Source organism: Dipodomys merriami, unplaced genomic scaffold (assembly GCF_024711535.1).
Source record: "Dipodomys merriami isolate MVZ:Mamm:240054 unplaced genomic scaffold, mDipMer1.0.p SCAF_34, whole genome shotgun sequence".
NCBI lineage: Eukaryota > Metazoa > Chordata > Mammalia > Rodentia > Heteromyidae > Dipodomys > Dipodomys merriami.
The window spans coordinates 10,823,931-10,938,275 of record NW_027204937.1 but is presented as its reverse complement, the minus strand read 5'-3'; the positions used below and the strand labels follow the sequence as shown (position 1 = coordinate 10,938,275).

At 38.1% G+C, this 114,345-nt stretch overlaps 1 protein-coding gene, 1 long non-coding RNA gene and 1 pseudogene across 3 annotated transcripts; 2 read left to right on the top strand and 1 right to left on the bottom strand.

The window, feature by feature from the left end:
- Positions 1 to 18,770: 18,770 nt before the first annotated feature.
- On the bottom strand, positions 18,771 to 82,022 carry Spata6 (spermatogenesis associated 6). 2 transcript variants are annotated; one of them, XM_069987282.1, is made up of 13 exons: positions 81,792 to 82,022; positions 64,844 to 64,981; positions 63,085 to 63,133; positions 45,290 to 45,331; positions 44,116 to 44,240; positions 36,586 to 36,666; positions 31,227 to 31,520; positions 30,522 to 30,609; positions 29,248 to 29,288; positions 27,689 to 27,873; positions 24,948 to 25,044; positions 21,174 to 21,265; positions 18,771 to 19,019 (listed from the first exon to the last, which is right to left on the bottom strand). In XM_069987282.1, exons 1-13 carry the CDS (start codon positions 81,840 to 81,842, stop codon positions 18,839 to 18,841), a joined length of 1,464 nt encoding a protein of 487 aa, XP_069843383.1. In that variant the 5' UTR covers positions 81,843 to 82,022; the 3' UTR covers positions 18,771 to 18,838. The 2 variants fall into 2 exon arrangements, with proteins under 2 accessions (XP_069843383.1, XP_069843384.1); XM_069987283.1 differs by lacking the exons at positions 44,116 to 44,240; positions 45,290 to 45,331; positions 63,085 to 63,133; positions 64,844 to 64,981; positions 81,792 to 82,022 and adding an exon at positions 38,742 to 38,873.
- Positions 69,534 to 70,391, top strand: LOC138803495 (heterogeneous nuclear ribonucleoprotein A1-like; annotated as a pseudogene).
- On the top strand, positions 81,421 to 85,398 carry LOC138803362 (uncharacterized). The gene is made up of 3 exons (XR_011364938.1): positions 81,421 to 81,851; positions 83,861 to 84,021; positions 84,428 to 85,398. It is a non-coding gene; the product is annotated as an uncharacterized lncRNA (long non-coding RNA).
- The last annotated feature ends 28,947 nt before the right edge of the window (positions 85,399 to 114,345 follow it).

Sequence of the window (114,345 nt, the reverse complement as noted above, 5' to 3'; positions counted from 1 at the left end):
ATAATTTATAAATTAGACACCAAAGGACAAATATCGAATGTATATACTAATAGGAGGTATGTAGAATTGATACATTCAGAAAGAAAGTAAATTCAAACAGGAAGTATAAGTTTCCAGGGAGTAAGGAGAGTGGAAAGAGGGAGATACTGAGTGGGTAGAACCTGTAATAAGGATTATGAGTGGGTTTGGGTATAAAGCATAATTGTGGGTAGACCTGCAGCCAGGAGTAAAAATAGATGCAGTGATTTTTATCATAAGTTTTCCCACACCGTTAACAAAAGAATACATTAATTTGGTTTTTAAAAATTAGTGCAATTATTATGTGGGGACTCATTAATATATAACCTTCTGGTTTAAGGTCTCCATTAAAAATAAACTTAATAAAATGGAACATTAAAAGCATATCACAATTATAAAAGGATAACTTCCTTTGAACAAGAGCCTGAATTAGGACGTTAGGAAAGGAAGGGAGAGAACTAAATTTAAAAGGCCTGTATGAAATAACATCTGTAGATTAGTGAGTTCAGAGAGCTGAGGGATCAAGAACAGTCCCCAAGCTCCAGACCTTGGAGAGTAGACACTTTAATGCATTACAATGCAGAAAAATAGAGATAGTCTTAAGGAAAAAAAAGAAAATGCTGAGTTCTGATTTGAGAACATTGGTTTGGAGATACCTTTGGAATATCCTGGCTGTTGCTGCCACAAAGCTATTTGTGTCTGTGCATTTTTAGTATTGAACTATGGTGTTATGTTGCAAGTGGTTGAGGTTGCATTGCTCAGTGCTGTGGGTAATTTGGGAAATAGATACATGAAGGTTTATTTTATGGGGGTTGGGGCAGGGAAGTGAGAGAGGAAGAGCATGAAACTCCTATCTAGTTATGTTTCTGAGAATGGGTTTGGATCACATTATTATAACCACATTTGGTGGTAACACAGAGGTGATCAATAGAAAATGATGTGGCACCAGGTTCTTCTGGAAGTTATGTGGTGCCTGTAGCTGCTTGGCAGAATCCTGTGGGGAGGTGGCCTTTACCTGTCAGTTTCAACAGGGATGGCCTTGGCTTCACAGCCATTGCACTAGAGAGAAGGTGTTCAAAAACCCAATGACTAGCCTGACACTCGTGGTTCATGCCTGTAATCCTAGCTACTCAGGAGGCTAAGCTCTGAAGATTGTAGTTCAAAGCCAGCCTAGGTAGGAAAGCCCATGAGACTTTCATATCTTATTAAGCACGTGCGCACACGCACGCGCGCGCGCGCACACACACACACACACAGAGGAAGTGGAGCTGTGGCTCAAGTGGTAGAGCACTAGCCTTGAGCACAAGAGCCCTGAATTCAAGCCCAGAACCAGCTTTTAAAAAATCTAATGACTACAAGCCATTGACCATTTCAATCTCTCATGAGACAACTAATGGATGTATTTGTAATAGAGCTCCTGGAGATTCCCAAGCCACTATCAGGCCTACATTGCAACTGCTTTCTCAGCGCTGCCCTTCCTCCTTTACTCCCATCCCACTGGATGGATCCAAAGTAGCCTCTGATCAGCACCCTGCACTCCAGACTCCAGTCTTCATCTGTAATATCCCATTACAGTGAACCAAGCTTCTTCAAATTTGCCTGCTTGTAATACTTGCTAGAATCCCAAACTATGCTGACTAGATCTTTAAAGACAGACTAAACCACAAACTTCTCCATTTTTTCCACATATACTGGGGAGTAGCTAATGGCTATTTTTGGTTTTACAAGATAGAGTGGAAACAGATTTCAATTAATCCAGTTGGACAAGTAACAAAAAGACATTCATGTGTTCAGCAAATAACTCCATCCAACCTGCCCCAAAGACTCCCATAGCAGAAGCCATTAAGCCTTATGTGTTTTATTTTCTCTTTCCTGCAACCCTGAAGTGTTTGCTGACATTTGAAGTCTGGTAATAATCATTGTCCCCTAGCCATGTTTTTGAATCTTCAGCCAAATTCATGGCTGTCCCATTTTCTGGGTCAGATGTTCTAATCAACTAACCCTTTCTAAATTGCCTTGCTCCTGGATATAAAAGGGGAAGAAAAAAACAAATCTCTTCAAGCGTCAGGGTCACAAAACTGTTGGAAAATATTCCTGGTAGAAGACCTGGATGGTTACAGAAGAGAATATTTTAGAAAGAAAAAAATATGTATTTGTGGCTTTTCTGCAATAGTCTGAATCAAATGGACCAAGATTGGGGAAAATTGTTCATTCGAAATGCATTAAGAAACTCATTCTTTTGTTTTTCTTTGTTTTTTTTTTTTTTGTCTTTGTAGGCATCCTACACAAAATTTGGTGGTCAGTAATAAGCAAAGGATAGCTTTCCTTCTACTTAATCTCAGAAACACACATTGCTTCACAAAGACAGAGGTGCATTTTATAGATGGAATTTCAAGTGAATAATTGTTTATAGTTATGTATGATTGACAGTGGCTAATGTTCATTGAGCACCTACTACATCCCAGCCACTGTGCAAAACATTTCTATGTGTAAATAGATTTTAATCTCCCTAGTCGGTCTGAGGCTCAGTCTGAGTCATTCTTACTATTGCAGTACAGCCTGACAGCCCTGCGGTCATGTGTTATTTTCCTTTTCAGGTAAGATAAAGGAGGCACAATTCACAGTTGTTGTATAATGCTGACAAGACTCAAATCAGACTGACTTGACAAAGTCCAGGGCTTTTCTTACATGACACTGTTCCTTCTAATCTGCCATCAGATATAAGAATTAATTGAAGCAGGTTAGTTAATATCAACTTGGTAACCTGGCCCAAAGATTGCATTACAATAAAACAAAAAAAACTATAAATTAAAAAAACCATAAAACAAAACAGGCATATTAGCATGCAGGAGTCATTCTTAAGAGATGAGGCCTTCATTTGTACTGACTGATACAGTAACTGTTTATAATGTCAAGCCAAAGCCACCAACATACACCTGTATCAAAACATCACATTATAGTCCCTATGTATATACAATTTTCATTTTTCAATTATATTTCAAAACAGCTGAACAATAACATATATTCAGTATGTTTCAGAGAGTACGAAATATGTGCTAAGCAGGAGATATTCCAGTTAAATACAGCAACAAATGAATTCAGATATTCAGAATTCATCCATTTAGTTCACCTAGAGTAGGTTTTACTGTTATAGGATTTTATAATGTAGAGAAAGCAGCCTATTTTTACCAACAATTTTCTTTCTACTCAATTACACATTATTGCTCAACACCATTACTTTATAAAGTAGCCTGTCTTTCTTGGAAAAAATTATATTAAGTGAAGTAAGCCAGGCTCAAAGAAACATAGGTCCCATGGTTTCCCTTATTTGCAATAATGAGTAGATGTCTGGGTAAAGCAGAAAAGCTATGTACATATGACAAGATAAGATGATGTTAAGCAAAATGAACCCCAAGTGGTTTTTTCTTTCTTGCTATTGTTCCTAACGTATTTACAATGTACCATGTGATGTGTTCTGTTTCTTTGTATGTTCCTCCACCATGGTATAACCCCTATTTTCACTGTATTTGATGTGAGTGCCCTGCATCTTGTATATATACTTCTCTAGCTTGGGGAGGAGAAGGGAAAAAACAAAATGCTTAAATAAGGATACAGATTGACCCATTGTCACAATGAGATGTACAAGACACTATGTTGAAAAACGAACTTTACAATTTAGGTGGGGAGGGGGAGAGGGGGAAGGGAGGGAGTGTAGTTTTGGAGATGGGAGGGCAGGGAGGGTAGGGGAAAAACAAAGGAGGAGGTAACAATGCTTGATAGGAAATGTACTCATTATCTTAACTCATATAACTGTAACCCCTCTAACGTGAGAAATAATGCAACTTTTCTCAAAACCACTTTCATGGGGTAGACAGTCCTGGAAAAAGATTTTCAGAAGACAATGGGTTGTTGAAAATTAAGAGATGACCTGATTTTTGTGTTTCTTTCTCCCACTCATAGTCTTTTCAATTGGCTTAATAGTAAATAATTACAATTTCTGTAATGTGTATTGTTGCCAAGTATCAACAATAACATCTCCATCATAATTACATCTAGCAAATATCACTGGACACATTTTTCTTCATTTTAGAATTAAGAATTTAAGAAATTGTGATGTCCTTTATAATCATGTATAACCTAGCCAGCCAGAGTGCTAGCTAATGTATCCAGTTTGCAATTCTACCTTCTGACAAGTTTTATGAAAGAGAAGGGAATAAAACAAACTTGCATTGCATATGAGATGCTACTCCCTAAATGCCAGAAAAGGAAGCAAAATGAACAGCAGGGACATATGGCAGGAAGCTGACAGCAGAAAGAAACTTACTCTGCACGAACAACAAGGAACATCTTGAAACGCTCAAGACATATGTGTTTGAGGAAAAAGACTGGAGTGTTTCATAATAAAATCAGGACAAAGTGAACTGTGAGTGCTGAATAAAGTTTTAATTAAAAATGGGTTTTTAGTGTTCAATGTGAATATACAATATGTTTCACAGATGGAATTTATATTTAAGCTTTATCCAAACCAAAAAAAGAAAGCGAGGCAAAAAAATAAAAAAGCTTCTCAAAATGGCAATGAAGCTAAAAATGTATGTCAACAAATGTATGGTACAAACAAACAAGGAAGAACCATCCTTCCATCCACCATGTTCTTTGTGTCACCGCATGAGTAGATAGTGTGATCTACCTTTGGCGCAAACACACTACTCCCTGTTTAAACATGCACACATACCATGAGGAAATAATTTGAATGGCTAATTATCTTATGGTATATTGATGTGCAATTAAATATTAGCTACTCAGTAAGAAACATCTGCATATATTATTTTAGCAAATGGAAATATGTAGAAATGAATATGGACATCAAAATAGGGAGGTATACCATATAAAAAACAAACTTTGCAAGAATGTCTAGAATACTGCAGTAAAATATACAAATTATCCAGTAATATTTCAGCCTTTTTACTCTCACAGAACCCCTGTCTGAGTCTATCAATTTTTTAAATAAAATCATCAAATAATGTCCTTTGAAAGTTCAATTAAGGTTGAAATATGTACCTGGAAAAGCTGGTACAAAATAATGGTACTAAGTTTATAAAAAATACATATTGATTTTTGATGTCTAAGAAATGGTAGCCCTTGTCTGTGTAGCTTCTTTCTTAGTTCAAGGCAAGATGAAATTGTCTCTAAAGTTACTTGCTATATGCAAGCAGTGAATAACTTTTCTTCAATAAAAATCACAGGCATAGAGCAGATGACGTGACAGTAATGCTTTTTGTGAACACAGGCCAGTGGCTATATTTTCCCATTTTTCTCCTTTAAAAAAACCCCACACCATATAAACCAAACATAAAAAGCTATCTGAAGTCCTTTCCAATGCATTTAAACAGCATGGGTTTAAGCTAGAACAACTCTGGCAATGAGTTCAGTGTTTAAAAGTGTCTTGCTGCCAGAAAATAGTTTTATATTACCAAATATTTATGTTTTAGTGTTCAGCTGAGGTTTGAGTTTTCCTGTGAGTTCTTAAAGATGGATTAAAAGTCAATTCAGAAGCAGCATTTCTCGCAAGGTTTACTAAAGGTTCCATTTCATGTAGAAGTCATGTTTATTTGTTGTCAAAACCCTTTAATGTGTTCTCCTACATGAAAGTGAAGCCCCAGGCAAGAGATCAACTTGCTTTCCCAGGTGCATTTCATTGACCTTTGTTTGCATGCCATGCCACACTGTTCAATTATTCCATAAAAGTATTTTTCTTATTATCTACCTGTTCCAATCCACTCCATCCTTCAGGCTGTACATGGTCCCTATACTCTGTTCCTTTTCAGCTAAATGACTGTAGTTTTCCCACTCTTTGAGCTCAAACTACTCATTGAATCCTCAGCAAACTCCTTTGTGATCTCTTACTGTAGTTTCTGCAAGTGGTCATACCATCTGCTAAACTAGACATGAACAAGTCCTATAAGAACATTTAAGAGGTTGATGTTTTGTATGAAGCACAAATTCTCAGTAAATTCAGTGTGTTTTCAATAAACACACAAAGATGAAAAGTGGCTGGAAAAACAGACTACAGAATTCTTGCCATTACCCTTAATACAACCTTTGGTATATCAGGTACATCTGATTAATGACACTGAGAATGTGACATAAAAAAAGGACCTTGATAGCATTTAACACACATTTCAACCTCATTTGGAATCCAGTTTCACCATATGCCTTTATAGTGCTGCTACATTTCTTTTGTTTCCCAGAATGTATTTGTACACATCTGCTGCCTTACCTCTCCTCTTCTGATAAAACCATCCCTTAAGATGAAGGGCTGGTATTTTTTCTGGGATATATTTCTTCACTCATTAAAGAAGTTGTAGCTTCAGGCTGGGAAAGTGGCTCAGTGGTAGAGTGCTTGCCTTGCATACATGAGGCCCTGGGTTTGATTCCCCAGCACCACATAAGCAGAAAAAGCTGAAAGTGATGCTATGGCTCCAGTGGTAGAGCTCTAGCCTTGAGCTGAAGAGCTGAGGGACAGTGCCCAGGCTCAAAGTTCAGACCCACGACCAACCCAAAACAAAAACAAAAACAAAAACAAAACAGAACAAGAAATTGTAGCTTCATATTCACCCACCTATCTCCTTCATGTGTTTACTAATTTATATATAATATTCTAACTTCATAAAAAGTTGACTTTCCTTCTTTTTTATATTTGCCAAGTGCTAGTTATACTACTACTTCAAGAAGGCACTCAACATTGCTTAATGAATGCATAAGTAAATGAATGGCCTTGCTAACTGCTTAAAGGGAAAACTTAGGGTTTAAAGGATAGCAATTGAATTACCTGATAGGTAAACAGTTTTCATGGAAATCAAAGGCCAACCATTTCCCTCTTTAGGGTTGAAGGCATTTTGATATTTTTAATTTTCTTTCTGTGTGTGTGTGTGTGTGTGTGTGTGTGTGTGTGTGTGTGTGTGTGTGTGTGTGTGTGTGTGTGTGTGTGTGTGTGTGTGTGTGTGTGTGTGTGTGTGTGTGTGTGTGTGTGTGTGTGTGTGTGTGTGAATATTAGGGCTTAACCTGAGGGCCTACATGCTGTTCCTTAGCTGTCTTTGTTTTTTAATAAGTTTTTATTGTGAGAATACCGTACAGAGGAGTTAGTTACTGTACAAAGGGTACAGTTACATGAGCAAGGTAATGAGTACATTTTTTTTTTCAGATAAGGGGTAGGTTTATTCAGTAGACCTCCTGGGACCAGGCAAGGTTGGCACTCCATGTGGCTGGGAAAGAGAGAGAGAAAAGAGAGAGAAAAGAGCTAGAAAAGAGCAGAGAGAGCAGAGAGAGCAAGAAAAGAACAGAGGGAGAGCGAGAGAGAGAGGTACAGAGAGGGACATAGGTAGCAGAGAGAGCTAGAATAGAACAGAGAGATGAGTACATTTCTTATCAAGCATTATTGTCTCCTCCTTTGTTTTCCCCCTACCGTCCCTTCCCTCCCATCTCTACAATTCGCTTAGCTTTCTCACTGAAGTCTGGGGACTTTACCACTTGAGCCATAGCTTTACTCTGGCTTTTTGGTGATTAAGTGGAGATAAGATTCTCAGGACTCTTGCCTCTGTTAGCTTCAAACTGTGGTTGTCAGACTTCTGAATAGCTATGATTACAAGTGTGAGCCACCAGTACCTAGGGCCAATTTCTTTAATAAATGAATAATTTGAAAGAAGAATCCATTCAGATACTGATTTGGGTTAAGACATCTTAAAAGATGGAGGAATTAAAATGAAAAGTCCCACAAACTTCTTACTACGGGAAGAGGCCATAATAGGTATTAGGCTCATGGTTTTCAAACCTGGGCAAACATTACAATCATTTAGAGAGATTCTTAAGGTACAGATCTTAGATTTACTGTTTCCAGGTCTCCAGAGGTTCAGATTTTTCACACTTTCTGAATGATTCTGATCAGCTGTGATCTGAAACCACTGACTTTGAAGACAAATAGTGCACACCTTCCCGGCTTTAAACCCAGATGTTTATAGTCATTCACTATTCAGTACTGAGGTGAATATTAATTATGTCTGTTATTACAGCTCTGAATCACATCCTGAGGAAAAGTGATTTCCAAATCATAATTTCCTATTGGAAATTACAGCATGACGCTGTAAAGTCACATTTATTCTTCACGAGTAAAACTATCTAGGAGAAGTACTATGAGTTACAAAATTATTGGTTTACCACCTCTCTGTTCAACATAGTAGAGATGGATTTATAAGAAAGTGAATGGATCATCATGAACAGAAGGTGAGCAAATATTTGGAGCTACTCACAAGCATATAAAAATGTTCTGAATAATAGAAACAAGCCTTCTCATTAAAGAAATGGATAAATCATTAAGAGTCAAATGTCATCTCTTAAAATCCAGTATTAAATTCAATACCTAAGGAAAATTGAATAATAGTCAAAGGAAGGCCTATAGGGTATATGTGAGAAAAATAAGAACATTTGAACTTAACTCCTACTTCAGTCTCTGATACCCCTGCCATTGGACTTACAGGAGACACATAACCCAACCTTGAAATTTCTCATTTGTAGGAAACGTAAAATATAATATTTCCCCTACTTATTTCACAATGCAATGAAATATGTAAAACTGCCTGAAAACTGTTGACTATATAAACTCCATGCAATTATATAAAAGTTGAACACAAGTAGCCTCTCTAAGGCTTGAAGTCAAATAAAATGTTCCATTTCTTCCATGCCCCCAACATCCACACTTGAAAATACTTCCAAACTCTCTTCTTTCCTTTGGCAAAAAAAAAAAAAATTCCCTGTGAGTTTCCAATGGAACTGAACTGATTTTGACTACTTTTATTAAAGATTATCAACAATAAAAAACCTCTCCAGAAAGACTTGGAAAAAATTATATTAAGTGAAGTAAGCCAAGCCCAAAGAAACATAGGTCCCATGGTTTCCCTTATTTGCAATATCTAGTATATGTATGAGTCAAGCAGAAAAGGTCAGATAAGGTGATGTTAGGAAAATGAACACTAAGATATGTATTTTTTCATGCATTTGTTTCTAACGCATACGATTATTTCTTTGTTGCTTTGTATGTCTCTCCCCCACAGTATAACCCCTGCTTTCACTGTATTTGATGTAGGTATAATTTGTGGATGGGAAGGGGAAAAATAAGTCGTTTAAATAAGGAAACAGGTGGACCCGTTGCAACAATGAGAAGTACAAGCTGTCATGTGGAAAACAAACTTTACAACTTTGGCGCGGGGGCGGGGAGGATTGGGTGGGTGGGGGGCGGGGGGAGGCTGAGAAGGGATGGGAAGGGGAAACAAAGGAGGAGGCTACAATGCTTGATAAGAAATGTACTCATTATCTTGCCCATGTAATTGTAACCCCTCTGTACAGTATTTTCACAATAAAAATAAAAATTTTAAAAAAACCTCTCCAGATTATTCCACATCTATGCCAAATCACGTTCTCTATGTATCACAGTTGTAGGAATGTACCTCATGTGATTCAACGCAGGCCATAAAGAAGAACGCAAGAGCAAGATGAGGACTGTCCATTAGGGAAATGCTCATGTCGAGTAGAGTGGTAGGTTCCTCTTTAAGGTAACTTCCCATTTAATGGAAGAATGTATTAAAATAGAAAGAAGAAAGCCATAGTCAACCATTACTTCAAAACACTATTTTAGATGAGCTTAATAGCTATGTAGGAGCAACAAGGACCCCCCACTTCTCAGAGCTCTTTCCATGTGCTGAGCATTAAAAAAGAACAATTAGCCATCACTCATGAATCTTCAGAATAACCTCATGGTATTGATAATATATTCATTTTACAGATACGCAAATTGAGATTCAAAGAGTTATTCAGTCTATTTAAGTTCACATAACCAAGTGGTTCCATGAGGATTTGAATATAACAGTATGATTCCACAAGCTATGTGTATTACCAATAGGCTGCTTCTCTGGGCAGTGGTAATTCATATGTAGTAAGATATAATAGCTCAAATATAATGCTTATAGGTATGTACACACACACTCAGACACACCACTTCACTTCCTCTGAGTTGTGGAAACATTCATCTAGAGATGATCTTGGATCACTTCAGCTTAACCAGGGTAATTAAGTCTAACTTCTTTCTCCAACACTTTCCAAATGAGGGATATCATTAATTTTATAAAATGTAATTGTGCTAAACAAAAGACAAAATGAACTTCTTAGAGTTCAAACTGGTCTTAACAGAACATACCTTCAAATTTAGTTTAGCTTCAATTATAAAAATCTACATAGAACCAATCTTTCTACTAAAATACAGTATATACAAGGTACACAAAATTAACGGAATGCTTATCAACAGAAATAATGGTGAGGTAGCTGTTAATGTCTGTGTAAATTTGGCATACAACAGTGAAAATTATTAACGGGAAAATAAGAACTTAATTTTATAAGCATCTACTTTTTCTCAGGTACAATACCAATCACTTTGCATCTTTTACCACAAATACTTTTTTTTTTTTTTTTTTTGTCGGTCGTGGGGCCTGAATTCTGGGCCTGGACACTGACCCTCAGCTCTTCAGCTCAAGGCTAGCACTCTACCACTTGAGAGTCAGCTCCACTTCCGGCTTTTTCTGCATATGTGGTGCTGAGGAATTGAACCCAGGGCCTCATGCATGCAAGGCAAGCGCTCTACCACTGAGCCATCTTCCCAGCCCCACCACAAATACTCTTTACAGCAACTATCCTAGGCAGATATTATTCCATTTTATAGATAATGGAATGGAGTTTCAAGATCTCCAGGTATCATCATAGTACAGATTCAAGCCCCACTACATACTGCTCCATTGTATTATACAATCTACATAAATTAACAAGTAAATTTAAATGATCATACCAAAAAAACTGAAAAATTTTGGCTCACCTCTTAAAGATTTTTCTACATTTATTTACATAGCTCATCATATCCATCTTCTCAAACTAAGCTCTTTCAAAGTATTAGCTCTACTAAAGAAATCCTCAACCTCTCTAGCTATAAAATAAATGCAAATCATTTTGCATTGAGATTCCACCTTACCCAGAAGGGAACACTACTGCATTGTTGGTGGGAGTGTAAACTTGTTCAGCCACTTTGGAAAGCAGTATGGAAGTTCCTCAAAAGACTCCACATAGAGCTCCACTATGACCCAGCAATCCCACTTTTGGGCATTCACCCAAATGATCACAAACAAGACCACACTAACGCTACCAGCACAATGATGTTTATTACAGTATTATTTACCATAGCTAAGATATGGAACCAACCCAGACAACTCTCAGTAGATGAATGGGTCAAGAAAATGTGATATATTCTTTCTGCCTCTATCAGAAAGAATGACAGCCTCATTTGTTAGGAACTGAGAAGATTTGGAAAAACAATTATATTAAGTGAAATAAGCCAGGCCCAAAGAAATATAGGTCCCATGGTTTCCCTTATTTGCAATAATGAGTTTATGTCTGGGACAAGCAGAAAAGGCCAAAAGCTATGTACATATGACCAGATAAGATGATGTTAAGTGAAATGAACCCCAAGATAGGGACACAAGTGGTTTTTTTCTTTCTTGTTATTGTTCCTAACGTATTTATAATGTACCATGTGATTTTTTTTTGTTTCTTTGTTCCTCCCCCACAATATAACCTGTTTTCACTGTATTTGATGTTGGTGCCCTGCATCTTGTATATACACTTCTCTAATTTGGGGAGGGGAAAGGAAAAAACAAATGCTTAAATAGGGACACAGGTTGACCCATTGTAACAGTGAGATGCACAATGCTGAAAAACAAACTTTACAATTGGGCGGGGGTGGGGGGAATGTAGTTGTGGAGGTGGGAGGGAAGGGATGGAAGGGGAAAACCAAAGGAGGAGATAACAATGCTTGATAGGAAATGTACTCATTACCTTGCTCATGTAACTGTAACCCCTCTGTACAGTATTTTTTACAATAAAAAAGTATAAAAATAACTTGGAATTTTAATCATAACTAAACTCTATTGAGAATCAAACCTTATACTAGGGGCTGCATGTATACTGACTCATTACTTACAACCCTGTGAAAATACCTTCTCCTTTCCAGGTCAGAAGACATGTTCATGAAGGCTAACACACACACAGAAGTGATGAATTTAGACCAGGAAATGCAGGTCTATTCAAAGCTAGAAGCAACAATATTACTATAAGGCCAGATGGAACACTTTTTAGACTACAGTTTCCATATCCCAAATCATCTATGAAGGCAGGTTTTAAGTGTAATTGTGCCTAATATATGTTAGAGACCATCCACATATATTTTTCATTTTATCCTAAAACTTTTCTATAAAATGAGGGGAAATGATATATATGAAAGTCATCTACAAATACAGCAAAATTCACTTGTCTTTTTAAAAACAACTTTACTGAGATATAATTGAAATATATAATTGCATATATTTGACTCACAACTTGATGTTCTTTTATATAGGCACACACTGTACAAAATGATCCTGTCAATCAAGCTAACAATCGTCAATTGGAGTTAACATTTGGGTGTGTTGAGAAGATTTAAGATTTACCCTCTCAGCAAATATAAAGTACAATATAGTTCATTAATGATCAATATTTGATTTCTAGGTATTTTTCATTACATAGGTAAAAGGGCACTATTTGACCAATCTGAGCTCATTTCCTTCTCCCTCTATTCCCTGGCAACCACCACCCTACTCTCTTCTGTGAATCTGACCACTATGGATTCTCATGTGAGATCATAAAGCATTTTTCTAAGTCTTGCTGTTTTTAACATAATGTCCTCCAGCTCCATTGATGTGATCACAAATGTGATCACAAATACTGAGTAGTATGTTATTGTACAGATATACCACATTTCCCTTATCCCAGCAGTCAGTTTTATCTTTAGTACTGTGAATATTGCTACAATGAACCCAGGAGTGTAGGTATCTTTTTGTGATCCTGATTTCAAATTCTTTGGATATATATCCCAAGGTAGGAACATGAGAACAGATGGTAATTCTATTTTTAATTTTTTTTAGAAACTTTCAAACTGATTCATTTCCCTTATCCTGGCTGTCAGTTTATCTTTAATACTGTGAATTTTGCTACAATGAACCTAGGAGTGCAGGTATTTTTTTGGTCGTTCATGGGGCTTGAACTCTGGGCCTGGGCACTGTCCCTCAGCTCTTCAGCTCAAGGCTAGCACTCTACCACTTGAGCCACAGTACCACTTCCAGCTTTTTCTGCTTATGTGGTGCTGAGGAATTGAACCCAGGACCTCATGCATGTGAGGCACCACTGAGCCCCTTCCCAGACCCTGCAGGTTATCTTTTTGCAATCCTAATTTCAAATTCTTTGGATATATATCCCAAGGTAAGAGCACGAGAACACGCGGTAATTCTATTTTTTTTTTTTTAGAAACTTTTAAACTGATTTACGTAGTATATAAAGGCTACTTTTTCTCATGCTGTTTCCTCAGGGGTTTTGGTGGTGGTTGTTATTCTAGTACTGGGCATTGTTCCTGAGTGTTCCAATTAGAAATAAGTGTCTCACAAACTCTTCTGCAATGGGCTGGCTTTGAACACTGATCCTGAGATCTCAGGCTCCTGAATAACCTGGTTCATTATTTTTGATATTAGCCATGCTAAAATGTGTGAAGTGATATTTTTAGTTTGCATTAAAAATGCAAAAGATGTTGAGCATCTTTTCATATCTTTACTGGTTACTTGATTTCTTTTGAGGAGTGTATATTCCATGTTCTTTGCCAGAGTTCCTTTTATATTGAGGGTACTAACCATTATGGAAATAGTTGGCAAATATTTTCTTCTCAATATGATTCCCAGTGGAGGAAGTGGGCCTCTTGCCTTGTTTTACATCTTAGAGGAAATGTTTTCCATATTTTCCCATTGATGATGCAATAGTTTGTGTCTTGTTTCCCCACAAAATCTGTATACATATAGTTCAAGGATTCTCAGATCTATTGAAAAGAGGTGGGCCTAGCAGGAGATTTGGTGTCCTTTTAGGGGTGTGCCTTTGAATTGCATTGTTTTTACATATCATACTCATGAGCTAGACAGTTTTTCTCTACCACCACAAAAAAATAAAAAATAAAAACGAGCCAATCAATCATGCTTGTAGAGTCCAAATATTTTGAGAGAGTAACGTAAGCAGTCAGCACAGATGTTTGCTGTGAGGCTTTCAGGCTTGACCTTCGCTGTGTTGAATAGCTTCTGTATATACTTTATATATATATTTTATCATGAAAGGTTAATATTGACAAATGAGTTTTTTACATCTATTGAGATCCTATGGTTTTGTATTTCGTTTTGTATTTCATCCTTTAACTATGGTATCACATTGATTTTTGTATATTAAACTATCACAGACTGAATCCCAGGGATAAATATTACTTGGCTGTGGTGTATAATCCTTTAAAGTGCTGTTGAAGTCACTCGATAACATATTGTCCCAAGAATTTCTGTATTTTTCCTCATTAGAAATTTGAATAAAATTTTCATGTACTCTTTGAATGTGGAATCAGGATGATGCTAGTTTTATAAAATGATTTTGAGAGTCTTCCTTTTCTAAGTTTGAGAAGAGTTGGTATTATTTATTCTTTGGCTATTTGGTATCGTTTACCCATGAAGCCATCAGACCACACCTTTATTTCCTTATGTACGGATCCAGTTCTGATTCAGTGACTATATATTTGTGCATGGTGTACATAGCCATGAGAGTTGGTCACAGGCATACAAACTGCATAAAACTAGGACAAGTGATGGGGTCAGGGCAACCAGTTGCAGGCATCCATGTAGAGACTACACTGAAAACCAGTATCAGGGTGTTCACAATGGAACTAGAAGGAAGCAGGAAGCCTAGACGGGGGTCCATGAAGGTGTTAACACAGTCCCATGGGGAGTCATAACAGCCAGGGTGGTGACTTTGAGGCTCTGTTCATCAACTAAATGGATAAACAGTAAGTGGTACAGTTGTACAACAGATTATTATTAAAAAGTAATAAATTATTGAACCATAGAAGATGGACCTTGAAAACATTATGCTAAATAAAATAGGTCACATAGTGAGTAATTTCAATTATTTGGAATTCCAGAATAGGCAGAGACTAAGTTGATAAGTGCTTTCCAGAAACACTCATTTGTGGGGTCCATGATATGTTTTGATGTGATGGATATACTAAAAGAATTAACTCTATACTTTTAAGGGGTCTCAATAATGAGATATAATGAGAACTATTTGTTCCTGATTTTTTTCATTGAGTTTAATGTTTGAAGTCAGATTAATGACTTCCTGATCATCTACTCTAATCAACTATTATAAAAATACTGGAATGTAAAAAAAAGATCATTTATATGTGAGAAAACCAAGTTCCAAGAAAAATCAATGATAAGGTTATGTAAACAGACACAAATAAGACCTTCAGTATAACGGCATATATTTATTGCTTTGTTGAATTTAACAGTATTTTGCCTAAATTTTATGATTTTAGAAAAGAAAATACATGAAAAGCCTACCCAATTTTCATATTTAGTCCAATACTATTACCAGATTGATAGGGAATGCAGCATAAGGATGAGGAGATAAACATCTTTTCCCTTCTGTTTCCATCTTAAATTTTTACTTTTTTCAAGACAATACAAGCATAACTACTCACAGCAATGGCAAAACCTGACCTTCCCCTGTGGAATGAAAAATAATCAGACATTTATCCAAGATGCTACATGTCTGTGAATTTTTGCCCTTCTGCACAGAGATGCTAACGGATCTTCAGGATATACGTTCCTCAAGTTTTGAGTGCTACCTTTTGAGCTCTTGCCATAGCTCATGGAGACATAGGAGCAATGGAGAGTTTCTGTGGTAGGACATATTATTTGTTCTTTGCACCTAACAGCAAATTCTAAATGCAAAAAACTTTTTAACCACAGCAAAACATACTGATGTCCCTTAATGTGTCTACTCAATGTTGACCTTCAAAAGCTTATGGTACAAAACATTAGCACATACCTACATCAGAGGTTAACTCAGTACTCATGGGGTATTGCTTTTGTCAGTCAGTGTTTTGGGGGGAACTAGAGCAACCAGGAGTGGAGGCTACAATTACAAATACTGTTACATGGTCTATGTAGGTTAGAAAATTCTGGGTTATTGCAATAAATATTTAAGATTAGTGCCAGACTACTAAATAGTAGCAAATGTTTATACCATGATTTATTTTTCCCTTTTTCTTCATTGTTGTTTAGGTGGGGCTAGGGTCTACACGTTGGGGTCTTAATGCTTGCCAGGTAGATGCTCTTAATGCTGAGCCATACATGCAGCCCTGGGTTTTGTAGTTTTTTTTGGCTATTTTTGGGATGACATTTTGCTTCTTGCAAAGGTTTATGGTTAGGCTTCCTAGCTCACTTTCAGAAGGGATGTTTCTTGACCTTTTGGCCTGGGCTGGCCTGGCAGAAATCTCAAGACTCACAAGTAGCTACTAAGTGAATCACCAGTCACTACAGTACTGTGATTTCCTACAGCTTCTTGCATAAGCTAGTCCGATGACTATGGGGACCCTATGTCCTAATTTGCTGGACAATGCTAGCTTATAAGCATTGCTCCAACATTAATAGTATACCTCCTTTCCTTACTTATATGACCAATAAAAAATAATTACATCTAGTTGAGCACCAGTGGGCTCATGCTTATAATCCTAGCCACTAAAGGAGGCTGAGATCCAGAAGAACTCAGTTTTAAGTCAGTCTGGTAGAAAAGTCTAAGACTCCATCTCCAAAGTAGCCAGTAAAAAATATGGCTGGAGGCATGGCTTAAGTGGTAGATCAACAGCTGAATGGCAAGCTAACTGAACATAAGGCCCTGAGTTCAAACTCTGGTATCATCAAATAAAAGTGACATTTATATTCCTACAACAATCATATCACTGTGGTTCTGGTTCATAGAACTCAATTTGTTTTACTTCATTTTCTTCATTTGATATCTGGGAAAAGTAAAGACCATGAAGTTCAAGAGACTAATCATGAATTTCAAGAGACTAAATTAAAAGTAAAGCCTATGACTCCTAGAGCTTCTATCTCTGATATCATTTTTTGATCTAACAATATATATGCATATATTTTCTTCTCAATTTTTTTCTCAACATAAAAGCCAACTAGTGTCACATTCCAATTTCATTGCAATAAAGTGTAAGTAATGCTCTTTTGTTTTTTGAAATCATAACTGTGGAATAATGGAGTCAATGAGAAAACATTTTAAAGAGAACTCTAAGCTTGAGATTCCCTTTTCATAAATTCATTAGAGTTTCTGATACTTTCCATGTGTCTCTTGCTTAAAAGGTGTTTGTTGGGGTCAAGGATGAGTACCTAATTTTTTAACCAGCCAAAAGATTTTTGAGTGCCTCTTAAAAAGCACCTTGCTATGTTATTTTATTCTTTGTGGTTCCAAAGGTCCTCTTTAAAAAATGTTGTTGGGTTTTGATTATTATTCTTTAGGGGCTAGTATTGGTATTTGAACTTGGGTCAAGGTATTTTCAGGCTAGGTATAGTCCACTTGAGATAAATTTCCAGTAGTTTTTGCTCTCTCTCTCTCTCTCTTCTGTGTGTGTGTGTGTGTGTGTGTGTGTGTGTGTGTGTGTGTGTGTGTGTGTGTGTGTGTGTGTGTGTGTGTGTGTGTGTGTGTGTGTGTGTGTGTGTGTGTGTGTGTTCCACTTGAGATAAATTTCCAGTAGTTTTTGCTGTGTGTATGTGTGTGTGTATGTGTGTGTGTGTGTGTGTGTGTGTGTGTGTGTGTGTGTGTGTGTTTGGAAGGTAAGTCTTGGACTACATTTTCCCTGGCTGGCCTCAAACTGTGCTTCTTCCATCTCTACCTCCTGAACAGGTAGAATTATGGTCAAGTTCCATCATGCTCTACTTTGTTTTTGAGACTGTCTTTCATTAGCTTTGCCTGGGTGACCTCAAACAATGATCCTACAGGTAAGCAAGCACCAGCAAATCCTTCCAAGTGTCCTTTAAAGTGAGAGTGCTATTGGCTTGGGGCATAACTATGAAAATGCCAATGAGGGAAAATTTCAATAAAATTCTTCATTCTTTTTGAGTTTCTGCTCACTTACTAGCAAGGATTAGTTTCCAATTTTGTTTGCATGAAAATCTATGAAGAAGAATTATTTATTCATATTTTGGATCATATATGGCCATTGCTTTTCATAGCTAATGGTTAGATATTTAGAATAACTTAGCCGTCCTTCCAGAGAAGGAGGAGTGAGTGATTAGATGACCTTGAAAAAGAAAGCTATTTTTATGGGCTAACAATATAAAAATTGCTTTTCTGAGAAAGAAAAGTGAATAGTATTAAACAGGGTTTCAACTTGTGAGATTCATTTCTATAGAGTATGTCCTTTTGCATATTATCTAGAAAGGTGAGTTCATATTAATTCTTTCCCATACAAGATAATCAGCCCAGCAGATGAAAGGAAAATTACAAGGTGATAAAGGCAGAACATTTCTGGAGAGGATTTGTCTCTTATCAGTAGCTGGTGGTGTCAGATGCAGGCTGTGGAGAATCCTTGCCAAAGACTGCAAAGCTGGGATGTGCTGCCGAGGTGTGACATCTAGACACAGCACAATCTTCTGTCATAACAAGGCTTGCCTAAGCTAATTTACTACCGAAAGTATGTACTTGATTCAAGTCTAACTACTCAGTGAACCACCTGTTTTTAAAGAAAGGAGTACAGATTTTGATCACATGAAATTTTTCATTAAGAGGCTAACATGGACACTCATACAGTTTATGGTGGGCGGTCTCAGAAGCTTTCTTGTGTATGAGAAACGGAGCTACAGGCCTTTTTGTATAAGTTCCTGTACATCTTGTCCATGCTGTTCTCAAACATGGGTCGGTGGGATTTTCCCTTGTAAGAAGCTGCCCTGTTGGACCAGTACTCGCTGTCATCTAAATGGAGATTGCCACGTGGCCGCTGAAACGAGCTATGGAAAAGGGCAAGAAATGATTAGCACACTTACAAAGGGAGAGAGATTATTATTTAGCAGCATATGGTGAGATGGAAACTAAATGGTCTTTCAATATGACTGTCTACTAGTAAAATTTTTGTGCTATGGAGCTGTTGGACTAAGGGATGGAAGCAGCAGGTTGCCATAGACTCCCATTGTTCTGGGTGTTTCTAGCCGAATGCTTCTCAATTTGTTATAGGTCTTTTGTCAAAACCCACATTTCTAATGGGGCACTAATGGCTCACACCTGTAATCTTAGCTACTCAGGAGACTGAGATTTGAGGATCAAATTTCAAAGCCAGCCCAGTCAAGAAGTCCATGAGACTTTCCAATTAACCACCTAAATCTCCAATTAAGTACCCCCAAAAAGGCAGAAGTGGGGCTGTGGCTCAAGTGGTAGAATGCTAGCCTTGATCAAAATAGCTCAGGACAGACAAACCCACAATTCTGAAATTGATAATGTCCAGTTTTCCTGCTTGGACTTCCACTGATGGGAACCTCAAGGCTCTCAAAGGGGTAATTTCTTTGAGTTCTCTCAGCTTTGAAAAAACATGAAAGTGACATCTTTGCCTGTATATCATAGGAATTAAGGATAAAACTAAAATAATGTACTGATTTTAGCAGCTTTTGCAGCTAATGTATTAAAAAGAACTTTTAGAAAGAGGTTTTCTGAAGGACTGACAAACCATCCTATTCATCCAAGTATGCACACAAGAAAAAGCAAGGGTAGCCGGGCGCTGGTGGCTCACGCCTGTAATCCTAGCTACTCAGGAGGCTGAGATCTGAGGATCGCGGTTCAAAGCCAGCCCGGGCAGGAGAAACCGTGAGACTCCTATCTCCAATAAAACCACCAGAAAACCGGAAGTGGCGCTGTAGCTCAAGTGGTAGAGCGCTCGCCTTGAGCTGAAGAGCTGAGGGACAGCGCCCAAGCCCAGAGTTCAAGCCCCACGACCGACAAAAAAAAAAAAAAAAAAAGAAAAAGCAAGGGTTATAATTACTAAAAAGTGCAAACAGAACTTTTCTGGTACTCTGCTTTACTCTTATTATAGAGACCTAAGGGATCCAAAGGCTCAGTCATTAACATTGCTTGGTGAACTGGAAAAAGAATCAATGTTGTAGTTTATAGCAAACTTTAACTAAGGAGCAGTGCTTTTCAAAATGTGGTCCTCATACTACCTGTATTATAATCATCCATGGCAATTCTTCAATGAAGACTTTTAGCTCTCAGAATACATGGGGACAGGAGTAGAATGCAGAATGTAACTCAGGTAATGAGGTAGTCAAAAATTTGAAAATCAGAGCCTTTCCAGTATAAACCCTATTTCTACTCCTCACTTCCCAGTCAGAATTAACTATATAGGTTAAGTACTTAAAAGCAGGATGATAAATAAAGCTTTGAGAAAGAACAATAAAAATTAAAAACAATCTCCTGTAAGATGTGTGCTTTCTGAACTTTCCTCTTTCTCTTTGGATTTTCTCCTTCAAATCCATCTGCAATGCCTACAACTTTGGTTTTTGTTTGTTTATCTGTTGTTTGTAGTGATTGGGACCATCCCAGGACTTCACACATGCTAAGCAAGTGCTCTACCAACTGAGCAGGTAGAACAACTTTTGAAAAGGACATCACACTCACATTTATGCTCTTGGGCATGTAGTAAAGGAAGATGCCCCTACATAATCATAGGTGAGACTCATTTTCAAGTACCCAGTAAGAAACTGGAACTGGAGGTGTGAGTCAAGAGGCAGAGTGCCAGTGCCCCGTGCTAGTGTTGAAACGTTGGGAGAATATAATGCATTCTATGTTTCATTATTTGGAATTCTTGTATCTGTTCCTCAGGAATCTCAGGAAGGTAATAATAATCAGTGGTATAGCAGCAAGGATTCAGGGAAGCTTTGACTCATGATTTGTTGTTTTAAGTCTGAACTTTATGGCTAGTGACAGTTTTCAAAATGGAATTTGCTAGTATAATCATGCAAAAATATTACACTAACATCCTGAAATTTGAGCTAGAAAAGAATTTTCTTACATATTGACAAATAATATTGACAAACTTGTCAGTAAAAACGTCTCGCTAGTGATTTTTGTGTCGGTGGTGGGGAAGGTCATTACACAGTTACCCAAACACATACCTATACTCAGGGTCACTGTCGTAGGCAGAGTCTCTGTATAAAAGACCTCTTTTCAGTTCCAGTTCTTCATCTTTCTCTGGGTCTCGCTCATCCTGAAAAATTTAAAAGACATAGGCCATTCATTTTCTCATTGCTTTTGACATGATGCTTCTGCTTCTTTGGGAAATATTCTTCATTTTAGGAAATTGTGTTAAATACTTAGGAAATTTCTTAGGAAGTAAAAAGATTGAGAATTATCCCTTTGAATAAAACTATAATTTCATTATATACACTTCTTCATCAACACATGAATGAAAATCATACCATGTCAAGATGTGTTAAATTATGTGGATTCAAACATGTACTTATAACTACAAAGGCAATAACTTAGGTTTGTTCATCACAAGGTAACATGCAATAAGGCAAGTCAGTTGACATGAAGACACATTGCATTCCTTCCTTGGTGGGCAACATGTTTAAACTTCTACTAGACATATACAAGGTTGTAAGAAACAGGATTCCTGTTAGTAAAAGCATCAGAAGTCTGCTTAGACAATATTAGTGGTGTTGACATTCCTAAGAGGAGATAACCTCAAGAGGAGAGCTAATGGTCTATAGCTGGCTTTTTCCTTGTAGATGCTGAGAGCACAGAACAAATGTCAAGAATATCAGTGCTTTGTTCAACCACAGGTCCAAAGCAGCAAGGTTCTGGCAGTCTCATGATACTAGGCAGAAAAATTAAAGATCTAAGAGGTCAGACTCCAGTGGTACATGATGGGTGCAAATTGAGCTAGCTTCCATCAAGATTGGGGGTGAGAGAGTGGGAGAGGCAAGGGAGGAGGTGTGGAGGTGGGGAGGAAAGAGATGGTAGGGAAACTATAAAGGAGGATGTAACAATGCTCGAGAGGAAATGGACTCTATCTTCTCATGCAACTGTAACCCCTCTGTACAGTACAGTATCTTTACAGTAGACTATATATATATTAACATTAAAAAACTAAGATTCACATAGAATGTCTGCAACTGCAGAGAGCCAACAATGGCTAAGTTGAAAGCCTCTGTAAGACAGGAGAATGCTTTATGTATTCTTGCCTGAGATGGTAAGTAATGTATACCATGCCAGCAAGGACCTGGAATCACAGTAAAACTAGGTTAAACACATGATGAGCTAAAACAAAGAACTCAATAGTGTTCTGAAGGTTTCACTTTGGAATACATATTTAAATATGGGATATGGAGAGCGCTCCTGTGCAGATCTTTTCTTAATGTTACATCTTATAGATGATACATTAACATGGGTAACTAACATTATGTTAGTTCACAATTTTATTTTCTACTCTTTCCAAAAATTTACTTTTCAGAACATGTTGTATTTAGTCTACATTTCTCCTAATCTCCTCTTATCTGTGACAAATTCCTCAGTCCATGTTACTTATACTCTTGAGAACTTTTTAATTGAATAATTTTTATTAATGTATCTTAATTGTATAAAGGGATTTCACTGCATATAATCTACTTTGATCAAATCCACTCTTTGATCAAATCCATTCCCTCTGCCCCGCATGTTGCCTTCCTTTTTAGTTGGTCTCACTCTATTTTCATACACACATACAAAGTACTTTGATTATAGCCACCCGTCTCCTCTCCATTTTTAAATGGTTAAATTTTAGAGCTTCTTATACATTCTGGATATTAATCCTTTCCCTGCTGAATTTCTGGCAAATATTTTCAATCATTTTATAGATTACGTTTTACTTTTTTTAATTGTGAAAATACAGATGGGCTATAAGTATATGGGCAAGATAATGAGTACATTTCTTATCAAGCATTGTTGCCTCCTCCTTTGTTTCTCCTTCCTATCTTTTGATGTGCAAATGTTTCTTTGAGTATTTTGAGGTTACATATGAATTTTGGGATTTTATTTATGTAAAGATGACAGATTTTATGAAGATTTCTTTGAATCTGTAGATTATTTTAGATATAAATAGTTTCAAAATATTAATTCTGTGACTTGACAAGACTTAACAGCTTTCAATACTCTTTCCTTTTTCTTTATACCTAATCTTTTAACATGCCTTTCAAGTTATTTTCTGGTCTTGCCTTTTTGGAATCCTAAATGACCTTCTATATCTAAATGACCATCTCTTTCCCAAGATTTAGGAAGTTTTCTGCTGTTACTTGAACATATTTTCTATGCTTTTGGTTTATACATCTCTTCTCCATCTTCTACATCCATGATTTGTATGTTTTGTCTTTTAATAATGTTCATGTTTTAATAATGTTCATGTTCAGATTATCTCTATTTTCATCTAAATGTCCTAATACATCCTGTCATAAAACTTAATGTTTTAAATTTGATACAATCCACTGGAGAGACTTTCAGCCATATAAATATAATATATATAATATAATATATAATAATATTATAAACACACACAGGTGGTACTAAAGATTTGAAGTCAGGGCCTTGCACTTGCTATGTTAAGACTGAGCCACACCACCAGCCTTGTTTTTCTCAGTTCAAGGAATGGCCTGTACAATGGATCTGTCACTTTGGGGTGGGGGAGATTAGGATCACAGGTTTATGCTACTTTGTGACCTTCTCATGTAGTTTAAGATGTGATAGGTGTGTACTGCTCTGCTCAGCTATGGATTGAGATCAATTTTTCTGTTCAGGCAGACTTTGAACCAAGTTTCTCTTTTTCTCAACTCAGTTTTTTCATCTGTTTTTGAACTTTTCATTTCCAGAACTTCATTTGTTTACAGAATTTCTATATTTTCATTTTATACAGTATCTTAATTTCATTTAGCTCTTTCCATTCTTGTAGAGTTAATTCAGATACCTATTTTTATTAATCATCTTTATATAATTTTTTTACTTTAAGATTTCATCTACGTCACTATCCTTAGTGTTTTGCATTTCTTGAGTTTGGGTAGAATAATGTTGCTTTGTTTTTTCAGCTTTTTTTTGTTTCTGCATTGTACAACAGAGACCAAGTTCTTGGAAATTTTAATCGGTCTTTCAGTTAAAACATTCTCAGTGTTCTAGCAGTATAGTGTTATAGCAGGGGTTGGAGGTACTGGACTAAGGGTCACTCATGTTTAGGACACTTTGGCTTGAATTCCAGCAGTAATCAGAATGAGGAAAATTACCTGGAGTTTCGTACAGCTGGAGGAGGCTACAGAGTGCTTAGACCCTGCCTAGCACTTCATGTCTCCATGGGGTTAGGAAGCTATGGAGATCATATAATTCAGAGTCTGAAGTCAGGTATTTCAGATTAACCTGAAGCCAACATGTGTGGCCAGAATGCAGGATCTAGAGGCTGAATTATGCCAGCCACCTGTTCAGCACTGTTTCTCCTGAAACCCTCAGACATTTAGCTTCACTATTCATCATGGAGGGCAGACCTCTGACCACTGCACTCATGCTCCTCAACACTTGAAGCTCTCTGCAGGTTTCTTGTCAGACTTTCTCCCTCTCCATAAACTCCAACTCAGAGACTATAACAGGAGACTTTCTGAGCCATAACTGACTATTCCTTGTTTTCAAGCCCCAAGAGTAAGGCCTTTATACAAGGAAAAGAAAAGAATCTTTCTTGACCAAAGACAGCCTTCCACACCAGCCCAATCACTAGCTCACTTTCACTAGGTATAAGGATTTTGAGAATTGTAGTCTTATCCTAAAGTTAGAATTCTCAGTCTGTCACCAGGGATCTCTGGCTTATGATTTGATCTTCAGGTAATTTTCTTATCCTAATTATAGAAAGCTTTCAAAAGAAAAGTTTAGAAACTAACATATAAATGCCTTTGATGAGCTTGATGTGATTTCAAGACATCTTTTACCCGGTCGTGGATCTCATCACAGTTTGGTGAACACCAATCAGAATGGAATCTGTAGGCATTAAAAACAAGAAATTTATATTAGAGGGAAACATATTATTCCCAAATTTCAGAGACATGTGATTTTTTTTTCTTACCCTTGTGTGATTTTTGTCTTACCCTTGTGTGATTTAATGATTAGTTCTTTATAATAAATTTAAAGATAGAAGCATAGAAGCATTCACTTTAGAATAGTCTCCTGCATATGTGAAAGGAAGTTCAACTGCATCTATGCAAATACAATGGGAGACTGTTGTTTATAATCTCTGTAAACAAATCTTGGAAATTGGTGGGGGGGGCAGGAGGATTGAGTGGGGGGGTGGGGGGAGGATGGGAAGGGATGGGAAGGGGAAACAAAGGAGGCTACGATGCTTGATAAGAAATGCAATGCCCATGTAATTGTAACCCCTCTGTACAGTATTTTTACAATAAAAAAATTAAAATTAAAAAATAAATAATTTAAAAAACAACAAAAAAAAAACAAATCTTGGAAATAAGGGATCTACCTATGCAGCTCCAAGTGGAACTCTTCAATATTATTATAGAATCCACTAGTCTGTGCTGTGGTATAAGGAATGTTTATCACTCATTAAATTGATTTATAAAGATAAAAACTAAGCATGATGCAAAAAAGTATATGAGCTAATTAGGTGTGCCAATGTTTCTTAAGAGTTGTGAAGTCTGATATATTTCAATTCATAAAATATTAATATTTATTCTTCAAAGAAATAGAATTCTGAAACAAAACTAAAGTAATTTTGTGGTATGCTAACTGTATTTTTAAAAGGCTCAAGAAAGCACCTTCACTATAATATTCAATTGCTTATGTCTATTGATAAATGTTTCTTAAAATTTTGTTTATTAATAGACATGATTAAGGAGTTATCATTTTACTACTAAAAGAGTTTATCTGCATAAATATTCATTGAAATTAAGTAAATTACTTCTAATTTAGATAAACTCTTATGGTTATGTTTGCCATATTGCTTCTAGGCAAAAGTTACAATTTTGCCTGGTATATAAAATATATATTTGTGTCAGTTTAAATTGTTTATTGATTCCAGAGGTTATATATAAACACCCTGCAAATATACTACCAATTACCTTGGGAAAAAAATTAGAGAATGTTTTGTATTTAAAGATGAGGTACTAAGGATTGAAAAACAAAATGTTTGTTGTATTTAAGTAATGTATTAAAGATATATTTTATAATACACCAAATCTAGATCATTTTATGAAGATGCACACAGATGTTTTACTGTAGTGAAAATAAAAAAATGTGTGTGCCTGAGAATATATCAATAGAATTTTAGATATATTTAAATGAGTTCCAAACTATATTGCCATTATATTCTTTTATTTTAAAAACAACGACGTTGTTTTTCTGTTTATCATTAAAAGCACCCATTTTATTCTAGTAAAAAAAAGTGTGCATAAAAATATGGTATAAATGTGATATTGTGAGTTATCCCCAGCATTGAAATATAAAGAGATTGGCTGATTTTAGCTAGATCATAACTTCAACAAAGCTTTCTCAAACTGAAAAAGGCAGAAGCCAAACATGGAATGAAATTGTGAACATGTAGCGAGACTAAAATTGAGGATAAAGAATAAAATTGAGGCTACCACTGTAGTATTGTGATGGTTTTATAATTGGAAAGGACCTGATCAACAAAAGCCATTCCCTGATTCAAAATCAGGGAATACCAGACTTCAGCAAGAAAGCTCTCATTTTTTTTTTTTATGGCAGTGGAGAGAGGGGTGGGAAAACAGGAGAAAGGGGAGTTGTGGGAGGAAAGGGAAAAGGTACCAATCCTGGGACTCGAACACAGGGCCTAGGAACTGTCCCTCAAGGTCAGCACTTACCACTTGAACCATAGCTCCACTTCCACAGTTTTTGGTAGTTTTAGTAGAGATAATAGTCTCACAAATTTTCCTGTCTGGATTGGCTTCAAACTTGGATCCTCAGATCTCAGCCTTCTGAGTAATTAGGATTACGTGCATGAGCTACCAGCACTCAACCAGTTTCTTTTGAACTTTGGATGGCTAATATGTCTCATATATGTTGAAGGTAAATAGATGAAATCATCTGTTTGTAAAAGGGTGCCTTCAATATAGCAGCCAAACATACTCTTGTTCAAGTTACCAGTTTTGAGCTGTACTTTTCATATATTCATTATTAATTATGTCCAATGACCTTAATATACTATAGGATTTAATGGCTAACTCTAGATTTTGTACACCATGCAAATATGCTAAATTTTCAGCTTGTAAAAAGTGGGGAAAAAATGAAAATTTCAGTTCTTCAATTCCTATGTACAATTTAAAATAACCTTTTCTATGTTACTGTGATGAGGCAAGGAATTTCCTACTTTGCTTTTGAAAAACTTATATGAAGAGAGATTATTTCATTTATATCCAAATTTTCCAAGTGTCTGGCTTGGATTAACAAAACACCAGAAAACTGGAAGTAGCTCAAGTGGCAAAGTGTTCACCTTGAGTTAAAGAGCTCAGGGACAGTGCCTATGCCCAGAGTTCAAGCCCCATATCCTCCAAAAAAAAAGAAATAGAAAAAGAAATAACTGTTGAACAGGCAGATGTTTTCTGTTTCTATTAGACTATTCAAAGGATTAGTGTCAAAACAGACTACCCATTACCTTTCCCTGAGAGAAGCTCGATTTAACATGGGGCTTGGGCAATGCTTTGGCACTGATGAGGGCGCTGAGTGGACTAGTAAGGTCCTCGTTGAATGCTGGGGCTTCATACATGGCCTGGAGCCCAAATAGTCTTCACACCTTTCTAAAGAGTCATCGAAGTCTCTTCCATGGGGTGTCCTGATAACCTGTTTAAAAATATGTATATATGTTTCTATATCTAGATCTATTTACATAGATGTGTATCTACATATCTCCTATGTATGCAAAAGGTTTTTGAATAGGGTTGGCATAAAGGTGGGTATATATAAAAAAAGAACACATATTCATAAAGTAAATGATAGCCTACTTAAGCTTCATTTCATTTGTTCTGGGAATGGACAAATACAGAAAGATAGAAGAATTACTTTCTCAGGCAAGGAGAGACAGACTTAAAGCATATACCTATCATGGTCAAGCACAATGAAAGTACTGCTTTGCCAGCTATTCATTTGATGGTGGACTAATCAAGAATAAGTAAGGGTATCAAAGAAGTTATGGACAAACCAATAAGCACTCCAGTTAAATTGACAAATGACCTGGAGACGCTTCTGAAAAGAAGTACAAATGGACAATACATGGAAAAATGTTCATTATCTTTAGCTACTAAGGAAATGCAAAGTAAAATATATTGAGTTTCTTCCTCACCATCAAGACTCTCAATAGAAGATGTGGAAGTAAAGGAATCCTTACACACTGTTGTTGGGACTGTAAAGCCACCGTGGAAAACAGTATGGGGTTCTTCTAAACACTAAAAATACAGCTACCCTACAATCCAGCTATACCCTTTCTGGAGATAAGTTTGAAAGATACTGAGAGTTATAACATATATATTCTATATAACCTTTATTGCAGCACCTTCCACAAAACAGCAAGCTATGAAATCAGCTTTGGCATACATCAATATATGAATGTACACAGAAAATGTAGTGTGTGTATGTATAATACATGTATGGATGTATTAAAACACACTATATAACATTGAATCAGGAAAATTACCTGAGCTTTTCAAGTTTTTAATCAGAAATCCTCAGTCAGTGTGGTATTTCTATCATTGCTTATAAAGAAGAGAGCATACCTCAAACAAAGTCTGGGCAAATACCAATATCTAGGTAGGATTTAGTAGCATTGTTATATCTTTTTCAAGGCTAGAACCCATTGAAATATGACACTGCTCTTTAATTTATAATACTGAGATAAAAAGTAAATAAAAAACAAAACAATACTGTGAGTTAAAATTAACCTCTCTTCTTTCTCTTATACGAACACAAACACTGAATAATTAATTCAAATGAATAATCAAATCCACAAAAGACTTGTTCGAAGACATTTTGTTAAAGGACTGACTATTTTGATCCACTTGACATAACAGCCAAAATAATGACATTCCATGATGTGACAATTATTTTTGTATTTTTTACTAAATAAATATGATAATCCTCGTGTAGTTGTATATGAGAAATCTATTTATGCTATTGTCTAAAATCTAGGACAATTATGTTTCTGTCATTCATTTGACAAACCTTATAATCCTTGGCACGACAACAGCCAACATGGGAATGGTCTGAAAAAGAAATAAAATATAAATATAACATAAAGGAGAGTATTTGTTTTTACCTTTGATGTTACTATCACTGGTGAAATTGCTATTCCTGGCTTATAGAGAGCTGCCTTCTAGCTAATTCCTCATGTATCATGGAGAGATAGCAACACACATACAAGAAAACACAGTGGGAAAGTGGGAGAAAGCGGCAGGAAGAGAGGGTGAAGGAAGGGAGAAAGGGAGTGGGGGGGAGGGAGGAATAGAGAATAGGAGTTCTCTAGTCTTTTCTTACAAGGGCATTTAAGCCCACCACAGTGCATATAAATCTAATCACTAAAGGCCCCATTTTCAACATATCAGTTTGGGGTTAAGGTTTCAACATATATTTATATGATACAATTCAGTCTATAGTAATGTCTTTCAAGTGTGAAAAGCATATAAGAATTATTTGTACTATTACTACTTATGTTAAAAGTTAAAGATAAAAATACATTCATAGAGGTTAAACCCTTGCAACATGTCTTTTTTTGAAATATAAGCATTTTATAATTATATGGAAAGTTTATGTTTACTGATTATGTGCAAAGGTATTTTATATGGTAATATTTCCATTATTCATTAATTAATAAACTAATTATCACAGTAGTCAAAATGGCTTTTTCAAGGATGCCAAGTTTATAAATAAGTGGTAAAGACAGGATTCAAGTATATGTCTAAATATATGTCCCAAACCCTAACCCAAAGCTCTTCTCACTAGTGTTTCCCTAATGTGGTAAAGTGAGAAAGATGTTCCTTAGGCAAGTTTAGAAGATGTCTAGAAACAAAATCAAGTTTTTTGAATAGAAGGTATTATGTTAAAATTTACTATGAATCTCAAAGAACAGTATGGTTTGTAGCAGGAATCTTTTTTCTTAGCTGGTCCTGGGCTTGAACTCAGGGCCTGGATGCTGCCCCCGAGATTCCTTTGCTGAAGCCTAACACCCTTATCACTTCAGCTGCAGTGCACTTCCAGCTTTTTCTTAGAGATAAGATTCTCACAGGCTGGCTTTGGACCATGATCCTCAGATGTTAGCCTCCTGAGAAGCTAGGGGGAATTAAGAAAGCACCTATGTGGGTATCCTAAATAAGCTGTAAAAAGCTACACTTCACACCATGTTGTTAATAATGCAGCAAAGATTGTTTTCATTTGATCAGTGCCATGTTGAGGCCCTGGCTGCAGTTGAGACAAAATAATGAAGATAACTTCTAGTTTACCATTGTGCATTCTGGCCCATCCATCTCTTTCACAGTCTCTGCCAGAAGATCCAAACACAGCATCAGCCCTGGGACTTGGAGGATCAACCTAAGGGAAACAGAATTTTGGAAGCAAAAAGAGTTTAACTGTTCGCAGTCCCAATATCCTAGTTCCGGGAAAACTACTAAGGTATATATACTAGTTACTAAACAAAGTAAATCAAAACCACAATTAGATACCATTCTATATCCACTGAATGAAACAGGACTGGTTTAGAGCTCAGAATTAGAACACTTGCCCAGAATGAACGATACCTTGGGTTCAACTCTACTGCCACCAGGGGAAAAAAAACATTTTTAAATTTTAAAAACTCCCTAAAGAGTTGGAATGGTGTGGGACTCCCTTTTCATCAAGAAAACTTGGCTGTTTATAAAATCCTACTTTGACATTTTAATATTAATGTCCATTAAAACCTAGATCAACTTTTAGAATTTTGTTTTATGTCCATTGTATAAGAAAGGAAATGGGTTCTTAAGAGGATTCATAATGGAGCTTGATCTCTTCCATATTTTTTAAACTTTCAAGTTAATTTTCTATTTTTGATTGCTGGTTAACAATTCAAGAAAGAAAACTATATAAACTAAAAGTTGAAAGTCACTTTGGAAAAAATTTAATGGCAGAAAAGACAATCCATTTGAAATGGAAATGTTTAAGTGAGCACCTACATGTCTAATCACAAATGGAGGCTTATCTGTTTCTTTTTTGAATTCATATGGTCCCAGATTTAAATGGGCCAGGCGCCGCCTGGTGTCTTCAGATAGCTCACACATGCGTCTTTTTGTGTAGGGAGATGGAGAGTGAGATTTTGAAGAAATTGTAGGCTGTTCGTAGCTTTTTGCATTTATGCAATACTTATTTCTATCAGGTGACTTGGATTTTTTCTTTTGTGATCTTGATGTTCTGCTTTGCAGTCTGCCATGTGATTTTTCAACTGGAGTTGAATGGTAAACAAATTTATCCTAAACATAAAAAATAAAAATTAACTTAGGTAGAAAGCATTTTCAAGGCATCCTACAGGTAGAGAAAAATACAAAGCTATCAAAAGCCAACTATGCCAGTCCCTCCTGTCTGCTGATTCTTGGGGGAGGTCAAATTTGTGTGCTCCTAGACAACTCCTTGTATAGTAAGTGGTAGTGAATACAGTTTATAGTAGCAAACTTCCTTCTTAAGTCTTAAAGGGCTTAATAAAAATAGAAGTCCAATAAACTTAATTATATGGAAAAATTAATGTAAACTTTGGTGATACACATTTTAATTAAATTAATTACATAGTAAGTTATATGAGTAGAATTATAAGGTTCTCTACATGCTATAAATTTTCAACTAAATGACAACCATTTTATATCTGAACCCATGAACCCACAGGGTTTTTGGGTGGGTTTTTTTTTTTTTTTTTTTTTTGCCAGTTCTTGGGGCTTGAACTCAGAGACTGGGCGTGTCCCCGAGTCCCTTTGTGATGAAGGCGAGGGCTCCACCTCTTGAGCCACAGCATCACTTCCAGCTTTTGTTGAGTAGTTTATTGGAGATAAGAGGCTCAGACTTTTCTGTCCCTGCTGGCTTTGAACCATGATCCTCAGACCTCAGCCTCCTGAGTAGCTAGGATTACAGGTGTGAGCCATTGGTGCCTGGCTTGGACCAATGTTTTATTTTATTTTTTAATTTAACTTTATTGTTAAGAGGGGTTACAGTTACATAATACATAAGGCAGTGAGTACATTTATTGTCGAACATTGTTACCCCCCCTCCCTCATTTCTCTCCCACTTTTCCTCCCCCCCAAGCCCCCCACAAGTTGTACAGTTCATGAAGATGAATAAAAGTCATGTCTCTCAGGGCTGGGAAGTTGGCTCGGTGGTAGAGTGCTTGCCTTGCATGCATGAGGCCCTGGCTTCGATTCCTCAGCACCACATAAGCAGACAAAAAAATCTGGAAGTGGTGCTATGGCTCAATTGGTATAGCGCTAGCCTAGAGCTGAAGAGCTGAGGGACAGCACCCAGGCCCAGAATTCAGGCCCCACAACCGACAAAAAAAAAAAAAAAAGTCATGTCTCTCAAGGCTTTTCTGCGGCTGGCTGGCTTGGAACTGTGATCCTCAGATTTCAGCCTCCTGAGTAGCTAGGATTACAGGTGTGAGCTACTGATACCCAGCTTGGACCCATATTTTTATAAAAAACAAAAATGGGTAAAAGTCATGTTATAAACTTTAACAACTATCTGGTTACCAGTCTAAAGATTTTAAGATGAAAAAACAAATTTGAGCTGAGTGTGATAGGGAACATGCCTGTAGTCCCACCCAGTTGGGAGCCTAAAGTTGAAGAGTAGCCTGAACAACTTAGTATCTTATCTTAGGCAAAATGAGAAGGAAAATCAATTTAAGAGCTCTGATTTTTGTATTAATAGTTCCCCCCTCCAAATATACTCTTTCCTATAAATGCCTTATGAGTTGGATTATATGTAAATAATTTAAGATTTCTTCATGTATTGGAATTATAAGAAGCTTTTCAATTAGGAAAAACGGACAGTTGAAAATGTCGTTCAAAAACTTTAAATGTCTTTCTAACTTTTAATCCTTTTAAAAATTATCAATCCTACTTCCTTTGCTAGATTCGCAATTCACCCCCCTCTAAAAAAAAAAAAAATCGAAACAAAAACCAAACATGAATTGAAGGGAGAAGATTCAACATACAGGAATGAAGGCAGGTCTAGTGGCTCCCTGCAGCCCCGGTGGGAACCAAACTGTTTCATCCATCTTTCTTTCTTTCTTCTGCCATCTTTGATGTGATCCTTCCTGGGCCTTGTCCGAATGTCCAATAGCCTCAGGACCTACGGACCTTCCTCTATAGCTTCACCCACCTCTGTGACATCACTTGGGGGTGTCACAGAAGGCAGTGACTCACAGAAGGAGGAAATTCTAGCACTAGGAAGGATCTTTGAGGCTGCCAAAATACTCAAGCAATGAATCTTTCCAAGACCCTTAGCTGGAATTCTTGATTTCTACTGTATTTTAGAATTCATCACTATCAGACCCATAGTCTCCTTCACTGGGAGGAAAATCTCTTCCTCATCAAAACTTCAAATTCTTTGCCTACTTTTATTTTCATGGAATTTATTACTTTTGCTACCACCTTAGTCCTTATGTTTCTTTCCCCTCGTCCTTCATAGGCTTTTAGTGTCCAGGCTGAAATAATCATTTCAGCAATGTTTAAAGTTCCTTCTTACACACCTATCTCTGACTAAACCGTAAGCAACCAATTCTATCTTCTTTATTAAGGGTTTTTACTGTTCTATACTACTACAGGAAGTTATAAACTGCGTATTATCTGCTACAAATGGCAAGCTAATGAAACATAAAATAGCCGCCTTTACACTGGTCACAAAATGACTTCCTCTAGCCACATCTAGGATAGTTTCTCTTAGGAAGCCCCAGATGAAATAAAGATAATCAGAAACCATAGGTCTTGTTCTAATAAAAATGTCTGCCAAATGCCAGGCATGAAGTCACCCTAAAGCACTCAGCTTTAACCCCCAATCCAGACCAAAAAACCATCCCCAGTAGATCCAGTGTTACTGTCTTAAGCCACTAAATCAGTGAGGATTATAACAAACTAAAGTCAAGAGTGAGCATATTAAGATGGCATCAATCTTTTAATTTTAATAATTTCACTTTTCAGCAGGTAACTAAATAAGAAAAAGTACTTTTCCCCCAAATTATGCTTGTCAGTCCATTAAATGGGTCATGAAACATTCTGAAACTAAAGTACAAGAGAATAAGGATTTTATAATTTTATGAAATATACTTTACTCCTCTAAATCAAAAGCTGTATTGTTTGAAAATGCTGCTTTACATCTATGAAATTTTAATTGTGACTAATATAAACTTGAAAAAATGGGTTTTCACATTCTTAATGAAATAAATGACTATTAACATTCAGAATTTTAGTGTAAAAGTGAAATACTCTGTTGTTTCTACTAGGCAGTATTTTTTTTAGCATATATATATATTTATTTATATTTTTTGATGCTGGGCTTGGATTCAGGGACTGGGCACTGTCCTTGAACTTTTGTGCTCAAGTCTAGCACGCTACCAGTTGAGACAGATCCACTTCTGACTTTTTGGTAGTTAATTGGAGTTGAGTCTCATGGACTTTCTGCCTGATCTGGCTGTGAACCATAATCCTCAGATCTCAGACTCCTAGCAGCTAGTATTACAGGCATATGTGACCAGCACCCACCCACTCTTACCTTTTATTTTAATTGTTATATTTTATATCTCCAAGTATTATGATTTTTTAAAATAGCCTTAGTTTTAAAAATAGGCTCAAAATTTTAAGCTGTAAATCCATGAATTCTGTGTTATACATGGGTACATCACATATATTCTCTAATTTTCACAACTTATAAGTTTCAGGTCTCTCTGTTTATAATACATATTTTCTACATTTTTTTCTTTTGTTTTGTGGTGTGTTGGTTATTGAACCCCAAGCCTCATGCAGGCTAGACAAATGCTCTACCACTAAGCTGCATCCCCAGCTATAAAGCATATTTTCTTAAGTATTGTTTGATAGCAAAACTGTTCCCTCACATCCATATTCAGTAAGGATCAAATGACACATAGGGAAACTTCTAGTCAGAAAGAAAGCAATAGTCTGGCTAAAAGTTTCACTGGAGGGCTGGGAAGGTAGCTCAGTGGTAATGCGCATGCCTTGCATGCATGAGGCCCTGGGCTCGATTCCTCAGTACCACATAAGCAGAAAAAGCTGGAAGTGGCACTGTGGCTCAAGTGGTAGAGCACTAGCCTTGAGCTGAAGAGCTGAAGGACGATGCCGAGGCCCAGAGTTCAGGCCCCACGACTGACAAAAAAAAAATTTTTTTTCAGTGGAAACTGTTTTATTAAATGACAACTCTGTACAATGACTTACAAATAATGAAGAAAAGTCAGAATCTAAGCCCAAGTTGTGTTTTTAAAGAGGGAGAGGGTAACAAGTTCAACAAGAAATGTACTCACTACCTTACTGTAACCTCTCTGTACATCACTTTGACAACAAAATTAAATTTTTTTTTAAAAAGCAAGTTGTAAATGGTCTCTGGATTTGGGAAGCATCTTGTCAGATTTCTTACAGCTATTTTTAAAAGATAAATAACTAGATTCTGGCTTTGAAACACTAGGTATCTTTCTAAACAAAATGAGAATGTTCCTTCAGTAATTCTATAATGACATTTTACCTTTCTTAGTTTGTCTCAATAACATCCTCAGTAAAATTACTTGAAAAACTAATAACATAGTAAGTTAAGTTATTGCTTACAGGATGGGTATGGGCTGTATAGATCACTGGCTCTTCATCACAGACAGGTCATTGTTACCTGGTCTTGATGTACCTGCTTGTAAATGATGCCAGGCCATTATTAAATTACCTATAGATAAGGTAATGTGTCTATCACAAGACCACCTTGGAAATTAGCAAGAAATTAGAAAAGAACAGTAGATCCAGATAGCTTATTAAAGGTAATTTTCAGAAACACAGAAGGTATTTAGGCTGAATGTCCAAACTTCCTTTGATTGTATAGGACCAATATGGTGACCAAACTAAGCAACAGTCTCTTAAGAAATCATATACACACAAGAAAACATTTATAACTAGCCTCTCAGACTGGGAACTTGTGTCACAGCTGCTAAAAGGCATCCTTTGAAACTTTCTGTGGTAACCTGTAACTTCCATAAGAGGTACAGAAGCCTTAAATCATTTTCAATGAAACTACTTGATCACATCTTTCTGGAAGCCTGGTTCCTTTGTATAAAAAAGTAAATTCATATAAACAAACATGACAAAAAAAACATCATGGCATCCTCTATCATTTCATCTCACATTTATTTAGGTATAACCAAACGTAAATATTTTGGTTAGTGGTGTTACCTGAAGACTGAACAAAAAAGTAAAAAGAACTGCAGCCAGCACAAAAGAATAAAGCCTGCCAAACAGCCACAGATATGAACAAGTAAAATTATTAAATATTTTAAATAATTTTAACCTGAGTGCGGCACTTCCTTGAACTTATCAGACATTCAGTAATAACTGAAGTTGTAGAAAATTCCAGCTTTGGAGCAATTCCCTGGAATTTAAAAAGACAGGATTAGACATTTCAATTTTAAAAGAGGCAATTACTGCCTAAGGTAATCATCTCTTAGCTTGAACTTTTTATTAGAGATAAAGTCAAAATAGTAAAGCTAAATCTTAGCAGGAAATAGTTTCATTGTTGATTACATTCAAACAAACTGAAGACTGTTAATCTACAGTACAATCCTCAACTTTTTTAACTGTTAGAACTATTTAACTATTTGACCAAAAAAAATAAAGTGTGTGTGTATGTATGTGTGTGTGTGTGTGTGTGTGTGTGTGTGAGAGAGAGAGAGAGAGAGAGAGAGAGAGAGAGAGAGAGAGAGAGAAAGAGAGAGAGAGAGAGAGAGAGAGGGAAAGAGAGAGAGAGAGAGAGAAAGAGAGAGGGTGGGTTGTGGCTCAAGTGGTAACTCCTGCCTATTAAGTATAATTTCCTGAGTTTAAAACTTATTTTTTTCAAAAGAAAGGAATATGTTAATTAGCTTCATAAAGACATTTCACTAGATAGATGATAGATACATACATACATAGACACATTGACCATACTGCATTACTATAAACATGAAATATGTATAGTCTCACAAACATAACTCCTCAGGCCTCCTGTGTATGCAGTTTTTAAATAGTACACCCTGTAGTATAATTCACATTTTCACATTCAAATCTATTAATGCCAACCAATACTCCCTGCCCATAGCTTCTGTTCTACCACAGCAGAAGTCAGACATGACTAACAACCCAACCCTACAAATCTAGCCTGTGAGTAAGTTTAACGTTTAAGATGTTTTATCCATTATAGGATTTGCATAAGGGCTGAAATAGTTTTCTGCAAACATATGTTTTATTAATATTTACTATGCCTGATTGTTAGACATCTATTACTACAACTAACATATTACTCCATATCTAGCAGTTTAAAATATCAGTTAAAAGAATGGGCATGGTGGTTTATGCTTGTAATTCCAGCTTCTTGGAAGGTGGAGGCAGAAAGACTGTCTATCAAAGCTAACTCAGGTGAAAAAGAGAAAGATCATATATCAGAAAAGAAGCCAGGTCTAGTGGTTCATGTTTGTAATTTCAGCTACACGGGAGATACAGGGAGGAGGACTGCTGTCAGAGGCTGCCTGTGGACAAAAAGTGCAATACCCTGTCTGAAAAATAAAGTCTAAAGGCTGAGATGTGGCTCAAATGGTAAAGTGCTTGCTTACTAAGTGTAAAGCTCTGAGTTCAAAATCCCAGTACAAGGAAATAAAGAAAAAAATAAAACACTAGCAAACATTTATTATCCCAGAGAGTTTCTATGGTCCAGCAATCTAACAGAGGTTGAGCTATGGATTTCTAGCTTAGAATTTTTCACAAGATTTTAGTCGAGGCATAATTTGGTCAACTGAAGGCGTGACTGGGGCTTGACATCCTCCTTCTCAAGAAGGTTCATCCCCACTGCAGCTGGCCAGAGACCTCAAGTCCCTTCTTACTTTTTCCAAAAAGACTTACCTACTCATCATAAATGCCTCTCCATAGGACTTTCGAGTGTCTTCATGACATGGTGACAAGTTTCCCAATGTGAGCCTCAAGGCAAAACATGAAAGAAGCTACAGTGATAAAGTCTCAGGAGTCCTGTACTGTTAAATCTATGACATTCTGTCCTGTGGCAGGTAAGCACAGATCACACTCCAGGACACTGGAGCTGGGCTGCCTTTCTAAAGGAGCATTTCCAAAGTATTCATGTATAAGGTTAACGTTTAAAGTCTGCCCTCTGGCAACAATTTACTCAAATTCCTCTTCCATGCAAAACATACTTGCCCTCAGCCATCAAATAAAAGGAATTGTGAAGAAAGAAAGAAAAAAAATATTGGCAGATTGAATTCCACAATGTCTACATGTAAACCAAGTCGTAGCATAGATTGGCTTCCCTCACTCATCCAACAAAAGGAATTGTGAAGAAAGAAAGAAAGAAAACATTGGCAGATTGAATTCTACAATGTTTACATGTAAACCAAATCCTAACATAGATAGGCTTTTGGGGTATGTGGGCCAGTACAGCTTCTATTTATATCAAAGAAAAGTTACCTTTGCGGCAAGCAAAGAACAATCACAACAGGCATTCCTGTTTACCAGGGAGGAATGGAAATAACCGGGAATCACTTGGTCTATAAAAATTCTGAAATCCAGAGAAATGTTGGACATTCCTTAACTAGAGCTTGGTCCTATTATTCTCAGAACTATCCATGGTTTTTGGCTTGATGGTGTGGAGTCTTCTTCCATCCTCTAATCATAATTCTTTTGAATTGTGATTATAGATCAACAGGAGCTGTCCAGGGTTCTGAGCTTGGTTCCTGTCAATAGAATATCGGGATTCAAAGGTCTTTTTATTTTGTGATGCCTCTCTTCATTTCAGAAAAAACTATCTCTAAAACATTTTTGGAGGCATGGTGAGCTTTGTTGGGTTCCCTCCATTAAAGCAAAGCCACAATCTAATCTATACTGGGGCACACCTTTCTCGGTAGGATTCTTCTGAGAGTCCTGAGAGATAATGCCCAGTAGCAAACCCACATTTTCCAAGCAATATGAAGTTTTAATGAAGAATTTTACAGTTGCAGCTTCAGCTTCATCAGACCAAAGTTTTCTGCAAGTGGACTAGAATGTGATTTTCTCAGCAGTTATTTCTTAATTTCAGCAATGTCTGCCAGCAAGAAAAACTAGGAATCATGTGAAATACTAAGATCCTTTACCTCTTTCTGTTCTATAAGCAGCACAAGGTTACAGACAACTTCTTTAGCACTGTTTGAAAGCCTCTATTTACTGCTTCCACATTCTTGCAGGTGACTGTGATGTTATACTTGCTGCCATTACACAGCAAAGATTCCCTTTCTGGCTAGCTTCCAATAACCTCCACCTCACTTTTCCACAAATGGATATCTGACAGTTTCTTCAAGGATTTTCAAGGTTTAACAAACATCCTAACAAAGTCCTTCCAGCTTCTGCCCTCTCCAGAGAGTTCTTCAGTGTCCTCACACAGAAAGCTGGTTTCTGCTGAAAAAAGGGATGTAAGAGACACTAAGAAAGGGAGGTGCCAATATTTTCAACAACCTGGTTTCAAAAGTCCACTACTATTGATCTATTATGTTACATTTATCTGCCATGACTAACAGGAATGAAACTAGTTTTGTTCTTGGAAGAGATAGATATCAAAGAATTTCTGGACATGTAGGCATATGTCTTTTAATGATGGAAACAAATGATATGTCTCAAGAAATGAGCCATTATGTGATTCCATTATAGTGTAAATGTGTGTGTGTGTGTGTGTGTGTGTGTGTGTGTGTGTGTGTGTGTTTACAAACCTGGACTGTATGGCCTTTTTACACTTATATATGGCCTCGCCACCAGTGTGTATGCAGTCCATCACCTACCAAAATGCCATGATTAAGTACATAGCTACATTGAATATGATTTCTATCAAACTATGGTATCATCTTAACCTTCCCCATACATTGCTGGTCACATATAAGTACTCAATATGCTAGCATTATTTTTACTAACCTTTCAGAAACTAGTTACATCTCCAAAGAAATACAACTAATAGGACTATATGCATACATGCATCAATTTTTGTTTTAATTAATTACTTCACACAGTTGTGGGAGATGGCAAATCTGAAATTCATAAGGGAAGGATAGAAAGGCAGAAACTGTGAAAAAGTTGATAGCAATATTGAGTGTGAAATGTGTAGGGCAGGTTGGCAAATCAGAAACAGGATTTCTGTTATCCTCCTGGAGTATAATCCCTCCTTATTCACAGAAGCATTGTTTTTGCTCTTCAGGTCATCTGATAAGAAGCCCATTCACATTGCCACAAATAATGCTGTATTTAAAGCCAACTGATTATAAATCTTAATCAAATCTACCAAAGAGCTTTATAGTAACATTTAGACTAATATTTAGTCAAACAATTGTGCCCATGTTCTAGCCAAATTGATACATAAACGAATTATCACCTTAAATGTCAGTTCCTCTATGAATTCTACAGTAAGATGCATATCATTCATTCAGTTTAACTAGGAGGTATTTATTAAGTACTGCTCCTTGCTAAGTATTATGCTAAGGATTAAGATCCAAAAGTGAGAAGGCAACAAATTCTGCTTTTATGGACTTTTCAGTGTAGGGAGACCTATCATTATTATTCCCACCATCCCATCACCACTACCACCATGACATCCACAGGTTTATGATCTTCTTTATGAGTCAGGTACTGCTATAACTACATACAAGGTAACATTAATTACCCAAGAATCCTGTGATAATCGACAGTTACCATGCCTTGCCCAATATTACTCAGTAAATTCATGATAGTGCCAGGAATTGATCCCTGATATACTCTGAACCCCTGACACAGAGGTGGGCTCAGTACAGCCTAGGACTCACAGCTGATAACTCAGAATCACAAAAATTCTGAAGACTGCATTTTTGTCTGCTGGACCACAGACTAGTTACTAGAATATTTCCCACTTATATGCAAATGTAAGTATTGATATGGCTGAATTTAATCTGCCATTTTTCTATTCAGTTTACAAATGTTCCACATCTTTATTATTCTTTGATTCTTTCTAGGGGTACATGTGTATATGCATAGCTAAGAAGTGATCTAATGGACTGTTAAGAGTTCCACATATTCTGTGTGTGGGGTAGGGATTACATTCAAAGCTACAGTCAGTTTCCCTGGGATTTCATTTATTTGCTGGGATCTGACTGTCTCCCCTGAGCATGGAGTTTCCTGGGCAGCCAGAAAGGGGTGGAGAGCTTATCTAAATCCTTACTGCGTCCTGCCTCCAGGATCTCCCATCAACTTCCTGGCAGGTGTGCTGTTCACCCCAATTAGTACTGAAAGTGACCTAGCAAAGCTGTGGGGTTTCTTCATCTGCTTCCAGCTGAATATGCCAGGTTTACCTGCCAAACCATACAATATACCCCATTGCCTAAAAGTGAGAGTCTAACCCCTCTGGAAGTAAAGCTGCTGGGTTTGTGCCCAGCCACAGGCAGATGAAGCTATACTCGTCACTGAGCAAATAGGGTACAGGTTGCTTGCCTGAGCAAGCACCTCAGGCAAGAAAGCCACAAATTCCTGCCAAGTTTACCTTGCACTTTAGCAATTTTTCAAGCATGAAAACTCCATTTGTCTTGTCCTACTTGATGGTCAATATTTAGTGCCCTTAAATTGTTTTTAACAATTTTATCCAGTTGTATACTTGTTGAATGTGCAGGAAATCTTCATAGTACCATTATTACAAGTCAAAATTTTTTCATATAAGTTTGGCCTTAATAATCCAATATCTTCCAAATATATACAAAAGTCCATGCTTGAGTTTACATTGCATCTCAGTATAATATAGCATTTTAAGTGATCATACATTTAAAATTTGATTCATTTTTCATTCTGGGTTACCATATGGACCTCGAAATAATCTTTGAAGAAATTTATAGTACCAAAGCTGGCTAATGTATGCCAAAAATATTCCAAAGGAGAAAACATTTCAGAGAATTACTAATTAGTCAACTTTTTTATGCTTTTGATGAGGTGAAGTTGCTATTTCTTTGAGCAGATACTATCATAAATCTAGACCTATAGGTGAAATTCTTTCATCTACTACATTGGTTCTTGCTCCTTATTCACATTATTCTAAGATTTATATAGTTAGTTTAAAAAAATGTTTGTCCAAATAAGTTCAAGCTAGTCAACATTTACTTTTCCTTCTCTGAAATAGCATGGGCTTCTCTCAGCTTTCCTCAGTGAAGATTAACTTTCAGGGATGATGAGTTTTGTTTAAAAAAATGGGCACACAGAAGTTGAAAGAAGAGGTAGGAAAAGGTAGGAGAATGAACTGTCCCTTAACACAGCTCTTAATTTAGGTATATGAAAGTGTGTGTGTGTGTGTGTGTGTGTGTGTGTGTGTGTGTGTGTGTGTGTGTGTGTGTGTGTGTGTGTGTGTGTGTGTGTGTGTGTGTGTGTGTGTGTGTGTGTGTGTGTGTGTGTGTGTGTGTGTGTGTGTGTGTGTGTGTGTGTGTGTGTGTGTGTGTGTGTGTGTTATATGTTGGGTTTTTGGGGTTTTTTTGACAGTACAGGGGACTTACCTAAGAGCCTCTCACTTGCTAGTTAGGCACTCTATCACTTGAGCAACACTTCCAGTCTTGTTTGTAACTGGTTATATTTCAAGGTAGGTCTCACTTTATGCCCAACTTTATGCCCAAGCAGGCCTGGGCTAAGATTCTACTATATGTGCTTCCCAGTATGGCTGGGGATGACAGGTAAGGGTACCCAGCCATTGTGCTTCCCCTGTGCCTTTGAGTAAGATGGAGTCTCATGTATTTTTATGACTAGGCTGGCCTTGAACCTCAGCTTTCCCAATCTCCACCTCCCAAGTGGCTTGAGCCACTGTACCTTGCTATATATGTCTGTTCTATAAATATTTTCCAATTTATCTATCCTATTTCGTATTAACTGGCACTCCAAACATTTTCATGTTTCATTATTATTAACAATACTATCAGACGTGCACCAATGACTCACTCCTGTAATCTTCAGGAGGCTTGGATTACAGTTTGAAGCCAATCTAGGCAGGAAAGTCCATGAGATTCTCACCTCCAATTAACTATCAAAAATCTAGAAGTAGAGCTGTGGTCCAAAGGGTAGACTGATAGCCTTGAGCAAAACAAAAACCCCTCAGAAATAGCACCCAGGTCCTAGGTTCAAGCCTAGCACAAAGCAAAAAGCAAAGCAACAACCAAAAGACAATACTATTTTTAAAAACATAAAAACTTCTAGTATACCAAAGAGAATATCTAGACCATCTGCTATAAAACTGTTAACAAAAAATCTGAATTTTGATTCTTATAATTTGCATAGCATACCAATACAACAAAATTTCCTTTATTTTATACTTCTAATATCAAGTTTATTTAATTTTGTTGATCAATCTTAGGGATATAAAATAAAATCTGATGTCTGCTCTAAGTTGGATTTTCTAAACCTATTGAGACTATCATTCAAATGTTTGGTGGTCAATTCTTATATACATAGAGAAAAGAAAAGTAGTTGGGATAGAGATGGAGAGGAGAAAAGAGACAACAAGTATGAGACAATGCAACTATAAAAATGGAATAAGTATTGGAGTGTAGTAGAGTGCAAACATGTGTGATGTAAAAATGAAATCCCACCTCACTGTATAACTGATATTAACCAAGAGAAAAGACCAAAGTCAATGTAATACTTGTTAGTTTTGGACACAATCCATGAAAATTGTTAAGTATTTTTCATTACATTTCATTACATTTAAGTTTTAAACAAGTTAAACTTGTACTGAGTTTGTCAAATTGATGATGTTGAAGGCTATATCTGGTTGTTATGACAGTGACTCTGTACCTAATGCTGAATGAAGACAGTTAATACTTACTCTTAGGCCAGAAATCCTCCTCATGGTCACCTGGCGATTTGAATCATGGTGTCCAGATATTTGGTTTGGACCCGGGAACATAAAATCTCGCGTATTTTCATCATAGGTAGACAGTGTTTCACCCACTATAAGAAAGATATCCTATGATTCAAATTATAACAAAATGTTCTATTTAGAAACAAAATCACCAAGTATAATGTATATATATTGCCTGATGCCTTATTTGAAAACCTGCTTCAGGAGCATGTTTATCTTCTATGAAAGGAAAATTAAAATATGTATATATTTAATATGATAACACATTTTCATTTTCACATGTATGCTACATATTAGTCACTCTACCTGTCCCCTGCATTTAGAGAATGAGGATACTCATGGAAACTTAGTAAATACTATGAGTTCCAAGGGAAAAAATAACTTTTTAAAAAATAAAGACATTTGTAAAGATATAAACATTTACATATCTAAATTCCCATCTAATTCCCATCCTTATGCTTTTTCTATCTCTCATTTTTCCTGTCACTAATAAAATAAATGTAAAATCATGTGTTAAAAATAGAGATATTTTCAAATAAAAAAAGTTATTTTCTAAAATATGTGGCTAACTGAATTATAAAGACACATAATATTCACATGGTCCAGTTGTTAGCATTTAGTAAATAATAAGTTTCCAACTGTCACATAAAATAAGGATTTGATTAGGGCAAATTTTTTTCTATAATCACAAAAATGAGTGGAAATAAAGCCACCCACTATATTTTAATGACCTAACTCCCTCCTACCGAAATCTGAGGTGTTTACCACATAAGTAAGAAGTTCTGTTGTCTCCACTCCCACTCCACTCAAAAATAGGTCATTACCTGCTTTATCAATAAAAATATATCGTTTAAGAAAAATTTCAAAAACTGAAAACCATTTTATGGCTGTCACAAATATCTGAAAATGGTAACAGGTTATTTTCCACTTTCAACTACTACTATTAATTCAATGTGTTCAAGAAAGATATGTTCAAATGTCATTTATGTCAATCATTTAGTATATATTATTTTGGTCTACTGCCATTTGATTGATGATGAAGAACATTTTTCTAATTCATGCTTAAAAATGGTCTAAACTTGCTCCCTCTTAAAGTGATATCCCAGGTCTGTTACTTTATCAACATGTAATACAGTACCTGGTGGAACTAGCTGTATCAACTCAAATACTGCTGTGTCATCTGAAAAGTGAAAGAAAAATTAATGACAAATAACAATGTTACTTTAAAAGTCAAATCACTGTGTATTATCTATGTGCATGGCTGTACCTTAGCAATTACATATTTCTATAAATATATATTATGCCTATTTCCTAATCAAAGTGGTAAGTACTGCTGGGTATAATACAAATGTTTCATAAAACATAATATATCATACATTACTAATACATATATTATCATGTATAATATATTAATATATCATGTCATCATATATTATGTTATTAATGTCACATTATTAGTAATACATTTTAATTTATATTTTATAATATATAAATATTTTAAAATAACAATTTGAAATATTTTGTAATAAAGGTATAAAAATAAACATAAATTATGCCCTCTCTATTTTCTAAAACCCATGTAAAAACTGAGGTTTTCTGGCCTTGGGAAGATAAGGAAGGGATATCTGGATATAAATGTCAATAGACTAATGAACTGACTAGGTTATAGTTTTGGTTCACTGATAATAAATCCTAAGAATAAAGGGTAAAATAAAACAATAGATAACCATTTGTAAATTAAGCCCCAAATTTAGATATCTCAAATTCTGTTTGAATTTAGGTAATTCAAAATTCCCAATGTCCCCTAGCAACCTGCTAAAACAATGACAAACCCATCTGAAGGAAAACATGACTTCACACATACGACTTCGATCTACTCTGAATTTGTCTTTCAATCAAAACCAACTGAGTATACAGGGAAATTGATAATTAGGAATAAAAAACCCTGAAAAATAACAGGAAATAGAAGCAGCAACAGAAGAAAATTTTAATATTAAAATCTGATTAAGGACTTTACAGGAAAGGAAAATGACCATCTATTTAGTAAACATAAATTCCTAAACTAAATATTTTCAAATCACATCCATCAATATAGAAATACTACTTAATATTTAAAAAAAACCAAGCTGCATGCTGGGTACAAGTGTCTCCTGCCTTTAATCCTAATACTCAGGAGACTGAGATAGACATGAAGATTGTGGTTCAAAGCCTGGGAAGGAAAGTCCATGAAACTCCCATCTTCAATTAACTGCCAAAAGGCTGGAAGCAGAGCTGTGGCTCAAGTGGTAGAACACTAGCCTTAACAAGTAGAAAAGGTCAAAAGCTATGTACATATGACCAGATAAGATGATGTTAAGTGAAATGAACCCCAATATAGGGACACAAATGGTTTTGTCTTTCTTGCTATTGTTTTTAATGTATTAATAATGTACTATGTGATATTTTTTTTGTTTCTTTGGTATGTTCCTGCCCCACAGTATAACCCCTGTTTTCACTGTATTTGATTCCGGTGCCCTGCATCTTGTATATACATTTTTCTATATTGAGGAGGGGAAGGGAAAAAACAAAATGCTTTAATGGGATAAAGGTGGACCCATTGTAACAATGAGATGTACAAGTAGCTGGGGAGGTGGGGAAGGAAGGGATGGTAGGGAAAAAACAAAGGAGGAGGCAACAATACTTGATAGGAAATGTACTCATTACCTTACTCATGTAACTGTAACCCCTCTGTACGGTATTTTCACAATAAAAACTTATTTAAAAAAAAAGAAAATACCTGAGCTTCCATTAAATCAAATTAAGTATAAGCAGCTAAGACAGCTCAGTTGTATGACTGAAGAAATTAAGTGAATTAAACATAATCTTAGGATAAGCTCAATGTCTTAAGTTTTCCATACATATTACACTGTATTTTCTTGGTGCTTATTTTGCAACCTTGGTTAGTGGAAAACCATGACTAAAAGGAGAAAGTGTTTTTTTTAAAGGATATGCATTACTTACTACCATTTAACTGTATCATCTGCAGTTGGGATTGAGCTTCTATGAGCTTCACACAAATCCTCAAAACATTCCTAGCCTTTACTTTACAGATAAGAAACGTAGTCTAAAGGGTAATGTTACCCAAAAATGATAACTTGGTGAAATAAGGTATAACTGCGTCCAAATCCTAAGCTATTTTCACTAACAACTCTATTGGAACTAGAAAGCAGTGATTTATAAAATAAAGGGAAGATGTGGAAGCTTCCCTTTACAATAGTGGTAGGGGCAGTGATGAAAACAGTATTTCTACAATAGAACATCGAACATCTGGCATGCTATAAACAAGTAGCAATAAGGGACACTAAAGAATCTGTGGTACATCATGGGCATAGTTCTGAGGTGCATAAAGAGCACAAGTAGGCAGAATATGGACACCCCATCCTCTAAGACATAGAAGAAAGATAAAGATGGACAACTACTTGGTGACTTTTAAAATAAAGTGAAGTAATGCTCACCACTAAGCCTTCAGTGAATCAGTGAGGCAAAGTGTCCCTTCATTTCAGGAATGCAGTAGTTTAATTTAAACAAGGGGACATCTGCTATAAAAAAATGAATGATGTGTTCAGAATACCAATTTTAGAAATTAGACAGAAAGTGCTCAAAGATATAAAAAGACCAAAAAAGCAATTGTGATGACACCAATTTCCAGGTCACAAGAGTCTGGCAGTAACTAAAAATCAGCTAGTAAAAAGCAAGGAAGCAAGTTGTAGTTCTGACTGAGGAATAGGCACTTATTAAAAATCTCTATATGTGCCGGCGCAGGTGGCTCATGCCTGTAATCTTAGCTACTCAGGAGGTTGAGATCTGAAGCTCACAGTTCAAAGCCAGCCCAGGCAGGAAAGTCCATGAGACTCTTATCTCCAATAAACCACTCAGAAAAACCGAAGTGGCACAGTGGTTCAAGTGGTAGAGCGCTAGCCTTGAGCTGAAGAGCTGAGGGACAGCATTCAGGCCCAGTGTTCAAGCCCCATAACTGACAAAAAAATAAAGTCTCTTATATGTCAGCTCTCATGTAATATCTGATGTACAGTAAAAATAAGATTTGTAAAGAAAGTCACAAGGGTCAGAACCAACACAGAGAATGCACCTTTTTTAAACAACCATATCAGTTTTTCTTTTTCTTTTTTTGTCAGTTGTGGTGCTTGAACTCTGGGCCTGGGTGCTGTCCCTAAGCTCTTCAGCTCAAGGCTAGCATTGTACCACTTGGGCCACAGTGCCACTTCCAGTTTTCTGGTGGTTTATTGGAGATAGGTATCTTACCGACTTTCCTGTTTGGGATGGCTTTGAACTATGATCCTAAGATCTCAGACTCCTGAGTAGCTAGCCACTGGCACCCAGCCCTATTTCAGTTTTATATGTGACTCCTAACCTCCATGATCAGGAAATAAACCATTAAATTTCAAGAATCAGAAGTGTTACAAGCTAATCTTATGATCAAAATGAAAAGAAAAATTTCAACATATCTAAATCACATGAAAAATATGTAATGTTCAAAATAAAGGTTCAGTAAAATGACTGGATAGGAAATCAGTAGGTTCAGTAAAATGACTGGATAGGAAATCAGTACTTTTGGTCATGGTCCCATACATCAATCACAAAAATGAAAAGAGAAAACAAATCATGTGAGGATCTTATTCCCCACAACAACAAGAAACATAGTAGTTAGAAATAAACATAGTTTAAATAGTATGAAAAATATAAACACACACACCCCAGAATTTTATGAGATTGAAAGAATGTAAGTTTAAATAAATCAATATAGATTCCATGTCTGAATAGGAAGAATAAAGTAAAAATGGCAATTATCCTCCTTAAATATAATCAAAATTTCATCTCAAAGATACATCCTTGGTCTTGAAAAACAATTCAAAGCTTACACATAAAAAGAAACATACACATAAAAAATTCAAGTTTACACATAAAAAGAAACATGGCTCATGTCTGTAACCCTAGCTAGTATGGAGGCAGTGATCAAGAAGATAGCGGTTTAAGGGGAAACTGGGCAAAAATTAGTGAAACCTCATCCTAAAAAACAAGCTACTTGTTGTAGTTCTTATTTGTAATGTTAGGTAGGAAACATAGGTAGGAAGAATGAGTTCTGGGGCAGGCCTTGGACAAAAAGTACAAAACCCTTCTTTAAAGAAAAAGAGAGCTGAAAACCTGACTCAAGTGGTAGAGTTTCTGCCTATAAGGTCGTGTGTACTGAAAAAAAAGTAATGTGAATGATAAAAACTGCCCAATAAGAGAAAATTAGAATAATTAAACAGACATAATGGTGGAGGAAGGGGAACAAAGGTACAAAGAAAGGATCAGGGCAGAAGAATTAATAATAGAGAAAACATTTATGTTTCTATATTGACAATTACACATTCTAATGAGAAATCCAAGCAAATCTGGAGAAACTTTTTAATTACTTGTACAGAGAGAATGAAGAATTATGGAATTAAGATCCAGGAAAAAACTAGGGATAGTTGAGGCAGATGCTGGAGTTCATGTTCCTTAAGAACATCTACTAATTCTAGAAAAAGCATCTGAAAGACTCAAAAATCTTACCCAATGTACAATGTCTCACAGACCTAGAAGCAAACTGTGGATGTGGGGTCTACTACAATGGAGAGGCCTGCATATAGCATCCTCATTGTGAACCGAGTCTGTCTAAAGGTATGAACCAAACAATAAAAAACTGAGTTTCAAGTCAGCTCAGGTCTAACATTGGATGGACACAATGGAAGCTGTTGCACTGCTGGAAGCTAAAAAAGGGAAATAAATTGGCAAGCATAGAGCCTATCTGGAAAAAGAACAAGCTGTTATGCGTCCAATTACAGTCATCCTTTAGAATCCCTGGAGGCCTGGTTCCATAAATCCCTATGATACCATATCCACACTCAAGTTCCTTATGTAAAATTGCAGTTTTTACAGATATCCCACATACATCCACATATAAACTTCATCTCTAGAGTACTCTCAATACCAATACAAGGTAAATACCATGTAAATAGTTGTTCTTTAGGGAATAACAGCATGAAAAAGAATCTATGCCTGTTTCAAATATAAGTAATTAATTCTAAAATGCAATTTTGATCTGAAGTTGGTTGAAACTGTAGATCTGGAACTTCTGATATAACTTCCATCCAATATATAATGTTCAACTTTTTCATCCAACGCATAATCCTCAGGTATAACTATAAAGGACAGAGTTATTTAGGGGAAACTGCAGAACAGCATCAACTGAAACTAAGTACTGTATTCACCTACCCTTTGATCCAGGAATTCTCCTAAGAGTATGTGAGGGGAACAGGGAACATAAGTCTATCAATAGACATTGGTAAGACTATTCACTGTAGTTTTAGTCATTAACAATACAAAAAAATCACCAATAGGAAGATGACTGCATTGTTGTTTGTCCATACAATAAAAGAGCAATAAAAAGAATGGACTCCTGAGAAACAGCAGCATGGACAGGTCACAGACACAGATTTCATTTTTCAAAAGGAAGGCACATGAGTGAAAAGAAATCCCTACCAGCACCAGTGACTCACTCTTAGCTAATCAGGGAGCTGAGATACAAAGATTGTGGTTGGAAGACAACTTGCAGAAAAGACTATGAGACTTTTACCTTCAATTAGCCACCAAGAACTGGAAGTGGAGTTGTGGCTCAAGTGGTAGAAAAATAGTTTTGAGGGGAAAAAAAAGCTAAGGGACAAGGTCCAGGCCCTGAGTTCAAGGTCAGATGTAAGGCATGGCTCAGTGGTATAGCACTTGCCTAGTAAATGTGAGGCCCTGTGTTTTCAAACCCCAGCGCTATAAGAAGAAAGAAAATGGGCATAAGACTGTCAACTAAAGAGAAAAAAGTCTAGAAAGCATGTTCAACATATAAAGAGGTATATATCTCATTTGTCTTTAAGAAAATGTCAGAAAAAACAACTATTTACCCATCATAATGACTAAAATTTTAACTTCTGGCTGTGCCAGGTGTAGGTTATGGAAAACAGAACTTCCACATAATAAAAATACATATTCTTGGGGTAATGTTGGAAAACATCCTGACATTATCTACTCATGTTATTTCTATTAAGATACAGAATCCTACAAGCTCATCCTAAATGTGCCAAATATAATTCAAAATAGCAAAAGGTCAAAATCTCTAAACCATCATTGACCTGCCGAAAATAATAGAATAACTAAATTTAAATAATCTCCAAAATACAATACCACAAAGCAAAAACATGAAAAAATTACAATTCCAACATGAATTAATTTCTCAAAAAGCTGAGCAAACAATCAGAACAAAAAGAATGCACACATAGCCGGGCGCTGGTGGCTCATGCCTGTAATCCTAGCTACTCAGGAGGCTGAGATCTGAGGATCTCGGTTCAAAGCCAGCCCGGGAAAGAAAGTCTCTAGGACTCTTATCTCCAATAAACCACCAGAAAACTGGAAGTGATATTGTGACTCAAATGGTAGAGCACTCTCCTTGAGCTGAAGAGCTGAGAGACAGTGCCCAAGCCCAGAGTTCAAGCCCCATGACTGACCAAAAAAAAAAAAAAGAATGCACACAGATGATTCCAGTTATTTAGTATTCAAAAAGAGGCAAAGTAAACTACAAAACTAGTTGTTTGGGTAAAAACTATTTTGCAAAGCAGGGAGGAAGTAGATTGCAAGATAGACTAAGGGAGGCTTTGTGGCTATAGCAGTGTTCTGTTTCTTGACGTAGAGTGTAGTTATGCAGATCACCCAGTGACAGTTCATGGAGCTAAATACAGACTCAGGATTTGAGCAGGGCTCTAAATGTAAGCAGTATATATTTCTTTTCTTTTTCTTTCTTTTTTTTTTTTTTGGGTCCGGTCGTGGGGCCTGAACTCTAGGCCTGGGCGCTGTCCCTCAGCTCTTCAGCTCAAGGCTAGCGCTCTACCACTTGAGCCACAGCGCCACTTTCGGCTTTTTTCTTTTTGCTTATGTGGTGCTGAGGAATTGAACCCAGGGCCTCAGGCATGCAAGGCAAGCACTCTACCACTGAGCCACCTTCCCAGCCCCGTAAGCAGTATATTTCTAAATGTAAGACCAAAAAGTACAAAATCTTAGAAGAAAACATAGGACAAGTTTGATATGACTTTGAATTTAACAATGGTTTCTTGGATAAGATATCAGAGGTAGAGGTAACAAAGGAATATCTAGAAAAATTGGACTGCATAAAGCTTAAAAAATTACACCAAAAGGTATTACCAACAGAGTAAAAAGTACACAAAGGATAAAGTGAAGTATTTGCAAAACATGTATCTGAAGAGATTAATATTCAGAATGTATAGAAAACTAACATAAGAAAAAACAAAGAGTCCAATTTTAAAATGGACTTGATAGACATTTCTGAAAAGAAGACACTCAAATCTCTGATAAACACATAAAAAATATTCTCATCATGAACCAGGATATGAAAAAGACACTTGTCCACCAATGTTCCTTGCCACTCAATTCACAGTGCCAAGATATGGATACAGCCCAGATGCACCACAATAATTGAATGGATAGAGAAAAATATACTATCTATGTACAATGAAAATTTACATAGCCATTAGAAAGGGTAAAATAATGTCATTCACAGGGAAATGGATGGATCAAATCATGTCAGGTAAGTTAAGCCAAGATCAAAGAGACAAATGGCACATGTTCTCCCCAATATGTGGAAGTTAGATATAAAACACAATGGGATTATTCAGAATTCTAGATATCACATACAGTATGAACAAAAGAGGACAGTCTTAAGAGAAAATCATCAAGTTGTAATACCCAAACACCTCTTCATATGTATATAAAACAATGTATATATAAAATTGAACTCCAAGGATAAGGAAACAAAGGAGCTTTTCTTAATTTCTCTTTTCATTTTCTGATGAATCTGTATTCTTTACCCAATGCACAGTGTATATGTGTGCATATCTGGGGAAGATGGGGGAAGGGAACAGAAACTGTGGAAAGCAGTTGAAAAACCGCAGCAGCAGAGCCCACTGACTACACTGGACATTGAGAATGACCATATAGCAAGAGGGTCGAGATGGGAGGGAGGGAATGGAAGAGAATGGGGGAACAGGAAGGAAATGTACTAATTACTTGACATACATAAAGGTAACCCTCCTGTATATCACCTCTAAAACAACAATAAAGTAGTAAAAAAGAAAAAAAAACATTCCCAACTGCATTAAGGATTAGGGGAATGAATGAAGAGTCAAACAAAAATAAGATAACCCCTCATATCCATTAGGATATTTACTAATGAAATTTTAAAACCAAAAACAGCAAAGGCTGGTGACCAGATAGTCACGTGTGCAGTTGACGGTAATGTAAAATGGCAAGCTGCAATGGAAAACAGTATGGCAATTTCTAAGAAAAAGGGGGAAAAAATTGTGATAGTACTAGGATTTGAACTAAGGATGCCTCAGGACCATGATCCTACCTCTGCTTCCTATATAGCTGAAACTAGAGAAATGCATTACAACATAGCCTTGAAAAATGAAAAACAGAATTTCTATATGATCTGGCAATACCGCTTCTGGGAACATACATAAAGGAGCCAAAAGGAGGCACTCAGATGTTTGCACACCATATTCACAGCAATTTATCTGTAATAGGTAAAAGGTAGAAGCAACCTTATTAACACTGACAAATAGATAGGCAAAAACTGCTATAAATACACTAAGGAATATAATTCATTCTTTAAAAAGAAGAAAAGTCTGACATATGTTACAAATGAATCTTCAGAATGTCCTTCACATTCTGCTCTGTAAAATAAACCAGTCAAAAAAGGTCAAATACCATATGATTCTACCAATATGAGACACGATGTCAGAATCATAGAGATAGAAAGCAGAATTGTGGTTGCCAGGGGTATAAGGAAGGGAGAAATAAGGTTATTATTTAAGGGGTGTAGAGTTACAGTTCTACCAGATGAAAAGTTATAAAGTTATAAAGTTATGGTGTCAATTGTTGCACAGTATTAAATACCACTGTATTAAATACTAGTGAAGTGTATACTTAAAATGATTTAAGATGGCGAATGTTATGCTACCTATATTTTACCACAATAAAAAAAAACGTCAGAGAGAAAGCCTTCAATTATTAAGGGAAAAGCTTTATTGAGAACAAGTGCTGCTGGAAACTGAAGATTAAGTTGATACAAATTTCACCTTACTGGATTGTACAATGCAATTAATCTCATCTTAACAAAGCTGCCCTTTATAACTAGGGACAATTATCTTCCTTCCTATATAAAAACTCTCATTTACATGGATAATTTTTAGTGTAAATTACAAACTAGAGACAGACTACAACACTCCAGAAATACTAGTATACAGTATACCAAATCAAAAACCTTCAGGAAATACCTTAAAAGAAAGGGCCAGAATGTTGGGTATTTTTTGGTGGTGGTGATGGTGGTGGTGGTAGTGGTTATGGGGCTTGAACTCTGGGCCTGAGCACTTTCCCTGAACTCTTTTTGTTCAAGACTAGTGCTCTACCACTTTAAGTCACAGCTCTACTTCTGGCTTTTTTGGTGGTTAACTGGACAAACTAATAGGCTTTCCAAGTCAGCCTGGCTTCAAGGCATGATCCTCAGATTTCAGTCTTCTGAGTAGCTAGGATTACAAATGTGAGCCACCAGTGCCCAGGCTCAAGCTATTGCTAACCCTTTGTACCAGCAGGAAAAATTGCTATAATAATTTCCTCTAAATGTCTATTTACATGCTTATAAAATAACTTGGTGTGGGGCTGGGAAGGTGGCTCAGTGGTAGAGTGCTTGCCTTGCATGCATGAGGCCCTGGGTTCGATTCCTCAGTACCACATAAGCAGAAAAAGCCAGAAGTGGTGCTGTGTCTCAAGAAGAGCTAAGGGGCAGTGCCCAGACCCAGAGTTCAGGCCCCACGACTGGCAAAAAAAAAGCAAAAACAAAAACAAAAAACTTGATGTATAAAATGCTATAGCAATGTAGGAGAACCTACTAAAATTTAAAATGTATATGTCTTTGATAATGTTAAAGAATATATTCAAAGTACAAAGTATTACATAAAAATTTCTAGTTATTTGAAGGAATGTATGAGGTATTTCTGGTTGAACAATATATATTTTCAATTTTTTAAGTTCACTAACATAATTAAAAATAAATTGCTTGTATCATAAATTTTAAAAAATAACTTGGTTAGAATGTATTTGTAGATTTAAAATATGAATCCTGAATCCTATAAGTTCTTGTGAAGATTGAGTCAGAGATACTCACATTCATTGACTTTGAAGGACTTATTCTCACCTTCAAATCCACACCTAAAAGTACTTTAAATATCCCAAACACCAGGTAAGCATTAATTCATAAAAACTAAAAATCAGTGGCTCTAATGAAACTGCCACTTTTCCCTATAGGCAAGGAGCCTATTGGGCTACCTACTAATCTACTGCTACATAAATAATGATTGTGTCTCCTCTTTATCTAAATGTTAAAGGAATGGGTTCGGAATACCTATCTATTTTAAAGTCTCAAACACAAAGTATGTTCCTAATCAAAGTCTTATAACACTACAAACAGGTTCCTCTCAACAGGATAGCTCCAAGAGTCATGAAAATAGTAATGAAAGGCAGTTATATGATACATTTATATTTTATTTAACTCTTTAGATATCAAAGGCCTATTATGTGCCAAGTGCAGTTACATGCTCTAGAGATACAGCTGTGAACAAAATAGGAAAAGTATTTTTAACAGGACAAAATAAAAAATAAATAACACCATGAGGGATAAAAAGAAAATCAGGAACACCCTTCACCTCTTTCTGCCCTGCATATTATCCTTTTTATATCTTTTGTTTTGGCAGAACAATTAGCAACTTGTTAGCTTAAACTTCTAAAGACATAAAGGGAAAAGACGCATAGTTCTGAGGTTCTACTCAAGATGGCAGCCACAGCTCTTTGGGCCTCTTGTGAAGACAGCACGTATGGCATAAGCTTGTAGCATGTAACAGTGGTGATCTCATGAGCCAGAAAGTGGATGAGAAGTCCCACAATCCCTTTCAAGGCCACACAGCCTAGTGACCTAAGGATTGAAAAGGTTCCACCTCCTTCTAATAGTGTCACAATGGGGACCAAACCCCCAGCACATGACATTCAACAGGCAAACTATAGCAATAACTTTTAGCTATCAAAATATCCATATATATAGAGAGAGAAGATATGAGACACTAAAGTAATGAGACACTGAAGTACTGGCAAATAGAGAAGCTAGTTTACACATTACATGTGTTAGTAAGAAATGGGCTTTCTGAATATGATGATAAATTTGTGCAGTGACTAGAAATAGTGGAAAACCCAAGACACATGTTTATCTAGATGAACAGGGAGTAAACTTGTGGTAGTTTGTGTAATATGTGTATATGTGTATGTATGTACATGTGGAAAAAGTCTGTAAATGTTCAGTAAGAAAAGCTGAAGAGAAAAAGGTTATGAATAGGCTAATAGAAAAGTTTATGAAGTAGAAAACTTTCATTGCCTTCCTTGTCCAAAAACGGTGCTCAGGGTATAGTCTACGCATGTCTAATTTTATCTTGATAAATTAAGTATTAAAACATCTTTTCAAGAGAATGCCTTCTATATAAATTGCCCTACTATAGCTTTAAATATAATTGACAATATATTTCATACATATTAACATGTATTTCCCTGAAGCTCCTAAGTGAACTACCTGCAAGCAAATCCTTCCCCCTGCAATATTTATTCTGAGCCTTCTAGTGGCCAAGGCTATATTTAAAGGCCAAATGAAGTTTTACAGAATAATCAAGATTAAATTCAATAATGACTTAGCGATACAAATTGCTACCCAGAATGTAATATGATACAAAACTTGACGTATATAAAAGGAGAAGGAAAAGAATAATCATTGTTATAAGTGTAGATAACCATTTCCTAGTGATTGATAAAATAAACCTCACTCAAAAATAAAGTCAGACTAGAAAAGACTTGAATATTATCAGCTTCCCTGATATAAATGATACATATAGATGCCATATAATAATATTTTAACTAAAAACAAACTGGTTATATTAGATTATAATTAAGATGAAAGATTCCAATCCCCTAGTACGTGTGTGTGTGGGGGGGGGGGGGGGGTGGGTGTACGTCCCAGTCCTTGGGTACAGTTCCTGAGCTGCTTTTGCTCAAGACTAGAGCTCTACCACTTAAACCACAACCCTACTTTTGGGTTTTTTTGAGAACTTTATTGGAAATGAGTCTCACAGAGTTTCTGGCCTGAGTTGGCTTTGAACTGCACTCCTCAGATCTCAGCCTCTTGAGTAGCTAGGGTTATAGGCATGAGCCAACAGTGCTTGGCGCAATCCCCTACTATTTTTACTGTGAGTTTTCTATGTTAAGGTACTTAACATTGTGTCACAGTTGCCTACAGTATTCAGAGCAATAATGTGTAGCCTGGAAGGCTATAAGCCTAGGCTATCTTATAGCCTAGGTGTATGGTAGGCTATACCATACAGGGTTGTGTAAGCATGCTTTATGATGTTCATATAATGTGAAAACATTTATCTTGTGTTCTTCAGGATGTATCCCTGTCATTAAGAGATAAATGACTATAAACTGACAAGAAATAACTCACTAATGTTACAAAAGTACATTTTGTGTCATATATTCTTAGACAATTTGCAAACACAGACTTTAATGTAGAATATAAATAATTATCAATAAATCTAAAAGAACTGAAATTCTATAAATTATGTTCTGATGTCACAACAGTATTGAAACAGAATTGGCATTAGAAAGAAATCTAGGAAGCCCCCAAATGTGTGGAAATAAAATACATATTTTGTAATCCAAAGGTCAAAGAAATAACATTAAAAAAAGAAAAAAATGCCATCTTGAAATTAATGACAACAAACCAGGTGCCTGTGACTCAAGTCTGTAATCCTTACTGCTCAGGAGGCTGAGATGTGAAAAAGTGAAAGGCTGAGGTTCTAGTCCAGCACAGGCAGAAACTACCCATCAAAAAAAAAAAAAAAAAAAAAAAAAAAGCTGAGCTGAATGTGTGGCTTAAGTGGTAGAAAGCTATCGAGTGAGCAAAGCTAACCCTGAGTTCAAACTCTGATACTGACAAACAAGGAAGGCAGGCAGGCAGACAGGTGGGAGGGAGGGAGGAAGAGAGGGAAGGAGAAAGGGAAGGAAGAAGGAAGGAAGGAAATAGAAGGACACAGGAAGAAAGAAAGAAAAAAAGGGGAAAGAAAAAAAGAAATTAATGGAAACAAGACTCAATATTTATGAAATACAGCATAATCAGTGAAAAGAGAAACTTACAGCTTTAAAAATTCATTTTTAAACGGAATCACTAACTACAAGCACTCATCTAGGCTTCTGTGTCAAGATGCTAGAAAAGACTAAATTATATGTCAAGTAAGTAGAAGGAAGAATAAAGATCAAATTAAACATCAGGGAAATACAAATAAAATAACAGAAAAATCAAAACAAACACTTGGTTCTTAAAAATTATTAACAAATTTGATAAAACTTTAGACTAAACCATTCACAAGAAAACTACAAATTACCAAAATCTGGAAAGAAAGAACATCATTACTAACCCTGACAAAATTAAAAGAAACATAAGATAAAATGAACAACTTCAAGTAAACTTCTTAGAGGAATTGAACAAATTCATATAAATATATAAATATCTAAGCTAACTTCAGAAGAGAAAGACATAAAAAAATTAGATAGTAATTTAAAATCTTCTCACTGAGAAAAGCCCAGGCCCAGATCACTTCACAAGGGAATTCTAGTAGATGTTTAAAAGTAATATAAATTCTATACAATTTCTTCTTAGAGGCCAATAATGCCTACATAACAAAACAATAAAAATCAAATTACAAAACTATAGACCATAAAATCGTTAGCAAAATTTATCAAACAAACCAGGAAAATATAAGAAGAATTATATAGCATTACCCAGGAGTTAAAGATTAATATTGGAATATATATCAGTATGCTAAGCCATATTAGTAAAATAAAGGAGTACATGATCATTTTGACAAACCAAAATCTGGCAGAAAATATTTATAAAACATATTCTTCATATAGGACTTAGATGACAAAGAAAAACCTTTAAAACCTATTATGAACACAAATAACCCAATTCAAGAATGTGCAAAAGATGTGAATAAACATTTACAAGATCAGATATATGAATGACTTAGCAAGCACTGTTAAAAAGAGAATGACATTATCAAGTTCTGGGACTGATGGAGAAAAGCACTGTTGGTTTGAATGTAAAATGCTATTAATAACTTTAAAAAACATTTTGGCAGCTTCTTAAAATTTTAAATATATATTCAGCATACAACCTAGCACAAACATCCACACATTTATATCAACATTGTTTACAAAAACCAAATAATCCAAACAGCCACTGAATAGTCAATGAAAGAAAAATGTTCTACAAAATAGTTCTATTTGGTGATTAACAAAAGAATGAATTGTTAACATATAGAATAATATGAAGGATCCTCAGATACATTACTTTAGATGATAGAAGTCAGAGAGAAAATACTGTATATAATATGCAGCCTTTATATGAATTTTCTAGGAAATACAAGTCTATAGAAATTTACAAAAATCAGTGGAGATAAGGACTAACTGCAGATAGGTATAAAGGGAATTTTTGGGATAACAGAAATATTGTGACCTGGATAGTTACAATGGCTCAATACTGGGTATGTTTTCTAAAAGTCATTTATCTATAGTTACAATGGGTAAATGTTATGATATGTAGATCATACCTTACTAAAGCTATGAAATAAAGGAAGGGCCAAAGGGAGTGACATACTTATGCTGCCTTTTCTATAGGTAACAGATTTCAGGAGAACCAAAATATAGATAATAAAATTTTCCTTTATAAAATTCCAGCTACTAAATTTTAAAATGACAATATTATAAAAACAATCATTTTGTGATGGCCCTAATGAAAAGATGGCTCTCAGGGGTTGCTAAAGCTATTAGGAAAAAGGTTTATTGGAAATTTATAATGCAGGAACGAGGCTTATGCCTGAAACTAAATCATCAATCTTAGCAATGCTAAAGATAAGCACACATTTTATACCACTTGACAAGACACATTATGCACAGGGCACCAACTGTCAAGGATGATTTACAAACAACAAAATAAAATAATATTGAACCTAAGCAAACTTAAAAGCCTAATTAGCATCTTCTAATTAGCATCTGGTGCCCCATGCCTGTAATTCTAGCTACTCAGGAGGCTGAGATCTGAGGACAGCATCTTGGGCAGGAAAGTCTAGGAGACTCTTATCTCCAATTAACCAGCAAAAAGCTAGAAGTAGAGTTGTGGCGCAAGTGTAGAGTGCTATCCTGAGCAAAGTATAATTGACTTTGTGAAGAGTGTAAATAGTATAATTCTTTTTTTTTTTTTTTTTTTTTGGTCGTGGGGCTGGAACTCTGTGCCTGAGCACTGTCCCTCAGCTCTTCAGCTCAAGGCAAACGTTCTACCACTTGAACTACAGCCCCACTTCTGGTTTTTCTGGTGGTTTATTGGAGATAAGAGTTTCACGGAGTTTCCTGCCTGGGCTGGCTTTGAACTGTGATCCTCAGATCTCAGTTTCCTGAGTAGCTAGGATTATAGGCATGAGCCACCAGCGCCTGGCTCAAATAGTATAATTCTTTAGAAAGACTAAGTTAAAACCCAACAAAATAAGTACCAAGAAATAGGTACTTGCAAGGAGTTGGTGTGGGGTATGGAGAGAAGGGTGGAAAAATGAATGGAAGAAGGGAGTAGAATGCATTCAACAATGTGTTATATATACTACAGAATCGAGAAAAATAAGGAAAGGGTAGTGAAGATGTTGAAGGGTTGGCACAGATCAAGATATATTGTATACACAAACTGCTTTGTTAAATGACAAAAGAAATTCAATAGATAACCTCAAAATTAAGAAAAGTGAGGGAAGGGGCATGTGAGAATGTTGAGAGAGTGACATTGATCAAGAGGCATTGTGTTCATGAACTGTTCAATGCCAACTGCTTTGTAAAACTACTTAAATAAAAAAATATTTTAAAAAAGAGTGTAGGGACAGCACTTAAGCCTTTAGTTCAAAGCACAAGGACTGGCACCAAAAAAATAAAATCAAACAAAAAAGTAGGAGACATTATTACAGAAAGGCAACTAAAGAGATAAATAGTCATACATAATACTTGTTTCAAATCTTGCCTGGGTTGTGATTTTAAGAAACTATCTTTAAAAAGGCATTTGGGGAACAACTGAGGTAATCTGAATAATGACTATTTGATTTTATTAAGGAATTTTTAATTTTGTGATACTAAAGTGATTGCTTAATATTTTATGAAGCCTTTACCTGTTAAAGGTATTTGCAATAGAATGACAAAGTTTGCTTTAAAATAACCCAATAACTTTTTCAAAATAGGGTCTCACTATGTAGCATAGGCTATCCTTGGCTTCATGATCTGCCTGACTCAGCCTTCCTTGTGTGCCAGGATTTTAGGTGTCTACCCCCACACCTAACTTTCCAGAACCTGTTTTATGTGAGCCAGGGTGAACATGATGTGAGACTACCACTCTACTTTTAGTGCTCTTTTAGTATTAGAAAAAGTTACTAGACAAAGATGGAAAGATAGGGGAAGTGAAGTAAATGAAGAGAGACCTCCAAATTCATGACAAAGGTTTGAAATAAAAACTGATGTGAAAATCATGAGTAATCACCTATCATGTGTAATATATAAAGTCAAGTCTTTGTAGAGTGTCATATAAAGACAGAACAGAAATGAATGAAAAACGCCAGAGAGAGTAAAACGATAGAGTATCATCATTTAAAGATATGGCAGAGAAAGTAGACTATCACTTGTTTCATAGAGACCCAAGAGAAAAACTGAATCAGGGAAATGAAGAAACAAACACTAACCACTAAGCATTCTGCTTGTAATTCTAAAATTTCAAATTAAATAGGAAACAACACATTTTGTTTCTTTTTACAGAAAAATTTCAAAAGAAAATAAATTACTGTCTTTTCTCTGAGATACCTGGTTTCTCACATAATGAATAACATACTCAGAGCATATTAAAATTCATATATTCCTTAACATCTGCGCATGGTAACCTACCTAGTGTGCTACCATGAAAGTGCTTTATCAGGTGCCGGAACAGCTTTAACTAATTAGATGTGGCATTTGCCTCAAAATATTCTCTGGAGACATCCATCACTAACTTGAAAGCCCCATGGGCCTGTTTCCTCCCTACATGATTCGATTCTAGTATAGCACATGGTTCCATGCTTCCACTTTGCTAGAGTTTCAACAGAGCAGGAAGGAGAGTACACTTCACCACTGCTGATACAAGTAGTTGTATCATTTGTATCTGATTCCTAGTACTTTGAAGACATTACTGTTATCCAAAGCCTTGAAAATTTATCTCCCTAAAGTAATTTATAAATAATGAAAGTAATACAAAAATGAAAAAAACATAGGTACTGTAAATTAGTATTACTTTGATCTTCTATTTTTCACCTACTTGACTTAAAGACCTAGTTTTATTTTCAGGGCAAAGTCCTGTCTACCATGAATTTTTATCCTTAGAACATTTCTACAGTATATTTCCTAATAAAATTTGAAATAAGTCTTATTTTCCATAGACCACAACAGAAAGATAAATACTTTTCAGTAATTTTTTAAAAAAATTCTTTCCAGGTATATTTTGAAATTCAAGAAGTATAAAAAAATTTAGCTCAAGAGTTCTGAAGTTCTAGTATATCCTTTTGAACTTTTATTCAACCAAGTATTAAATAATGTAGAGTTGATAAATTCTAAGATCTTTTAAAATAAAGAATTAAAAAGCTAAAAACTTACACTCAAGCTGTGCAACCACATCTCCAGGGTCTACTGCTTCAGGAAACACCTGATGTGGGAGCAGAAGGAAGGGGTATAAGTGAAGAAGGAAGGAAAGGAAGATGTAATGACTTTTCTTCTGAAATCTCACATTCCCTGAATATCGTTCCTTTCCCAACCAAACTTACGGTGTTAGCAAGAACTGTCCATTCCTCTCTGCATGCCATGATGCCATGATCACTATTTTTTAAATTTTATTGTAAAGATGATATAAATCAGGTAATGAGTATATTTTCTTTTTGAACAGTGCAACCCTCTCCCTCATTCTCTCCCAGTTTTTCCCCATTTCGACTTCCCTCTCCCCCAAGTTGTATAGTTCATTTCCAACATAGTGTCTAGTGAGTATCACTGCTGAATTGGTTCACTCTTTGTCCCACTATTTCTGTGCTTCCTCTTTTCTTCCCCAAATCAGATAAACTTACATATAAGACAAAGGATACAGAAATAAAAAAGTGACAAATGAAAATAAACAAAAGAAAAAGAACTTCAAATAGTACAATAAAAAAAACCCTCGTTTCCATTTCTTGGAGTTCATTTCAATAAGCATCTTTTTATATGATCATACGCTCACAGTTGAGCATTTGTGATCCTCTCCTAAGAATATCCTCCTTTGTTCTCACTGTATGAGTGCTTCCTCAAAGAAACAACAACCCAATTAATAAGTGTGCTAAAGACTTAAAGAGAGACTTCTCAGAAGACAACATAAGAATAGTCAATAGATACATAGATATTCTACATCTCTGGCCATAAAAAAATGCAAATTGAAACAACATTGAGATTTTACCTCCCCTAGTTAGAATGGCCATTATCAAGAAAACTAACAATAACAGATGCTGGTGGGGATGTGGCCAAAAAGGAATGCTACTATAAATTTTATAGCTGGTTCTGCCTCCTCTCCAACCCCGTCTGTTAGAACTCTTTTCTTTATTAGTTACCATGATCATATTGGCCTTCTTGGTGTTCTCTTAATTCAGCAAGATTATTCCTAACAAATATAAAGGCTTTTATATTTGCTATCCCTCTACGTTCAATGCCTTCCTCTTAGACTCTTCACATAATTGATAGCCTCACTCAGGCTCTGTTTAAATGTTACTGTTTTCTCTGACCATTCTTCAAAATCTCTCTAACCTCCTTGATCTTTAATTCTCTTTATTCACCTATCAAGCTCTAAATGGAGAACATTTTTCCTTGTTTAGCATAGGTCTTCAGCTGTAAATAGTGCTCTGTCCTATGGTATAGAGAAGGTACTGGGTAATTATGAGTAGGAAATAGGTAGGAAAGATGAAAGTGAATTAATAACTCCCAAAGCAACAATTTGGGTAGAAAACAAAGGAAAAAGTATGACAGAAACAAGAACTACAAGGTAGTCATAAACAAGATGTGACATACTCTTACTTCTTAATGTCTTCTTTTCTTGTGTGAAAATTGTAATTCAGAATTCAAGGTAAATTGCTTTACATAAAGCCCACTAAGACAATGATAGAAACAAGCTTATTTACCAAGAAAAAGGCAACTGATTCAATGCATAATATAATGCATATTTATTCTGAAACTTCTCTATTTACAATTTTGGATTAATCCAAAGCATGGAGCCAGCAAATTTCTAATAATTTGTTTACATAAAAATTTGTCCAATGATAAGTTTGGCTTTTACTAAAAAACTGGAGTCACTTGGCTTTTGTGTTTGTTTGCTAATACTTGGTCCAATATTTGAACTTACCTTTTCAAACACCATTCTGGCATTGAAGACCAGTGGAAAAGTGGCTGGGACACATTGTGTCTTTTTATACTGGCCAAACACACAGATGCTAAGGTAGATGTCCTCCTTGTCTTTCAGCACCACTCCTGGACAAGTTACCTGAAATAAATCAAGTGGATATTACTGCTTTATAAAAATTCTGTGAACTTTCCTACCAAAATAACTTGCCAAATATTACATAAGAAGAGCAGTCTGGCACTCAAATGGAAATACAAAGAGCGAGAGAAAGAGAGAATTCTACTATTCATAGAATTTACTTTAAATGCCTTGATAATTTCCATTCCTTTGAGAAAGCTACACTTTTCCATTGGGTTATTTGTTCCACATTTGAAACACTATGTACTTGTTCTTCGGACAGACATTAATCATTTTAAGCAGTCTTAGGCTCCAATTTTGCTGAATTGCTGATATAAAGTTATTCAGCATCATTTAATCATAAAGGATTAACTAACACTCAGCAGAAATACAACATCATATTAGAGAACAAAAAATTGCAGATGAAAAGGACAAATCTGATCTTCATCACCCTAAATAGAAATTCATAGGTAATATATTCAAACACAACATGACAAAAATTCAAACCTGGTGAATTGAAAGTGTCTTGCTTAATATAGTACTTTTAAATATTAAATAGTACTTAACTGCCTTATTATGATTTGACAGAAAGCATAGGCAGAAAATCTGCACTTTCTATGTAATCCATAGCCCTTTCTTCAATCCCTGCCATATTCTACTGTCAATGGTCAATACCCTAATGGGATATTAAATGGTTCCCAAAATTTGAGTCCAACATAGTAACATTAAAATATGTCTTGGAATGGGAAACACTGTTCAAAAAGAAATGTACTCACTACCTGACTTCTGTAACTGTAACCCATTTGTACATTACCTTTACACTAATAATAAAAATAAATAAAATATGTCTGATCCCCTAACAACATATTGAAGTATATATGGAAGCTGGGCATAATGAAAAGTGCCTATAATTCCAGCACTCAGAAGGCTGAAGCAGGAGGATTAAAAAGTCCAACACCAGCTTGTACTACACATCAAGTTTGAGGCTACTCAGGTCAATATTTTACAACTCTTTTAAGATGAGATTATTATCCAGATTCATTTCAATGAAATAAATATACCTCACTTTCTGTTTGATTATAAAGTCCCTGAAAAAAGAAATTCTATTTTCTTTATCATTTATATCCAAAGATATGGGTTTTCATGATTAAGAAGGGTAGAGATTGTCTAGTACATCTCCAGATATTTTATAGAGAGAAACAATAAATACTCCCAAGGAAGTTTAGGTGATCTACTAACTTAAGATCACAAAGTGAATGAACCATAATATTAAGGAAGATATCTGAAGTGCTTAGAGCATTGCCTGACTCATCAATAGTACTCAATACCATTATTGCTAGAATAAATTATCTGCCATCTTATCTGACTATTGCATTCAACAAGTGACTAAGACTTTCTGCCCCTTGTACATAGCAGTTAAGATATTGTTGACTATTTACATTTTACCATATTTTCTACCCTTCCCCCATTATGTTCACAACTGATCACAAACATCGAGGTTCTCAGCAAATCCTAGTGCATCAGGTCCAGTTCTTACTACTAACCATTAAGAACAAAACTATCAGAGTCCCTCTAAATCTACCATTCCATACAGTAGCTGCTATCCACTGAGACCAACAGCTATGGTTAGTCCAAATTCAGGTGGGCTACAAATGTAAAATACATATTGAGTTTTGAAGATGTGGTATAAAATGCAGGTAAAATATCTCAAAAAATTTGTATTATTTATTAAATTACAGTATTTTTAATATATTGATTTCAGTAAAAGGTATCATTTAAAATTAATTTCTTCTACTTCTTTTAACTTTTTATGTAAGCCTAGAAAATTTCAAATTGTATCTTTGGTTCAAATTTGAGACTCTGAGCATACATCTATTGGACAAAGCTAATCTATTTGTGATCACTGAGTACTGGGTCCTTTTCCAATCTCTAACACAGGCTAGAAACAAGATGTTTTTCTCATCTACACTGCTAAAAATTCTTCCATTATTAAAAAAGAAAACCTCAGCAGCTTTACAGAAAGCAAGAAAGAATTTAAAATCGGAGAGGAAAAGTAGAAAATAATAAGCAAGGTGGTTAACTGAAGTCCTATTCTCAGTAATTTAAAAGGCTATAAACATGTTCAGAGTTGTTCTTACAGCCAGAAATGAGCTAGAAAGCTGTGTGCTCCCACTGTTAGCTGATATTAAAGCTCTGGGTAAGTTGGAAGTAGAGACTAGTTTGGCAACTGCCTACAGGGGCACAAAAAGCATGCCCCCAAATGTACACAGAGATCTTTAGCAAAAGCTATAGTTCAGGGCATTTATTTTATTTTATGTATCTATTTGTGCCAATCTGGGGCCTGAACTTAGGGTCTGGGGCCTGCCTCTGAGCTTTTATGCTCAAAGCTAGTGCTCTACCACTTGAGCCACAGCAACACTACTGGGTCTTTGGTGGTTACTTCCTGCCTGGTTTGGCTTCAAACCACAATCCTCAAATCTCAGCCTCCAAGGCCTGAGCTGGAGCTAGCAGCTCCTCCGAGCTTTGTCGGTATCCAAGATGGAGATCACCGGTGCTGGGGGGGAGGGGTGGCCTTCCCTCTAGGTCCCATGGTTTCCCTTATTTGCAATATCTAGTATAGGTATGAGTCAAGCAGAAAAGGTCAGATAATGTGATGTTAGGAAAATGAACCCTTAAATATTTATTTTAATGTTTTCGTTTCTTTAATGCATGTGTTTCTAACGCATTTATAAGATTATTTCTTTGTTGCTTTGTATGTCCCTCCCCCACAGTGTAACCCCCGCTTTCACTATATTTGATGTCAGTATAACATGTGGAGGAGATGGGGACAAACAAGTCGTTTAAGGATTCGGGTGGACCTGTTGCAACAATGAGAAGTACAAAATGTCATGTCAAAACCAACTTTACAATGTCGGTGTGTGGGGGGGAGGGGGGTATAATTGGGTGGGAGGAGGGGGAAGGCTGGGAAGGGAGGTGAAGGGTAAACAAAGGAGGAGGCTGCAATGCTTGGTAAGAAATGTATGCATTATCCTGCCCATGTAATTGTAGCCCCTCTGTACAGTATGTTCTCAAATAAAATAAAATAAAATTTAAAAAAAAAATCTCAACCTCTAGAGGAGCTAGGATTAGGGCACGAGGCACTGGCATTCAACTTGGGTTGTGTCCTTTAAGGAAATGTTAAGCCCAACTGAAAGAAAGTCATGTTCAGTGCAGACAATCTTGCCACAATCCTTTTTTTTGGTTACATAATCAGGCTGTTCGGTTCACTTTCTGAACAGCCAGAAGATATTATCTGTGTTGCAACAGTGTCAATAAAGGCTTCTCTAAACTATTCTTCCTTGCCTACTTCTGACTGTCATGGATAGTGAGGAGGCTAAGCTGGTAATATCAACAACAGAAAGAGAAAAACCTGTAGCTTGCACATGTGAGGGTGTTGGCAAGGCAGCTGCCTCCCTCCTTACAAAACAGGAAGTGACAAGCAGCTCTCACAACAGTGGAGACTGTCATGAGGAGTGAAGGCCAATAAGCCACAGTCAAGAATCCATGGCAAGCCAGGAGCCAGTGGCTCACACCTGTAATTCTAGCTACTCAGGAGGCTGAGACATGAGGATCCTGGTTCAAAGCCAGCCCAGGCAAGAAAGCCCATGAGACTCTTATCTCCAACAAGCCACTGAAAACCAGAAGTGACACTGTGCCTCAAGTGATAGAGCACTGGCCTTGAGCTGAAGAGCGCAGAGACAGAGCCCAGGCCCAGAGTTTAAGCCCCACCACCGGCCAAAAAAAAAAAAATCCATGGCAGCAGAGATGGCAGCAAAAGAAGCTAAAGTAAAACTGGTATCAGCTGATCAGGGTGAGCCATGTAAGGCACTTTCTTCTGTGAGACCTTGCCAGAGACATGAAAGAGCTGACACACTTCCTGCTTCAGGTCCTGAGGCTGAGGCACAAGAGAGCTGTCAATTTCAGATGCCACAACTGGGGAGGCCCAAGAACTGCGACGCTGAGGAGCACCTCACAGTAGGCACCACTGCCTCTTGTCATCCACTGCCATGGCTTACCAAAAAAACACCCCATCAAGTGCCCTGAATCACGAGCAAAGCTTTTTCTTGCTTACCCACAATTTCTATCAGGGCACAGCAGTATTCCAGTATTCCAGTCAACTGGTTTGTGACAAATATGACTTGAAGACAATAAAGTTAACTGAGCAAAGACTGGTAGCCAGACATGGCGAAGAATATATTTGTACAACTAGTTCAAAAATGACTATACAGAAAAGAAATACCACTACCAATAACAGACAATGATACACATGGGATATGGGGGACGTCTGATTTTCAGAGTTCTTTACTGTATTATTTTAAATGCCGAGTTTCCACCGAAAGATACAAGAAGAAATAAGAAGCATGGCCAGTGCACAGGAATCCAGAAGTTGAGTTTAATGATAAAGACTTAAAATCTATTATAACTATGTATAAATGAATAAAGGAACTCTTGCCAAAGACGTAAAGAACCTTTCTCTTCGTGGATGCGACCAAGGAAGCATGGCTCAAGGGACTCTTCCCACCCCTTTTTTGCAGTCATGTCTCCTAAGGAGCCTGAACAGCTGTGGAAGCTCTTCATCAGAGGGTCAATGAAAGTCTGAGGAGCCATTTTGAGCGATGGAGAATCCTCTTGAACTGTGTGGTAATGAGAGATCCCAACACCAAGCGCTCCAGGGGCTTTGGGTTTGTAACTTGTGCCACTGTGGAGGAAGTAGATGCAACTATGAATGCAAGACCACACAAAGTGGATGGAAGAGTCGTGGAACCAAAAAGAGCTGTCTCAAGAGAAGATTCTCAGAGACCAGGTGCCCACTTAACTGTGAAGAAGATTTTTGTTGGTGGCATTAAAAAGGCACAGAAGAACACCACTTACGAGATTACTTTGAACATGACTCTGTGGACAAGATTGTCATTCAGAAATACCATACTGTGAGTGGCCACAACTATGAAGTAAGGAAAGCCCTATCAAAGCAAGAGATGACTAGTGCTTCTTCCAGCCAAAGAGGTCTAAGTGGTTCTGGAAACTTTGGTGGCAGTCGTGGAGGTGATTTTGATGGCAATGACAATTTTGGTCGTGGAGGAAACTTAAGTGGTCGAGATGGCTTTGGTGGCAGCTGTGGTGGTGGTGGATATGGCAGTAGTGGGGATGGCTACAATGGATTTTGTAATGACGGTAGCAATTTTGGAGGTGGTAGAAGCTACAACGATTTTGGCAACGACAACAGTCTTCAAATTTTGGACCCATGAAGGGAGGAAACTGGGGGCAGAAGCTCTCACCCCTATGGTGGTAGAGGCCAATACTTTGCCAAACCCCAGATGGCTATGGCAGTCCCAGCAGCACCAGTAGCTATGGCAGTGGAAGGAGGTTTAAATTACTGCTAGGAAACAAAGCTTAGCAGGAGAGGAGAGCCAGAGAAGTGACAGGGAAGCTACAGGTTACAACAGATTTGTGAACTCAGCCAAGCACAGTGGTGGCAGGGCCTAGCTGCTACAAAGAAGGCATGTTTTAGACAATACTCATGTGTATGAGCAAAAAGAACTCAAGGACTGTATTTGTGACTAATTGTATAACAGGTTATTTTAGTTTCTGTTCTGTGGAAAGTGTAAAGAATTCCAACAAAAGGGTTTTAATGTAGACTTTTTTCTTTTTTTTTTTTTTGCACCCATGCTGTTGATTGCTAAACATAATAGTCTGATCATGACCCTGAATAAATGTGTCTTAAAAAAAAGACCTAAAGAAAATTAATTCATCATTGTCTTGTCAAGGAGATAACATCAATAAAGTATATAAATCATACTTCAAGAAAAGAACAAAACAAATTCTAGAGTTGAATTCTAGAGCCCAGTGCCAAACTAAAATTAAAAATTCACTAGAAACACTCAAGAACAGATATGCTCTATCAAAGAATTACCCATTCTGAGGGGCAGGGAAGGAATGAAACCAAAATGAAGGTGTACAAGACATCAAGTAGAGAAAAGTAAATATAATGGTAATCCCATATATAGAGAAGAAATAGCCCAGAAAGAATTTCAGAAAATAATGGGGGAGTTTGATTGGGATACATTGTACACATGTGTAGAAATGTCACAATAAACCCCTTTGGTAAAACTAATGTATGGTAATAAATAGTGTTCATTATTATTATTATTAATATTAATATTAATAGATGAGTTGTATGAGGTGGCTCACACCTGCAATCTTGATTTTATGGACAGCTATAGATGAAAGTATCATAGATTCAGGCCAGCCCCAGACACAAACATGGGAATCTACCTAAAAAATAACAGGATGAAAGGGGGTGGGAATAGTTTTAAAACTGTTTTAAAAAGAAGTAATATCTATTAAAAACAAAAGAAATAAGTCCATTTGAGATGTATAAGATTTTAAAACTCCTAATTATGCTCAATATAAACATCCAATAATACAAAATATAAAACTATAAAAAAAGTCTTGAAACACAAAGAACAGATATTCATCAACTAGAAGGAATCCTTAATAAAAATAATCACAAAAGCAGAAGCAAAGATTTTGTGTGTTACCAAACATAAGTTGGTATTAATCAAACATTTTTATAAATTAAGATGCAAACTGCAAATCAGCTACTTTTATAAAAAACAAAAAAATAGAAAAAGAAATAAGAAGTAGAACAATATAAACTAGGTAACACCAAAGAAGAAATGGAAGAAGAAATGCAAAATGACAGAGATAAATCTCCTTGTGGTTACGTATTACAGCTAAATTGATTAAACCATCTAATCAAAGGTAGAGATAGTAAGAATGGACTAAAAGCTACTATCCAAGTTGGGTGCAAGTGGCTCATGCCTGTAATCCTTGCTACTTAGGATGCTGAGATCTGAGAACTGTGGTTCAAAGCCAGTCAAGACAGGAAAGTCAGTGAGACTCATCTCCAATTAAGCCCCAAAAAGCCAGAAGTGAAGCTGTGGCCCAAGTGGTAAAGTGCTAGCCTTGAACAAAATTCAAGCTAAGGTGCAGCTTCCAGGCCCTAAGTTCAAGTCCTTGAACCCACAGAAAACAACAAAACAGAACATGGTACAGCTTCTTATTGCTTACATTGAACATAGGAACATAACTGGATTAGATGATGTCAGGTGCCAAAAGCACCCTAAGGCAATAAACTGTACTGAGAAACTGTACTGATGAACATCTTGCTCAATAAGAGCCCACAGCCAAAACTTGGACTTAAGAAGGGGCTGGGAAGGTGGCTCAGTGGTAGAGTGCTTGCCTTGCATGCATGAAGGCCCTGGGTTCAATTCCTCAGCGCTATATAAGCACAAAAAGCCAAAAGTGACACTGTGGCTCAAGTGGTAGAACTCTAACTTTGAGCTGAAGAGCTGAGGGACAGCAGCCAGGCCCAGAGTTCAGGCCCCATGACAGACCAAAACAAAAGGAAGGGAAACAGGCTCAAAAATGAACATGGTTCCAATAATAGGACAGATTTAGTTCATAACATAAAAAAAAACTAAAGGAAGCGAACTGAAATCATAGGCAATAAAAACAAGAAGCTCAACATCAGAATAACCTAGGAATAAAGTCATGACCAGTTCTTTTCAGAGAAATGTGGACACACCATCCAGAATCTACTGAAATATCTATTCTGTAACCATAATTTATACACATCATGTGACATCTTCATTCCAACTCTTAGTTTTCCTTTTGTCTGAAGACACCAAAGACTACTGTGAGAGTTAGGAAATAATTCTTTTTGTCTGCTACAAGCACTGAATCATATACTGCCTCTACTGATTTTGGAATCTCAACTTCTCCAAACTTCATTTCTATTTCCTTTTATTCTTTATCTGTATAAAGGAAAGAGAAGGTAGACACAAAAGGTCATACTTACTGATTTTCACTCACAGAGATGCTTTCTAGCAACAAGGATCAAGCAATAGGTAAACACTAAATAAAGTAGGGCTTTTTCTTTTGGCACACTGAGCAATGATTTAAAGTAAATTAAAAGGCCTTAGACCGTACCTTGGATTCAAGACCCAGTGAACTTCCCTTGTTTCTGACCCTTGTAGGGCAGGAAGATGTTTTCTGCAAATTTTCCTTATTTGCTCAAATCCACCAAAGAAGTAAAAATTACCTTTAGTCCATTCTCTTTCTTCCCAAATTGTAAATTCACATCACAGGAAGAAAGACTTGAGTCTGTCAACACCTAGACAGACTTTGTCATATACTAGCCTCCATTCTAGTCCCAAAGAGAATCATTTGCAAAATGATCTCTTTTTATAGGACAGAAAAATACTTTTTCCAAGCCATTGTATGTTCTCTAATTCCACAGAGTTTCCTCCAAAATCATCATCTGCGGCTCTAATAGGTAACTACACTCTGTCATTTTCCCAATTTGTAAATTAATATATTTGCATGCCTTTAAAAAACAAACAAAAATATTTTCAACAATATGCTGTCTGCAAGAGACACTCTTCAGATTCCAAGACACAAATCAGTTGACAGTAAAAAAACAAAAATGGGAAAATGTATAGTATGTAAGCTATAAGCCAAACAGAGCTCAGGTGACTATATTAATATCAAAACAGGTATTAAAACAAAGATTACTAATGACAAAGAAAAGCTATAATTATGTAACAATTAGAAACATATGTAAGACAGCAATTAAAAACATGTATAAACAGAGTCTAAAATACATAAAGAAAAAACAGACAAGAATATTTCCAGAAAATGGTCAACAAGTACATGGAAGCATTGTCAACATCATTTGTTAGGAATACTTGTATAAAAACCACAAATGAAATACTTCTTTCCATTCATTAGGATGATTAATCAAAAAGGTAAGCATAAATAAGAAGCTGGAACTCTTACTTTACTGACAGAAATATACAATGAAATATAAAATGATACAACCACATAGAAAAGGCTTAACAATTCCTCCAAAAATGTTATAAAATCCAACAATGTATATGTCTATGCCCTAGATTATTAAAAGCATATATCACTGAGTGCTAGTGACTCATTCTCATACTTCTAGCTACTTGGGAGGCTGAGATCTGAATATTACGGTTCAAAGTCTGCAAGATTCTATCTAATTAGCCAGGAAAACCCAGACTGGAGGTGTGCTGGAAACAGTAAAATGCCAGCTCAGCAAGCTAGGAGCTCTGAGTTCAAGCCTCATAACAAAAATCAAAACAAAAAACAAAAGCACATTTCTTCACAAAAATGTATACACAGATATAGCAGTATTATTTATAATATCCAAAAGGTGGATAAAACCAAATATTCATCAACTAGTGAATGAATAAAAATTCCCCTACAAAATGAGTAAAGCACTGATAACATGCCACAACATAAATAATAAAACCTTACACCCACTGTGCTAAGAGAAGTGAGAAATTATTCCATTTGTAGAAATATACAGAAGAGCCAGGCGCTGGTGGCTCACGCCTGTAATCCTAGCTACTCAGGAGGCTGAGATCTGAGGATCTCAGTTCAAAGCCAGCCCGGGCAGGAGAGACCGTGAGACTCCTATCTCCAATAAACCACCAGAAAACCGGAAGTGGCGCTGTAGCTCAAGTGGTAGAGCGCTCGCCTTGAGCTGAAGAGCTGAGGGACAGCGCCCAGGCCCAGAGTTCAAGCCCCACGACCGACAAAAAAAAAAAAAAAAAAAAGAAATATACAGAAGAGTCAAAACTCCTAAGATATAATTATGACATTATGTAATAGGCAGGAAGAATGTGACAAAGACCTGAGGAAAGTCAGAACCAGAAAACTACAAAAGGTATCTATTCTGGCCCAAGCCATAAACAAATGGGACAATTACCCATTCCCTGAGAGTGAAGAATAAGGGGGAGAAGGGCAAGTCTCACTTCAGCTAATCAGAACTTTCCAGAAGTTAAGAGTATCTGTGCAAGAACGTCCCACCGAAAAATAACTTTTGCTTCATTATCACAATAGGATGTATGTCATTGGATAGGGATTTAAGATGTTCATGAGATAGGTAATGTAGGAGGAAATGAGCTTTTGTACATATCTGGCCCTCACCCCACTTCTACATGGGACCACCAGACAGGCGGATATGAAGGGTTATAAACCTAGACCACCCAACCCCAGGGCTACTCTGCTTTGGGAGGTAGCCTGCTGCTGTTTTCTTCTTAGTTACAACCTAGACTTACTCTCCCTATGGAGTAGTCTATTGTACTTTTTGTCTGCAGTAAACTTTGCCTGCTTTTGCTTCAGAATTAGTCTGTGTGTGATTTCTATCTTACATGAGATGACCCAATGGGCTATTATCTTAGTGATCCCTAGGAGCTTGAAGGAGGAGGGCTAAGTAATGACTGTCAATGGGTATAGGTTTTCTTCACAAGGTGATGAAAATGTTGAAGAATTAGATACGCTATTGTACCACAACTTTGAGATTACTAAATTTACACTTTACTAAATTTACCACTTTAAAGTGGTAGATTTTATACCATGTGAATTCCATCTCAATGTAAAAAGTAGATGAAAGATAAAATGATTTAAAGTATACACTGTACAATCATTAATCATAGGAAAGCTGGAGTGACTATCTTAATTTGATCTAATGTATATTTCAGAAAAAAATTACCAAGGATGGAGTGCCACATTTCTGATTGATTAAAAATTATTGATAAGATGTAACAAAATTAAATGCAATCACATCTAATTATACAGTGTCAAAAAATGAAGCAAAAACTATATAATTGAATTTAAATACTCAGTAATTGATAAAAACAAGCAATCAAATAATCGTGAAAGACATAGATGATGTAAACAACACTTAGTAATTTGACCTAATTGACATTTACAATACAGCAACAGAGTACACTTATTTTCCCCCCAAGGCATATAAAAATGCACTTTACCTATAATCACAACTGAAAAAAATAAGCCAATGTACTAACTAAAAGAAAGAGAAACTAATTTATAATGATATATATATATATATATATATATATATATATATATATATATATACATGTAAATTCTGGAGTAGGACTAATCAGAGATGTATTTGTACCTAGGCACAGCATCAATGTGCTTTCAAAATCTCAGAATGTCAAATGTGGGATGAAGGTGTCACATATAAGCAACTCAAACAACACAAGCAGTGCTGGCACTAGTACCATGATTTTCAAGAAAAAAAAAGAAACTTTTAAGAGAGTTCTAAGTAAAACAAAGTATATTTTTCCTTAAGTTTAATGGTAATTCCTGAAATATTCACTGTCTTAAAAAGTCTTTCAAAAACAAAATAATTATCAGTTATTATTCTCTAATAAACATGTTTTTCACCTCTATACGTAGCCCCCATCTGTAGTTTTACTTTCTGTGGTTTCTATTATCCATTGTTAACTACTGTTCAAAAATATTAAATGGAAAAATTTCATAAATAAACAACTCAAACTTTGTATTACATGCCCTTCTAAGCAACATAATGAAATATCACCATGTTTCCCATCCATTGCATGATGTGACTGACCCCTGTGTCTAGAGTATCTATGCTGTATGCACTACCCACACATTAATCACTTAGCAGACTTCTTGGTTATCAGATTAGCTGTCAAGGCATAGTGGTACCTGTTTCAAGAAATTATTTTTTAAATTAATTTTTACTCCAAAGTTCAAAAGTACTGATGTTAGCAAGAAAAATACACAGAGAAGCCATAAACATGCTTCCTTTAAATGAAGTGTTAAAGTTCTTGAGTTAATAAGGAAAGGAAAAAATAAAGTATGATCAGGTTGCTAAGCTCTCTGGTAAGAATGAACTTTCTACCTGTGAAATTGTGAAGGAAAAGAAATCTGTAAGAAATGTTGTACTCATGCTCCAGACTACAAAAGTTCTAGCTACAGTACATGACAAATGTTTAGTTAATACGAAAAAATTATTAATTTATATAGCATGTGTCACCATCTTCAGTTTAAGGCATCCACTGGGGGGCAGGGTGGGTGTCTTAGAAGATTTACTCCACTGATAAGGACAGGGCTACTATACTCAATGAGAAATCAAGTACATTACTGAACATTACCAATTGGACCCCCAAAACACCATCAGAAACCAAGGTCACCCAAAGAATTTCCAGTGTTCCCTACAGCACAGTGTCCAGGCTTAACAGTAACTGAAACATAGTAAAATTAACAAGTGGAAATAACTGGTATTTAAAAGTCCATTAAGAGGGAAACAAATTTAAATCACTATTATAAAAACAGCATAGAACAATTTAAGAAATGAATTACAATTTCCAATAATCAAAACTGACAGCATATATACAACATGATACCATTTGTGTAACATTTAAGTGAACACACTGGCATACACAACACACACACACACACACACACACACACACACACACACACACACACACATTGTACAAAACCTGAATGAAGAAAGGCATTACAATTTTAGGATACTGGTTATATAAACTCAAGGGAGTAAAAGAGGAAGGAAAATGGGGCAGAAAAAGGTACAAAGAAGGCATTTACATGTGCAATATTTTATTTTTAAAATGCAAGTCTGAAGTACTTTATAATCAAGTTTTTAAAGTATAGACTTCAGGTAAATTTACAAAGACCATAACATATAAGGATCTTGCAGATAAATAAGTGTTCAGATGAGTAGTGACGAAAGAATATTCCAATGCTATAATTATTTGAATTATGTTAGGTAAAGGGAATATAGAGAAGAAACACTGGGAATTCTACATTAACCTGACAGTGGCAGTATTATAGTATGGAAAATTGGGCAGTTGCATTGCCTAGGCATTTGGCTTAACTCTAGTTTCTTGTATTAGTAGTGATCTTTGTGCAATATGGTAATACCATCATGTTATGAAGGTGAAAACATAGCAAGCATGAAAGCTTTGGGCATACCATACATTTGGTGTTGGCCAACAGTCATAGTATATGAAAGAAAACATACTGCTGGGAGGAAATTATTTTCCCTAGTAGTCTTGTGAAAATTAAAATAATAATAAAAAGGTCAAAAATGAAGCAGTCAACATGCCTTCTATAAAAGATACGTATTAAACATTACATGTGTAAGTATTGTGAAATATAATCCTGTAGATGCTCTTTAAAAGCAAGTTATTAGGCATATCATATCATTCCAGAAAAAGTACAATTTCTTATGAATATATATATATATATATACTTTTGTAGATTTTAGAAAGACAGAGATAGAATGAGTAAACAAACATGTAAATAAACTACTCCAAAGTTTAAAGAAACAAACCACTGATAAATAAATATTTTATATATATATATATATATCCATATATATATATATATATGGATACTGAGCTTAGCTATCTGTTCTTCTTGGTGGATGAAGGTGAAGTCTTACTCCTAGGTGATGGGGGTGATGGTGGTGCCTAAGTTCCTAGAGGCAAGGGCAGGAACTTGGACAATATGTTACTGGACCTGCCCATTCTGTGCCATAAACTGGAAAGACTCTCAAGCTCCCTGTGACTCTGCCCCCTGTGACCATGACCCTATGTAGGCCTCAACCAACTCAGCCACCATTGCACACCATGCCTCATGTCTCCTGACTCTCCTCAGGTCACCAAGGCATCCCTCTTTGGCTCTCCATTGGAGTTGATCTGGTTTATTGGTATTGTTTTTCTGCTTTGTCTTTGCTTTACTACTCTTATGGCTCAGTTTTCTTACAGTGTTAGTGTATTCAAGGCTGCAAGTTTTCTGGGGCCATGTGTCCGCTGCAGTCACTGCCTGTCTAATAAAGACTCCCAATTTGACTTCTTAAAATGTGGCTTCTTTGTACCTCGAAATTGAATTCCCATATAACAGAATCTCAAAAACAAGATGAGCCAACCAAAGTATATTATATCCCTCCAATATACTAGAATGGTACTTCCTTTTACATAGGATTTGTAAGGGAACACAAGGGAAATTTGTAGAGCAGAAACATTCTAAGTCTTGACTTTGGTAATGGTGACATGAACATATGAATTTTTCAAAATACATAAGAAGGGAAAAAAGGAACGATATTGAAATGAAAAAAGTTGGTGTCTATTAAAATGGACTAAAAAGAGCTAACAATTTCAGTATGGAAACCTTGATTGGATCTTGATTTGATGAATTATAAAAATCATTTACATGACAACTTGAAAAATCCAAGTATGGACTTTATAATAAGAAATTATCACTAATAGCCAGGAGTGATAGTGAGTTCCTATAATCCCAGCTACTTGAAAATCAGGGGCATCCCAATGAAGAATTCCAAGTCACAAAGTCAAAGACAAAGTCCTAATACACTAACTAAAAATAAACCACAAACAAAAGAGCTAGGGATGGGGGTGTGGTTTAAGTATCAGGGTTGCCTAAAATGCCTGAGGGCCTATGTTCAATATCTAGCACAAAAAGGAAGGAAAAAGGAAAGTATATTTTATGTTATCTTATGCACAATAATATTCTTAACATTAATGATGTCTTGAAAAAAGCTGAACCCTGTGATGTTAACAATTTACTTTCAATTTTTCATCAAAAATATTTATTTGTACATAAACACTCATATAGACAAATATAAATATCTGTACATATTCATGTATATATGAATGTGTGTAAAGATAAGCCAACTTCATGTATGTACATCATATGAGTTATTCACAAAATTATTCTCCCAACTACTTGCATGTCTGAAAATGTTGATTTATTTTTTTAATTTGAAAAGTCAAGGAGAAAAGATGCTAATTTCCAATGACAATATCTCCAGGACGTATTAAATGAAGAGAAGAAAGCCAAGTGCACAATGGTTTGTATATATGTGAAGTTGAAAGACGTTTTAAAAAATGTGCATATCTATCTATCTGTCTGTCTATCTATGCACAGATAGAAAGACAGATAAATAGATATCTCCCTGGCCATAAATCTCCCCTATTCAATCAGAGTCAAATTAATCAGGCTTCTTTAACTTGTAAGACGAGTAATGATCTTTTGTTCCTCCTATCAGAGCCATTAAGAAGGCCTTTGACAGTTAGAAAACTTAGCATCTGTTACAGATTTGCTCCAAAACACTTATGTAACCCTTGACAAATAGTCATGGCACAGCTCTACTGTGTCACTTGTAGAAGGGATGAAACGTGGTGACTTCTAAGATTTTTCAGAACACTAAAACTCTGCAACTCAAGTGTTTATTAAAGGAAAAAAAAGAAAAGGAGTATTTCCTTCTGCATAGTTTTCTTTAACTCTGATGAATAACAAAGCTCCAGTATGCAATTATTCACTTTCTGTGTGCAACATAACGAAATAAAATGCGTGTCTCTGGCTCCTTAGGCGACAATCAATTATAACAGAATACTTCCTTTTAGCAAGTTACAGTTCTGGCCAGGGAAGGGGAGTGGTGCTCAGCAGAATAAGCCAAGCCCCACTGGCTAACAGGGGAGGAAGAAGCAGCCAATAACAGTCTAGGAAAGCGGATCTGGGGAACTGTTTCCCCAAGTCCTGGGAGTAGAGGTTTAGGAAGTTGTGTGTATTCTTTTAACAGACTAATCCTACTTTACAAAACGTTATCAAAGCCAGCTTGTGATACAAACACTTCAAGCCAAGACTACAGTGTCTCCAATTAAAATCGCTGCAGGATTGCCCAGAAACCAAGAGTTCCTAGAAACTATTCACCCTTTGTCCCATACTCTGCTCCACCCAAGGTTCTGCTCCTTAAAGCCCTAAACCAGTTTTGTGATCTCCAAGGTGGTTTGCTTAGCTAGTAAGGAGTACCACCCAGGAAGTGAGGGATGATGAAAACCAGGGTTAAATGGACACAAAAGCCTGGCCTGCATGGCAGCCGGAAGGAAATGCTGAGGGCTCCTGGGGGAGGTCCAGGACTGACCAGTGAGAATGGGCCTGTAAGCATCCTCTGGGAGATCCAGAAGGGGGCTGGGGAGAGAGGGCTTCCAGAGGGGGATTTGGGAGAGGGGATTTCCTCCATTGTGGAACTTTCGTCCAAAGAGGAAAATAAAGAGGGGAAGGAGTTCAATACTCCTTGGAAGTGCTTTGATTATCCAGGATGATGGAGTTCTCACAGCAATGCACAGCCTCAGCTGGATTTCCACCAAGAGGCTGGGAAAGGATTCTCTTAAACCAGTCTGGAGAGAATGGTTGGCATTACAAGTTTGGAGAATGAGAACATTTCCTCTAAAAGCTGAGCGGAATTTCTGTGCACTGATTGGAAGGATGTGGAGGAATCCCAATCCCCCTCTTAAAAGTCAGAGGGGTGGGGGGCTGGGGAGGCACGGGGTGGTGGGGAGGGGGGAGGGGTAGTGAAATGGTTTCTAAGGAACGCGGTTTCTCCTGGAAGGGGATTGCAAAGTACTGCTGGGGTGATGCCACATTTCCGTTGTTGTGGGTGGGGACTGTATGCTAAGGAAAAAGGGCCTCACCCCCTCCCTGGAGGCTGGGAGGCTCGGTCCCAACTGGCTTGCACTTTGTGACTTGGACGGAAATGCCACCAGGCCTCACACCCGGGCCAGGGGAGCTCGAAAATCACAGCGGAGGAGTTTAAGGAGAACCCCGCCGCCCCCCACCCTCCAGAAGGGCAGCTCTGGAGAGATCAGTGAACAGCAACCACACTGGAGTCTGGGGGGAGGCCGGGGCCCGGCGCGGAGGGGTGCGCGACGTGGCGGGGAGCAGGCCCCGACGTGACGACGGGCGCCATGGCTCCTCGGAAGCCACTGGTTCCGACGGTGACGGACACCTGCGGGTGAGGGACCCCGAGTTTTCAGGTACCCCCTGGAGAAGAGACGGTCCCAGAGGAAGCTGTTCCGGGGCGGGAGGCCCGACCGGTACTCACAGAGCGGATCTCCAGCGCCAGGGCGCATTGCAACGCCTTCACCTTCGGCATCTGCGCGGGGTGAGGTGGCGGGGAGGGACCCCGGCCACGGGCCCGAGTGAGGCGGGGAGACTCGGGGAGGGGCGGGGATGGGGAAGACACAAGGTGGCGGCGCCGGTGGCAGCTGTGGCCCCCAGGCCGGGGCCCGCGGTCCAGCCTGGGTCCCGCCCGAGTAGCAGCTGAGCGCGGGGCCCGGACTCGTTGTCATAGCAGCCAGGAGGGGAGGGGCCGGAAGCACGCGGGGGCGAGAGGCCGGGGCGGGGCTCGGCGGAAGCTGGGCGGGGCTTGAGGGCCAGAGGGGGCGTGGTTCCACCGTGGCGGGATGGGGGCGGGGTGGTTCTTCTGTGACATCAAACTAAGCCTCGAAGTCCTGTGGAAGAGAGAATAGCTTGGACGGCCTGGGAATCAGGACGCGGGGCTGAGGAACAAAGCCGCTCTGAGTTCCAAAGCGGTGACGGTGGTCGAGTCACTACGACCTCAGTTTCCCCAACTGTAAAACAATTACTATTATTTCCTGTGACTCCTCCTCTTTGAATTTCACAGTGCACTTTACAGAACCCTCACGAAGACACTGAGGATTAGAGATTTGTCCATGACAGAGGCAGAACGGGACTCAGCCCAGAGTCTCTGGAAAACAGTTGTTGCCTTCTGAGAAGGGGACCTTGAACCGTCCCCATGAGCCTCTTTCTAGTCTCCTACTCTGGGGTTCTTAGTGTTTCTTTTCCCTTCGAAATGGCCTGTCTCATTTGTGTGTGTGAATCTCAATGCAGATTGCTTACACTGAACTCTAAATGAGTGGCCTGGCTGTAGAGATGGTGAAAATCATTTTATTATGAAACATGCTACGTATACTGAAGTGTATGAAACATGTCCATCTTTAGTAATGATATGAACAAGAAGAACATATAGAATAATAACCTGGGCAATTAGCACCTTGTTAAGAAACAGAACAATCTCAGCACCTTAAAAATGTCCTAACCATTGTCTTCTCTTTCTTGCTCTATAAGTAATCACCACCAGAAATCCCCCACCCCTCCTTTTTTACAAGATTTCCTTTGCTTTCATGTCCAAATTTCCAAAGTGGTGCAATGCTATTTAAGTGGAATTAATACTGTATTTTTCCATTGACTGGCTTCTCTCAACATAATATGGATTCATCAAATGTTGATGCAGTGTAGTTCAAGTGTGTTCTATTTTCTAACCCTATTGTAAAAAAAAAAAAAAGACGTGCTGACTTATTTAACCTTTCTACTCTTGATATTCATCTGTACTGTTTCCACTTTTAGGTCTTCTCAACAAATAGTTATAAACATTCTAGGACATATCTGCCTGTTAGTTGCACATGTGCTAGAGGAGGAAAGGACTGACCCAGAGTCAGGTTTTGTTGTGAGACTTTAACAGGCAATGTTTACCATACCATTTTCCAGAGTTGTACAGATTTATGTGACTGTTCACTTTTCTTCATCCTTTCTAACATTGACATTACTTGGACTTTTTATTTTTATATGTTTGTCATTTGCTATGTCTAGTCTAAATTTCTAATTGTGTTTTTTTTTATTTTACATCTCTGATTATGATTGCTTGGTTTCATTTACCTTCCTATTTTTTGCAATGAATTGCAAAGCATACGATTTTTCTATTGCATTCTATTGCATTCTCTCATCTCAGATAATATAGTTCTTTGCCTGTTCTGCAGGTTGCAAACATTTTTTCTTTTTACACTTGATCTTTTACATTTTTCATAGTGAGTCTTGGGAGATACATTGTTAATTCATATAATATGAGTATTTCAAATTTTATATCAAGGAGCTGTCCAGTCTATATTCCTACCACCCATGTTTGAGGGTTTCTCTATGACCCCCCCAGTTCCCTCAATATTAGCATTATTAAACTTTCCCCCAACATGCAAAATATTATCTATCGATTTTCTCAGATTACTGATGATTCTGAGCACATATTTTTTATGTTTATCATTTCTACTATATTATAAATTGTCAGCTCATGTGTTTGACCATTTTTCTACTTTCCAGTTTGAGAAATTCTAGATTTGAAGAAAAGGTGACACGTTAGAAAACAATCATTAAGAAGTCTCCTCTCCACTGAAGCGCGGGTTGAAAGACTTAATCATCTTTTATTTATGGGGGAAAATTGAACATTTTAATTCTTTCTACAGATGAAGGGGAAAATGGAGGTAATTTGGTCTACATCTTTTCTCGATTGTAAACTCATACTGTGGAGTAACCACTTCTTAATTTTCTTTAGACTGAACACAGAGTTTAGCATGTAAATGATGCTTAGTTTCCAACGTATTGAGTTGAGTGGACATTGCCCTTCCCAGGGTACTTTGTACCTAAAGGCCTTCCTCTGGCAAAAATGTTCAATGGAGAAAGTCCAGCCTTTGAAATCTGACTCATCTGAGTCCAGTGCTATCGTCACCATTGTCCTGAAGCACATTGCTTTAATTCTTCAAACCTTACTTTCCCTGTATCTATGTGGTCCACTTCACATGTTTTCAGGGAGGAAAAAACAAAGTTCTAAGCCCATGTATAACAAGCTCCATGGTAACAGGATCATGTTCTTTTCATTTATATTCTCAGATAAACACTGCCCACGTTGGAAGTCTTTTGAAATCCCATCTGAATTGGATTGCTTGGATCCCAACTATTCTTCAGACTTTTTGAGTTGTTCTAAAACAATATATTATGGACAAAAACATGCACAGTTCAGCCTGGGTCCTGGTTACATAACATACTTATTTTATGTTGTGGCTGGTTTCAAAGTCCTTCTTCTATAAGCGTAAAAATTTCACCTCATAGAAAAATTCAACTACCATTTTCTAAGCCCCAGGCACAGAATTTGCCTGGCTAGCAGCATGGTGAATGGTACCACTATAGTTAATGATACCAACAAGGATTTAGTGCAAGTAGTAGGTAAGACAGAAACAGCACTGACTGCTCAGTAATCCCCTCCTTTTATCCTGTATGAAATTTTATAGGAAGTAAGTCAAATGAAAAATGTAATCTCTTAATCTTTCCAAGAAATCCTATCAAGTATGGAAGCATACTTTGAGGGAATAAATTAGAGCATTTTTTTCTTTTATACAGTTTACTTTGTATTTGTAAAGTACGAATGGTAATTCAGACTGGCCTGATGATTAGACAGAAGATTTTATCTTAAAAAAAAATCCACTATTGATGTTCAGCTATGTTCAGTCTCCATAAAGAAATTGATTTCCAACAGTCAGTAAGCAGTAAGACTATTAATAACAAGATTGTAATATCCATAGCAACTATTTAGTGATATTATATATCAGGTACTGTACCAGACACTTGCTGAACATAATTGTATATTATGCACAGTTCTACAAGATAAGTATTTCTATCCTCACAAGGTTGGAGTAAACTGAGGCCATAGATAGTATGTGGCAAAGCAGGAATTTGAAATTAAAACTATCCTTCTTCAAAGAAAACACTGTTTTGCTCTAAAATAATAACTAATGTGTTATGTATTAGCTTAGTGTTGTCAATGACATAACATCAATTAGTTGAGGATAAAATTTCAACAAATTGTGATGACAGTAGTAATTATATTATAATAGAATTGAATATATAATAAAATGTTATGTCATCTTGCATTTGAATAAAAGTCTGTGCTTCTGAAGGCTTATTCCTGTCATTCAAGTTGATGATTCCATGTATTTTGAAGTTGAATATTTCTAAACCTCTGAATACTAGACTTATCACTAACAATAATATGGAAGGTTTAAGAGAAAATAAAAATGATTTAACATTTCTGCCATAATTTGGATTAAAAGATAAACAGAAATCACTTGATAGATTTACCTTCTGCAGAATTCACCCTATAAGAATTATATAAAACAATGTGAATTTTACCCCTTCGGAAAAATGTGTTTTGGCTTAAAATGTATTACATAACTATATGTCATAACACACATCCAGAAATGGCCATTGCAATTCTACAATTGTAGAATTGTGTACATTGTGCAATTATGTTGTTAAAAATGTAGTAAAACATTAGTTATCTCCCTAAGTAAGACATGGTCACTCAGCCACTGGGCACCAGTGGCTCATGCCTGTAATCCTAACTACTCGGAGGCTGAGATCTGAAGATCGCAGTTCAAAGCCAGCCCAGGCAGGATAGTCTGTGAGACTCTTATCTCCAATTAACCAACAAAAAATGGAAGTGGTGCTATGGCTCAAGTGGTAGAGCACTTGCATTGAGCTGAAAAGCTGAGGGACAGTGCCCAGGCCCAGAGTTTAAGCCTCACACACGGACCAAAAAAAAAAAAAAGATTGCCATTCCTCTGACTGAATTTTAGAAAGTAATAAACCTAGCTGGGTTCTGGTGGCTCACATCTGTAATCCTTGCTACTCAGGAGGCTGATCATGGTTCAAAGCCAGCCTGGACAAGAAAGTCCATGAGACTTTTATCTCCAATAAACCACTAGAAAACCGGAAATGGTGCTATGGCTCAAGTGGTAGGGTGCTCGCCTTGAGATGAAAGGCGTAGGGACAGCGCCCAAGCCCAGAGTTCCAGCCCCACGACCTACAAAAAAAAAAAGAAAGAAAGTAACAAGCCAATGAAGAACCACTTCCAACTTCTCATATGCCAGTCTTAGGGAAAACGGACATATAAGAGGCCAGATTGCTTTTTGGAAAATAAATGATGAGAGTAGAACACACTATGAGATTCTGAACCCTAGATAAAAACTGCCTGCAGGGGGCTGGGAATGTGGCCTAGGTGGCTTAGATATGCATGCCTAACATGCATAAAGCCCTGAGTTCCATTCCTCAGGACCACATAAACAGAAAAAGCCGGAAGTGGTGCTGTGGCTCAAGTGGTAAAGTGCTAGCCTTTAGCAAAAGAAGCTCAGAGACAGTGCCCAGCCCCTGAGTTGAGGGCCAAGGACTGGAGGGGGGGAAAATGGCAGGAATTGGGCATTATTTCCATCCTGGTGTAAGGCCTCCTGAGATTCAACCTTACTTTCTCCATTACAGGAAAGATAAGAATTCAGGGAACTACACAGAAGTTCCCAAAGGGCTATTAACATTTCTTTGACTCTCACACTCATCTATACTGGGGCAACATTTCTAGATGAGAAAGGGTATGCATCTTGTTTTGGATCTAGGTAATTATTGGGAAGAAGAGGGTTCTGATGTAGATACCATTGTTTTGTTTTGTTTTTAACCTACAGAGTTTACAGTATCTGGGACACTGAATATTTGTGGTAAACAGAATAAAGATCTCCTAAGCATCCTAATCCCTGAAAGCAATCAATATTAACTTCTATGCATTCTTTAAGGAGTTTAGGATATAGACACACACAGAGTTACAACCACATGATGGTATCAGAAGACAGCCATCTACAAAGTGTAAGGCCTCAGGAAATAGCAAACTTCTAGTCTCCAGGCCTTTGAGGAAACAAATTTCTGTTGTCTAAGCCACCTAGTCTTTTGCACATTGGTATAGCAGTCCTAGCAACCTAGTACAAATATTTAAGTAAGAATAAGCCAGGCAAGAAAGAAAAAACCACTTGTGTTCCTATCTTGGGGTTAATTTTGTTTAACATTATCGTATCTGATCATATGCACATAGCTTTTGACCTTTTCTGCTTATCCCAGACATATATTAGTTATTGCAAATAAGGGAAATCATAGGACCTCTGTTTCTTTGGACTTGGCCTACTTCATTTAAGATAATTTTTTCCAAGTCTTTCCATTTCCAAACAAATTGGGCAATGTCATTCTTTCTGATGGAGGCATAGAATTCCATTTTGTGTATCTATATTTAGATATTGATATATCTCTATATCTCTATCTAGATATAGATGTACACATTTTCATGATCCATCATCTTGTATATATACTTTTCTAATTTGGTGAGGGGAAGGGAAAAAACAAAATGCTTAAATAGGGATACAGGTTGACCCATTGTAACAATGAGATATACAAGACACTGTGTTGAAAAACAAACTTTGCAATTTAGGTGGAGGGAGGGGGAAGTCTACTTGTGGAGGTGAGAGGGAAGGGATGGTGGGGGAAAAACAAAGGAGGAGGTAACAATGCTTGATAAGAAATGTACTCATTACCTTGCTCATGTAACTGTAACCCCCCTGAACAGTATTTTTACAATAAAAAACATAAAAGTGAAAAAAAAAGAATAAGCCAGGCATCAGTGACTCATGTCTGTTACCCTTGCTATTCAAGAGGCTGAGATCTGAGAATCGAGGTTCCAAGCCAGCTCAGGCAGGAAAGTCTGTGAGACTCTTATCTCCAATTAACTACTCAAACAAACAACAACAACAACAACAACAACACACACACACACACACACACACACACACACACACAAAACACCTGGAAGTGGTGTTGAGGCTCTAGTGGTAGAGTCTCTAGCCTCTAGCAAAAAAGCTCAGTGACAGCATCCAGGCCTTGAGACCAGTCCCAGGGCTGGCGTGCATGTGCACGTGCACACACACACACACACACACACACACACAATAATAATAGCAATTTTTTTTAAAAAAAAACAAGTTTATCTCAAATCCACTGCACATTTTTAGCCTGAACTATTAGGCTATACTTCTTTTGTTTCCAAGGAGATTTTAAAAAGTCATAATAGCATTATGCATAAAAAGATCAAATACTCAAATGAATTGCTTTTAGTTGAGGATAGAAAATTCAATTCGCATTGGCTTAAAAAAAAAAAAAAGATTGTTTCCTCATGGAAACAAGCCTGAAAGTGTCAGGAGGCCAATGCTGTAGACGCTCCTCTGGTTTGAAAGTTCAAGCCCTTTCCATCTTTCCATTTACAGTCTTTGCTGTTATTTTGAGGCTCATTTTTTAGAACTCGTCTGTTTTCAGCTTTTGGTGTGAGGTTTGCTGGTGATTAGGCTTAGACCAATTGCATTCAGACTGCTTGTCCACACTCATACCAGGTTAAAAAAAAAAAAAAAGGCAGTCTCACGACCAGAAAGACAAATCTGCTACTTTTTTTTTTTTTTTTGTCCGTCATGGGGCTTGAACTCTGGGCCTGGGCACTGTCCCTGAGCTCTTCAGCTCAAGGCAAGCACTCTACCACTTGAGCTACAGTGCTACCTCTGGTTTCCTAGTGTTTTATTGGAGATAGGAAGCTCATGGTCTTTCCTGCCAGGGCTGGCTTTGAACTGCGATCCTCAGATCTCAGCCTCCTGAGTAGCTAGGATTACAGGCGTGAGCCACAGGCACCCGGCCTGCTACTTTTTAAATAAAAGAAATTATATATAATATATATGTGTGTGTGTATATATATATATATATATATATATATATATATATGTATGTATGTATATATTTCCAGAAACCTCCCAGCAGTTCTCCATTTGCTAGTTTATACAGCTTCTTTCAGGTATAGAGAAATGAAGTGAAATGGAAGTGAAATGGAAAGAGTACTCATGGCTGGCTTAAACCAATGACTCTTGAAACTGATAATAAATACCCAGGAAGTAATTAAAGTTTTAATGACTAGGAAGTTTAAAAAAATGTAGATGTCAGGGCTGGGAAGGTGGCTCAGTGGTAGAGCGCTTGCCTTGCATGCCTGAGGCCCTGGGTTCAATTCCTCAGCACCACATAAGCAAAAAGAAAAAAGCTGGAAGTGGTGCTGTGGCTCAAGTGGTAGAGTGCTAGCCTTGAGCTGAAGAGCTGAGGGACAGTGCCCAGGCCCAGAGTTCAGGCCTCACGACTGGACCACCACCCCCTCCAAAAAAAATGTAGATGTCTGGGTTTCACATCAAAAGGTTTCAATTGGGCTGGGAAGGTGGCTCAGTGGTAGAGTGCTTGCCTTGCATGCATGAGGCCCTGGGTTCGAATCCTCAGCACCACATAAGCAAAAAAGAAAAAAGCCAGAAGTGGCGCTGTGGCTCAAGTGGTAGAGTGCTAGCCTTGTGCTGAAGAGCTGAGGGACAGCGCCCAGATCCAGAGTTCAGGCCCCACGACTGGACCTTAAACAAAAAGGTTTCAACCTTAGGTATATATTTTTGCTTTTGAGAACTCTTCAGTTGATTTCACTGTGTAACCAGGTTGAAAATCACTGGCCTAGGCCGGGTTTTGGCCACCTTGAACATGATTGGGACTCAAATACTCAAGTAGCAAGCAAGACAGGAAAAGCAAGTCCAGGGATTAAGATTCTGTGGCAGACACTGCTAGAAATGACTTGCTCACAAAGCAGTGACCATCTATGTGATTTGAGTAAAAGATTAATCTCTCTCTATCTCTCTCTCCCCACTCATCTTCCTCTCCTTTCTGTTCCCACAATTCCATTTTCCTCCCTTTATCTTATCTTCCCTCTGTCTCTAACACATATTCATAATAAGGATAAGAACATTATAAGCAGGAATACAAGAGACATTCTCTATAAAACTAAACCAGATTACCACTTAGTCTCTAGCTGAATGCTTTCAGGGACAGAAAGTTGAGTGCCTTCTACAAGAGACAGTGCAGGCTTTGCTGTGCATAGGGCACCTACCTACCCACAGCAGCCAATGGATAAAGCTTGGGTGCCATTGTGTCAGTACATTTTTGTAATTCACATAAGAATGTTATATAGGCTATTGGGATTCTGGCCTTATGTGGCTCCCTTTCCAAATGTTCTATGGCTTCTAGGTGTTAGAAGTTCTCTTCTACAATGAGACCAAACTTTCCTTGGCACTGGTTCTGTTCAGTGGTTCACTTGCTGGTTTGGAGCTGCTGGAACCCAAAGGTTCCTTTCTCTCTAGTCCCTCATGACACCTCTTTTTCCTCCAGGTTTCAGAGCCCTGGTTCCTTCAGACACAGATTCCCCATGGTTAGATCTCACCACCATTCTTTATTGGATATGACATTGGGTGGTCAGTAATCTTCTTTGAATAAAGCAACATAGCTCAGATATCAAAATAGGGAGATCCTGCCCAGAGATAGGGCAGTATTAATTCCCTTTAAAATGTAGTGGGGAGAGGGGAGTCTCTGCTCACAAAAATCACTTTGCTACATTGCCATGTATTGGCAGAAATAGGCACAAAAGAAACAGCAGAGATCAGTTTCATAGTTGACAGCTGAGGAAAGTTCCAGAAATGGGGTGATGTCCATCAGTGCCCCATGCTATTGTGAATTTTGTAAGATCAAATACTAAAAGTGCCTAATAGATTTGGAAATTGGTCACTGGTGACCTTCAGCAGATGAATTTTCAGTTAATGGATGAATATGAGTGAATACCAAACAAGGCAGTAAAGACAACAAATGGCAGCAAAAGCAAGCAGGTAAATGGCTATTATAAAAATCTGAAGGTGTTGGTCTAGGAGTGTGTGTGTGTGTGTGTGTGTGTGTGTGTGTGTGTGTGTGTGTGTGTAGCAGGTAGCAGGTGAGATGAGCAGATTGAGCAAAAACAATCAGTAAAGAATCAGAGAAGGGCTGCAACCAGGAGTCAGGAAGATTACTATTGGAAAGATGATTACTGAATCTATATTCTGAAGAACCCAGGAGAGTCTAGGGTCAAGGGCAAAGGTGGAGGGATTGCTCTTGAACTGACAGACTAACACATTTTCCTCAGAGCCTGAGGGAAGAAAGAGCAATAAATAACTAGAAAAGGAGGAGATTCCTTTGAAATGAAGACATGGAAAGGTTTGGGGAAATTTTCTTTTATACAATGAAGTAATTTCAGTGCTAATATATCTTGCCTTCTGCCTCTCTTTTCCCTTTATCAAATGTTTATTGAATCCATGCCAGCAGGCATGGTGGAAATAGAAAATATTAAAATAATGCTTTTGTCCTTGAAAAGCCACCAGTGTGGTAGAGATGGCCTAGATCCTGGCCTTGTCTCTTCTCTCTATCCTACCCGCAGGGCTTAGACCAGCACAGCACAGGAGGCAGGGTAGGAGACAGGTAGCTCCCTTCTTGCTGCCCCTGAACTCCTACCTCTCTGCTATCTTTCTATGTGTTCTCCATTTCATTTTGCTGAAGATGTACAATGAATGTAGCTCCCTTGGAAAGATAAGGGAAAAGAAAAAGGAGTCAGGGCTAGGCCTAGGGAGAACTAATTACTTTGAAGCAGATGGACTAATTCTTCTTTTGGAAAGAACTATGGCTGCTTGGGTAAAAGAATTTTTATGATACCTCTGAGGCTATGGGGGAGGGGGGGGCGGGGACACGCCACAGAACAAAATGAGACAATGAGGCTAGCCTGGTACAACAAATGTGCAATGAAGTGGAATGCATGGGCAAGTTTGAATATGGGGAAGAAAGGATTCTGGGATGTCTCCAGTGTGGGATGGGAGCGCCTGGGAGTGTGCAGGCTACACTGAGATCCCCCTGCCCTTCCCTGAAAAATGTATCTTAATAGAAACAACAGTTAAGCTGAAGATAGGACGTGAAACAAAGGCCTAATGCTTTCTGAGGGTACAGTGTAATTGTTGGATTATGCATCAGGCTGGCTTGGTGTCTTGTTACAATGGCGAAGCCAGGGTTCAGGTCTTGATTCTCCTTTTCCAAGTAATTATCATTGTCTCTTAGAAGTTCCAGGTTTTGTGGAGTCTTTGCTTATTAATTTGGATAGCCTCCTTCAAAATTAAAAGGTATGCAAAACTAGCTAAGGGAAAATTAAATGCAAAAGTAATATGTATTCAAAATGAGAAATAAGTTATTTTAAATCTCAAAACCTGGAACAATGATGATTGTTTTAACTATCTGATATATAGCTACAATGTTTCAGATAGTTCTTGCTGTTTTTTGATTATATTATCTCTTCATGTCACAATTTTTTTGTGTGAGTCATAGAGCTTAAACTCAGGGCTTGGGTGCTGTCCCTGAGTTTTTTGCTTAAGGCTAGCATTCTACCACTTTGACATAATGCTACTCCCAGTTTTCTGGTAGTTACTTGGAGATAAGAGTTTCATGGATTTTTCTAGCCTGGCTTCAAACCCCAGTCCTCAGATCTCAGCCTCTTGAATAGTTAGGATTACAAGCATGAGCCACCAGCATCTCACTTGTGACAATAATTTTTATAAGAGCTTTTCCTCCTTTTTTTCTTTCTTTCTCCTGTTCTTCCTTCACCTTCTGCTCCTCCATCTTATTTTTCTACACTAGGTTGTTTTTTGTTTTCTTGTTTTGAAGCAGGGCTCACTATGTAGTTCAGGCTGGCATCATACCAGTGATCCTTCTGCCTGAACTTCATGAGTTCTGAATTATAGGTGTGCACCACCATGCCGGACTCTCTTTTTCTTTTGGAAGAACAGAAGTATGATTCAGTCTTTCTTCTAGCATGATGATCAAAATGAATTTGTATTTTATGATTCAGAAAAGTTTATTTTATAGCTTGGCAACTTTTTATTAACCATGCCGTAGACTGTTGTTTTACAAACCTGTGTCCAGTTTCACTTATTACGTATTATAAGACCTCAAGGCATTACACACTTTCGTATGTGGTAGGTGTGTAAATCATCTCAGCTGACAGCACTCCTCTGCTGGTCTGTCATCAGATGGCTTTACTGTAGAGGTTCCACACCCCTGGGTAACAATGTTGAGCAAATTAGTACCGTACATTTAGCTCTATTGGTGTAAGCCATTCCTACACTAAGATGACTAGCAATGCCTGAGTTTTCATGGCAAGTGACAGTGCATCACACTAACCCCAAACATCAACTTCCCTGCAGCAGCAAGATTTCAGAAGGCTTGTGGTTACTTCATCACCACCATTTGGGAAAATAAACTAAAGGGGGAGAGGGGGAAGAGTGGAAAACAAAGGATCTTAGAAAGATTGCATTTCAATACCTTCTTTTGTAGCTGGCAAAAACATGTCAGCAGGTAAATATCTTATAGGGAAGAGGCCCTGAAACTTCTTGAATCTATAAAAACTGTTGGTCAGTACTGTCACTGAATAGACAGTAGATGAAGATTAGCTGAATTAATATATAGGAAAATGAGAGAAAAGAGGAAGAAGATGAGTGGGCTGAACAACAGCACTAATGCCTGTGAAGATCAGTGAGTTATCAATGAAGTAGGGATGCTGAATCTAACTGGCACCATCTTGGCCATGTGGTGGATGATAGGGTATTGGGTTTAACTGGCACCATCTTGTCTTCATGGTAGAGGCAGGGAAGTCCCATCTCCCAGGTGATGTGTGTGCCCAGATTCCTAGAGGCAGGGGTGGGGACTTGGACATTAGACCTGCCAGTCTTGGGTCATGAACTCTCAAGCTCCCTGTGACCCAGTCCCCTGACCTGACCCTATTGAAGCCCAGACCAGCTCCTGCACTGGTATGCCATGCCGTGTGTCTCCTGATGGCTTGTGTCCCGTCTCCTGGCTCTCCTCTGGTCACCATGGTGTCCCACTTCAGCTGTCCATTGGAGCTGATCTGGCTCGTTGCTATTGTTTTTTGGATCTTTCTTTCCTCTCCTGCTCTCATGGCTCAGTTTTCTGACAGTGTTAAGTGTATTCACAGGGCTGCCGGTCTTTGTGACAAGATTCTGCCTGCTGTTGCTGGTCTTCTACTAAAGACTCCCGATTCGACCTCTCAAAATGTGGCTTGTCTGTTTTCTCACCATATAACATCAACACCCCATGTGACCTCAGTCAGGGAATTTGCTCTGCTTACCACTGAGGCTGTGGACCCCTGGATAAGCTTCTCAGGGGTCCTACCAACTCTTCGCCCCTTGCTGTTCTAGACTCACAAAGGGCTATATGTTCTCATAGCTATGGTGGGAAGGCTGCCATTCACCAGGCTCCCTGTGTGCCTCTTTGATTTGCAACATTGAAAGGGCAGGAAGAGAAGCATTCAAAGGCAAGCTTTCAAACCCGAAGTTACCCTCGTGTGAGAGTCCCCACTGCTATAACCTCGTTGGTAGTCACTGCTGAGCACAGCTTGGGGCATGGCACCATTTGCCCTATAAAATGTTTGATACTTTGCCAATAAACTGTAAAGAGGAACAGAAAGCCCCTGTCTACTCTGCAGTCAGAGGGCAGCTTTGGAATGTGCTCACCGAGGCAAAATGTGACCCTTGCTCTGTCAGATGGTAGTGTGCCAGCTCGGCTGATGAGGGAGAGTACAGTGTTCAGAACTACAGGCATCCCTCAAGCTCCCACTCTACAAAGTGGGGGCTAGATAACCTGACCCCAGATCCCTCCTTTGCCTACCAGTTTTGGTGAGCAAGCTTACGTATCCTTGGGACCCACTTACGCCCTCTACCTCCTTTCTTCTGGTGTTGTCTGTCAATGGTACTATTTCCATAGTTAATGGTGACCCGTACATCCCGACGCTCACTCTTTACAGCTGTCTCTTGTACTTTTGTTTTTTGTTCCCCTCAGAACAAAGATCCACAAAAGAAGACTGTCTTCAACCAGTGAATCCATCTCCCTCAGTCAGACTTCATGGGATCTGCCATCTCTAGAAAAGAGCTATTTAAAAAAGAATGCCTGGCCGGGTACTGGTGGCTCACGCCTGTAATCCTAGCTACTCAGGAGGCTGAGATCTGAGGATCACAGTTCAAAGCCAGCCTAGGCAGGAAAGTCCACGAGACATTTATCTCCAATAAATCACCAGAAAACCAGAAGTGGCACTGTAGCTCAAGTGATAGAGCACTTGCCTTGAGCTGAAAAGTTGATGGACAGTCAGTGCCCAGGCCCAGAGTTCAAGCTCCATGACCCCCCCCCAAAAAAAGAAAAAAAAAGAACAGAAAGAAAGAAAAAAAGAATGCCTGATTTTCATATCCATTCTTTGCCAAGTGTGGAACATAGCCTCCTGGGGTCAAGTTGGAAGATGAATGATTGGTACCATCCAGTATCAAGTGCAGTTGCTCCCTGTCAGTGTTCAAACCCACACAGATATGTAGACAAAGAGTCATGGGCCTCCTCTGTTAGGATGAATTCCTTCAAACCCGCAGATTCTGCTTGAGGGCATTTGCCTGCAGGTTGACGTGGCATTAATCTGGGGCTCAGCCATCAGGTCCTAGAATCCTCATCCTTGTGGTTCCCCAGAAAGACTGCAGGTGCTTATACCAAAAACTGTAACTAGAGGCTTTACTCCATAGTTCTTGTCTTGGTTTAGGATCCTCAGATGCTTCTGACAGTTATTTGAAGGTAAGAAAGTTACTGAGATGGAGATGATCCCGGGGAACCACTAGTAAGAGAAGGAAGGAGACAGCCAGGAACATGTTATGAAGCAACTTCTCTAATGGACAGCTGGAGCTGAGAAACTAAGAACCAATGGAATACATTGGATATCCTGCCCTATGGGGAGTTTGGGGCCAAGGGATGGGGGGGCGAATCTGGAGTCTTTATTCACCCAGTCCCATCAGCCATTGGTTAAGTGTTCTTTCTGGCCTTCCATGTTGGCAGAGTGGGCCCCAGAAGGCCAAAGAAGCCCAGAATTACTGAAGCTAACTGTTGGAAGTCCCATTGGTGGGCACAGATGTCATGAGTGTCATGTGATTAAGGGGTAGGACACCACCACAGAATGCTACAGCTCCCAGGGTGGATGAGCAGGACCCTCTCAGGAACCATAAAGAAGGCCAGAAGGAGAAAATGTTTGTGTGGTCTTTTGCATGTCATCCATCCAGAGAGGAACAGCTGAGAATTCTGAGAATAGAAAACAGGACCACCACCTCACCCCAGTTAGAATGGCTATAATCAAGAACTCTAATAACAACAGATGCTGGAGGGGATGTGGACAGAAGGGAACCCTACTACATTGTTGGTGGGAGTGTAAACTTGTTCAACCACTTTGGAAAGCAGTATGGAGGTTCCTCAAAAGACTCCATATAGAGTTCCCCTATGACCCAGCAATCCCACTTTTGGGCATTTACCCAAATGATCACAAACAAGGCCACACTAAGCTACCAGCACAACTATGTTTATTGCAGTCTTATTTACCATAGCTGAGATATGGAACCAACCCAGGTGCCCCTCAGTAGATGAATGGATCAAAAAAATGTGGTATATATACACAATGGAATTCTATGCCTCCATCAGAAAGAATGACATTGCCCCATTTGTTAGGAAATGGAAAGACTTGGAAAAAATTATATTAAGTGAAGTAAGCCAGGCCCAAAGAAACATAGGTCCCATGGTCTCCCTTATTTGCAATAACTAGTATATGTCTGAGTCAAGCAGAAAAGGTCAGATAAGTTGATGTTAGGGAAATGAACCCTAAGATATGTATTCAAATGTTTTTTTCTTTCATGAGATTGTTTCTAACACATTTATAAGATTATTTCTTTGTTGCTTTGTATGTCCCTCCCCCACGGTATAACCCTGCTTTCACTGTATTTGATGTTGGTATAATTTGTGGAGGGAAAGGGAAAAAACAAATCGTTTAAATAGGGATACAGGTGGACCCATTGCAACAATGAGATATACAAGTCGTTATGTCAAAAATGAACTTTACAACTTAGATGGGGGGGAGGAGGATTGGGTAAGGGGGCAGGGAGCGGATGGGAAGGGATGGGAAGGGGAAACAAAGGAGGAGGCTACAATGCTTGATAAGAAATGTACTCATTATCTTGCCCATGTAATTGTAACCCCTCTGTACAGTATTTTCAGAATAAAAAAGACAAGAAAAGAAAAAGAAAAACAGGACCAATCCTCCATTCCTATGCAATGCTGGGCACTGACATGTAAGGCAGGAAAATGGAGTTTGGGGTTAAAGTTTAGAATCCAAGGCTACAAGGAAAAGACCGTAAGTGTAAATCTACACTCTTTAGGAGCATGATTCTGCATAAGGCTGATTTCACCTGTCAGAAATGTGTTGGTCATTTGGAAATGGTGGCCACAAGAACTAAGTAAAGCAAAAAAGAACTAAGTAATATTCCTGGCACTTAGTGGGCAAGATTAGTAAATGCCAGGTTGTCCTGCACAGTGAAAATTATCCAGCATCCCCAAGTCTCAAGTCTTAGCCCTTTTGTTCCTCCTCCTCTTTCTCCTCTTCCTCCTCCTCCTCCTCTTCCTCCTCCTCCTCCTCCTCTTCCTCCTCCTCCTTTTTACCTTCTTTTTGTGTCAGTTCTGGACTTGAACTCAGGGCCTGAGCTCTGTCCCTGAGCTCTTTTGCTCAAGGCTAGCACTCTACCCACTTGAGCCACAGCTCCACATATGGCTTTCTTTGTGGTGTAATGGAGACAAGAGTATCATGGACTTTCCTTCCCCAGGCTAGCTTCAAACCCTGATCCTTATATCTCAGCCTCTTGAGTAGCTAGGATTATTGGAGTGAGCCACCAGCACTGGATTCTTATCCTGAAATGCTTGCTGTATATCTGAATTGTCTTTTTTTTAAACATGGTTTTAACAGATATAAAAACGTTCAAGTTTGCAGATTCCTTTTAAATCAAAAGGTGTCTATATTTTGTTTTGTTCAGAATTCTAGCTAAAGTTGTACAAGAGTTTAGAAAAGCATATCACAGAAAGTGATAGTATTTAAATCACCAATCCAGCAGCCCATTAGCCTTTGTAGTTCTCACATTCAGAAAATTATAGAGGGGCTGAGAAGGTGGCTCAGTGGTAGAGCGCTTGCCTTGCATGCATGAGGCCCTGGGTTTGATTCCTCAGCCCCACATAAGCAGAAAGAAAAAAGCCGGAAGTGGCGCTGTGGCTCAAGTGGTAGAGTGCTAGCTTTGAGCTGAAGAGCTGAGGGACAGCGCCCAGGCCCAGAGTTCAGGCCCCACGACTGGAACCTCCTCCCTCCCCCCCCAAAAAAGAAAATTATAGAAAGCAAGAAAAGCATGTATTACTTCGTTAATTTTTTTATTTTAATTTTTGAGACAGGGTCTCACAAGATTGTCATCTGGCCTTTTGGAATCCTAGACTCAGGTGGTCTTCTCCTCAGCTTCCCAAATATCTGAGACTGTACTTGTGTACCATCAGCCAGGCTTCACTGTGTCTTTAAGCAATCTTTTTTTTGTTTGTCCTTCATCTTACAGTTAGAATATTATATGCCTGTGTGAGTATACAGGCAAGTTACATATTCTGTAAATTTCAAATAGAAAAAGAAGCACTAAAACTATTTCTTATACAAAAGGGGTGAGATCAGAAAAATACCAGGAAGAACAAGAGTAGAAGTTCTAGACTCCCCCTGCTGGTGACGAGTGGCTCCTGCCCCTGACAGCTTCCTGAACTACTGGGAACTGACTGAAGTTCCCATTAAAATACCAGTGGTGGTGGTGGTGGTGGTTGTTTTAATATTAACAGGCTATCAGTAAATCCAGTAATTCCCAGATTCTCCTGGCTAAGGTGTCAATGGATCTAAAAACCTTAGCCCGAGGAAAAGAGCTGGAAAAGTGAAAAGGAGCCTTGGAAATGTGATTTAGAAATTAATACAGGTGGAAGGGGGGACTGTATCCTCTCAAGCGGTCTCTGAAGGGCTGACATCAGAGTGGAAGGGAGCGAGAAGAAAGTTAGGACTAGTGAGAGATCATGTACTTGAATACTTCCACAAAACTATGCAAAAAAGGGCCCCATTTTCTAGTCAAATAATACAGTGCCCCCTTGCTTCACTATCTGTGAGCCATTTTCTCAAGTCCACAATCTATTTCCGGAGTCCTCCCTCCAATTCCTCCGACTGGCTGAGAATCAGACCCCAAACCTCTGGGTGCATTTGGAGCTTTTTCACTCCAAAGGAGAAGCAGCTGAGCCCACAGGCTTCCACTCCTGCTGTTGCGTGTAGCTGCCACGCGGTGGCACTGTTGAGGATCGAACAAGGGTGAATCCAAGATGCTGCAGTGGAGTTGCCCTGTAAGAATTGTCTAGGTTCTTTGAGGAAAGATGACCTTAGCTTAAATTTAGAGACTGGTCCCTTTGTCTCTAACGTTTTTAGTTCGGAGTTCTTTCTCTTTGGCACATTTTCCAAGAACGTAGCCTTCTGGAAGACACAGAGCTCCCTCTCAGTGCCATTGCCAGGTAACCCTGTCTATGTGTGACTCCACACTGCCTGATCCCTGTCCCTTTCCCTTCCCTACTGTTCATGCAGGTGCATGGCAGCTTTTCCCTTGAAATTCTCCAGAGTCTCATTCTCCTCTTTACCCAGACTATTCCCCCCTTCTTCTGCAATGTCCTGCTTATTCTTACCCCTGCCCATTCTGAGACATAGTTTCCTGTTTCTTTGATCTTGTCTCACAGACATCTGTAATTGTCTCTAGAAGATGGACAGATTTTCTTAGTATTAGAAGTTTTAAACACTCAGCACTGCACAATGGCTCCCTCAAGAGGCAGTAAGCCCCTCATTTCTAAAAATTAACCATATACACGTATACACTGAGTACCCCAAACACCACCCTCACCCCCAAACAGGCTCGTAGACAAGCAGTCTTGCACTGTTACCAGGACATGGCTCAAAGGACAAGTCTTGCCTGTATTAATAGCCAAGTCCCCGAGTCCCCCAAATGTGCCTACTATTACAGTTCCCCCCTTTTGTTGAAACTAATGAGTCACGATTGGAGTAATGTTTTTCTGTGACTCCAAAACCATTTTGTTTAATGAGGTACTAAGTCTTTATAATTAGGCCCAGAAGGAAATGAGGACATGGCCCTTAAGAGCAATAATTATTTCAGTTATTTATGGTAATAAAAAATTGAAAACAGGAATTCTTCCTCAGAATGTGACTATTTATTCTTTTACATATTGCCTAACAGGCAATTACCCTATTAAGGCAGCATTTTTGTTGCTAAAGACATTAATTGAAATGTAAATTAAATGTAAATCAGCTAATTAAATTGATATGTAATGAACTTGTCAGGCGGGCCTCTCTGATCAGATGCATTTCCCTAATAAACAAGCCTTGCACTCGGCCCAACACACAACTGGGATGAAGAGTTCCTGAGCTGATCCCCACCAGACATCCCCATGAAGAACGAGGGAGGGTTTTTCCTTCCCAGAACTTCAGGAGGAAAAGGACACATTTCGGTCTGGTTTTAGAAGCATGTTTTCTGTGGAACACCTCTCCAGGTCTCTATTTCCTGCATTTCAGATGCCATTTTTCAGCTACAAATGCTAAAAAAAAATTCAACTGAAACTGGGTTATGTAAATGAAACTTTGAGGTAGGATATGTCTGGGAAGGACACCTTCAGAGAAGCAGCTCCATTCTTCTTTGATTCTCTCAGCTGTGTGTGTGCTCCTCTCTAGGTTACCTTCATCTGTAAATTGATGTCCTTTGTGTGTGTGTGTCAGTATTAGGGCTTTGCCCTCTTAGTCGGCTCTTTTTTTTTCCTCAAGGTTGACACTCTATCACTTGAGCCATGCCTCCAGTTCTGGGTTTTTGCTGGTTAATTGGAGAAAAGAGTCTGGAAGATATGTCTGCCTGTATTTTTGTTGCTCAAACACATAAAGAAATAGAGCATTTCCAGCATCCTTGGACCAACCCTCCCTACCACCTCTCACCTCCATGCTTTTTTCATCCGCATGTCTCCTTTCATTCAAGGTAACTACTGTCTAAATTACGTGTGTGTGTGTGTGTGTGTGTGGTGTGGGTGTGTATGTAAAAAAATCACAACTAAATTAGTTTGGTTTTCCAAGTTTTGTAATTTTATGTAAATTTAGCCACATATGTTTTGTGCCTTGCTGTTTTCAATCAGCAATATTTTAAGATTTACCCATATTGTTGTGGGGGAGGGAGGCCCAACATTATCAATGCTATCTAGCACTTGATCCTGTGGAGATGTTACAAGGCATTTTATTTGGGGTCCTCAGCTCTTGCATTCCTGCTAGAGATTTCAAGCAAGATGGGAAATGTTATGAAGTATAAAATTTTATGAAGAACAGCAACTTTATGAAGAAAAAGACAAATATACCCCGTAGAGGAGGTTGTCTCAGAGATAAGATCAGCCCTTTTAGGAACTTCATATAAATGGTATCACATATTATTTGTCTCCTTGCACGATGACATCCGTCTGTAATCCTAGCACTTGAGAGGTGCAAGCAGGAAGATTTCCAGTTGAAGCTTGCATGGTGAGAACCTGTCTCGAAAAAGAAAAGTAAGTAAATAAATACATGCATAAATACATCAAGTCTAGAACAACACTTGTCCAGGTGCAGAGCATGGTAGGGCGGGGTGTAGCAATCTTGCTGTAGGTAGCTGCCATGGGGGCATGGACCTGATTAACTAGTTCACATTTGCACCCCAGTGGCTTGATAGACTTTAACATGTCTTCCACAGGAGAGAACACGGAGGTGGTCTCAGAGTCTACGCATGGATTCCACAGGCAGGTTTTGGATCTCTATCTACCTGGCTTTCTCTCCACCTTTAGGTGAGAGCTGAAGCTGGATGGGGGAAGCTGCCATGCTGACAACTTCCAACCAAAGTCTCATCAGCAGGAGCAGTCCATGTGGACTTTTTCAGGATCTGCATAGTTAACAAATATGTCAATTAGTATCTCTGTCATTTTTGCATTAATATAGTTTGTCATGAGTTTAGCATGAGGATTCCTCGGATTTGAAGCTTATGAAGCAATTGAGCCCCTTCTTTGGGGAATCCAGATGTGAGACTTCCCTGGCCTAGAAATGAGCAATTGTTGTGTTCAGCTCAGAAAGGAAAAGAAAAGAAAAGAAAAGAAGAAAAAAGAAAAGAAAAGAAAAGCTCCAAAGTTCATCAAGGACTTAGACTGCATTTCAATGAGCCATGTATATATTGCATATTAGGTAATTAATCTAGGAAACTATTCATCTCATAAACTCAGGGAACCAGCCTATTGTCTATTAATTACTTTTAATTAGCTATTTTTTGGGAAATCACTGCATATCTGATGTGATTCCTACTCACTTGATGGGAGTGGTCAGTAACGCCGAACAGATGATGGCCACAGATGATCCGAGTGCTGACATACTCAGTCTGTCATCTCCTGAGCAGGTTTGGAGTCAGGCATGGCAGGTTGAATTCCCTCCATCAGATCATGGAACTTCTAAAAGATGAGGTGACTCACCCCAAGGCACTGGAAGGCTCCATTTCTCTGCAAAGCCACATCACTACAGGCTCTTGGGTTAGGTGCACCTTGTCTTTAAATCTCAGCTCTGATGCTGATTGGCAATATAACCATAGCCACCCCTCCCAGGGCTCCCCTTGCCCTTACCCCTCCAGGGGAAATGAGCACAAAAGCCAGTTATTGTATGTGTTCACTCATTTGTGGAGTTGAGACTGATAATGATGAGAATATAATAAGGGGTGCACCTGTACAAAATATACTGTACATACCTATGGAATTATCACAAAGAATTCCCCAGTTTTCACAATAAAACCCTCCATGCTATTATTGTAGGTTACTTCAAAAAAGTAAAATATAATTGTAAAAAAATAGAAGAATGGCTAAATAAATTGGGTTTTCCTCCATACAGAAGGATATTTCATAATCAACAAAAACTAAGGTGATTGAGGAATATTTAGTAGCCTAGGAAACATACATGAAAATTATGTAGCATACAATCCAGCTCTGGAGCCAGTAAAGGAAAATGTCTAAAAGCATACATACTAGATAGTAATGTCATTTTGTTTAAAAATATCAAATACGAAACAGAGCTGCTCGGCCATAGTGAGTTATTTATGTTTTTCCCCACTTTTTTGCATTTCAAAGTTTTCCTAAAATAAGAATCATATTATACTCAGAAAACAAGCTGCTACTGACAGAAATCAGTTTTACTTTAAAATTCCAATGACAATAAAAAATAAATAAAGATGTCCAAACACAAAAGACAGAGAAAATCTCAAAGACGTTGTTTTAGTTTTCCTTTTTCTTGGTCAAAGGGACTGCTAGAACCAAAGTGAGCTTTCATGCAGACTTGCAGTTGATGAAAAGTAGGGCAAAACTTTGCAAAAGCCTAGCATGTGTGGAAATCTGAAGTCCTTTGGGTCCCAGCTTCTTGTGCCTGGTTTTCTTGGGCCTTCCCCTTTCTAATCCCACACTGAGAGCATTTTTTTAATAGTGTCACTTCAGCTGCTCTTCTGGGTGCCATTTGTGGTGTTAAGTTGGAGCCTGGAGTACCAACTCAGGCACCGCCATCTGCAGGCTCAGCATTGATGGCCGCTTTGACCCAGCTCGCTTGACACAGCTCTGGATTTGTTCCTCATAGGGACATCTTGTTTTATGTTTTATCTCCCCTCACCTCAAGTTGACTACTGGACAGATGAAACTCCTTATGCATCTAACCTCCCCTGATCCTTATACAACACTTTGAACATTTATAAAAAATTTTCTTACAAATGAGAAAGTCTATATATCCATCCATCCACCCACCCACCCACCCACCCACCCATCCATCCATCCATACATCCATCCATCCATCCATCCATCCATCCATACATACATGCATGCATGCATCTTTTCACTCAGCAAATGATGCAAGGTACTTAACTGTGCAGGTACCATGGTCAATCCTTAGGATGCAGCATTGATTCAGACTCCTTCCTTGCTGAACTTGCCAGCCACGGGGTAACAAAGATAAGGCATTCATGCTCATTCCACTGGGGTGCTCAAACAGACCACTAGTGCTACCTCCCTACAACTCTTCAGCCCACCTGATTTCAATGAGCATTTTCATGCATCTAGCCAGCATCCTTCAGAGATAAACCTTGTGGTAAAGCAACAGGAAAATGTAAGAAAAATTTACATGGCAGAGGGCAATCCTTAATTCCAAGGTGTGCTTTTTTTTACACAATTGTTAAGAAAGTTCCAAGAGGGATGGAGGGCCCCTTTTTCTTGAGTGGTAATTAGCTCATTAACATACACTGTACTGGCTTTCTCCCTGTTGTCACTTCTGCCTCTCCCTTACTTTACTTCCTGGCATCACCTCTAAATAAACAAGTTTCCCTCATTTCCTTGTTTCAGTCTCTGCTTCTGGAAGGACCAAGTTTAGGGCCATGAAAGGCCTCATTAATGAAAGCATCAATATAACTGATGATATGGGAAGGGAGAGGTCGTAAGGTAGAAAAATGCCCACGTACTGTTGATAGAGACCCCGTTACTTCATTATCCATTTATAATGAGGGGCCAGAACAGAACATCCACATATGTGCCAAGGTGTTTTTTTCTTTTGTTTTTGTTTTGTTTTATTTTTTGATTGACTACCATAGAAATTCTAAGCAACAGAGCAGAGGGGAATATAACGAGGAGTAACAACTACCCTCATTGGCTAGGGACTTAGTTCGTGTCATCTCATTTACTTTTTACTACCCTCCTATGAGCTAAGTAAGAATGAATCCCATTTTCTAAGTGAGGACCTGTGGTCCATAGATGGCTCAAGGACACATAGTGGTGGAGCAGGACTCTCAGCCAGATTCATCAGACACCAGTCTCCATCCTGGGACCACATTTCTCTGCGAGTCCATTCAGCTTGACAGGAGTTTCTAATACACACCATTGAAGTCTGAGTATGCCTCCCCAGGGTGTTTTGGAATGCCTATGCAGTAAAGTTACTGTAAATATGTACGAGTCCTTTACTCACTATTAACCAACACTTAAGATATAATATTGCTTTATTTATTCTGTCTGGCAGGTCAAGCGTGCTCCATGGTACCTATTGCACAGTGATGTTAATGAGGTCCGCAGTGTTGCACCTCTTGTAGGCCAAGTTCACCACATCACTTGCTGGTCTCATCTCTCCAGAGGTCTTTGGTTCAGCTTCATGTCTGGGGACAGAGAGAATCTTTGGGAGACAGAAATCACCACCAGTGTTGCTGAGCTGAAGACAAATTCTAGAAAATTTGAGACTCAGAGAAGGACAGAGACATTCCTAAAGTGATACAAATGCTAGGGAGAGATTGATACTGGATTCTAGGTATTTTTCCTTCTAATTCAGGCCTTTATTTTCTTTACAGTACTGGGGATCAAGCCCACAGGACACAAGGCACATCTAGGCATGTGACCTAACACTGAGCTATAGATCACATCCTGTTCCCAGTTCAAGCCTTGTATAATAAATGATTTCTAGACAGTTGATGTCCTTACTTGCCCTGTCTCATCCTCTCCTGTATAAACTGATGTATCGAAGCATGAAATGCCTGCCTATACTCAGAAATCAGAGAACACTAGTTCTTCCACCTTCCCTACAACATTCTTTCCCCCTGGAAGTTGCTTAAAGTTATCTTGTGACTTAGAAGGAAAATCTCCATGTTCTACAGCAGAGGAAACTGAGATTCAAAGAGAGGAAATCGTAGCTGAACCAGGCTTAAACCATCCCTTCTGAGTTTGAATTCTTTTAAACAAACCCCTACAGGGCCACCTTATTCAATGAATAAATGAATGAATGATTATAAACAGGGACAAATAAATATTAGACTTACTAAAGAATGAATTCAGGCATAGATGATGAACAGGTTTAACATCTGAAAGTACCCCCTCCATGTATTTGCTTTTTAATAAAGTAAAAATCTCAAAGCTCCCCAGAGCTGCTCTGTAAGCCAGAACAGTGAGTGTTGATTTCACAACTGTGCATGCTCCATTTTTACCCACCAGCTAACTTAGCCTACTTCAGAGCAAGCACTCAGTGAGTGCTTCTAGAATTGAGCAGAAGTGAATAGTCTGGAACCACTGAATTTCAGCTCTCAGAGAGAAGTTTGGGAAAGTATTGAGAGTGTTAAGATTTGTATTTGGGCTCTTCTGTTTTGTTTTTAATGTACTGTGTGAAGTTATTACTTTTTTCTTTTCCTTTTTTGTTGGTTTATCCCCTGTTGTCACTGTTTTTGATTTTTGGTACCCAGTGTCTTGTATATACATTCATCCGATTTGGGGAAGGGAATGGGAGCAACAAAATGGTGAGACAAAGGACAAAGGGTGAACCAATACAACAGTGATACTCACAAGATACTATGCTGGAAATGAGCTTTACAACTTGTAGGGGAGAAGAAGAGTCAGGGGGCAGGGAAAGTGGGAGAAAAGGAGGAAGCGGGATATTACTGTTTGACAACAAATGTACTCATTACCTGGCTTATATAACTGTAACCCCTCTCTGTACATCACCTTTACAATAAAATAAAATTTAAAAAGACAGATCAGGGCTGGAAAGGTAGCTCAGTGGTAGAGTGCTTGCCTTGCATGCATGAGGCCCTGGGTTCGATTCCTCAGCACCACATAAGCAGAAAAAAGCCAGAAGTGGCGCTGTGGCTCAAGTGGTAGAGTGCTAGCCTTGAGCTGAAGAGCTGAGGGACAGTGCCCAGGCCCAGAGTTCAGGCCCCACCACCGGACCCCCCCAAAAAAATTTAAAATAAATAAATAAATAAATAAAAAGACAGATCATTATCTTCCTTCTTTAAACATAACACCATCTTCCTTCTTTATAACTCTGCCCCAACAGATATTTTCCAACCTTTAGTTAAAAATGGCCTGAAAAGAGAGAAACAAATAACAAGAAAAGAAGTAAATAAAGAGAAAAAAAGACACTTCCCCAAAGCAGACAAAAACATAAGGCTGCAATATAGAAAAAAAGACCTAAATTTTTGAGGTCACATTGGGCTAGAATCAGGAAAAGAGGTTCTTCACGACCCCCCCTTTGCCCCCCACAGACCAGCCCCAGCCAGGATCAGCCTCCTCTGCCATTAGGAAGTAGGAGAGATGGTCCTGACATCCTGCTGGGCACAGTCCCAAGGAAGCCAGGGCAGAGAGGGTGATCCATTAATATGGATGATATGTCAAGAAAGTAGACAGAATTTCAAACAGGAACTTAACCCAGGACCTCTGACTATGAGTGGATGTAAAAATGTGCTGAGAATCAATAATCATCTGTCACCTAATACTCAGTAATGCACATCCACAAACATCAAAATTGCATAAACCCATGCATTTTCACACACAAACCTAGACAAGTTACTTATAAAAAGATGCACATACAATGCAAATGTAGCAGTGCATACACACACATACACACTCACGCTCAAATCCATCAGTCAGTTGATCTCTTTCACTTACGGATGCTCTTAACATTAAAATGTGACAATTTCTAATATGGGTCTATAAGCTAAGCTGGCTCCACCTTTCCCAAGAGTGAGAGCTTGCCTCATTTGTAAATTTCTGGTGGGGGGTGGGAGTTGGGGAGGGGTGGGGAGGCTTTAGGGGTTCCTGTGTCAGAGGAATGCCTTGCTCTGAGCAGGCATCCTCAGGTCCTTTCTTGCCATCAGGAACAGCAGAAATAGCTGCAAACTCTCAGAGCCTGTGCCAGACCGTGGGTGTCAGAAATGAATAAGATTGTATGTTTTGTTTATTTTACTTATTTATTTATATTTTTTGGTCAGTCGTGGGGCTTGAACTCTGGGCTGGGCCCTGTCCCTGTACTCTTCAGCTCAAGACAAGCACTCTACCACTTGAGCCACAGCGCCAATTCTGCATTTCTGGTGGTTTATTGGAGATAAGAGTCTCCCAGACTCTTATCCATGACTCTGAACCATGATCCTCAGATTTCAGCCTCCTGAGTAGCTAGGATTATAGGCGTGAGCCACCAGTGCCCAACTTATTTTTTAAACCATCACTCTCTACTCATTTCAACTAAAGAGCAATGCAAGGTGGGGTTAGAAGACAAAGCTGATGCACAAGGAAAGGGAAATAACAGTCATTATAAAGTGTCAAATTAAAAGGTTTAGAGAATAGTTGCCTGGGAACTCAGAGGAAGAATTATTTCTAAGGGCCAGGGGAGACTTCCTGGAGAAGGCCCTTGAAGGATTGGAAGGAATCAGGACATCAGAGGGGAACAGGAGTGAACGTTTAAGTCAATTTTGTTGGATTCATTAATGGCAAAGTCTTGGTTGAAAACAAAGCATGGGTGAAGTGGGAATGTTGCTGAGGTCTCAAAAGTAGAGACAATCCCCAATGGTCAATGCCTTCCCATTCATCCTCTCTGTTTGAATCTCACAGCCCTTTTAGAGGGTATGTTAGTTGAGAATAACATTCTAAAGTTGGAGAAGGAAATTGAGCTCAGTTGAGGCACTAGGGGCACTCCAACTAGGCAAAAGATTTGATTGTGTCATACAGCCAGGCGGCATCAGAACTGGTTGTAGAACCCATTTCCCTAATGCTTACCTCTTTAGATCTGTTTGGCTACCCAATTTGAATTCTTGAAGTCAGGGGCAGGGAGAAGCTTAGAATAGAGGAAGAGGAAGCCTATTTTTTTTTTGGTGGGGGTGGGGTGGTGGTGGTGGTGGTGGTGGTGGTGTATTTAGTGGGAAAACTTCCTTGGGTCTCTGCTTTAGAGAATAAGGGGTGACTAGGTGGAGCTGGACTTCTCTCCTGGCATGACAGAGCTTGTTGCTACAGTTCTGAGGGTGACACCAACTCTGCTTATTAAGACAATCTTTTCAGGGCTGCTTTTTCAAAGTAAGAGGCTTGGGCATGGGGGACGTGCAGGGACATCCAGCTGCAAAGGAGAACGCCAAAAGCCAGGCTCAGGGGAATAAGGCAAAATGAGGTCGTGTAATGGGAACAAAAATGAACCAGTGAGCTCCCTGAGGGTGAGACTTTTTATAACCAGTATTAAATATTTATTGGACTGTCAGTCTCAGGACTGATGACGGTACACAGAAAGGTGGAGGGAGAAATGGAAAGAATGTGAGCATCAGAGTCTGATGACATCCAGATGCCTCCATTTGCAGCTGTGTGGCTTTGTACAGATTAGGCAACCTCTCTATGCTTCTGTGTCCTTATCAGGAAAATGAAAAGAGGAGTGTCTGTGTTTCACAGGATTGTAGGGAGGAGTATAGGAGATCAAAGAAGAAAGAAATTAATACAGGACCCGGAGCCCAGCATCATTTAATCAAGGCAGGGCAGCAGCACCAACAGTAGTAGTAGCGTAGCATAGATTCAGATGAGCAGTTGTAGCAATAGGATCAGTAACAGTAATCACAGTGCCCCAAAGCTGAAGTATTTGCGGTAGTATTAGTTATAATGGTAGCAGTAAATTAGCAGTAGTGCCAGAAGCAGCAGTATTGATTTTAGCAGTAGTATGGGGCAACAGCAGTAGCAGCAGTGTTCTTATCAATAGTAGCAGCCTCAGCAGCAGTGGTAATAGCCATGGTTACTGCTAGAGGCACAAAGGATCTAATTGCCTGAGGCTGTGCAAAAGAGTCTGGCCTTGAGGAAAGCACTGGAGGATTCAATAAGTCCATCTCCTTCATCTCACCATGGAGACAGCAGCCTTGAAGGCCCTCCAGGACTTCTGATTTCAGGCCCAAAGCACTCTTAACACACAGGCTGCCTGCACAGCACACTGCAATGCAATTCTGTAGGAAAAGGAGCCATGGAAAGAGCCTGGGCAGTGGTATGTCTCTGAGAAAGTCGATGCTTTGGGAAGAGGAATCTGTAATTTGGATTCAGTCATTCAAGTGAGGTGAAGATAGACTTTCGGATTTGAGTTTCATCTAGTCTTCTGTTCTGCTACATTTAATTGGTTACCTTTGCCTTGGCTCTGAAACTGTGGTAGATGCTGCAGTCAGTGTGGAGATGAGAATAACTTGGGACACTGGGGCGGGGGTGGGGGGATGTTAGGCCATGTGAGCTAAATATTTTATTTTGGAGACAGGCTCTATAGCCTGGCTGGAGATACTACTGCTTCTAACTTCAAAGTGGGTGCTGAGGTTCCGAGGATGTATCACCATGAGCTAAGACTGTCAGGAGTTAAGTCTTGAAAGACTTTTCTTAGTTTGAGAGGAATAGGGATGGTAGGTGGAGATGAGGAGATTGAGCAGGCTGAAGAAGTGAGATGTAACCATTGCTTTCAAAGCTGTGCCACGAGGATGGAGTCATGTCACATAGAGTTTCTGGAAGCTTTTGGGGAGAGTGGGTTAGCAAGAGATCACCTGGCGATGGAAGGCCAGTTATGGGTCATTCCATCAGTCAGTGGTGACGAGAGGGGAAAGGGGAGAAAGCATTGAAAAGGGAGAGGAAGGGAAGTGATCAACAATCCTGCTAGTGGGTATTATCGTCACATTTTAGAGATGATGAAAATAAACTCCACTTAGAAGGTTTCACAAGTAAACCGAGTGCCTGTGGCTCATGCATGTAATCCTAGCTACTGAGCTCTGAGAATCATCGTTCAAAGCCAGCCTGGGCAGGAAAGTCTGTGAGACTCATATCTCTGGTTAACCAATTGAAAAAAGCTGGAAATGGAGCTATGGCCCAAGTAGTAGAGTGTTACCCTTAAGCCAAAAAGAGCTCAGGGACAGCACCCAGGCCCTGAGTTCAAGCTCCATAAAGGGCACACAAATAAAAAGATTCACAAGCAGTAGGGCTGGGGTAAGCCTCAGGTCTGTCTAACTCCGAAATCAATCCATAACACCTCTTGAGGACAGACCTATCACAGAAGCAGAAGCAGTAGGCCTTAGGAACTGGCCAGCTGTGTGGAAAGAGGGACACATAGGAGTTGAGCCGGAAACAGGGTTTGCAGCCTAGACAACAAGGTGGGAAAAAAGGACATTGGCCATGTCAGGTGATGCCAGGGAAAGAAGCAGATTTAGACTGAAGATTGACGCAGGGACAGTTGAAAATAGATCCTCCATCATTGGGGACAAATCATCATCCCAGGCTGGCTTTTTGAATTGGGCAAGGTTGGTTCTGAAGCTTGGGTTTGAACTGAGAGGCAGTGGGGTATGTTAGCATTAAGCCTGTATCCATCCTCTCTGACTGCAAACTATAGGCCAGGAACTACCCTGATCTGGGTTTGTTCATTAGGAGTGGGGAGTCACCCTGACCAGCGTGCACCCTGAGTTTGGTGAGAGCAGGACTGACTAGCTCTCAGCTGAATTTCAGTTAACTGAGCATTTTGGGATGATCGCTTCATGGAGACCACCTCTGAGATATTGCTTGACTATCAAATATAGCACAAAGCCTGGACTATATCCTCGTAAGATTTTTTTTTGCAGTTGTTTTAATAAAACACATAGTACTGTGCTGCAAAACCTACACCCTCTTTTCTGTTCAGTTTCGTCACTTCTGCCTTACTTTGGGTAGGGTGAATACTGCATCTAACACGGTCTTCCCATCTATTTGCATTGCCTCATGGCTCCCCCTCAAGAGCTTAGAGCCTCTAGTTGACCCTGATCTATCATTTGCTCCTTCCACTCAGTGAGCTTGGACTCTGCTATGGGATCTGTGCTAAGTGCTAAGGCCATAGGATGAAAACAAAACAAAACGAAACGAAAACATCAAACCCAGGTCCCTATCCTGATACTCATCCTTGAGTGCATCTGTCATTTATCTGGACTCTCTTCTCACTCCTGTCCTGTCTTCAGGAAGTCTTTATACTTCTGACTGTACTTTGACTCCTAGAAAAGGGGATTTCTAACCCCATCAAGGAGGTGACAGATGGGGTCAGATTCAGATGGTTTGGGTACAAGAACTACTTTTGTGAATATTTCATAGTCACTGTTATTGCAAATCCTCAATAAAACTTAGGGAAATAGGTATTAATCACTCTTACTTTGAGAATCTTGAAGCCTAAAGAGGCTAAATTCTCTGCCAAAGCCACACAGTTAGAACAGGGATTCATACTTGTATTGGTCTAACTTACATTTAAGCCATTCCTGTTATGTTGTCTCTTAAGTCCACTCTGACCTGGGAGCCTTATTGGCTCAGCCGAGCCTCCAGAGAAACAACTCCTAATCTTGATCCCCTCCAAGTACTCAGGAAGCAGGGACTCAGGTGAAGAATGCAGAAGAGTTAGGGGACACAGTAGTCTTGGTTCAAATACTGTGGAAGGAGGAAGTGACTAGGAATCTTAGATTATCTACCCCAGGGGTAGCAGGAGGTCCTATAATAATTACTACCTTGATGAACCTTCAAAGGCTCTGGAAGCATCAAGAAACTTCTGGACAATGCATGATTGAAGGGGCCTCAGAAGGCTGTGGAGAACACTGAAGAACCTTGAACATATGTGTGGTAATCCAGAGCAGAAGAAAAAAGGACTTTAGCAGCAACTGTCAAGAAGTTCTGAAGTCCTAAAACATTTCTATGAACCTGGGATTTTTTTTTTGAACCTGGGATTTTTTTTGAGACAAGGTCTTACTATGTAGCCCAGGCTGGCCTCAAACTCCCAATCCTCCAGTCTCAGATTCCTGAGTTCTGAGATTACAGGCATGTGCCATCACACCTGGCTCTGGCCCTGGAAATCACATGTTCCTTTCCCTTCTCCTTACCCCCATCACTTCTAAGTGGTGCCACTGCTTACTTGCTATTCTGCTTTTTCCTGTTTACTGTTTGATATGATTTTACCCAGGGAAAACTGGGGAGGTCCCAGTACGGTATAGTAGAAAGGAGCTGTCTTTGAATCCAGGTCTTCACTTGCCATATGAAAGCAAACCAAAGATTTGATCTCTGGGATTCTCAGTGGTCTCAAGTTGGAAATGTAAAAAAATCATACTTAACCTCATGAGACTGCTGAAGGTACCAAATAAGACAAAAGTGCAAAGGGACAATACAGTATATGTACAGTATATGTCAGTCAGTATTTGCAGGAGTAAGATTCTATGCTTAATGAATATTAACTGCTCACTTCCATGGTTGGTTCAGCTCTTTCTATTTAGAAAAATGAATTGGGATGCTTTAAAGTGGTTATTCCACTGAGTTGCATTGAAAGACTACAAGCTCATCATGTGTCTTCTCTCTGTCCTCATTCCAAAGGCCACAGGAAAACCACCTAGTAAAGGTTCCTCCTGTTGCAGTACAGGGAACAGCCTCATCAAGACAGGTAGCCTCCTTTGGAAAGCAGTATGGAGGTTCCTCAAAAGACTCCACATAGAGCTCCCCTATGACCCAGCAATCCCACTTTGGGGCACTTATCCAAATGATCACAAACAAGGCCACACTAAAGCTATCAGCACAGCTATGTTTATCACAGCATTATTCACCATAGCTAAGATATGGAACCACACAGATGCCACTCAGTAGATGAATGGATCAAGAAAATGTAACACACACACACACACACACACACACACATTAATTCTATGCCTCCATCAGAAAGAATGACATTGACCCATTTGTTAGGAAATGGAAAGATCTGGAAACAAATATAGTAAGTGAATTAAGCCAGGCCCAAAGAAACATAGGTCCCATGGTTTCCCTTGTCTGCAATAGCTAGTATATGTCTAGGACAAGCAGAAAAGGTCAAAAGCTATGTACATATGACCATATAAGATGATGCTAAGTGAAATGAACCCCAAGATAGAGACACACGAGGTTTTGTCTTTGTTGCTGATGTTTTAAATGTACTTAAAATGCACTATGTGATTTTTTTTTGTTTCTTATGTATGTTCCTCCCCCATGGTATAACCCCTGTTTCCACTGTATTTGATTCCGGTGCCCTGCATCTTGTACATACATTATTCTAATTCAGGGAGGGGTATTTGATTCCGGTGCCCTCCATCTTGCACATACATTTTTCTGATTTGGGGAGGGGAAGGGAAATAACAAAAAGCTGAAATAAGGATACAGGTTGACCCATTGTTACAATGAGTTGTGCAAGACACTATGTTGCAGATGAACTTTACAACTTTGGTGGGGGGGCAGAGAGGAGTTGGGGGGAGTGAAGAGATGGGAGGGAAAAA

Coding starts and splice junctions, on each gene's coding strand:
- Spata6 (XM_069987282.1), bottom strand. CDS start 81,842: ATGCCGAAGGTGAAGGCGTTGCAATGCGCCCTGGCGCTGGAGATCCGC. Junction 31,521..36,585: donor CAAGGAAGTGCCGCACTCAG/GTTAAAATTATT, acceptor TTTTATGTTTAG/GATAAATTTGTTTACCATTC. Junction 25,045..27,688: donor CGAGCTTCTCTCAGGGAAAG/GTAATGGGTAGT, acceptor TAATGCCTACAG/ATTCCATTCTGATTGGTGTT.